This window comes from Lutjanus erythropterus, chromosome 9 (genome assembly GCF_056507025.1).
Source record: "Lutjanus erythropterus isolate fLutEry1 chromosome 9, fLutEry1.hap2, whole genome shotgun sequence".
In the NCBI taxonomy this organism is placed as follows: domain Eukaryota; kingdom Metazoa; phylum Chordata; class Actinopteri; order Lutjaniformes; family Lutjanidae; genus Lutjanus; species Lutjanus erythropterus.
In genome coordinates, this window is record NC_139325.1 from 23,560,465 (window position 1) to 23,682,269 (window position 121,805).

General features: G+C 39.2%; 6 protein-coding genes and 1 long non-coding RNA gene across 14 annotated transcripts; 4 read left to right on the forward strand and 3 right to left on the reverse strand.

Annotated features, from left to right (window-relative positions):
* Positions 1 to 11,377: 11,377 nt before the first annotated feature.
* Positions 11,378 to 12,383, reverse strand: LOC146321517 (angiogenin-like). The gene is made up of 2 exons (XM_084725691.1): positions 12,246 to 12,383; positions 11,378 to 12,012 (listed from the first exon to the last, which is right to left on the reverse strand). Exon 2 carries the CDS (start codon positions 11,998 to 12,000, stop codon positions 11,422 to 11,424), a length of 579 nt encoding a protein of 192 aa, XP_084581817.1. The 5' UTR covers positions 12,001 to 12,012; positions 12,246 to 12,383; the 3' UTR covers positions 11,378 to 11,421.
* Positions 12,384 to 16,064: 3,681 nt separating this feature from the next.
* ca14 (carbonic anhydrase 14) lies at positions 16,065 to 36,162 on the reverse strand. 3 transcript variants are annotated; one of them, XM_084726713.1, is made up of 13 exons: positions 35,743 to 36,162; positions 35,392 to 35,415; positions 29,866 to 30,045; positions 29,490 to 29,635; positions 25,816 to 25,911; positions 25,025 to 25,091; positions 24,420 to 24,577; positions 23,301 to 23,427; positions 21,108 to 21,131; positions 19,729 to 19,813; positions 19,526 to 19,567; positions 17,611 to 17,664; positions 16,065 to 16,883 (listed from the first exon to the last, which is right to left on the reverse strand). In XM_084726713.1, exons 1-13 carry the CDS (start codon positions 35,810 to 35,812, stop codon positions 16,772 to 16,774), a joined length of 1,185 nt encoding a protein of 394 aa, XP_084582839.1. In that variant the 5' UTR covers positions 35,813 to 36,162; the 3' UTR covers positions 16,065 to 16,771. The 3 variants fall into 3 exon arrangements, with proteins under 3 accessions (XP_084582839.1, XP_084582840.1, XP_084582841.1); XM_084726714.1 differs by lacking the exon at positions 19,526 to 19,567; XM_084726715.1 differs by lacking the exons at positions 17,611 to 17,664; positions 19,526 to 19,567.
* Positions 36,163 to 47,106: 10,944 nt separating this feature from the next.
* Positions 47,107 to 54,205, forward strand: LOC146321519 (uncharacterized). Of its 2 annotated transcripts, none has more exons than XM_084726719.1 (6): positions 47,107 to 47,246; positions 49,245 to 49,588; positions 50,014 to 50,089; positions 50,490 to 50,568; positions 51,716 to 51,899; positions 52,378 to 54,205. In XM_084726719.1, the coding sequence occupies exons 2-6, from the start codon at positions 49,256 to 49,258 to the stop codon at positions 52,990 to 52,992; spliced, it is 1,287 nt and encodes a 428-aa protein (XP_084582845.1). In that variant the 5' UTR covers positions 47,107 to 47,246; positions 49,245 to 49,255; the 3' UTR covers positions 52,993 to 54,205. The 2 variants fall into 2 exon arrangements, with proteins under 2 accessions (XP_084582845.1, XP_084582844.1); XM_084726718.1 differs by lacking the exon at positions 47,107 to 47,246 and adding an exon at positions 48,160 to 48,726.
* Positions 54,206 to 55,228: 1,023 nt separating this feature from the next.
* On the reverse strand, positions 55,229 to 65,645 carry LOC146321520 (uncharacterized). The gene is made up of 4 exons (XR_014771402.1): positions 65,553 to 65,645; positions 61,478 to 61,558; positions 59,620 to 59,818; positions 55,229 to 56,893 (listed from the first exon to the last, which is right to left on the reverse strand). It is a non-coding gene; the product is annotated as an uncharacterized LOC146321520 (long non-coding RNA).
* Positions 65,646 to 65,685: 40 nt separating this feature from the next.
* prpf3 (PRP3 pre-mRNA processing factor 3 homolog (yeast)) lies at positions 65,686 to 74,801 on the forward strand. Its single transcript, XM_084726717.1, has 17 exons — positions 65,686 to 65,836; positions 66,622 to 66,775; positions 67,294 to 67,424; positions 67,701 to 67,868; positions 67,981 to 68,067; positions 68,156 to 68,436; positions 68,546 to 68,664; positions 69,341 to 69,528; positions 69,673 to 69,839; positions 70,015 to 70,097; positions 70,417 to 70,560; positions 70,652 to 70,751; positions 70,876 to 70,989; positions 71,103 to 71,221; positions 72,630 to 72,707; positions 72,803 to 72,858; positions 72,981 to 74,801. The coding sequence occupies exons 2-17, from the start codon at positions 66,631 to 66,633 to the stop codon at positions 73,128 to 73,130; spliced, it is 2,130 nt and encodes a 709-aa protein (XP_084582843.1). The 5' UTR covers positions 65,686 to 65,836; positions 66,622 to 66,630; the 3' UTR covers positions 73,131 to 74,801.
* A 557-nt stretch (positions 74,802 to 75,358) lies between these two features.
* On the forward strand, positions 75,359 to 103,203 carry rprd2b (regulation of nuclear pre-mRNA domain containing 2b). Of its 4 annotated transcripts, none has more exons than XM_084726723.1 (11): positions 75,359 to 75,750; positions 87,075 to 87,204; positions 87,364 to 87,563; positions 87,725 to 87,777; positions 87,880 to 88,006; positions 89,021 to 89,196; positions 89,354 to 89,639; positions 89,773 to 90,027; positions 91,848 to 92,012; positions 92,099 to 94,196; positions 103,065 to 103,203. In XM_084726723.1, the coding sequence occupies exons 1-10, from the start codon at positions 75,555 to 75,557 to the stop codon at positions 94,117 to 94,119; spliced, it is 3,609 nt and encodes a 1,202-aa protein (XP_084582849.1). In that variant the 5' UTR covers positions 75,359 to 75,554; the 3' UTR covers positions 94,120 to 94,196; positions 103,065 to 103,203. The 4 variants fall into 4 exon arrangements, with proteins under 4 accessions (XP_084582849.1, XP_084582847.1, XP_084582846.1 ...); XM_084726720.1 differs by having other exon boundaries at positions 75,360 to 75,750; positions 89,770 to 90,027; XM_084726722.1 differs by having other exon boundaries at positions 75,361 to 75,750; positions 89,770 to 90,027; positions 91,851 to 92,012.
* On the forward strand, positions 100,949 to 117,803 carry tars2 (threonyl-tRNA synthetase 2, mitochondrial). 2 transcript variants are annotated; one of them, XM_084726724.1, is made up of 18 exons: positions 100,949 to 101,129; positions 103,065 to 103,243; positions 103,332 to 103,446; positions 104,638 to 104,759; positions 105,333 to 105,441; positions 106,793 to 106,857; positions 106,945 to 107,023; positions 108,659 to 108,805; positions 108,924 to 109,022; positions 110,626 to 110,795; positions 111,727 to 111,889; positions 112,425 to 112,562; positions 113,023 to 113,100; positions 115,557 to 115,657; positions 116,857 to 116,958; positions 117,049 to 117,121; positions 117,277 to 117,391; positions 117,546 to 117,803. In XM_084726724.1, the coding sequence occupies exons 1-18, from the start codon at positions 101,046 to 101,048 to the stop codon at positions 117,686 to 117,688; spliced, it is 2,082 nt and encodes a 693-aa protein (XP_084582850.1). In that variant the 5' UTR covers positions 100,949 to 101,045; the 3' UTR covers positions 117,689 to 117,803. The 2 variants fall into 2 exon arrangements, with proteins under 2 accessions (XP_084582850.1, XP_084582851.1); XM_084726725.1 differs by having other exon boundaries at positions 103,071 to 103,243.
* The last annotated feature ends 4,002 nt before the right edge of the window (positions 117,804 to 121,805 follow it).

Genomic DNA, 121,805 nt, shown 5'->3' on the forward strand with positions numbered 1-121,805 from the left:
ACAAGAAATAAGTTCACTGCTAGTCAATTCATGGGAACTTTAACTTTCAAACAATGCATGGTGGGAAGTCTGCTAATATGCTAATCAGTTGTCTGATTAAACTCTGTACAACTGATTTCAAGTCAACAGACTTCGTTTAGAAGAACCTGTGTTTACGTGTTTTAAGTATTGAAATGTTCTGAAAATAAATAGAAGAAATTCTAAGTTTAATTTAAAGAAATAAAACTTGTAAATTCTGCCGCTAGGTGTCTTTCTCACATTAAAACAATAACAAAAGACGTAGTTTAATGACATCAAGAAGTAGCGTGGGATCATGGGTGTTGTTCTCTTAACTTTTAAACAACCACTATCACAAATGAAAATCTGACATGACTCTGGCAGAATTATGTTCATGGCTGAGGTAATACTAAAGTTCTATTCACGTTACAGTATTATCATTCAATGCATGTCTTCCTGGAAGTCATCACAACTTGCAGTTAGCTAGCAACAGCCAGCAAGAAAGTCATGGTTACCTTGAATAAATATATATTTCGCTGTGTTTGAATCTTGTTATTTGGGATAATGTAAGAGCACAACTCCAAAGAATATATAACATTTGTCTAGCATTTTTATGCATTTTAATGCAGAAATGTTGCATACTATAGCTTTAATGTACCTTAGGAACACAGCAAATTTTTATCATATATGTTTTATTCAAACTATAAAAAAGAAAGGTCTCAGGAGTTTTAACTCTCAACTCTTCCCATGCATGCTGGTAAGTCTGCTAATATAGTGATCATGTTTCTAAACATAAAGAAAGTTGAATGAGTTGATTGAACTCTGTACAGAACATTCATTCAAGTCATCATATGAAGAAAGACTTAAAGTTAGAAGAGCCCGTGTTTACAAGTTCTGAAAAACACAAGAAATTTAAATTTAAGTTTAAATGTTTAGAGTTTAAAGGCGAGATGGGTCCACATCTAATGCATGAATATATTAAGACAGAGCATCAGTCTGCCTCTCCGCTGCTCTGGTGGTCTGTTGAACATGGTCTGTTCAGAAAGAAGGAATTGATCATGTCCCCAGTCCGAAAGTGACTGATGCAAACACAAAGCTAACAATAGAGAGCTGTCTAACGCTGGGAAAATTCATCTTCAGCCTCACCGCAGGCCATTACCATATTACCATGACACAACAAGATATGCATCAAAGGCCGCTGAATCAAACAGGCAGCCGTGCCATATAGCACAGCGACAGCCTCACCCATCTTGTGTGCGTGCTGTTCAGAGGGGGCTCGATAAAGAGCTCTGAAATGTGTGTGATGCTGCATGTCAGCACGTGATGACAAAGCACCGCTCAGCATTCAGATCCACTCAACCATGCTCTGCTCCTCTCAACCTTTCTCTCTCCGCTCATTCCTTCCCTCCATTCCCCCTTTTTCTTTCCTGCCTCTCCTTTACCTCACGCAACTTTCTCTCTTTGCCCCCCTCCCCTTCTCCTTTTCTTCCTCCTCCTTCTCCTCCTCCTGTCAAGCTTTTGTTCTTTTGTGCTGCTCTGACACATTCCTCAAGCACGTTGAAGAGAGGGAGAAGGGGAAAACAGACGTGGAGAGGATGGAAAGGAGAAGAAAGAAAAGGGGGGGAAAAGTTAGTGAGAAAGTTAGAGAGTGGAGTGCAGGTCATTTTTTATCTCATTGTTGCGGAGAAAGGGATAGGGAGAGTGAGTCAGCAAAGAGATCAAAGGCAAACAGATAGTGACAGAGATGGAGAGGTTGAGAAACAGCAAAAGAATGAAGGCGACAGATATGTAAAGAGAGACTCCTCTGTCTTTGGAGGTGTAAGAAGTATTAGTTTGCTCCTCCGTTGCCAACTTTATTTCAATCATCCTCATTTCCTTATGTTCCCCTCCAGCTATTATCCACCCGTATACTGTTCACTTCTTTTGTTCTGTCATCCTAATCACTCTGTATTCTCTCTCATACCAAGAACCTTGTTGGTAACTGATATTGACAGAGATTCACAGTCTGCACCACGTGCAAGCAACACAAAGTGTTTTGTGACTTGGTTACAACAATGTTTGACTCTTATCAGAGTTCACTGCAAAGGCACACTCCATGGCAACAGAGAGAATGAGAGAAATAAACAGTCGGCATCCTTTTTGATGGTCTTTGACAGTGGTCACCATTTTTGTTTGCTGTCCCTGGCAGGTTGATGGCAAATATAAAACATACACTACAAAAACACATAAGTACAAGAGCACAAATAATATAACAATGATATAACGTTTGCTGTTTCCAGATTCTCCACTGTGAAGGTTTGCTGCTTTTCTCTGTTTTATGCCATTTTAAATTGAATATCTTATTATTGTTTATTAATTGATTTCTAATAATTGTTTATTCATTTCAAAATTCTGGTTTGGCATTTTATCATCAAAATGTTTCTCTATTTTCTGATATTTTATTGTCTGAATGATGAATCAGTTAATTAAAACAGGAACAAAAAAACAACAAAACGGATCAACAGATTTATCAACAATGAAAATAACCATTTCCTCCAGTTCTGTCCAATTGTTTTTGGTAAAGATTTGTCTATTTTAAAGATGCTTGCTTTCGTGTAATTGCAATACAAAACACATCTAAACATTTCAAATCATGTATGATAAAATTAATGAAAAGAACGGAAAAGGAAAGATACGCATGTGCACAGATACATACACATATACAAGTTATAAAACTATTAATTATAAATATTATGATATCATATTACTAGTAATAAACTTAACCGATTGTAGTGGGAATGGATGAAAACAGTAACTAAAGTAGTAGAGAGACATAATAAGCTGTCTTTCCCTCTCTGCTCTTTCGTTTTGTGTGGCCTCATTCAAATCAGGCTCAGTCTTGTATCAACACTCTCACGGGGGTGAACTGTACAATATCTCCACTCTCACTTCCTGCTTTGCTGCTTATTGTTTCCTATTTCCTCTCCTCATTTTAATGACACTGATTTGAACCTTATCTGTGGAACATCCAGTCTGCCTACAGACTACTTATTGTCCCAGAGAGAGCTTATCTGGGTGTGGAATGAGAAACAACATGCTCCGTATTAAACTTCATGCAACATTGCTGTAAGTTAAGCACTGTGGTGTTCTGTTACAGTTGTGGCCTTTGTCAAATTCATGTTGCAATTGCAGTTTTTGAAAAGGAGCAGCTTGTCTGCACAAGTTTGTGCATGTGATGAGTTCACAGTAAAATCACACTTCAGTGGCATTCTCCACTTTATCATCCGGATGACCTCCAGTAAAATCCGCTCACCCCAGTAACCCCGATAATCCCAGATGTGAACTTGACTCTGGCCTCCCCCACTGCCAACTCCTGGAAGTCATTATCGCTGGCCTTTACCCTCAGAGGAAGCCACTGGATGAGATGTGCACATGCATCCAGACAAAAGTGCCACCAATTACAGTATGTTGCTCTACTGATTGACCTCTGTGTCGATGGGAGGTTTAGCACCTCCCCAAGGAGTCGTAAGATAAATCTGACAGGTTTAGAGAAGATTAACTGGTCAGGAAAGAAACAAAAACTGTTCTGTGACACAAAGTGGTGTCCTTTTCTGTAATCTTTGCTCTTTTCTTGTGAAATATTGGACAGTTCTACTTCCTCCATCTTCTAAAGAATTACAGTCTGACATGCAAAAGTCATTCTTGACTCATAGGCATAAACAGGGTGAAAGAGATTTTTTTTGAGAGGTCACAAACCAAAAAGTTTGGAAGCCGTTGCTCTGTTTGGCTTCCACAACAATTGCACAACCCACAACCACAGTGACACACAAACACACACATTCACAGCCAAAAGTGTGTGCAGCAGCACTGCGGGCTGCTGGCACGCTGACCCACTAAAACCATGTGGGTTTGATTAGAGCAGAGGAGATGGCAGAATTTAACTACGTACATGGAAATGAGAGGCAGAGAATGAGGGCAGAGCAGAGAGGAAACGATAAGAAACGAGGAACTGTGACAGAGTGCATGTCAATGTTATTATAGTTAAATAAAACGAAACTAAAAACTAAAACTACGAGTGAAAACTGAAATAACTGAAATAAAAATAAAAGCTACAACTAACTGAAACGATATTGTGTCCTTACAAAACTAAAGTGAGCATTTTTAAGCAATATAATCTAAACTGAAATGAGTAAACCCATTCTGGGAATCAACTGAAACTAAACTAAGTTGATAACAAAAAGTAAATACAAAATAAAAAGAAAAACTAATGAAACATACAAAACTATAATAACTCTGGTGCATGTGCAGGAGTTTATCCCTGTATGTTTGTGATATTGTGCAGAAACAGTAATATAATCAGTAAACAGAACTAAATCTTAACAAAAAAAAAAAACAAAATAAAACAAAAAAAAGCAAACAAAACAAAAGATGGGGGCAAAAGTTCTTAGTTCGTCCTTGTTTCACCACAAGACAAGGCCAGTCTTGTGTGACTGCTGTAAGTACAGTGTCCATGTGGGTGTGTGTGCTCATGCATGCTCCTGTGAACTCTGGTATGCATATGTGTGTCGAAAACCACCAGACATTTGTTACTCATTTATTATTCTTCCTGGGTGAAATCTTATCTTACAGGAATCAAACAGAAAGAGTCAGACATAAATCATCACTAAACATCCTGCTGCCCAGACGCATCACGTCACCATACACAGTTATTCCTGTTTTAAAAGCATCAGCATATTAGAGTGGAGTGTGTGTGTGTGTGTGTGTGTGTGTGTGTGTGTGTGTGTGTGTGTGTGTGTGTGTGTGTGTGTGTGTGTGTGTGTGTACTTGTGCTTGTGGGGTCTGACCAGCTATGTCGGGCCAAAAAAAGACAAACTCTAAATTTCTGAAATAAGGAAACCTAATTTCATATACTTTTATTTTTTAAACATTCAATTTTGGTTGGATGGTTAATACATGCACTTGTTAGTGTGGTGTGACAAACTCAGAACACATTTTTTTTGTTGCTTTATCTGCAAAAAGACTTTTATTTCATTGTTGGGCCAAAAACTGGCCTATAGGTAACATAGAGTGCAATAGATATGTGATGAAAACATCGATTCTGACTTCATGAGAACTTTAAGGAGATAGGGAATGCATTATGTCAATGACGGGTCCCCATGGACATAGTAATAAAAGTGTGTGTGTGTGTGTGTGTGTGTGTGTGTGTGTGTGTGTGTGTGTGTGTGTGTGTGTGTGTGTGGAGCTGGGTCTCCTTGTGTACATGAGACTAAACCTCCAGATGCCTGGGCAGTTGCACCCAGACGCCTGTATTACTCACACTCTATTCCTTTTGTCCTTCTGCCCCCCCCAACTCCTAAAATCTGCCCTCCCTCCCACTCGAGTCTTTGTGGTTCTAATTATCGCGCTCATTTGTTATGAGTTGGTCTGGACAGAGGGAGAGCGAGAGCTGAGAGAGGTTATATTAGGAAGGAGAGGAGCTGGAGACGACTTGAATCAAGAGAAAGCTTTTCTAAAAGACGTAGTTTGTTGAAGATGTTTTTCATTTTGTCCCATTTGTGTGTCTGTCTGCTCCAAACCACCCTTTTGTTTTTGCGCTTTGTCCACTCTGCCGCTGCCACCTACAGTTTAACGAGCCCATGGGCCGCTCTGGGCTGTGACGTGACAACAGCACTGTAAAACAGCATTTGTATTGGGCTGAATGATGCTGAATTGCTTTACGCCCAACAGGAAGATAGAGGTCAACAGACCGGAAGGATTGAGGAGAGGAGAGCAGAAGAGGGAGGGAGGTCAGAGAAGTAAAGAAAGGACAGTGAAGCAGATGGAGATGTTCATGAGGGAGGTTGTGTGAAGTACAGCGAGCCATGAGAGAAAAGGTGGAATGGAGGGAAAAGCTGAGAAGAAAAACAAGCGCTGGTTCCCATACTTTGACTGATTTTCACCTTATTTTATGTTCATGTGTTTTGTTTTTTCTAAAAACCGCAAAAGAAGTTCAGTGAAAGTGCAGACTTTTTAAAATTGAGTTACTCCTCCTTCTTCTTGCATCCAGCTGCTCTGCCCTCCACCCTCACGCCGCCTCTCACTCTGCACTCATTCTTTTATTCTCCCTTAGCCTTTCCTCTCTGACCTGAGTCAACGATTGTTGTTCGCTTTTGCTTTTTCCCTCAGACGTGATTGTGTGTCAGCAGTCAGCGTGTGCGTGTGTTCAACAGACACTGTTCTTGACTTTGAGCATGTGTGTGTGTGTGTGTGTGTGAGAGAGAGACCCTATGATGATGTCATGGATTAGGAATGGCCATAGTTAAATAGAGGTCAGCCTCTGGTCACTTTTACTGTATGTGACCACTGTGGGTCCCTGAAGTCTCCAGAATGACCCGACGAAATGGTGATACATTTATGTGTTTTCACCAGTACGTTTTGACTGACATATAACCACCTGAAAATAAGAATTGTTGTGTTTTTGTTATCTTAGAATGAGTTGTTTATAACTATAGAGAGAGCGTGTCCTCTTCCATGGAGGCCGCCATGTTGAACAGCCATGGTTTTTTCCATGTCCGCAGAGGCATTTTTGGATGCCAGGTACATTCCAACTTTGAACACCTGACAAAGCAACAGGCTACACTGTCTTAAAACTGCACAAACTTACTGAGCAGTTTTTGCGACGTTGTTTTATGACATCTTCTAAATGTCATTCACAAGAGCATTAGCACTAATTTAGCATGTAAAACTCTCTCTCTCTCACTCTTTCTCACACTCTCTCTATCTAATAACAACAAAAAATATCACCCAAAAATCTTCTAGATCAGTGATTCTTAAAGTATGGCTGTGAAGGCCCTGCAATCAAGGGATACAAATTATGTGTTATTCTTCATTCACCTGACCTAGTTGAACAGGTGTTTCACCACATGTGGTGGCCTGTGACATTAACACCAGAATATATCTTATGTCTTGTCGTTGGTAAAGTTAGTCTCATGTGATGATCTAAATTGTGAGTAAAGGTTTTGGTGAGCTGCAGAAGATTTTCAGATTTCAAACTGGGCCATGGCATTTTTAAGAGATACAGTTGTGACAGATGTGGTCCCCGACCAATCAGTGCAATACAGACATGATCTGCACATCCAGCAGAAGTGTTTGCAGGGAACACTTGTAGCTGCGCCTGAACACTCATGGACTGTCTGCCCCTCATTTCAAACCAGATCAACATGGTGTCTCATTTGGAAACTTTCTCTTCTATTACAAAAATAGTTCACCGAAATGTGCTTCTAAAAACATTTTAGGTGAGAAATAAGCCATACAGTTGCAGAATCTGTCTTCATTTTTGATTGATGAATGTGTGTTTTCCAGAGGTGGTGAAAAACAACAGAAACAGAAAAATAACATCAAGTTTAGGTGCGGCCTGCGATTTCTTCATGACCCTATGACTTTGCCAACGGCCTGTGAGAAAATTAAAGGATAAAAAGTAAATAAATCAGAAAGCTAAATTATAAACTTGTATTTTTCTGTCTCTGCAACAGAATCACGAAGCAGAAAATTATAGCTAACTCCAGAGAAAAGGAAAATAAAATGATTCTGTATGGCAGAATGGAAAGTTGTGCAAGTTTTACAAGATCAGAGCTGCATTTCTTTCCTAAGGGATCACCTATGAGCACGACGACCATCTCAGACACTTGTGCAGTTGATGCTTGGAGCCTCACTGTGCACCAAAAACAATCAAACAAACATTTTCTATATTAAATTCCAGAGTTGTCACAGTACCAGAATTTTAAACATCGATACGGTACTAGTTTTAAAAAACGGTAATTGATGCCCCTGGGGCAGGAGTAGCTCAGTCTGTAAGGACTGGGTTTGGACTGGACCTAAATCTGTGTTTTTTTTTATAGCTTTGGTACCTTCGATACTATAATTAATTAAGATATTGTATTGTTTTAAACATGTGGTACTGTGGTGAAAAGTGTTTATGGTAATGCAATGATTGTAGGAATACAAAATATAAAGGAGTTGTGGGACAGATAGGCAGGTCTTGTCAAAGACCCGTTTGCTCAGACAGAACTCATCTACCATCTAGTGGTGAAAAGAGGCGTTGCCATATCTCCTTACTCAGACCCGGAACTAATTGGCTCAGTTATTTGGGAGATGTCTGGGCATGTGCAGCTAAGGTGACCTACTGTAACCAATCAAACTGTTGTTGTAAGTGTTTATTTATGGTTGGTGCACAGACCCACTCAAATCCCTGCAGGGACAGGTGTAGTCACAAGACGTGCAAGTTTATCCAGAAAAACTGTTGGAAAACTGCGTGTGTGTGTTTCTCTTTATGTGTTTATGTCTCCATGAGAACCTCAGTGACTGCAGACCTCCAGTTGTTGTTGAATTTTTAGGGGTTTAGGAGTTTGATTTGTTAATATGTAATTTCTGTTAATATCTATGTATACATATACAGACACATATCTGGACACGAATATATCTACATACAAAATATATGCAAGCATATGCTTATACATACACACACACACACACACACACACACACACACACACACACACACACACACACACACACACACACACACACACACATCTATTTATTCAATGTACAGACAAAAGAATATTAAAAATAAAATAACATGCTCCATATATCCGTTCCTGAAAATGAGTCAGTACATTCTGCACACTGTGGCTGTTATCAGTTTTTAGTCAAAGTTCAAACTTGCATTCGAATGTGGGGAAAAAAACAAAATATTCAAAGTGTAATGATGTATTTGAAAATGCACAGCCTATTGATGAAGTTTTCCTTGTGGTCCAGCAGAGGGCCCTCTTAAAGTTCATTATCAGGTTGACTGAGAGTGACGGACTCCAACAAACCAAATGTGAGACGATGAGTATGTTTGTGTGGGACAATGTGGGACACGTGACCAGTGCTGAGAGGTAGAAATTAGAAATTAAATGAGCTCTAGCATTAGAAATTTTTATATAATGTCTTAACTTAAAAAAAAAACATTTCTCTTCTGTCCTTAGCTGGTAACATGTATATGCTTTGCCAACACTAGATACGTACTTTACTGGGTTATGTTGACTATGATGAGACACTCAAAATTTCATGGAAACTTTTCAGTAATAGATTTTTGAGTTTTGAGCCCAACTCAAACAATTAAGTTATGAAAAAGTCCAACTATCTACTACTATTTTTTTAGATTAAGACTGAGTTTGAGAAACGAGAAAAAAATATATTTCAAAAATTATTGAGTGAACTTATTGAAGTGATAATGGTTAATATTTTAATTTTCTTATTTTCTTCTTATATCAAAATTTAGAACTTTGAGTTGGGCTCAAAACTCAAAATGTTCTTGCCCTAAGTTGCCCCAGTAATAATTGTTGCTATATTTCCTTTTCGTTGTGATCGGCCTAAATCTGCACAGCTTTTGACTATGTGATGACTTGTTATTTTCCCCGCTGAGTGTAGGGTAGCAAAAAAAGTAACAAATTAACCTGCACCTGTCAGCCTTTCCTGCTTTCTTCACAGTAATTAGATAAAAGCCTAGATTTTTAGAAAAGCGTCTATCCTAGTGGTTTGAGTTGTTAAAACAGGAGCCAATCAAAACGTGGGACACGATTTCAATATGTGGGGTTGTGGGACAAGAGATAAGAATACTGTGCAGTGACCAATCACTAAACTAAGCTAATAAATAAAAATGGTGGACACTAGTGATCAGTTCATAAATTGAATGGAACAACACCTGTATTATTACTCAATCTTGAGGCCTTATTTTGTTCAGGTGCCCTGAATTAAAATCCAAAGCCTCCACTACTTAATCAACTTACCGCTAACTGATCACTAATTAATGACTAATGGACAGAGAATCAGAGAAACAAGGGGTCAGTTGAGGCCCATGGCTAATATTTGCCGCACAGCAGTAAACTACTGAATGTACTGAAACTACTGAGACATACCTGCTTCATTCATGTGCTCAAAAACTGCAAACATTTGCAAACAGCAAATGTAAAAATCTTAACATATTTGAAGTGTGACCTTTGACCTTTTTTCGTTGACAACACATTTGTTCATCACTCCCACCATCTGTGTGTCGACCGACTCAGCGGTTGAGGAGAGCATTTTGAGGACAAAAACAGTGTGTGTGAAATGGTCAGATGATTTAATGTTCCACATGCCTTTGGGTGTTTACTCATTAAGATAAGCAAAGGAAAGTGACTTCAATTTCTCAGATTAGTTTAGAATACATATCATTTGTACTGAATCGTCAAGTGGTGTTCTTCTAAAGTTCAAATGAGTCACTCACTGTCTGTAAATGCGCCTCACAGCACGAATCATGGCTCTGTTGTGGAAACTCTGACGCGCTGACGAATAAGTGGTTTTGGTGGATTCATCTGAGGTGTGCATTTTAGCAACCTATGCAGACAAACTGTGAGTGTCTGTGCAGACATTTAAGTGAGGACATGATGGACTTCATTTGCATATATCTGGCTTCATGATCAGGATGAAGTTTTTACATAGATCAGTATCACATTTGACACACTGAAAAGAAACTGTTGTGGAACTTGAATTCCAAATCTGTTTATTAAAAGTAATAACATCCCTTTTGTATGGCAATTGTATTTATACCCTTTAGTGCAAAATACATAAAACACTGAAAATGATTTGAATTCAGCATCACATCTGGTGCAAGAGCACCAACTCTCTCATTATCTCAGAGACGCACATAACAACCCACAAATACACAGATAAAACCATATACTAGTAGGAACAAAAATACATTTAAAACTTTGAAAATTCTTCCAAAACTTTGGTTCACATGTTGGTGATTTTACACTAAATTCAAAAAACTTTAATTGCATTTTAAAGTTACTGAAAAGGGCTTTTGTTCAGGAAAAGACTCCAAAGACCAAAATGTCCTCTGATAAAAGCTAAATTGTCTTGTCTAGTTTTTCATATTAAATAAACAGTCATTCATCATTTTAAAGCTGAGAGCATGACCTTTAGTTTTAGGGTCCTGATTAAAATCACAAATGAATTGGAATTCTTTTTATTTTGTATGGCAATTTTATATGTGCACTTTTAATATAATATGCACACAATACTGAAAATGACTTATCACACCCATGTCTAAGCTGTTTAAATGACATAAAATGCCACTGGAGCACCAACCCTTACATGCACACTCAAAAACCCACAGGTAAAAGCATATAATAGTAAGAACTTTCATTACAAACATACATTTTAAAAAATTTGAAATTCTTCCAAAAAATACTTTTGATATGTCTGTGATTTAACACTGATTTAAAACTTTAAAACTCTCCAAATTAAATTTGCAAAACTTGCAGATCATTGCTGAACTGTGTTCAGGACCAACCCTCCCATTATCTCTGAGATGCATGAGAGAGCAAAATGTCCTGTGAAAAAACTTAATTTTCTTTAGTTTCTCGGATTCAAAAAAAGTCAATATCCATAAATAATAATAAGAAGAGGAGATAACAACCAGAGCCAGGTCATTTTAAAGCTGGGAGCATGACCTTTAGTGTGTGGCTCCTGGCATCCCCTGGCGTTATTATTTGGCTTTGAATTCTCGGGGTTTCCCTCGAAGTGGACTGGCAGGCACTCGTTCTCCAGCACCTCACAGGCCAGGATCAGATGTTTGGTTTCCTGTCTGATGCTCCTGATGCCACACGTCCCCGGCTCGCTCCTCACCGTAACAAAAGTGAAAGGTTCCCGGCTGATGCACAGGTTCTCCTTGTACTTCTTCCCCCCTTTGTTGGTGCACACTTCCCTCACCCTGTCCAGGTCTTTCTGGGGGAGAAAGGACTGGGTGGGTCTGTCACAGCCTCTAGTTCTGATGAATTTCTCCCATTCGTTCTGGTCCAGAGAATTGGGAGTGCCAGGGGGAACGTGGCGCTTGAGGAAAGTGTTGTAGCCGTTGTTCCATTTGGAGAGCTGACAGGGAGCGTCGTTTTTGGCAAATGTTTGATGAGCAAACAGGAGAAAGACAGCAAGAGGTAGGAACGTGCTGACAGCAGCCATTACCCAGCAGTCCTAGAGTGAAAAAAAGATTATAAAGATAAAACACTACATTGTACAGGCTTTTTTCTGTTTTAACAAATAAGTCAGCTGACACATACTACAGTGAATAATGAGTAATAAAGTAAACAGTTTGTGTTCAAGAGCAGAGTCAGACAGAGCCACAGCTGTGCAGTTTTTTTAAAAAAAAAAACATGAAACCAGGAGAAGATATAGACAACAGCTGCCTAGTGAGACAACTTCCCTACCTTGTTTTGGCAGCAGAGATGAGCTAGAAGTGACCTGAGAGCAGATGTGAGATCTTTTTTTTTTGCCCTTCAGTTACGGTTCCACATTTCACTTCCTGTGAGTGTGAGCGGGAGTGGCCTAAAGTGTGTGTGCATTGCTCAAATCCGTCCACATGGCTGTGCTTTAGAGCAGCCGCCGTGCTTAGACATGATCCAGTTACAGTTAAAAATACCTAGTTTATTTTTGGATGCTCAGTGTGTTTGTGTGCTTCCTTCAGTGCTGCTGTTTTTCAAATGGCAACTTTTCACTCATCAAGCTCATCAAACATGACTAATCTACAATATTACATCTACATGTAAGATGTGTATTACAGTTTTTCTCAATCGCATCATCTAATCACTTGTCCTCATTATAAAAGTAATTTTTCATTCTTTTGAACACATTATAAATGCTTCGGCACATTCTTGCAAACATTTTCTGCTGTTTTCTACTATACCATGTCGATCAAAATATATTATGCTCCTGTTTTTAATACCACCTAAAACATCCAAGTATTAATTAGTTCATTGCATATGTCATTAGGCGAGTTGGCAGTTTTTGTAAATGTGTCCTGAATTGATGAACTGCTCTCGGGTGAGGCTTGACTTTCACAAATGAAGAGGAATGTGTAAAATAGATCAGAACAACAAGGTAATAAACAGGGTCAACAGCCAAGAAGAGGCGGTATAAGGTGGAAGGTGGAGGGAGGCAAAACAGACAACAGCCATGTTTCATTAGCATAAATACCTGCATTCCCACGTCATTTAGTAAATATACAATAATTAAGTGTTGTCTAGTATCAATAGAAATGCATAGTATATTATCTGCTAAATATGTCTAAATAGAAATATCAATTTCATGGTAATATCCAGTTAGATCTACACTTACCTGTAGTGGTATTTATCCATATAGATTGTTTTGGTGTGAGTTGCAGAGTTTTGGACATACTTTCTCTCAAATGTAATGGGACTGAATGACTTAACTAGTGTCTCTTTCCAGAAATCATGACCCGGTTACTCAAGATAATCCACAGACCTTGTTGTGAGCAGAACCCGCAGATCGTATCACTGTGCAGAAAGAAGAGTGCATCTACTAATGGAGGAGAAGTTATGGCTCAGTCGAGGAGGACGCCATTAATGTTTACATCCTGAACTGTCATGAGTGCGAGCTTCTCATGTGAGAGGCTTTTGACTGGCAGTTTAGATACATGCATATATAATGTTCGTAAGGCTATTTTATTCAATTTAATCAAAGTAAGTATGAAAAAACAATGTCTCTTATTTCTAATTGATTCTGCTAAGCAAACATTAACATGCTGTGTTACACAAATAAATGTAAAATTAGTTTAATGGCATCATAAAGTCACTAAAACAGACCAAAGTAGTGGAGCAGACTTCTATGTTTAAAAAAAATGAAGAAAAAAATGCTTTCATAAGAAAAATATAAATATTTCTCTGTCTCGCCAACTCCTTCTTTCTTAAACTTATTCACAATAACCGGGAGACCAATTCCTCAGTAAATACATTAAAAAGCAAACGAAAAAGAAAACGCATACAGCTATGAAATAAATACAGAAATGCATAACAAATCAATTATACATCATTTTCTCTCTCTTCATCCTGCTGGCCTGATTTTCTTTCACCATGCAATTAATGACATGCCCTAATTTAGTATTTCTCAAACCCATAAATTAAAGATATGCCCAATTTATTTTAATTTTGAGAACCATTCTGGGACACATCAAAGACTTTTTTTAATGTCTCCACAGTTTGCACAGTGAAATGAATTAGGTTATTATGCCTTGAGTTGCATATTGAAGGTTAAAATAAATAAAGAGTGTCTATTTTATACATTTTCTCTCTTAAGTTATTTAATTCAGTTATTTGACAGTAGCCGTTAAGAAACAAAGACAGGACAATCACCCATATTGAAACTGAGAATTCCCCTCAACGTATGAGTCTCTGCAGTCTGGATTCTGCATCAGTTTAATCAATGGTCTGAAACTTCACAAATTCACAAATTACATAATTGATGTTAACTCCTAAAATTGCATAACCAGGTTTGTACAATCTGTGTATAAATGTCCCTCTTCTGTCTCTACCGTCCCTGCAGCAGGTGCAGTGCAGACATCCTCCACTGTGTTTCTGGGAGAGGAAGGACTGGAGAGATCTGTCGCAGTCTGTTGACTGTTTGAGGTGGAACCCAGGTGGCGTAGTTTAAGCTGGGCAGGGTATCAGAGAGGCCAGGTGGCCCTTTGTAAGGGCATGTAGCCGTCAATGAACTCAGCTGGCTCACGGGGAAAGAGTTGTCCTCAGCCAGGTGGAAGCAAAGGCAGGCAGAGAGGAGATGAGAGCAGAAAGGAGAACCACACAGCAACAATGAGGAGATCATGAAGTAGAAAAACATGGATAGACACAGAGACAGTGTTTATTTATCTAAATTTGAGTCTGACCGATATATTATGTATATATAAATACATTGTGGTACATATGGGTATATTTGAGGTCATTTAGATTGCTTGAGATAATTTAGATCTCAACTGGTGCTACTTCACAGATATCTGGCAAAGGTTCCCAAGATATTCTAACTGTGAAGTACCACAACCAGCGGACAGGAAACATGGGCAGATCTTCCATCTATTTAATGGTTTATTGTCAACTTCTCTTTGTTTAATTCTTTGGGGTTCTGTCAAAATTCAAGCTACTTACTTCTTTTGTGATATTTTTTTTTTAAACGCAGGGTAGGTTAAAGTAAAATATAGTACAAGAATATGATCACAAATGTCCATGCATTAATCGGCACAAAATTAGCAAGAAAACAAAAAAAAACAAACAAAAAAAGAAGAGAGGAGAAGAAACAACCGCAGCCTCAAATCTCTCCCTTTCCTTCCCACCTTGGAGAGATGTTGTTATATGAGTTATGAGTTACATTAAAGATTTTTTTTTCATAGTTGCTTGTTTCCAGTGTGAATGTTGGCAACCAGTGATCCATACCTGCTAAATCTATGAAGCCATCTTTGTGACAACAGGGGTCTCAAACTCAAATTGGCTTGTTCCGACTGATGGTGTTTTCATCTCATAAAAGGAACACTTCAGTGTTGAAGTACTACAAGAAAGTGCAACATTTCTGGAAATGCACATTTCTATTTTACTGTTTTCCTGTGAAACTCCAGCAGACTTTTATGGATTAAAAAACGAAAGCCGACCATCAATCGACATGAGGGTGAGTAGATTTTCATTTAGGGGTGAACTGTCTTTGACAATTTGCTTCATAGCATCCCTGAAACCCTCTTCTAGAACTCTGCGACTCATTATCACTCCTACAACATATGAAAAAATATATTGAACACAAAGTGCATAGGGTGCAGTTTGGTGATGGTAAAGCTTTGATTTTATGTAGTCTGTACTCTGTAGTGTGTATGAAATGGATGTTTGAGGAGAGGTATGTACAGAGGCATCGCTCCGCAGAGTTGAATATAGAAAAAGAATGATATGTGAGGTAGATGAAATATTTGTGGGTGTTTTGACATGTCTGTTGCCCCTGAGGACTATAAACATCACTGAGAGTGTGTACTCCTTTACTGCTCCACTGAGGAAATGAAATTAGTTGACTTCCCAACTGGAGGTGGAGATTATTACAGTAATAATTGAGCCAAATTTCCTTCTTGATTGCTACACGCGTTCTATCTTTTTTTCATCTGTAAATGATGCACTTAAAAGTTTTGAGGATGAGGTTGTGATTTTTGAAGGCAACACACACATATTGTCTCAGACACGCACCATAAAGAAATGAGGTGAAGATTTACCATTCAAGTATTTTAATGAGGTGCCCATGTTGACGAGTTATATACAGCAAAAAATCAATCAGACAAAGATGATATGTGGCACCAGAGATAATTTTTTTTCTAACAGACTGAACACATGTACATAAATATAAATCATCCATTCACAATACAGTGCGCTAACTTGGGTTCAGAGCCACAATGTTTGGACAGCAGCAGTTTATACTAAACACTTTAAATCCCTTCAGACCTTCATCATAGATTTCTAATTCATTTGATAGATGTGTTTTAATACCAAGCAGTCCAATCTGTGTCAATGCTAAAGTCTCAGGGCAAAAGACAATAATAATATTACACTGGGTATAAATTCATGGACATTTCATAAGTCTATTACATTTCATACAGTGCAGAGTGCTTGTGTTTCAAGGCAGGATGAAATAACAGCCGAACATGTGAAACAAAAAAAAAAATGTCAACAAAATATATCATACAAAGTATTTACATGAACCAATCATGCATCTCAAGCATTGCGAGAGCAAACATACGACTCAGAGCCAGCAGACTGACATTTTTCAACCAAGTGCTTCATGTGCAAACTGAAAAAAAAAAAAAGTCTGATCCCAAGACTGCCAATGTCACTGAATCTGGGTGGAAAATAAAACACTGAAAACAGTTAAGTGAACGGGGCAGCAGGTGATTTGTCCTGTGTTCAGTTTCTCCTGTCAGCTAGGGCTCAGTTTGAGGAGATGGTGACGGTTCTTCTTTCTTTTCTCCTTCAGAGGTCGTGTTCAGAGCCAGGTCTTGTTTTTTCTCTTTTGCTTTCTCGGGCTCCTTCATCCTGAAACATCAAAGGGAAGAGTCATTCCTACTGAGTCATCCCACATGCTGCAAGTGTGCTGTCAGTGCAGTTTGTTAGGTTGTCCAGCAGAGGTCCTTACTTGTTAAAGAATACATGGAAGGTTGTGCGTACGTTCGGGGCTCTAATACACAACAAAACCCTCAATGTTATGCAGTTAAAACCATAAGATGATTTAAACATAAACAGTGCTTTAGCCCAACAAGACTTTAACATGTGATAATTACGCGGACAAATAAGTATAAGAGACAGGAATGTGTTAACGTGGATGTCCACTGGATGTGGCTGCATCACATCTCCATCGCAGGTTAATGTCCACAATAGTTTTGATTTGTTTAGCCAATGTTTTTCATGTTTCAGCTGCGACGGAGCGAGAACATGCCACGTCTGCATCCAGTGAACATTGTGGGTTACACTGTGGTTGCACTGCATCAACAGCCAGCTGACAAAACAGCAAAAACATCAGGATTATTCTTCTTAGTATATACTGCTGTTAAAGAATTTCTAAAACACAAAAAACACTCCCTGAAAGTTTAGAATGTAAATATATAGTGTATATATACTCTTTTCCTGACAGTCTGTGTTATTTCTTTAAGCACTAATGCACTAAGAGAGGTGTTAAAGTCACTATGAATGCATGGTTAAAGCGAAAAGATGTAGTCAGGAATCTAAACTCTTAGGAGTCAAAGTTAAGGTTTTGAATGGTGACCTTGGCATGGGAGCAGGCCGGTTACTGGGTAGGACGTCCCAGCTAGAGGTAGAGCTGTCGCAGATCAAAAGACAGAATCACATGACCAAAAACATTTCTCATTAGATAGCAAGATTGGAGGTGACATTTTAGAGTAACTGCACTCGGCTGATTGACATTATGAAAGCCAGAGGTTCCCAAAGCAGGATGTAGGAGGGGCCCCCCTCAAAGCTCCTTTACAAGGATCCAGGGCACACCCAGCAAAATGAGGAGCATCGTACTTTCACTGCAATCTCAATTAAAGAGTGGTCTCACATATACAACAATGAACATCATTTTTTTACCCTTAAAGCTCGAGTAGGTAACGTTGGAGAAACCGGGAAGAGTAAGGTAGATTATGAAAGTATCCAACTGCAACACGTTTCAAAAAAGTTGGGACAGGCATGTTTAAAACTGTGATACACTGCCTTTTCTTTTATCAACACTCAGTAAGTGTTTGGGAACTGAGGACACTAACTGTTTAAGTTTTAAAAGTTAAATTCTTTCTCATTCTTGCTTAATTTGCGTCTCACAACAGTCTCTGTTGACGTACAGTATTTTGCTCTTCATAATGCCTGGTCTGGACTGCAGGATGGTCAGTCTAGAACCCAAACTCTCTTACTACAGAGTCACGCTGTTGTGACACGTGCAGAATGTGTCTTGTCTCTGTCTTGTTGAAGTCAAAAAGACATCATCTGGATGGCAGCATACGTTGCTCCAAAACCTGCGTGTATCTTTTCAGCATTAAAGAAGCATTCACAGTTCACAGTTACCCATGATGCCATGAGCACTAGCACACCGCCATACCATCACTGATGATGGCTTTTTAAGTTAGAGTTGGTAAAAGTCTGCATGGTCCTTTCCTGGAGTACACAACATCCATGATTTCTGAAAACAATCTCACACAGGACACTTTTCCACTTGCAAATTGGAGAAGACGAATAAATAAGCCTTTAGTATAGTAGCAATTTTTAGCTGCACTTTCTCTGCTATTCTTGTGTGACTAACTTGCTATAGCTTTAGCAATTAATCTGCATAGCCTTGTGGAGGATCATTTGCACAGGGAGAGTTTGTGCAGGTTGGCAAGTTTGTAGGTAGACAGGATGATAAGCTATTCATTCTGACTAAATAAAATGTCAGGTTGCAAGGCTTATGACAGGCCTGCAACAGCCACACATAGCAGATTTTTTTTTCTTTTTTGGACAGAGAATTTGAGTAAATGATTGCTGTCAGGATGTAAAGAGAATTTCAACTAATGTAACAAAAATGGCCTCTAAAATACATTACCTACCCCAGCTTTAAGACTGAATAATCTGAGATAAGACATATGGGAACTTTGGGAACCCTGGGTCAAAGTAGTTGAAAGGTTAAATCACTGACTAGTGGGGCACATGAGGAAACCCACCTCATACCTTCATGAATCAGTGGTAATTATGAGAGAAAATAATTAGAGTATTGGGTAACAGCCATGTTATTGCAGCAGAGGTCAGACAATCAGATTATACTTAGCGCTGATCTTAGGGGTTGCTTTAGGGTGAAACCTTACAAAGAGGATTTTATGACATTTCAGTTAGAGCCCAACCAACACTGCCTGAGACAAATACAAAATATATCTGTCATAAGTTAAAACCAGACAGGAACATTAGCCAAGAAAATGATTTGTCAGATTCTAATTTCTATCAGGATTTCAACATAAATCTCAAATATGTCCCTGCAGTCTACAAACAGAACTGTGTGTGTACACAGGGCTCTTCTTTAACTTTAGTTAATTGAAAAATAAAACCCAAGATCTGCACTAAAGGATATCTGTCAAGCACAATAAAAAGAGGAAAAAGTCACAAAAGTAACACTGTCAGTAGTTGTGCATCCTTGTCAGTATTGAGATCAGGTAAACCACCTGTTTACCACGACTGTTTCATGGTGTAGGAGTGTAAAAAATCTGCCGAGAGATAGGAGATGGAGAATGAGAGGAGAGACTGGACAGCTCCCACAGTTTCTGCAGATCATCCCATTAAACCAACAACAGCAGCAGACTGGTGGCTAGCGTCTGCCGGCAAAGAGGCCATAGACATGACCGAGCAACAGAGCCAAGCGTCTTACCGTATCGTCTTCACGATGAAGCGAATGATCACTGCCAGACCTACACAGCCACACATCACTCCTATTACTATGGCTGTGACTTCACCTGCAGGAGAGAAACACAAAGAGGCATGACAGCTGAAGGAAAACCTCCAAAATACAGCAAAAATCAGCACACTTAAACTACACTCTTAGAAATAAGAGTTCTAAATAGATTCTTCCTGAAAGGTGGTTTTTCTACCCAGAACCATTTGCTTCTGAAGAAAAAGACTGGAGGTTCCATTAAGACATGCTTGCCAACCTTCCTGTTTCTCCCAGGAGACTCACATTTTTCATTGCCCTCTACCTGTTTCCTCCCACGATCACAGTTCTCTTGTATTTCTCCAATTTCACACCTTTCATCCTTTTTTATTATCACAGCCTGTTTCTGACACTTTACAGCATGTACAAGCTCTGTACAACTCTAAGTGTACTATTTCCACTCATTACAGCTACAAAGACTTCCTTAGTAGAATTTGCATTTCTTAAGAAAAGTTTTAAAGGAAGGTTCATGCATTTATTAAAATCTGCCATTTTCTTTTAGGGACAGGACAAAAAAAAAAGAAAGAAAACTGATGAATATTAGATGATGCCAGAGATTTACACAAGCTCACACTAGAGAGACAAATTATTTTGTATTCTTTCATTCTACATAAAACCTTTGTAATAAAAAGGGTTCTTGGTAGAACCAGCTGGGTGGTTTCTTGTTAGCACCCTTAAGTGGAAAGGTTCTTGACAGAAAGGGTCCTTTTTCATCAAATAAGTTCTGATTCTTGAACCAGTTCTGCTCAAGATCCTTGGAACCGTAGTGCTATCTGATGAAAAGGGTGGAACCACTCTAATCATGGATGTTCATCAACAGAGGGTGTCGTAGAACAACCTGTAGAATATGACACACCCGCTTTGGTTCCAAAGGAAAACTTGATATTTATTGGTTCTGGCTGGGAACCAACTTTTGGGGCTCCAAACCAGTTTATTTCTGATATAAATGCTCAGAACTGTTCAAAATTAGGTGTTTGCATGTTGGTGGAAAAGGGCCTAAAGGAAGGTTCTGGGTGGAACCATTACCCATAAAAAAACTTCTCTGCAGAACCTCTCATAGTTTTTTGTTGAAACATTTTACAAATGGTTCTAGGTATAAGCCTTTATGTTGGGATCTAGTTAGGACTCTCTTAAAGGGTTCTAAGTGGAGGTTCAACTAGGAACCACCATAGAGAACAAGCCAAAGAACCCTTTATGATTCTAGTTAGTACCTTTATTTCTAAGAGTGTATTTAAAGTATTGATGTGATCATCAGTAGCATAAGACACATTGTTACTTTGTTTTTTGTAAAAACTTGCAGGAAAATCACGTTGTCTTACCAGAGGAGAGCTCCTTCCCTGATTCTACAACAGATAAAAGATGGAATACATCATGAAACAACTCACAGTGGATTTTAACTCTCTGTTTCACAGCTGTCACATGTTGATTAGTTGGTTTAACTCAGCAGAATCTGCTGTTCAGCTGTTTGAAAATGTTGTGTCTAGTCAGTGTTGCTGCCTTTGACAGCAGTGCTGATATCACAGGCCTTCCAGTTCAGTCACTAACTACAATGAGCACTTTACACAGATTCTGTCTCCTTTGTCTTTGTCTACCACTCTGTCTCCCTCTTTCACTCCTCTGTGTCTCTTTTTCCTCTCCCTTTTTTCTCAGTTAGACTCACGTGATAACAATGGAGTCAGTGTTTAGTTTTTGCAAATCCTCTTCTCTAATCAGCTCGCAAACAAACACGGCTCCCCGGTGCTTTTCCACCACTTCCCCTTTATTTCTGTTGCTCTCCTGCCCTCAGAAGGCATTTTCCCCCCAGACGGAGTCACCGGTAATCCTTAATATTCCCACATTTCTCTCAACATTCCACTCTTCACTTCTCTGCATGGGCTGTGCTAATTGCTAGCTTTGGTCTACACGGCCACCCACTGGCTTCTTATTGTTGCTTACATTATGAGCAGCGAGTTGGCATTATAGTCCAACAATGTACAAGTGCAGCTGGGGTAAAACACTGGAGTTCACAGCAGTTTGTCTCTGACCTTTGACAAATTAAGAGCTTGCAAATTAAGATTTTTGCATATAAAACATATGAAGGGCTTATAAAATAAGTTTTATGTTGTCCACAAGAGTTCTTTGCAGGTACTCTGGCTTTCACTCCAAAGACACGCAGCATAATAGGTTAACTGATAACTCTAAATTTCCCTTGATTGTGACCACGAGTGGTTATTTGTTTCTATATGTCAGCCCTGAGATGAACTGGTGATTTGTCCAGGGTGTACCTCACCTCTTGCCAAATATCAGCTGGGACAGACTCCCACGACCCGTCAAGGATCAGCGGATACGGACAATGAATGGACAGATATATTAAGGGGATAGTTCTGATTATTATAAGAAGGGTTGTATGAGGTTATCCATAGTCTGTATATTACCTACAGAAGATGGTGGTTGACAGACCCACAGATCGGAGAAGCAGAGGAGTACCAGTGTACGAAGCTAAGTATTTTATTACTGTAGAGCGAGTCAGCAGCAAAATGTATTTTAGCCATGTGAAAAAGGCCCATGTAAAAAAGTCGAGATCAGTTTAAAGGTACGGTATATTAAGAATATTTTCACTGCTTTACCTTGTGGTCACACAGCCTTTTCTGACAGGAAACCAAGGTTATACAAGCCAAATATCACTCTGTTTAAAGACACCAGACTCCACTGGCAAAAGCATTCATCTTAAGTGGCCGCATACGGGAGTTACAGGTGTGCTGCTGCCTCGATCATTTAGTTTGTTTGAGTTATCGTGTGACCTCTGTGTTTTAAAAGATTAGTTTGGATACACCGAAGTCACACAGTAACACAAACAAATGAACAGATCGAGGCAGTTGAAGACCAACAACTCCCTTGTGCTGTCAGTTAAAAGTAGTTGTTTTTGCCAAAGGAGGAGAGAGAGACTAATATTAGGCTGCTATAGCGTCAGTTTCCCATGAGTAAAAGCTGTCTAAAGCAGTGAAAATATTCTGAATATAGAGTAAAATCAAACTGATATTGATTGTTGTAGGTTGGCTTTCTTTAAGTGGCTAAAATGCATTTTGTTGTTGACCCTGTACACAGCAGTACATTGCTTAGTTTCCATGCTGGTGTTCCTCTCTCCTTCTCCAAACCGGGGGCACGCTGACCTCCAACTACTGTAGGTAATACACTGACTATCGATAAGGACCTCATACAACCACACATCAAATATTGTTTTGCTTTTACTTTCTATACTTTGAGTACATTTTCCTGATTATACTTACATACTTTGTCTTACACATTACCTTTACTTGTGATGGAGCATTTGTACAGTATAGTATGAGTTTTCTGCAGGTACTGTATTACACTAATTCAGGTAATATATGAAAAGCCAAAGAATGATTCCAAGTAAATGTCTGATTCCAAACACAGCATGTGTATCTTTCATGTCAGTGGTCGGTGTGGGCGACTTGTGTCTGTTTTTTTTTATATCGTTGATTATCTCTTCCTACATGCTCCGTGTGTCTGACCTGCACTGAAGGAGGCGAAGACGACCCGGTGGTTGAGCGGTTGTGTTGCGCGGTAGTTGTCCTGCAGCAGCATCCTGTCTGTTTCTTCAGCCTTACTGGAGTAAAGTATCGTCTCCATCTTCAGCAGCTGCAGCGGAGAGGTGAAGAGCAGAGAAAACACTTACAGTCCTGAGGCACTGAAGCTAAAACAGAAAGTAAAGTAAAACTCAACATACTGACATTAAACTGAACAGTCAAGTCAAAGTTTATCAGTAGCTCAAATACAGATTTGATAAATTGATTCAGTGAGCAAAAGTCAAGTCAATTTAAATTTCATATGATACAAAATTTCTGCATTGTAAGCTGTAGCAATGTAATGAGTGTGACACTTACAGCGTATTGGAGTAGTGATTACAGGTATTTTTTATGATGCAACCAATACTTATTTATTTCATTCAGTCCTAAAAATAAATTCATGTAGAAGTTTGTAATCTACCCCAAATAAATAAATAAATAAATTAAAATTTATCAATACAAACAGCAAACATCACAGCAAATCGACCAATGCCAGCAGTGCAAGGGAACGAAGAAGAAAATTATATAGTGTGTTATGTAGTTTTTTTCACTTCATACAGCAACATATGATTATTCAATTCAGCAACTGGGAAATTATATGTACTTTGGTGATTCAGACCGCTAAGCAAGATAAATAGGGAGCAACATAAACAAAGAATTGAAAAAGTGTTTATGTGTGAATTTTTTCAAAAGTTGAGTCGGCTTCTGTTAAATATATATTTTCAACTATATAACAACACTGTGTTTGGTCCATCTGTCATGTGCTTCCTTCTGTAACTCCATGTTGATTTGTCGGCGCACAATGGACAAAAAACAAACCATTTTTGTGCAGATTATGGTGGCTGAAATAAAATGCTGCAAGTACTCCACCAATCAGAAAGGTTCAGTGCTGCAAGCCCCACCCCTAAGGTTCCTGTACCTTTGGAAAGCATTACCCCACAAGCAGAGACTAACTTAACTTAGACTTGGTCCCTGCAGTGGAAACGCACACATAAGGTTCGTAGTCCCTGGGTAAAGTTCCTGCAGTGGAAATGCAGCTTAGATGAGTCTGAGTGTCGTAGCTACCTGTGCCTTTGAGATTTGAACCCTCTCATGAAACAGTGTCCAGATCACACTCTGGTGGCAGGGCGGCGTTGTTAGGGAGCCATTGTAGCGATAGTAACGTCCCAGATCATTGGGGAGCAGTGATTGGACGTCAAAGGCTGGGATGGAAACCTTCTGATCTGCCAGAGGGTGTAAAGAGGAGGAAAAAAAATATTATGTGAGGTCTTATAGATACTACTGCTGGAGCCAGATATTATCATACTTTTGGGGGATTTCAGCGTCGCAGAGAATAAAAACATCTGATAACTGTGCTGTTTTCATCCCTCCATCACTGTTCAATCAGTAATATCTTTTTATGCTTTGCCTTAGAGAAAAATATGTTATAGTTATACAGCTTGCTTTTTTATTGACAGGTAGTCATATCTATTCAGTGAACTGTGACTGGGGAGCGTGGAGGAGAATCCATTTTCATTTTAAGTCCCAAAATTGAAATAGTAACTGCAGCAAGAGAAAAAGATTGAAGCCATTCACTAACATTTTAAAACATTTCTTATTTTAGAAGAAAACACACTTTCATAAATAAGTAATTATAAAATATATGATAAAATGGTAACAAAGAGACTCACCAGCATGTCTGATGCGACTCAGGTAGGTGAGGATGTTATTGAATGCTGGGTTGGTCTCTTCACCTGTCTAAGAAAGCAAAACTCATGCTGAAACATTTATTACATTACTCAATATATGACATTTAAGGTGTAAAACAATTAGGCTGGTTTGCACCATCACAATTTTTAAACTGCCAGTTGTTGCCAGGTAGTCTTTTTTTTTTTCTTACTGTGGTGTTGGCCATTTTTAATCTTCTAGTACTTGGCTAAATTGTCCCAATAATTCAGCCAACAGGTTTTTCTCAAAGGAAGAGAAATTAGAGCTAGCTAGAGTTGGCTAACAACATAATATTTGGTGAAACTTTTTAGCTAGCTCGCAAACAATGTAATGTTTAATATATTGCTAACTTTTTAGCCGGCTAGCAAACAATGTGATATTTTGTTAACTTAGCTTGCAAACAGTGTAATTTTTATTACCTTTGTAGCTATTTAACAACCAAAGTAAAGTTTTGAATTGTTTGGTAGCTGGCAAACAATGTTGTGTTTTATAAACATTTTAGCTAGCTAACAAACAATGTGGCATTTTCTTATCTTTTTAGCTAGCCTGCAAACAATATAACATTTTGTTCAGGAATACATCCTAAACAGAGGATTGTTTTTAAGTGTGCGACAGAGCTCTGCTTAATTTTTCCAAACTCTAATTAGGATTAATATTAGATAAAGTGAATACTTGTTGGTGCAACCCAGTCTTGATCCTAGTATTCCTTCATAATGTTGTGGCTTGCTATTGTTTATTAGTATTGTTTTGTTACCACAATGAGGACTCCTAAAACAGCCAGGCCGTCCCTCTGTGTCATGGCTGTGGACATGTTGGGGTAGAGCTCAGAGTTGTAGTGCACCACATGCAGCTGGAGAGAGAGAGGAAGAACACTGTCAGAGCAAGAAAAACGTCCTGATTTCTCCTGGTGACAGCTGAAGGTTAAAAGAGAGAAATAGAGGACGAGACTGAGAGAGGAAAAGCTGCGTGCAAACTCAGTTTTCCTCCTGACAGAGCGACCGAAGAAAAATATAGAGCGAGTGAATGAGAAAGCGCTTAATTGTCTCATTATGTAATGACAGTACTCACGCATGACAGGTTCCTTTTTTAACTAATATTTATCCTCTCCTTTGTGTTTTTTTCCCTCATCCTTTCATCTACTATTTTTGTCTTTTAATCTGCTTAAATACCCTCACGCCTCTTCCTCTCCAACTGCTCACCCCTGAAGAAACTGGTATGTTGCCGTGGACATGCACACTGACAGATGGACAAGAAGTGAGGTGCTGAGACAGCTCGCCTTCCCTCTTAACTCCACTCTTTCTCCATATTTTTACCAACCCTCCAAATGTTATTCAGCGGCCCAAGTTATGTTTTGTGTCTTCTTCTCTTTGTTTTTTCAAATATCAACAGTCTATTCCAAAGATTTCTTTTCATTTGATCTTCTGTCTCTGCACTCGTCTCTCAGCAGATCTACAGGATGAGTCCAGAAAACCAGAACAGAGATCCAAACTCACTCAGCTATAACAGATTTGTGTAAAAAGTGTGAGGTAAAAAGAGGAAAACAGTCACAGATCATAAGTATAGCAAGAAAAACAGTCAAATTTCTCAGTGCAAACCCAAGAATTTTGATAAACACCAACATTTTATTTAAGATGCCACCAATATGTATTCAGTTTTGTTGTTTGATCAGTCTAAAACTTAAACGATCCCCTCCAGACATGTATTAAAGAAACAGTCTGTGTGAATCAGTAATGTCTGTATGTTTTTTCCCAGAAAAAATATAACTTTAACATATAAATCCTTAAAAAGGCCTCCACTCCTTCTAGCTCATTAAAAATCTGAGAATATATGAATATGCAAATTTTGTCAATTCTCAGTGTCCATTCTCAGTGTATGTACACTGATGGCTTCAGGTTTCTACATCACACTTCTATAAGTTGCAAACTGGACCAGAAATGACTTCCAAACTGAAACTTTCCACTTTCAGCAGATGAAAGTGAAAACAGCCTTCTAGCGTCAAACTCAGGACAGACATCACTCTGCATAGTGCAAACATTCAACTGTAAAAACAGGAGGAGAAACCTAGTTTTGAGTGCTAATCATCACATTTCAGTAGCTGGAACCAGTGGATGTTTGGCATTTTTACGGGAAAAATTAAACAGCTAATTTTCAGCATTGGATTAATTGACATTTGGTATACTAATGAGAATGATAACGCATTTATTTTATACACTGCATGCTTGGAATGAGCTGCAAGTCATAGTTAACTTGGAATCAGGGATGCATGATGTGATAGGAAAAAAAAAGAAATGGGATTATTTTGACATGTCGACATATTGGTGTGAGAGTTGTTGGGGTCTGTACCAAACAAATGTGTTCTTACAAGATTTGTAGACCAGGACCTATCTGCAGCACAATATTATTTAATTATGATGCTGTTTAGTCACAATTTTGTTCCTGTTTTGTCCTTAATTGGAAATTTCCAGCTTCTGTGATTTGGGTACTGCACTTGGCCATATTGCAGTTTTGATTATATTTTGATTATCTGGAATCTTTACCCTCTCTTGACATGTTCATAAAAAATTATGATATGTTAAATGTTTTTCGTTTAAAAAGGGCCACATTGTGCCATGATTCTTTTTAGCCCCTGATCCCTGTATGCTTTGTATCTGTTTGCTGTCTGTAATTTTATATAAAACCTTTTTATTTTAGTTTTTTTGCTGCCTGGCAGAAGAGATATTGTCTCTCAACAGGGCCTTTGTGGTTACATGAAGGATAAATAAATAAAAATGTGATCACGTATTGTGCTCACAGCGCTGTAAACAAAAAGTTAAAAGATGTATCTACCATCAGGGTTTCACACAATTTTACTTTATTGACTGGTTTACGTTGCATGAATATAAACTCTGAGGCCAATACAACTGAAGCTTCTAGAGATCATTTTTCTCTACGTTGTGTGTGTCTGTGGAAATGGATTCATACACTGCTAAAAACTGCAGGGTAATCCAGTTTTAATCTATGGTTAACTCCTTGTATTATTATAAAGGCTCAGTTAAATCTCTAAAAGTTCGAAAGTTAATTGCAGAGACATTTACACAGTATACAGTATGCCACTTAGTCTCTCACACTCTACTTGTCCCTTAATTAGTAAAAAATAAAATACTGTGCACCAACTGAAATTTGGTCTATTGTCTTTGTTTCATGCTGTGTCATCACCTATTATGTATTACTTCCACAAAGTATTATTCTAATATTATTCTAATTATTTTACCTGCACAAATGTCACCTCATTGTTATTAATATATTTATTAGTTTTCACTTTGACAAGTAGAGGGTGCATGCATTATTTAAAAAAAGGGTTCAATAAGGTACAATACAATAAAAACAAACCAAACACAGAAAATCAGCGCAGATTCATACTCACAACATCAGAGGTCACAGTGATAATGTGCAGTTAGAGCAATCGAGGAACTCCCTGCAGTGTGATGTGAGGGACTCCACCCTCTACATAGTTCAGGTGTTGTTTCCAAATTTTATAAAATTGGTCTGTTTTTAAATGTAGTATTCATGTGAGGTACTCTAATGGCACTAAATCAAACGTTAGCCTTTAAAAGCTGACACTTTTTCATTAATTCACTGCAATAAAATGTTCTTCCTTGCAGCATAAACAAGAATATGGTACAGTTTCTTACTGTTTTTTAATATTACATATCAGCTTGGGAGGTCCAAAATGAAGGACACTGGGTCCATCTCCTGTTCCATTAAATCTTTTTCACTGTTTTTTTTCCATAACAATGAAGAGAAAATAACTTTCTGTACATGCAGGCTGCTGTTAGAATTTTTGACCTTGTAAGTCTTGATTCAGAGTGATGTATTCTTCCATTTAAATGTCAAAATTGTTATAACCACGAGGTTCACACTCTCATTTCATCCTTTTGTATAAAATCTAAACAATTTTCAAAAACTAAACTTTACTATAATCACACTATTTGACCTTCACTCACGTCACAACTCAGCTTGGAGGAACCCTCAGATCTGCTCTGTTAGGCCTGTTAGTCCAAGGTAAGGTCAAAGAGTGATCAAGAGTTTGCCGTACTGACACTTCAGCTCTGGAACAGTCGTCTAGTTAGTGTTCGATCTTCTGACACTGTTTCCTGTCTTAAGACACATTTTTACACACTTGCCTTTTTGCCTGACAGCTAGTCTTATTTGTTTACATAATACAGCCTGTTGTACAATCACCTGATTTTATCTTAATAGTTGTTTAATACTTGTTCTACCTTGTGGATGATTCATTTGTAGAGTAAATTTCTGATACGCAGCCTTTTAATTGTGTGCTTTTATTTTGTTTTTTTCTTTTTATATTTGTGTTTTAAAATGTCTGTGGAAAGAACGTTGTGCTCCTAGCTTCAAAAATGCTACACAAATAAAAATATTTTTTTAACATGCCTCTGCATCTGCACTCAGTCCATTGATGGTGTGTTCACTGCCTCTCTGACTCGGTCCACCGCTGCCCCAGTGCAGATGCATCTGCACAGCTGAAAAGAGCCAGGGCAGTCCCGCCAGTCCCATCCAGTCTGGCAGCTCAATCACCGCTGATGGAGAGAAAACGAAAACAAGAGTCGGTTTTCTGAGTTTAACAGACAGGGAAAGATAATTGAACAAGAAATACTGGGTAGTTTGAATATAAAAAACAATTTTATAATATAATACTAGGTATTTAGTAATGTGTACTAAAAGGTTTGCTGCCAGGTTACAACTGAGGATGGTGCAGTATAAACAGATTAACCGTAAGGCTGCTCAGATACCTGGCTGCCATAGTTACCTGTGTGTCCATTGTTGTACAGGGTGAAGGGTTTATTGCCATGCTGACTATAACCCAGTGGGGTCATAGGGATCAGAGTGGGGTCATATTTGGTCTGGGTGGTTACCACGTCAACCGGGGACTGAGAATTACCACCGCAGTCAGGGAAATACTGTGACCACTCAGACTGACCCACCAGGCCTTTGACAGGAGAAAAGAAAGAAAACAATGATGTCACCCAATCACACAGCTCACTGCTTCCCAGTCATTCAGTGAAAAGCCTCCATTGATCATCAGTCTCTAATTATACAAGACAATTATTCCTCATGGTCTCTCTCTGTAGGTTCACGGCCTCATGGTGGGAAATTTAATAAAACAAACATCAAATTGTTAAAAATATACTGAACATATAACGATGCAAGAGATAAAGTTTGAGGACAGGTGACGGAACAAATGCTGCTCTGGATCAAACTAATCAAACTCAAATGCATGTGTCATGAGCCACCCATGAAAACAAAGAAGCTCACACATACATGAGTGGCTACCAACAAACACAATCACGTTTATTGCCAAGTGGGTTTACACATACGAGGAATTTGCATTGGTGCATAACAATAAGCATCCATCCATCCATCCATCTTTTTCCCAAAGGGTCGCGGGGGGGCTGGCACATAGAGACAGACAACCACTCGCATTTACACCTACGGGCAATTTAGAGTCACCAATTAACCTAGCATGCATGTCTTTGGACTGTGGGAGGAAGCCGGAGAACCCGGAGAGAACCCACGCAGACAAGGGGAGAACATGCAAACTCCGCACAGAAAGGCCCTGACCCAGCCAGCTGGGGGAACAATAAACATAATAAATAGAAAAATATATAAAGGATTTTTTAAAAAAGCAGGAGATCTGGGTTCTTTATTGACTAAATACTGTCAACTGATAACAACTACAACATAGTCTGTATATAAAGTCTCACTTCAGCTTCATATGACCTCTTCCATCCTTGGCTGAACAGTATTATCCAGATGTCCTGATATCTTCAGTATCACTGTAGTTAAATTACAGAAATATATCAACCTCATGAGAGGTAAATATCAAAGGTAGTCAGTAAACTAAAATGCTGTTTAGCTTAATCAACACCGGCAAAATTTGGTCACAAATAATTAAATACAGGTTACAAAAAATTAGATTTTTTTAAAGTAAAAATCGTACTGGCAGGAGGTAATATAAGGAATTTTTACAGACTGATTCGACTGTTCTTTCTCTACAGTCTGTTTGGGCAACGTCACAGCTCATCTATTGGTGTAAGACAAATATCTCTTAACGACAATTAATTAACAGCCAGCAAGAAAGATGTAACACCAAAACAGACCGAACCTCCAACAAAGACCAGAGAGAACGACTTTCTTGCTAAATCTGTGTGTTGATAAATTCTTACAATAGGCAACTGGGAGAAACTGATTGTATTTGACCTTGCAAGATGATCACTGATCTTTAAATATATGAAATTACGTGTATTTCCATCAGTATTATATCTGTATGAATGCATAGGTGACAATCAGTTTGTTGTAATATGTATTACTACATCTCTGTTTCCTTACAAATAAAAAAGTATATAAGAAATTATATTGAAAATGATCTTATATTAAGTAATATGAAAAAAATATCTAAACCTGAAATGTATAATAATAATACAATAAAAATTTCCTGTGTGAAAAACATATATTGTCAGATTGTTGTTGATTTAATTCTTCGTGCCAGTGGAATGATTTATAACATATAAGACTATTCTTGACAGTGCAAAGAAAATTGAATTACTGTATCCTGTAGCCACATTTTTAAGAGTTAAATCTGAATACTGATTTTTTAAAATTGATTTTTTTTTTCATGGCAGGAAAACATAGAAAAGCTGATATTTTTTATTAGAAATGCAATCATAACACAGAGGATTAATCTCCCATTGTAGTCTTATTTGGTTCTCAAACATCTTAAAAATCATCTGAAAATCACAGGAGAAAAAAAGAAAAATCATAACTTTGATTCCTACTGGCAAATTCGGCATTTAAACTTAATTAGTAATCAAATGATCATAATGTACAATGTTTAGAAATATTGCACTTGTACAGTTGACAATAATAAACAATATACAGTTGACTACAGTTGGGTTACTTTCAGCATCTACAGCACATAGCAGATCCTCTGCTAATGTCTAATATCAGCTAATGTACTTGTATGTATACTGTATACTTACTGCATATTTATATGCTCTACATGTCATGTTCTTAGAAACACATCATTCATTAGTGTACGAAAATTGGTGTGAAAATTAAGAGGAATTTAATTAAAAAATGGACAGGGAAATATTGAGAAAGTAATTGCGGGAGAGGAGAGTGATTGAGGCCCTGGTTCACCGAGTAAAAAAGAAACTGGTCTCCCCAGCTGCATAATAAAAGAAAGTAAGAAAAAGGAGTCTGAAAGAAAAAGAGGGTGACATGTGAGTCAAAGAATCTGAATTTCAATTGCAGGGAGAGGAATGCTTTAGAAAACAGGCACACCACTGACACATTTTACAGACAAAGAAATGTGAGTAGTGGTGAGTAGTAAGTGTCTAATCATATATTTACGGCACGTTTTAGAAATGTTGAAGTTTTTATTATCAAGTGTGCATGTAAAAAAGGTTGAAAACAGGGCAAGACAGGATGCATATCAGTACTGTGCCATGTTTGTAAGCCATGGAACATGTTCTTAACCCATTAACATCAACAAGTTCTTCTATATAAATACATTAAGTGCAATCATCTCTCTCGCTCTCTGCACACACACAATGTCAGGAGAGGGCTGAACATGACCGATGTAAACACATACCACATCTCCTCTCCCACTGCCTGCAACCCCCACCTTGCTCTTCTAATCTCTTCTCTGCCCCTTACCCCTCACTTACTCTCCACAGCAAAGCCCCGCACCACGACCCAACTTCAAAAGTGAGTCCCGCGGCCCTGCCATTGGTCGTCATGGAGGTCTCCATGGCAACCGGAGGCCGAAAATTCTGACCCTCTGCGCCTGCTCTACCTCTCCCCTAGCATGCTACCCCTGTCCTGAATACAGGCAGGAACAAAGACACACACACATATGCAGATTCACTCACTCAGAGCATGATGAGGAAATGATGGAATGTGGGGCTGACTTTCCCTCGATTACTTTACGTAACTCTCTGTTTCTCATCTCTCTCGTGGAAAGAGCCGTCTCTGAAAGCATGTAACTCTGCTCTTTCGTGTGACAAAAATGATGCGCACACAACAAGACTGACTTTCCACTTCAGCTAACAGCTCAGCAACAACCACATCATGCGATGCTGTGTCACACAACATGCCTCACACACACCGTCTCACTCATTCAGTCACTGCAGATGAATTCCAGGGACTTTTACTTTGAATATTCATGTCATAAAACAAATTAAAGGTATCTAAATGCAAGGCATGTATTACTGAGCATATTGGCTACTAGTCTAAGATTATACCACATGCTTTGGCACAATGTCAAACTTTTATTTTGAAAACAGTTTAAATGTCTCTGAATGCAAGACATAACTCAACATACTGGCTATCATGTCACTGCAATTTTATTTTGAAAATTCATGACAAATAACCAAATTAAACACATTTGAGTGCATGCCACGTATCACTCAAAATACTGGCTATAAGTCTAAAGTTACACCACTTGCTTCTGCACAATGTTGATAAATTTATTTTGAAAAATTCTTGCCAAAAAAAGCACATTAAATGCATCTGAATGCACGCCATGTATCACTCAACATACAGACTACCAGTCTAAGATTATATCACATGCTTCTGCATGATGTTGATGAATTCAAGTGACTTTTACTTAGAAAATTCATGTAAAAAAACAAACATATCTGAATGTAACACATTTATCACTCAACAAATCAGCTACTAATCTAAGATGACACCGTACACTTGCCTCCATACTTATCATAATAATGCCTAAATGCCCTATATGTATAGATACCAGTTTGCTCCAGGCACAGCCTTCAGTGTTTGCTGTATTTTGTGTATGTACTGTACATTGGTGTTGCTCTCCTGAATACATGCAGAGAGTAGTGGTCTCTGTGTGCCCCATTCATTCCCACAATGTCATTGTCCACGGCATAGGCAGCCAGTGTGCGTCCACAACACAATAAACACATTGGTTATTGTGCGCTGCAACAATGAGGGGCACGATTTGGTATGCTTTTGCTTCATCCCGTCCCATCTCCCAACACCCTCATCCTCGTGCACCTGCCTCCGCCTGCCTGCCTCTCTATCGGCCTTTTTCTTGCTTTCTTCCTCTCTATCTCCCACCAACCCCTTCATCATCTCTGTGTGACTGCTGTGCTCATGCCAGCTTGTTGAACTGTAACTAATACAGACAGAGAGGAAAGTAGAGGGAAACAGAGGGAGAAAGGTTGGGAGATATGAGGCCACAAATCTGACAGAAGCTTTTATGATAGTTTTGATGTTTTAGAGAGAAAAGAGTAACGTGGAATGAAGTCGGGGTGAAAGGTGTTATTTTCAAGAAAACTTGTCCATGTCTTTATTATTAGCAGATTAGATTACCACAGGTCATCCAGTAGTAGACACTCAACTGCTTGACTAGTACAAAATAAACTATATGAAATATCTCCACCTGCTACCTATTTCCTACAGAAGCGACATCAGGATTTTGTCTGTCAGGGTTTGTATAGATGCTGAAATTCGTTGAAAACACTTGAATTTCTAATATATTGTTTTCAAGGTTTGTAAAGTGCTTGGATTTTATATAAAGTGCTTAAAAACTGCTTACTTTGATAATAAATTGCTACCTCAGTGAATAGTTTCCTTTTTGATAAAGAAATAAAATAAGTTGGATATTGGCTATAAGATAGTGAGTAGGGTTGCAAATTTTGGCATTTCCCTCAACCAATAGTTAGAAATGTCAACAATCAATTAATTATTAATAATTAATAAGCTTCTCGGTTTAAATTTTACTTCAGAAACTCTAATGGCACATTTGTTATGTGATACATTAATTTATTAAGCGCAAATAATTTAAACGACAGAATACCAAAACAATAAGGATCTCGCTCCAAACGGCTGCTCTTGTTCACCTGTCCTTATTCAATAAATGGCTAAAAACAACGTCAAATGGGGCACAGTTACTACCATTCTAGACTAACAAAGCAGACCTTGTTTAATTTGCCATCCTTCTTTAGAATGCTCTCACACAAACATAAATTTGGTTATTTCTGATTTAAATGTGATGAAGAAACAAAATAATAATTTTGAGTATTGATATATAAATATGTAATTTATCACATCTGTACGGTGCTGTGCTTTTCTATAAAGTGCTCTCAAGATGATCTTATATCAATATATCTTATATACATATAAGGTCTCCAGATTCTCATGCACCCTGCATGTATGTTGTTGTACATCTTTTTTTTAGCACTCTTTGCAACACTCTGACATGCTTTTGCGTGAGATTTTGCTCTACAAATAAACTTGAACTCACCAGTGTAGGTCCAGGAAACTTCCTCTGAAAAAGAATAAAAGAGAAAAACTCCTAAAAATCTTCTTTTAGCCAGTTCTCACTCTTTAAATTCACAGTTCACAGTTCACAAAGCACTGTGTCTGTTATTAAATATTATATATTTCATTTTTACACATTTAGTTTCACTCTATATTATACTGTGTTTCATCACTTCTAGTTTACAGTAGGTAATTAATAACTAGTCTACTCAAATCCAATTACTGCTCCACTACTACAGCTCACCCTGAAACACCCAGTCTACAAACACCCAAACCAAAACAAAACAAATCTCACATGATGCCGATTAGTAGGCTTTTTTAATTAAGACCTTACCAGCAGCAGGGGCAGCCGTCCACTGGAAACACAGGAGCATTAGAAGGATAAAAAGACCCAAAGAGTCCATGTTAGCCCTGCTTGCCCATACACAGAAATGAATAAAAGTGGACGGAGAGATGAGGAGCAAATGAGAGAGAGAGAGAGAGAGAGAGAGAGAGAGAGAGAGAGAGAGAGAGAGAGAGAGAGAGAGAGAGAGAAGTGGGGAGAAACTGCCTGGGTCCAGCTTCAGTGATCCCACCTGCCACAGCTCTGTTTAACAGCCAGAGTGTGGATGTTACATGTCGGCTCCACTTTGGCAGAGAGCAGGGCACCAGAACAGGTCTCAGCAACAGATGGATGGAGAGAAAGTATGAAAAGAAAAGAGAGAAACAGTGGGCAGAGGTGGAGAGAAATCACGGAGAGACAAGACTGCAAAGAAAGACCAGTGAGTGAGAACTAATTCAGTGTTAGTTGCTGAAAAAAGGAGGGCGATACAACAGAGGGTGAGAGGACGGAGAGAGAGAGAGATGTGGTTGAGCAAAGGAGGGTACTGCAAGGGAACAATGGGGTACAAGAAATGGCAATGGAGAAACTTAGAGTGAATGAAAGATATGTGTTGTAAAAATGTGCAAATAACAAGGGAGAAATCAACATGTGTCAATTTGGTAGGATGTGTCTGACTCGCTAAACTTTCAAGAAAGTGTTTCTGTATTATGACTGGGTGAGAAGAAGTCCTCATTTGTCCCCATAACTTGAGGCTGGTTCACATGTTCATCTGTTAGGTGTGGAGCACCCCAAACAGATGAAACACACACTCTTATTTATAGAACATAAGTTGCCATTTGAATTTAACACATGCCGTACTACTATTCACTAACATTTGTTGAAAATTCCAAATGTTGAGGTTTGCCCAGGGGTATTTTCAATTTCATTTTCATTTTATGAGTAGTTCTGCTGCTAAATTTTAAACTACCTCTTCTTTTTCTTCAATCTATAATAGGTTTGTAGTGGCAAATAGCTTGCTGTATATCATTGAAGAGGTATACATCACAGTTTACTGTTTTGTTTTAATTGGGTTTAGTAGTTAATCTCATGCCTTAGTAATTTTGCAGAACTATTTGTAAAAATGTGGCAAATTAGGGCAATAAAAGGTTTGGAATTGTTTGAAACTTCATAGCGTTCTATATAGAGCCATTTTGTTTCAGAGGGTTTGTTTAAAAGAACCCTTAGTGTTCTACATAGAACCTTTTGAGGATGCCAAATATGTACCAAGCTGTAGAATGCTTAAAGGTTCTATATAGAACTATTAATTCCTTGCATGCACTGGCTGGTACAGCACTGTAAAGTTGACAAAACTACTGCCTTCACTACGTTTGAGTTTTGAATCAAACCCAAACTCTCTTTTCTATTTCAGATCAAACTCTTAAAAACCCTCAGAAAGCTGCATTTGAACAATTATTCACAGTGAGCTGTTAATCTGAGTTGACACTATTTGGGTGCTTGAAAATTAAATGGTTGCAACTGATTTTTTTTTTTAATATTCACTCGATTGAATTATTCACTTCATTGTTTTGAAATTCAATTTTTGGGGGGTTCTAAAAAGTAAATTATGTCAACAACACGGTTAGTTGGTAAAACGTTTTTCAAAACCTAAGAGTTGAATTTGGCTCAAAACTTGAAAATCGATTGCAGTAAGTTTCCATGGAACTTTGCGTTTTCTCAACTTTTTTGTTTTACAGTGAGTGGTTCCTGAGTATATATTGCTTAATACAAAGCTATATATGATATGTGAGCAGTTTAAACTGTGGGACAGGCTCTACTGTTGGGGCTGCAGGGGAAAAATACAGGGTGAAACTAAATTGAATGAGTATGATTTATGTAGGGAAAATAAAGTGAAAGTGCACCATGACCGAAGCCATTACCAAGAAATTAAACATATTACAAAAGTGTCTCTCAAGTAGTGATACACAGATGCACAGCTGATTATGTGGGTGACATAACATGTCATAGGGGGGTCACGTGAAATGAGATGGTATGGTGGCTTGGACCACATGTTGACAACACAGAGACAGTGGTACTGATGTGACTCAGTACATGCGAACACTTCAAGTTACTGCCCAAAATTTGAAGGAAGCCTCTGCAGGGCACTGCAGAATGATATAAATGGTTACCACTTTGTGACAAATTTATCATTCGAACTCCTCAGAGAACACTTTACTTTCTCGAGCTTGAGAAAGAACATCACATGTGTAAGCTGTGAAATGGAGGGTGGCTGTGCAGACTTCTATTTAAAAAGAACTCTGCGACGCGCCAACAAGGTTGTGAACGCAACAATGTCTGTTTGTTTAGAATTTAATGAGGGCAGGTCAGTGGGGATACCAAAGACGGCTGTTGAGGGGCATGGCTGCAGATTAATCTTAAGAATGTCAGGAAGGGTCTGAGAAAGTTTTAGAACCACTGAATTAAAGAGTGATCTTCCTTTCTCAGAATGACACTTACACTGTACACTGTTGTACTGACATCTGTCATATAAATGTAACTGTATAAATTATTTATGGTCTATACTATCTGTGAGAGCCATACAGTGTACATCTTCTATTTTTAATTGTATATTTTTAGACTTTCACATTCATGTTTTAGACATTACTTATATATTAGTACAACAAACAAACAGTGAAACATGTTGCAAAATAGGGATTACAGTTCACACAAAGATTACTATTGTTTGCTTATTAGAGCATTACACAGTTTGTGATCAATAAAATTATACATCGGTATCTTTATTTCTAAATCTTGTCCATTTTTCTCACTTTCTGTGAAATATGTCTTCTTTCTCTCTGAGAGAGTAAGTCATTCTGTCCATCACATTTATTTCCTGCACTATATCTATCCACTGTCTGTGTCTGGGTGGGTCCATTTTAAGCCAATTTCTAGTGATGGCCTTCCTGCCAGCTGTAAGCAGAATTTTGACCAAAATAATTATCTTCCTTCTGCACCACTTTGTTTATATTGCCCATGTATAAAACAGAACATTTATTGTGCATGGTATATCCTAAAACTTCACCCAGACATTCATGTTTTTCATGAAGAGTGACATTTTAACTTGTACACTGTTTACAGGTCTGAAGAGGTAAAACAATTTGTCTGAAAGATGTGCATATTTTTCTTTGTTTCCTACCCCAGTAATCATCTTGCAACTTCTTGAGGGGTACCACCCGGCTGGTTGGGACACACTGGGCTAGCAAACGACCATTTTAGATGAATGACTTTATATAATCTCCACATTTACATAGGGTATCTTTATTTTGGACAAAAAAATAAGATACGCTAATGACAAATAAAATATTTTATGTCTGCTGTAAAAAAAAACAGCCCATTGTAATTTTCATCCTCAGTTATCTGCAGTGGTGGACAGTAACAAAGTACATTTACTTGAGTACTGTACTTAAGTACATTTTTTGAGTATCTGTACTTTACTTGAGTATTTGGGGTTTTTTTGTATTTTTTTAGAAACTTCTGACTTTCACTCCACTACATTTCAAAGACAAATATTGTACTTTTGACTCCACTACATTTGTCGTTTTTGAGTTTTAGGCTAAGAAGAGCTTTGCAGTCAGCTGTTGCTATTTTTTCTTCTCTAAAGTGCAATTGGCCACATGTTGTTCCTCACAGAAGGAAACCAATCACAGTACCCGCCCTCAACTGGGATTGATGTAAAAGCAAAAATACGTCGTCCAGGGTTAGGTTAGTATTGCGCTCTGTAACAAGAGCAAGCACGCTTTCCCTCTTTCATTCAAACAAAACGCATGACGACAGCAGGAGAAAGACGAAAATAAATCTCAAGATGTTATTATAGTTAGAAAAAGATAAATAATTCCAGGTAGGCTTTTAATGTTGGATTGTATTTATCAGGGTGAAAAATACCACAAAATTAATGTATATACTGCCCCTGAAGCCAGAAAGAAATCTCAGTTATTTACTTTGTACTTCTGAATACTTAAGTATTTTTAAAAGCAAGCATTTCAGTATTTTACCTCGAGTAAAATTTTGACTGAGCAACTTTCACTTGTAGTTGAGTAATATTTGACCAGGAGTATCTATACTTTGACTCAAGTACTGGGGTTGAGTACTTTGTCCACTATTTCTTATCTACATAGTCAACAAATACTTGACATGAAGTCTTTTTAGTAAGAATGTTCAATATTTGACTATCTCTGTTTGGACAGCATTAACTTGTATAATTCTGTGTAGGAAAACATTTTAACTGACGACGGGCTGTGAAGTCTGTTCATATTTATAGTGCGTCTCTATTAAAAAGGTTATATAAACTGAACATACTGTACACGTTGTTGGACGATTTGTTCAGCTTTGAACACTAGGGGGAGTCCTCTCCACATGACATATCATGGGCTGCTTCTTTAAATCCACCCTAAAGCATAAAGTGCACTGTGTCATTCCTTCCCATAACACTGTAAAGATTTCCTACAATCCCGGACCTACTCCAGAGACAGTAAATAATGGAACAGCAGTGGCCAGTTTGATGGAAAATAATGATTCACAGCTCCATTAAGCAAAATCTGACCTCCAAAAGCAAAGAATCTGAGAGCCCATGTGAATCTGTTTCATTGTCAGTGGAACAACTTCACTTCCTCCTGATTATATATGTTTTGATGGACTGGTCATTCTTCTTCTTATTATTATTTTTTAACTTAATTGCTGGAATATCAATCCAAATTGTATTTTTAGGGTGGATTTTCCCTTTAAAAATATCAAAGGCAATCCACCCAACAGTCTTTTGATGTAGATTACATCACATTCTGGAGTCAAGGATAAACTTCAAACATTAAAATAAAACTGCAAAGGTTACATCACTTAGCCTGATAGATAGATAGATAGATAGATAGATAGATAGATAGATAGATAGATAGATAGATAGATAGATAGATAGACTGTGAAACTATTTTGACCATAGCTCCATATCTTAAAATGTATTTCACTATTTTAGGCCTATATTTTATTGTCTTAATTTAGATTAGTTGTCTTCTGAATCAATTAAGTATTGATGTGCATATGTTTTTTTTTTATTATTTATTGTCAAATTCTTAGTATCTAGATGTATTCTGTATTTCTTTATTTATTTCTGTAATCTGTATGTATTAACAGTTAACAGTCTTACAGCTGTGAGAAACCTTTATTTCCGCTACATGCTCTTTTCTGCGATGATATCACAAAGGAAACTTAAGGCAGACGGTCTAATAATAACTAATAACACGTCTGTATTTATATATGTATATATAAAAGACCCACAGTTTGATTTGTTCTCCACCTCCTCTGTCTGTCTCTAAGTTCCATCTTTTCACACTGTGTACCGGCCCGCTTAAACGTGAAGCGCTTCAGCCAAATTATGCAACAGCAGCAACTCCTGCCGGCCTCCTATTGGTTACTCAGCGTTCCATCGCTGGGGCGTGGCTAGAGTATTTTCTACACCCCATTGGCCGCGTCCTCGGAGGGGGCGTGTCAGCTGATTTCATTCACAAATCTAGCAGCGGAGCGTCCCTCCGACATGTGAATATCGCCGTATTTATACTGATGAACACATGTCCCGGCTCCGCAAATGTGAGCGAGGGAGAGCGACGCAGCCTGGGTAGAAGAAAGAGGAGTTTGTCTGGCCCTGAATAGACAATAATGTTTGTATTGATTCATGGCCACATTGTACATTAACTTACATTGTTCTGTATAGAGGTACTGCTGTTGTATTGCATGAAGGAAAGTCTTGATATTCGATACGCAACAGTTATGAAAATCTGCCAATGCAGAACCAAGCAGAATGTCTATCTTTAAAGAACCAGTAAGAGACTGATGCAGACATAGCAGTTGAAAATACTGCTGAACTAAATGATTACTGTGTACTGGGCTGCTTCAAATCAAATAAATAATGCTTTCATTTTGAAAAGCAATAATTTAATAGCACTGTTCCTGCTTGTCCTGCCATGAAATATGAACTGTACTGTCAAGGCACTGAAGCTATGCAGTGGTGGAAGGTAACTAAGTAGGGGAGACCAGGGACAGCTGTAAATTTTTACATTTTCCTTTGTAATGCACTTTGTAACATCTTCTCACATAATAAACACACATATATGTGTGCTATTTAATAATACAATTGGTATATTTTCACTGATAAGGGCAATACTATAATATTAAATTTAATGCAATAAGTCAATGTTACATTTTCACCCTTAGTGATAATTGTAACAGTTGTTAGGGGCAATTGTAACACTGAAAAAAAACAGTCATATTGACTTACTGTATACCAAAAAAGCACATCTCAGAGTAATCACATTACTATTGTGGTATCTAACCATGTTAGTTGGGTTTTGGTATAGGGTTATAATTATTTTAGATGTCAAGCATCATATGCATTCAAAGGAAGGTTTATTTATATTTTTCCATCATAGTAACTAGATTTTAACGATTTGAATTGAGTTAAGAGTATTTTGTAATTTAATTTAGTGAAATATGTTTATTTTCTAATCAAAAAGTATGCCAAGACACACAAACAAGGTGCCTACATTAGGCCATTTGGCTCCAGTGCTATTGTAACACGGTTGCCCCAACAATTCCCCCTGATCTTGCAGCCATGACAAAATCTTGCATGCTATCTGGCAGCACCTTTTAGCATAGTTTATTAATATTAATTTTTTTAACTAACAGCTTGAAGATAAAATTGATATAAGTTTAAATTCGCAGTCATCTCAAGACAACAGAAGAAAAAATAACATACCTCTAAAAAGTAACTTTCATACCTCAAAATCATTTTTTTACAGAAAACTGCTGAGGTAAAATGATCCTGCTCCTGAGCATGTACAGAGTACGTGTCATCTCTCTAGCTTGTTCCTGATTAGAGGAGTTGAGAGTGTTACAACTGACCAGGTTTTTCTATTTTATGCAGCTTTATACTTCTACTCAACTGCTGTACATTTCTGAGGGGGTTGTGGGTGACATGCAGCCGTAGGAGTCACAGCCTCAGTACATGGGGCGCACGCTCTCCCAACTGAGCTACCAGGCCACTGACTACTTTTACTTTTGATACTTGATTTAGCACACATTTTATTGTTAATGATTACATACTTTTACTTAAAGGTAAGTCTGCAGAGACCCTGCCCTCTGCCTGGATTTCTTTATTTTTTCTAATTGTTTTGCTGTGTTTGGGACATTTCACCAACCCAAAACACTGCTATTTGATCTCCTGATGCATTTATAAAGAGGTTGGACAAATCCTATTGACTCTACCTTTAAGTGCAGTTTTGCATGCAGGACTTTTCTTTTACTTTGACTTAAATAAGTCATCTGAATACCTCTACCATAGGGCATATGCAACTATGTATAAATAATAGAAAGGGAATATATATCTCATTTTTGCCTATGTTTAACTGTAAAATTCCTCTTGAGAGGAGCGTGAAGAAGAAGTCTAGCCAAGCAGTTGCGGTTCAGAGAGGACACGACAGCAGCAGTGTGTAATTGTTTCCCAGCTGTCCTGGTTTACAGGTGAAACGTGAGATGCTGTTCGGCCTTTGCAACCAGAGCGCAGACAGTTTACAGTTTAGTCTCTCTTTAGGCCCCTGTCTTCCCTCAGGCGGGTCAGATTTCTGTTTTGGTGTCTAGCTAACTCTCCCCACACCCACTCACGCATATGGCCTTACAGGAACTCCTGCATGTTTTCACTACCTGAATGCCTGCGTGCTTCCACAATGAGCAAGACTTCAAAAAACAAACACCATTATAAGAACATTAACAATATGACATTCAATATGAGTGAATATAATAAAGCTTTCTCAGTCTCACTGTGATATAAACCACAGGATCGCCTGCTGCATGGGTCTTCGTGTCACCTGAGGACACAGGCCTCAGCAGTGAATCTACCAGTCATTTACACTATATTATAACTTAAGAGGCAGCGTTAATGGTTTGATTCCAGAATTGTATCCTTCCCTTTCCACCTTGAAAAAAAAAATTAAGTAAGGCTGTATTTTCCATAGTAGGTACCAATTTCATGCACTGCACTTTGACCCAGTTCATCGACAAAGGCACAATCCATAGGGTTAGGCCTACCATGGTCACTCCTATTGAATTCTCAAGCATGTCAATACATGTGATGAGAAAAAAAAAGCTCAGAAACCAGGTGGGGGTTGGGACCAAAGCAGGGAAGGGAGATGGAAGGATGGAAATAATGGGGGAGGTCTTCAACACCCATGAACTCAGAGGAGGTTCATTGGGTTCATGTGTCGCAGAGGAATGCTGTGGGGGATGGAGAGGCTTTTTCTACTGACCTTGTGCCTAAGTACACACAAGCAGGAGGACCCTTTCCCTTGGTTTACTATTACCCAAAGGTTAACTATTATTATGTTGTGACAATAAAAGGGGGTGGTGTGTTCACCTGGTGTTAAGGTGAGTGGGCCCTGTATAATTACATGGCTCAAAGACAGGTATTGTCGCCCAAACAAGGACCTATGCTGTTATGCATGTGTGTGTGTGTGAGGAGAGGGGTCGGTGGGTTCATGTGTATGTTGTATGTATAGCGGGGGAAGGGCAGGGCAGTCCCTTCATCCCTGACATGCAAGGTGCTTACGGCATCCACCACTTTTCATGGTTTAACTTTGCATTTCACATCTAAAAATACCAGTAAAAGCCATAATAACTGACCTGCAATAAACATCTTGAGAGGAGAGAAAATGTATATGATGAGTTTGGGGCAGATGGTGTGTGTGTGTATATGTGTGTGGTCTATAGGACTGGTATACTGCACTGCATGTTTCAAGTGGGGGTCACTGAGTTCACTTCACACTAACCTGCAAGAGGGGGAGGATGCTACATGCTACACTTGCTGCATTATGGTCAAATCCTTACAACTTCAATTTTGAAGTATCAGTGATACAGGCTACAAGTAACCATTATTTTCATTGTTGATTAAAGTGTCAGTTATCTTCTTGATTCATTAATTAGTTGTTTGGTCTATGAAATATCAGAAAATGGTGAAAAATACTGATAAACGTTTCCTACAGCCAAGATGACCTCAGATGCCTTGTTTTGTCCACAAATAAAAGATATTCAGTTTACTGTCATAACGAGGTAAAGGAACCAGAAAATATTAACATTTAACACTCTTCCCTAAAAAAATTATGCAAATCAATTCATTGTTAAAGCTCTATTAGTGATCTTATTTCAACAATAGAGCTACAATGACACAAAAGAGCACAAAATATCAAATTTTTATACATTTATATATAGATTATCACATTTTAAGTATTTTTTTTCACCCTTTTATTCCATTCTTTAACCATTTTGTGCAATCTCAACAGTGGTAACATTTTTAGTAAGAGAATGTTGTGTTTGGGGATGTTTTGGCACTAAAAATCTGAGTCACAGAGCCTGTTTGTCAGTTTACTTCACGAAACAACAGAACACAGAATATTGAGATCTTTTCAAATAAGACTGCAAGAATACACAGAACTAAAACAATATAACAATAACACATTTAGAGTGAGTTATATTAGCTATGATATCTCAGATAGAGTTAAAGAATTGTGCTGGAGTAATAGGTTGACCTTTTCCTGATGATGTTGAGTAACCTGTCCATTAAAAATAAATATGATATCCCTGGAAATGTCACACAAGAGCCTTATTAGAAAGGCAGCAGAAAAGATGAGGGAGCCATGGAGGTGTATATTAGTGTTCCTTGGTTGTGAAAGTTGAATTGTGCCATTGAATCAAATAGGGCTCATTGATGTTGCTGGGAGACAGACTCTGCAGCCTGTAAGAGAGCTCTGTTATAATGTTATATGGTGATAATGACATGGTCTGTGTGGTGAGGTGTGACTGGACCTAGTCTGTTGAGTGACTCAGGACTAAGAACGTCCCCTGTGGTGCCCCCATGTTCAAAAAATGCTGCTAAAGTGCCCTCTTGGATTACCCTATGTTGGATAAAACATAAAAAAGTCACCACTAGGGTACCCTTCCATTGCTTTTAGGGTGCCTTTCCAGTGGACAAAATGTGAAGCGTCCTCTACAGTGTCCATAATGAGGACAAAGTGTGATGATGTGACCTCTAAGGCGCCTGGTGAGAGACTGTGGTGAAGTGCCATATAGGCTGCCCACAAACAGTTGGCCTCTACTTGCCTCTATAGTTAAATAGTTAACAGTTCCCTGTATGTTTTTTATTACAGACGTGTAGTAGTTGTAATAATTACATAATGAAATAATTCTAATCTAAACAAGAGCTCGGAACTGTCTCACCATAAATGCATCATAACTTTTCAGCTGGTGCCCTTTTCATTTTTTCCACTGATCTTGGACCCAATTTTTTCCACAATTTAACAAGGAGTTTCCTGAATATGAACTCTTGTAACCTGTAATTTACTAGCAGCATGGACTACTTCTTGCTGCCATCCAAGACATTACATCACAACAGAAGATTCTAGATTAGGAGAGAAGATTCAGTATTATTGAAACCACTAAAACTTAACATGCCTACATTGTATGAGCTTTAATGAAGAAATGACTCTGAAAAACCTGACATTGCATGTCTCATAAGTGTCAAAAGAACTGACACTTAAGTCTGCCAATGTTCTATAGTGATGAAATGTCCCTTCCTTCTTTTTTGTTCCCTTGTCCCCACCCATAAATGTTTGTTGATCAGAGCTGTTTTTGGTTTTGTTTGTTCATTTTACTATTGCTTATACGTTTATTTTTATGTGGAAAAAAATAAGAACGTCTAATAAATATATGGTAAAAAAAATAAATAAATCAAACCCAAATCAGTGTGACTAGTGTGCTGGGTTGCATAAGGTTTCTTCTCTTCAGGCGCGTTCATGGTGTGCATACTTCGTGTTTGGGGGGGAGTGTGTGTGTGTGTGTGTGTGTGTGTGTGTGTGTGTGTGTGTGTGTGTGTGTGTGTGTTTGTGTGTGAGTATGAGAGAGAGATGAGGGGGCGGGGTAATAAATATTGTGAACATCCATCAGATGCATAGAACATATTGTGCATCTCTCGGGCCGACGCCGTAATGCGTGCGTGCGTGCGTACGTGCGTGTGTTTACACCCGCTCGGTCTCTCGCTGTAGTAGAGCAGCCCTGCCCGACACCATACACACGAGCGACACATGAGTGGGCAGGACCGTGAGTGCCCGGACTTCCGACCAATCCGCGGCGAGTAAAGCCACCACTGGCTGGAGGGGTCAGCCAATGGCGCGCCTCATCGACGGGACAGCAGCCAATAGAATGCGCGCAAAACGTGGGCACGTGGATTCCCGCACATGTTGATGCTCGTAAACTGGCGAGAGAAAGAGCTAGCAAAGACAAACCGATGAACGGCCCGGCCCCGGCGGTGTGTCAGAGTGAGCTGAGGCTGCTGGGCGATGCTGCTCCAGCTCCGGACTGTGTGCTGACCGGTCTGTCGTATCACAGTGGAGATAGAGAGAGCCGTTAACGAGTGTTTCTGGCAGCTGCTAGTTTCATCCACCTTACTGAAGGTGAGTATCTCCAACGGTTCTTTTTGTTTAATGGCTAAGTTGGCAGGCTAGCCTAAAGGAATTTCCTGTCCCGCAATATCCTGTATGTATGTGCCCCCCGGTACAAGCTGATAATTTAGCCAAAAGATACTTATTTCGTGTGGCTTTGTTCCGTATACATTTGTTATTAAATAATTATTAAGTAATGTTTTATAGGGCTTTTATATAGGCAGAATATTACATTAATAGATCACGTTTTCTCCTATTTTTGATATTTTACTCCTTTGTCATGTCACCTGGCTTGATTTCTTATGTTTTAAATGCTGTAGGTTTGTTAGTAATGAAGGGAACATTTTGTATAGAGATATGCGGTGTGTTAGTTCCTGTTGTGGGCATCGTGGTACGCAGGCACCGACTGACAGCCAACACCTGAGACGCAGCCTCATGGTTCATGCCTACCTGTGCAGACTGCACCCACACATACACCATCACTAGACCTGCTACTATTGATTGGTTGTCAACTATTAAATGAATTGCCAACTATTTTGGTAGGGCTATTTTTTTAAAGATAAAATGTCCAGATTTGTCTGATTTCAGCTTCTTTCAGCTTCAATATTTTCTGGCGTCTTTACTCCTCTTTGGCAGTAAATTTTATATCTTTGAGTTGTGGACAAAACAAGACATTTGTGGACATTATCTTGGTCTTTGATTAATATTTCTCACCATTTTCTGACATTTTATGGACCAAACAACCGATTAATTAACAGAGAAAATTATCAACATTAATCAATAATGAAAATAACTGTAGTTGCAGCCCATCCCACCCACTCTTCCTACATCTCAATCCCTATCCCATCCACTTTATTATGCTGTGATCTAAATAACAGACGATGTATAGAAAAATTAGGAATAAGGAACAAATCAATTTATGCAGATGCATGTAAACTATGTGACACTTTCAGAGAAACAAATTAGCCTCAGGGGAAGCCAGCCATCAGACTAAAATGTGAATGGCAGGGCATTTTGTGTGTTGTAAAAGCTGAACAGCCTTGTTGAAATGTTTCTATATTCCTGAAATGGAGACATTGTGTGGACTCAATGGGTGGTTCTTGCTCTTTTTCGCCTGTGTGGGCACACTGCAAAAAATTGTATCACTCTCCTTTGTCTCTGATTGAGTTTAGACTTTATTTCTCAAATTGATAAAAGCTGTGTTGGTGTGCGGACTAGTTGACCCCTCTGATTTCCCTCCTATGTGTGGGTGGGATCAGAGATTACACATAAGGGGAAAGAAAAGGCAAAGAAAGATGAGCTAAAGAGGCACATGGCTGGAGATACAGACTGTAAAATAGGAGAGAAGAAGGAAGAGGAGGAGGGCTGGTCTGTGGAAGAGGAAAGGAAGAGGAGCAACCAGGCTTGTGTGCATAACGAACAGGATGAGCTGAAGGGAGAGCAGAGAGAGATGAGAGGCATACAGAAATGCAGCCGTGGAGGAAAGAGAGAGGTTTGTGTGTGTGTCTGTGTGTGTGTACGTATATGTGTGTGTGTGGATCCAAGGGGGGGATGGAGAGCAAGCCCGAGACAGAGAGGAGGGGCTAGAGAGAGCACCGGAGGCAGAGAGAGAGAGAGAGACTGCTTATTCTGATTTCACTACTCTACACGCTCCCATCCCCCTCACATTTTACTCTCCTCTCCAGTCTCCAATCTCCTCAATGGGAGCCAGACATGCACTACCATTGTGTGCTTACTGCCTACCCCCAGTCCCACTCTGCACCATGTTAAACTAGGGCACGGGTATACCCACCATTTTGAGTAATTGGGGTTATTATTTTTGGGAGGGAGATGAGAAAAAATGGAGTGTTGCCAAATGGGAAGCAGTTATTTGTGTTGATTTTGTTTCCATGTCTTTTAATTCTTGTCTGTCTCCACCTCTCACTCTTAAAACATGCCGGTTTGAGCCCTTTTTTCTGTTTTCCACACTGAATTGACTGTCATAATATAACCATAACCCTCTGCTCTCAGCCCCAACAGTGATGCAGTCCCAGGGCAGCACTTCCTCTCAGCCCTCCTTCGACTCCCTGAGCTCCAGCGACAGCCTCCTGTTCAGCGACTCAGAGCAGGCGGAGGACGACACAGATGTCTTCCTGACAGACGGCTCTTCCTCTGTCATCATCGGCAGCGTGGGTGGGGCTGCAGCCAATGGGGACAGAGGATCGGAGAGTCCCGGGTCCCAGTGGACGTGCGATGGCTTCACAGATAAAGAGGATGAGGAGGAGTCGTACAGGTCGGAGAGCAGTGGCAAGGAAGAGACAGACCCAACAAGTCAGATCCCAAAATCACAGGGAGACCTGCTGTTTGCTCAAAAGGTGAGGGACTGGATGGAAGGCTCAGAAAAAAAGAGCAAGGTTGTCAAAAATACCAAAGTTTTGATACTTTTTCAATACCACATGAATTTTGGCTTGCAGCACAGCAAAACCAGGCAACATTCAGTGACTTTTTTCTGAACCAGCACTGGTGAAATTTGTTAAAAAGAAAAAAAAAATATTTTGTGTATCTAGGACTTTTTACTTTTTGCCATGGTATTGACAGAGGTATTGAGTATTGTTTTTGTAATACTAATATTGTACCGAAATTTAAAATTGTGGTATCGCGACAACTCTAAAAGCGATTGATGATAAGAGGGATGACAGAGCAATGTGCATGCAGAGGAAAGCCCAGCAGAATGATTCAGACAGCGAGGCCTAACCCAAACTCAGTTGTAATTTATCTTCTCTCCCTCTTCCTCTGTCAGTGTGCTGAGCTACAGGGTTTCATCAGACCCCTGCTGGAGCTGCTGAATGGACTGAAGAGGGGCAGATTTGACCGTGGTAAGCATCCTTACTGTACACCAAAGCTTTCAGCCAAGCATGTGCGCAGAGTGGCAGCTGAAGCTATCGATGCTGGACACAGGTTTGTATGATCTGAGTGGCCTGGGTCCATTGCAGTGGAGAGTTTCTTTTACAGCAGTCTGTATTGATGCAGCCTATCGACATAGTCCAAAGTGCAGAGTGTGAAGCGACAGTCTTGTGGCTGACTCATCAGCTCACGAGAGTTTACCGATATCACAAAGTGAAAGTGGTCTGTGCACGTGTGTGTGTGTGTGTGTGTGTGTGTGTGTGTCAGGGAGCGAAAGAGAGAGAGAGACTGTCTACATGTGCTTGGACTTTCCATGACTATGGAGTCTGGGAGTGGAAATGCTGACTGGGTTATTATGTTTCTGACTGACAGGTTTGAGCAGTTTCCAGCAGAGCGTCGCCATGGATCGAATCCAGAGGATTGTTGGGGTTTTACAGAGACCTGACAGTGGGTAAGATGTCGTCCACACTGTCCCACTATCCACATTCAGTGTTTCTAACTACTTGTTACCCATTCTCATCTTGCCTCTCCTGCCACAACAGACTACATCTTAGTTGGATTTTAGCATGTAAATGGATATTAAAGGGATAGTCAGGATTATTTGAAGTGGGGTTGTATGAGGTACTTATCTGTAGTCACTGTATTAGCTTCAGTAGATACCAGCCCCCAGTTTGAAAAAGCAGAAAAGGTCCACTTAAAAAAAAAAAAAAAAACAGTTTATGTGTGTGCAACATTTTGAATATTTTCACCACTTTACCTCACCAGCAGACAACCTTTCTGTCAACAAACCACCATTATCTATTGCTCTCTCCAAACCAACCCAACACCATGGGTGAAACCACCTCACATATTATCAGAGTTGCTGACCTACCACTGCCTCAATCTGTTTATTTATTTGTGTTATTGTGACTTTGGTGAATCTGAACTATCTTTTTAAAACACCAAAGTTGCACAATAACATAAACAAACAAACAGATCATGGCAGCTTTAGACCAGTAAATACCAGGTTCTGTGATTTCACCTATGGAGTTTTGTTGGTTTGGACAGTGCAATAACTGGCTAATATAATGGTGGTTTCCCATCAAAAAAAAGGCTATCTAATGGCAAAGTAATGTGATGAAAATATTCTAAATATAGCATACACTTCAACATATATTGATTTGTTAGATGGACCTTTTTTAAGTGGCTGAACATGTCCATAGCAGTTCATTGCTTAGCTTCCATTGCTGGTGCTCCTCTCTGGTTCTCCTACCTGAACAACATTCAGCAGTATCTACTAAACTTCATACAACCCCACATCAAATGATTCAGCTATCCCTTTACAATTGGGAGCTATAACAAGAACAGATCAGTGAGATGGTCTTCGATTCCAAGCCTCATCTCCTGTTCCATGTTTTATTGAACAGTCATTGGGGTGGGTAGAGTTGCAGCATTACACCAGCTGTGCAGAGAGACACCAAACTAAAGAAGAAAAAGTATCAAGATTTACATGCAGGACCATAAATGTCCAGATGTTTTCCTGTGCAGTTACACAATTGCATTGCCATCTGCTATTCCTCACTTTAAAATTTTATTTCCCTTTTCAACATTTTTTGCAGGGAGAAGTACCTGAACACTCTGCTCCAGGTGGAGATGATGCTGAAGCTTTGGTTTCCTCAGATCCCAGCTCAGCCCGTCTCTGCGGCCTCCAGCGTGGCTGCATCCCCAGCTCAGTCCCTCCAAGACACATCCAGCTCGACCCCTCCACACAAGCACAGGGATCAGTTACATATTCCTGTCAAGGTGAGAACATGTGTATTCCTGTATGTATAAGACAGGGTTTATGCAGGTCCTTCAAAAGTCTTAAAAAGTCTCATATCCAATAATCTGAATTTTAGGCCTTAAAATGTCTTAAATAGGATTTTGTCAGGTCTTAAAAATTGAATTATGAAGGAAACATTACTTTTATAAAGTTTTATTTAACATCGGTCTTGCCTTAAAATATGTTTTTTTGGGAAAAATTGTATGGAGAATGCCATAACAAATACAAAACGAAACCATTGAACCAGTAAACACTAATGCAAATTCTGCATGAAATACTTTGCTAGTGTGGATGTGATATTAGTCTTAAATTATCTTAAAAAGGTCTGAAAATGTTTTTAACTTGTTGAAACCCTGCTGAATCCCTGGCAAGAGCCTACACACACAAATAACTCCACCAACACAACCACAAATTGAGTTCTATATTAATTTACAAATTACTCTCCTGTTCATTTTCCAGAAGCGCAGACTAAGCTGGACAGGTACAGACTCCCCCACGCCTTCCCCCGTGCTTCTCAAGTGCCCTCGCATCAGCGCAGAAGAGAAGAGGGTGAAGCAAGATCATGACAAAAGGGGCGACCCTCCTCCTCCATCGTTGGCATCTAATGCAAACCAAAACTCACCAGATGTGGCCGGTAACAGCCAGCTAAATGAGGACACAAAGGGAAAGGACAGTGACGGCGAGGAAGTGGGCAAACTATCAAAATACAAAGCAGGTCAAACATCCGAGCCGAGCTTGACGTGGGTTCACGTGGCCCCTATCCTGTCCCCACGAAAGGCCTGTCCTTCACACGAGGGCACAGCAGTGGCAGGTAACAATGAAAACCAGCCTGTCACTGCCATCCTGCCACCCGGCAGGCGGGGCAGTCCAGCTACACAAGACAGCTCTGTCTCCTCTACCACACCCCATAAGCACCCCAAAAATCTGAAGAAGCCAATCCGGTGCCAAAGCCAGCCTGTTGCTGGACAACAATGTGAGAGTGAGACTGCTGAGACCTGTCAGGGTCAAAATCAATCGTCTCACGTCACGCTTAAGCTTTTGCCCAGGGTGTGCCCCACCCCCTTAGAGACCTGATGCACTGAAAGAGCAAAGAGCCGGCAGCCTTGCTTTGTTACATCACCGAGCTGAGAGCTGCTGTGAAAAGAAGAAGGGAAGAGGCTAAAGGCCTGTGATCATAGATGCATTAAAGAGAGGAAAGAATTGTAGGTGACAGATGTTGAAATGATGGATTATACACAACCCCCTCACCAAGACCACTAAAAAACAACAGGACATAATGTCTTAAAGGTATCAATCTGTCAAGAGTTGATCATCGAAATTACATAATAATTTGAACATTTGCACAATAGCAGTTGTGGTTGAGGGGGGATAGGAAAGAACACCTGAAGCTCAGGATATTTCCAGCCAACTGAGTGGTGATCAATAGGAGAGATTTTGAAGAATTTCGAGGAGCAAATAATAGTTTCTCCTCAGCATGAAAGCAATCAATATATTCAGAGATGACTGTTTCGGCAGACATGACTTGAGGGACATCTGAAATTATAAAAGCTGATGTCAATATTGAGAATGAAAGCTTCCAAGGTTTATTGTGATTCTAGTTAGGATTCAATCCAGAGTGAGCTGAATTTGATTCTAGCCTTATGGCGACATAGAGACACGTTTGACCTAACATTCACTTGTAGATAGAATTGAGGAAACTGGCTTGAAGAGGAAATGTGACACTGAAGTCACTGAAAACCTTGTAGCTAGCAAATTGAGAAATACGGTGTACAGAACGCAGCATTATACTGTAAGTGTGGTGTGTTCGAGTCCTTGGAGACTGTGGGAAAAAAAAAGATGTCATCAACTCACGAATGTAATCCAAGAACTGTTGGGGCACTTGGCTGGCAGATCTGAGGAGTGACATCACACCAATCAGAGGTCACATAACTTTTCTCGTCACGCTGTGGATCAAGATGTTTCTGCCCCACTCCTCGACTGCAAACTGACAGGGTCATGAAAATCCAGGGAAGACCAGCTGGAGGAAAAAAATACAAGGACCACTCAAAAAGACCTCTGACTCTTGAGTCCCACGGTTAATTTATTCATGTGTAGATCGGACACTGCATTTATTTATTGTTTGTATTTATTTATTGGGCAGCTGAATATCGCCTGCTGTGCGCTTGCATAGTTTGGCCTACAATTTTGTTTGAGGCGATTGGGAAGATGCTGTTAACAGTTTGTTTGTGGTTTTTATTGCTATCATGAGGTGGGGAAAAAACGAAGGAAGTGAAATCTTATGATTGGACTACTGTGCCTTTTTACCAAATAGGATGTGTTCAGAAAAGCATTTTGGTGCTTTCAGTGCATTCATACTGCATTTTGATTGTTTGCTTTTATTCCACAAAACCAGTACACATTCAATCATGAAAGCCTACATGTAGTCATTTTCATCTTGCTTCAAAAGTAACACACAGCATCAAAACCAACAGTATCATCAACTTTCTATCTACTGCTTAAAAACCGGCATACAGCTCTACTATTCTGATCCAAACTGCCTACATCTCCAACTTCTACACACACCAACAGCAGTGGCTACTATTTGTCATGTAGTAATGAAGGGACAATTCACCCAAAAATTAAAAATACATCTTTTTATCTCATACCTGTAGAGCCATTCATCCATTTAGATTGTAGATATCAGCTGTAGAGATGTCTGAATTCTCTCCAATATAATGGACCCAGATGACACTGACCACAGCTTTTGGTTTTCAACTTGGCAAAAATTCAACAGCACTGTCTCCTTTATGTCCTGGTCATTCAAGATATTCCATGGTCCTTGTTGTGAGCAGTTTCATGTAGGAACCATTTTCTGTCTACTGAAGTACACTAGGCAACAGAATCACCGTGTCTCATGGATGAGAGCAGCCCAGATCACATCCCTGTCTTGGGAATAACTACACCCCGTTAAGGTGAAAACGAGCGCTATTAAAGCAGCGACTCAGTATGAACACTTTGAAGGAGGCAGACTAAAAGGACCCCTATTTCTTTATTTTTTTCTGTGTCTTCACAGATCATTGATCAGCAAAGACAAAGCTCAGTTGTTCACCTGACTGGCCACAGCATTTGGGCTTAATAGCTAAAAAGCAATATGTTTTTCTTATTTTATGCATTTCAACTGACAAAGGCCTAAGAAAGAAGGAAAAAGACTTAAAAAGAAAACAGTTTCTAAATGAAACTGTTCACAACAAGGTCTGGATTGTCTTGAGCAACTGGGTCATGATTTCTGGAAAGAAACAGTGCTGCTGAGTTTTTCAAATTAATTTTTTGGTTGCTTTGAGCACCACAAGCAGAATGTCATCTAGTTCCATTATATTTGAGAGAATGCACTATCTCCAGATCTCTACAACTCACACCAAAACAATCTAGATGGATAAACAACGCTACAGGTAAGAGGAAAAATACGTACTTTTGATTTTGAGGATGAACTGTCCCTTTAAAGTGTAGCCTTCCTTTGGGGCTTTACTTTTGGTTCTGATCAACAGAGGAACAGACAGAACTGCACTTGTAGCTGGTGCTCTTGAAAACTTGAAAAAAAAGAGAAAATATAAATGTAAGGGAGGAAAATCTTTATTTGCACCACCCTCTGCTGCTGCTATTGTTCTAATTCCACTTCTAACTTTGATGTTTGATAGGAGGCTCTCTCTTTATTTGGAAATCTGATCACAATATTCTTCTAAATGTTGGAGGGGGGATTGGATTTACCTATATTGCAAAAGTATTGTAAATATTTAGACTAAAAATATTTTTAAAAATTGGTATGAGTGGTTCATACTATTTAGATAAATGAAGAAGGGGGATGTCCACGTACCAGACTCCTCCAAAAAGCACCACGTGTAACACAGAGCCACTGGCAGCCTCCATGTTACTGCCTATGTTTGCGGAGTGAGGAGTGTACAAACCCTCAGTCAAGAGATCCAGAATCAGGCATTCTTACCCCATCCCGTCTCAAAATGTGACGGTACGATGTGCCAGACGCTGTGATCAGAGGCTGGGGGGTGTCCTCCAACCCGACTCCTGTTTTTATACAGTTGTGGTATGACAGAGAAACCAATTGCACTTATTTTTTCATTGTTTATGTCCTTTTTTCATGTATGTTTTCTACTGCAGCGACCACTGCTGATTGGTCAGAAATAATGTCTCGTTTATTTTAGCTGCCTTTTCTTTTCTTAAACTGTAAAAGCTGACTGTAGTACCCCCCTTCCCCTTACCTCCCCTCCCCCACTCTGCTGCATTCGTCTGCCCTTGCCCTCTCTCCTTCATCTCCCTCAATCCCGTTAGTATCTTTTCTTTCTAAACTAAACTCTCTGTCTCTCTTTCTCTCACCCATCTTTACATGATATTTCTCTTCTGGCTACTTTTTCAATAACGATGAAAAGGAAAAAATCTTTTAATAAATGACACATTTTTGAAAGCTTATTTGTGTGCCTGTATTTTTATTTATTGTTTAGTGTATTTATTTGTTCACACATTTGGATATTTTATTTTATTTTGGATATATTTTGCAAAAATGTGAGTAAGGTTCATGTTTTGGAAAACAGCTCTCACTAAACAGATGTGTGACTCCATGGGGTGCAGATTTACAGACTGTACATTTTGGAAGCGTGTGTGTGTGGATTGGCAGGGCGGGCGAGAGGGGGGGGGTTGATGAAGGGAAGGCGAGGGTGGCAAGAAGGAGGGGCGGCAGGGTGTGAGACTACAGCCTCGGTAATCTGACTGGCAGTAGTGGGGGAGCTGGCTGATCCCACAACCAGCTGCTTTCACAGAGCACAAACATTACTGTAGCTTATATGAAGGTTAGTTGTTTATTTCATGAGATCACAATGAGTAAATACCTCCTGTAGGTAGACACGAGCCTGGCATGGATGAGTTTGTGATGTATTCTTGGTACTGGCTCAGGTCTGATCTTTGTACCCAGGCATGGTGATTTCAGGCCCTGTATAAATGATCAAAGGGGGAAAGTTAAAAGGTACCATCACTCATCTTGTCACTCATCAGTGTCCTGTTCTCCTGTAAATGCCCATGAAACTTGGCTGTGTTGCTAAGTTTTTTCACAACTTGAGGGTCTAAAAAGTCTCTAAATAAAATTGGACTTTGACTGAACATGTTCAACTCAAAAATCCCGAATATTTGAACACACACCGGGTGCCAACTGATTGTAATATTATGTAACACATATGAATGTTAATGTTACATCTGGAGCTGCAACAGTTGTTTGATTAATCAATTCCTTGTCAACTTAATGTCAGTTTAATTAATAACCAATTACTCTGATAGTTGATTAATCTTTTCGAGTCATTTTTTAACAACTATGTCCAACTTATCTGACTTCAGCTTCTCACATGAGAATATTTTCTGGTTTCTGGGAAAGTAAACTGAATATCTTTGGGTTTTAAACAAAAGACATTAGAGGATGTCACATTGGCCTTTAGAAAACTAAAATCTACAGAATAATCAATAATGAAAATATTTGTTAGTTGCAGCCCTAAACCTGATTGACTCAAACCCCAAATAACTGATAACATAAACATACACTGGTTGCCAGTTAATTATAATATTGTGTAATATAAATTGACATGATTTTACATCACAAATAGCAACTGATGAAAATCAGCTGTGTACTACTCAATGATAAAACATTTCATAGCTATTAAGGCATTAAGTTGACTGCCAGAAAATTAATCAGCAACTACTTTGACTTAAATATAATGATTGTTATTTTTTAAGCAAAAATACCCTAAAAATATTTGCTGGTTTCAGCTACATCAATATGAGGATTTGCTGCTTTTTTCTGTTTTCTATCATTGTAAACTGCATGTTTTTGGACTGATGATCTAACTAAAAAAAAATCTGTCATTAACTTTTTGAATATTAAACCATTAGTCATTCTTTTGTAGTTCTGAGTGAGTTTTCGATTGTATAAACACCAAAATGCATAATACAAAATATTACATTGAGTCAAATATGAACAATTGTCAAAGTAAGTGAAGCTAAACAGGTCTTGGCATTAGACAGTGTAAAAGGAGAGAAGAGAAAAAAAGGAGGACACAAAGCACTTGTACAAATACAAAAGGGTAAATAACCTAAAATGCTGTGTATTGACAACATACATTAAGTAACATACTTTCCTTAAAGGTCAAATCAGTGGGATTTGTCAGAGCTGTTTGTACGCACCAGAAAAATAGCTGATAGTTGAGTCTCATTTCCAGGGTGTAAAATATCGACATTTGGGGTTGGTAAAATGTCCTGAGCACAGCAAAGTAATAAGAAAAAAAGGAAACAGGCAGAGGGCATATCTCTGCAAATATAGATACCACCACAAACTTCTAGTGAGTCATAAGTGATGATTGAGAGGGATTATGTTTACATGAGTCTATTTAGTTTTTTAGGAAAAGGTTACATATAATGCCTTTAAGAATGTAGGAATATTTTCATTCCTTTATGTTTAATCATTTAATCAAGAAAATAATTGTAAGATTAACTGATGATGAAAATTATGTATTTGCACCTCTCATAGGACATATTTAATCAAATATTAAATCTAATTTGACCAAAATTCCTGAATTAAAAATACTGTAACCTTCACCATTTTCTCTCCACTCCAGCTTCACATCCATGGATACTACACGTACATGGGCACAAGAGTGGCAATTTTTAAGAGGGTGTGGTTTGATTCCTCCCTGCTCAGACAGGATGAAATCACCCATGCTGCACGTACACATACAAACACACACACACACACACAAACATAACCAGAGTCATAAACACAGATGCACACGCGAGCGTGTGCCACTCCCCACCGCACGCTCTGACACACTGACTGGCTGATTCTGTGATGGGCCTGTCTCTGACACACTGACTGTGCTACGTTACAACAACGGAGACCGCCCTCCCTCCCTCCTCCCCTCTGCCTCCCTCCCACTCAGCCCCCCCTTGTATCCATGCAGTTTTTAGCAGAGAGAGAAGCCCTTGCCCTCCACCCCCCCTCCGCCACTACTACTCCCCCCTCTTCCTTCTCTGGAGGATGGAAATGAGGGGCAAGAGGAAAAGGATGAGAAGAGGATGTGTGGAGGGCACACGGAGGAGACCTGACCTCACTCAGTTTTGGGGAACATGGAGGACATTTGTTGTTTTTCTCTCTTTTTATCAATAATAATGTTTTTTTTTCTTCATTAGCTCCACCCTTTTTGTGTTTGTTTTTCACGTCTACAATTTTGTTTGGAATAAAGTTTTAAAGTAGTCTACATTACACCACACAAACAGAGAGAAAATTCATTGTTATTGTCATTTATGTGCTCAGTTGTTCTCACTTCTCAGTCCAGCAACCATGTGTTGGACTAATTGAGCACGTGTGTGTCCGTGCATCAATAGGATTGTACATAATGAACTTAGTGCCCCTCTTATCCCTCACTGTGTAGCTTTTAATTGCGGCTCCACATCCCCTTATTGGTTTTAACAAGTTAATGATTTAAGGGTGTCTGTCCACTTCTGCTGCATGTGCTGAAGCGAATGACACAATGAGGTGCTTATTCACTTATTCTAAAACTCCCCTCCCCCATAATTCACTCACTGCACTCCAGTAAAACTCACATGAGGGGAAGCCACACTGTGACTTTACAACTGCACACACACACACAGACTCACACACTTGCTCTTACTCACCCCAAGTCCTCAGGGGGTTTTAGTGCCGACTAGTCCCAAAACAGCCTCGATGTTCATTAAAATTGCACAGTGGCCAGCCCTGTGATGGAAATCTGAGCTACTTTGGAGTCATATCTGCATTGCTGGAGCTCAGTGACAGGCCTTCCTTGGTGTGTGGGGTTGGAGACACTGCCCAGTCCACCATCTGTGGTGCCCATCACTGTGATGTCACCAACAGGGGACACACAGTAAACAGACAGAAGATACAAGGCTACATTTTCAAGGACGCACGTGTATCTCGTGACATTGTGTGTGATATTTGGGGCACGGTCGACCTACAGGCAAATAACATCCTCATCCTTTTTTTTTTTTTGGCCTGAATGTGTTCTCAGGAGCCTGCTGGTGATGACGCCATCATACACGACTGCTCAATTATTCAAGTACAGTGAGTGAAAGGGAAACACCATGTAGAATGTAGTGAGGACAGGAATGAAAAGGCGAGTAAAGAGGCATACTTTGCAAACACAGAAGGTTATGAATGAGAGACAGGAGAGGGATAAAAGCTTACACTCTTACACTTAGAAATAAAAGTGCTAAGGATCATAGGACTATAAAGGGCTTGTACGGTTCCACCGAGAACCCCTCTAGGGTTTTTATCCAGAACCTTTACACCTTTTAAGGGTCCCAACCAGAACCCACCCAGGGGATTCTCCCTTTATATTCCAAGGGTTTTATCAAGAACCCACCCAGGAGGTTCTACTGAGAACCCTTTTATATTCCAAGGGTTTTATCTAGAACCCACCCAGATGTTTCAACCAAGAACCCTTTTATCTAGGGTTTTATCTAGAACTGTAATGGAGAATCTGTTAGTCTGATCTTGTGTATTAGTCTGACCCTTGTTGAACCTTTTGCATTTTTGTATTCGCCTGTATAAGTTCATGTAAAGTGCAATCTGGCACTCTGCTGTCTATATCTAACCGCAGAACTGGTTGGAACCAGCCCAATGTAGCCTTAGTTCCTTTCTAAGAAGAGAAACTTACAATGATAGCTCGCTCCTTCTACTATAAAAGAAGCTCGATTACATCCTGTCTTTGTCACACTTCTGCAGACTGCTTGCACTCTGTATAACTGTTGACAATCTTTGCAAAGAATAAACTACAAGAAAGACAATCTATTTCTTAAGTCTCTTATTTCAAGATCTCACCAATTAAAATTTCCACAATAGAACCCACCCAGGGGATTCTACCCAGAGCCCCATATTATGGTGCAAAGAACCCCTGACACACCCTAGCCAAAAGAGTTCTTCAAGGATTTGAACAATCTTAAAGAACTCTTTCTTTCATTAAGGGTTCTTTGCGGGGCAACCCTGTACCTCAGTTTGTAGAATGTCCACCCCACGTATAGAGGCTGTCAATCCTCTGCAGTGGCTGCTGTTTCGGCTGCTGCCTGTGGCCCTTTGCTGCACGTCATCCCCTCTCTCTCCACCCAGTTTCCTGTCTGCTCCTGAGCAAAAAGCCCAAAACATAACTTAAAAAAGGGTTCTTTGGATGAAAAGAGTTCTTAATGGACCCCCAGCCTTACAAAAAAAATCCTAGATACACCATTTCTTCAAAAAAGGGTTCTTTAGAAGCACATGCTTATGGGTAGAACCACATCCCTTCAGTAAGAAAGCATTTGGAACCTTTATTTCTAAGAGTGTGCGGTGAGTAAGAGGGGAACACCATGTAGTATGTATGTAATTGAGGACAGGAAAAAGAAAGGTGCATAAAGAGGCAGCGTTGGGGTTATGAATGAGAAATAAATTGAGATAAAAGCTCACACTCTTACTGGACGACTTGGGATTTGGTACATGCACGTGGACTGTGATCCTGATACATACTCTGAGGTCCTAGCAGCCCATGTGTGAAGTAAAGACAGTGGAATCCCCTGAGATTTTATCCTCCAGCATGATTTACAGCCCCTGTCAGATACAATGAAATAAAACTGGGTCAGCATGATGAAATATATCATAACCACACACTTGATGAATCAAAAAGCCATGTGAAGGAACATGGGGAGCATCTTAAATAAAGCCATAAATTATGCCCTTATGTAATATTTATAATGCACATTAGTACACTCAGCTGACATCACATTGTGATTTAATATGTTGAGGATGTTGTGGAAAATTGTTCAGCAAATGAAAGGAAACATTTGTGCGAGACTCAACAATTAGTGCTTTGCTGATATTGGACCAGGATTAACTGCACACTAAATGCCTGGCATTCCAGTCATATAATAGATTAATTCATACAGCTCTCGCCACACGCCCCCATTATGCTATTTTACACTTGTTTCAGCTGCACAGACGAGTGGAAGTCGCTGCATGCCAGTGTGACTAAGAGCATGCGTGTGTGTATGTCTGTGTGCATGTGATCCTGTGTGTGTTTTGTTTTTCTCTGTATACTTGTATAGAAATATCTGTGGTATTGTCATATAATGTGCTGAGGTGTCATTACATAATAGAGTTGGCTGGAGAGGGGGGAGGAGGGGGGCAGACAGCACATGTGAGGTGCCAACGAGGAATTCAGGTTGGTGGTAGTGGAGGTAGCTGGATGGGTAAATGGAAGTGAGTGTGTTGTTTACTGACCTGCTAATCATTTGATTACAACCAGATTATGGTATTACTCGTGTAAATGTATATTTAACCAGGTTGATTTACCAAATTAAGGTCAAATTTGGAGCGAGAATCATCTGACTGACAGATGGGCTTTATGTATTTATCTTACAATTACTGCCTTGGTGAAGGTGCAACCCTCCACTTCATTTACATATGTCTGCACATTGTGTTAATGACAGCAAAGTTGAATTGAATTGAATATAGTGCTGAAATGACTACTTAATTGATTTGTCGAGCAACAGGAAATAAACCAACAGCAAACTTCATAATTATTTAAACCAGGGATTTTCAAAGTCAGAGACTATGAGACTCCTATTAGACAAAGCTTGGAAAAAGGCACACCCCCTTGGTTTGCTTGTTTAGTTTTGCTCAATTCCTGGATGTCTGCTGGATCCTGATTGTGTTATTTGATTCCATAAAAACTTAACCACTGAGCCAAAATAGCCTCATATTGCTGTTTTACATAAAGTCGGACACCATCAAATAGATAAAAAAATATATTCTGTCCGCTGTGAAAGTGGGAAAAACAGTAAAATTCCCTAAAATTTGTGAACTTCTGAACTATCCCTTAAATAAAATCACACACATTTAGGCTATTATATGATATCTCTTTTTCATAACAAATCTAATACCAAAGGTAATATTTTTTCAATGAACCCCCCTGAAACTGTTTGGATCCCCCTGGAGAGGCCCACTACATGGTGGAATCTTAAAAAAAATCTTGTTTTGTCCAATCAATCATCCAAAACCCAAAGCAAATCAGTTTACTGTCATAGGAGACAAAATATAGCAGCAAATATTCACATTTCAGAAGTTGACACAATCATTTTTTTCTCCCAAAACTAACTTAAAAGTTTAAATAAAATTACCAGATTATCAAAGCAGTTGTTGATTCAATTTTCTGTCTATCCACTAATCAACTATTATCTCTTGAAGCTGCCTTGCCCTGGTTAATTCTTTTCAATTTTCTTTTCTCATTTTATTTACCAGCTAGTCGCTGTCCAGTTCTCTTTTACAATATAGGCCTATATAACTTAGCTCCATTTCTCACAGTGTTTTGGTCTGCAGATACACCACAAAAGGTCATAGAGTGACCTGGATCCGAAGTTGTGTTTCTATACACAAAGAAGCTTGTGTTAGTGGAAAAAGCTCACGTTTCAGCATCCAACAAATAAGTATACAGTGAAAGTTTCTCAGATGTCCTCCTCTACTCTGTGGTTCAAATGAGAGGTTTCCTTTAAGCTACCAAATATCATTCCAGATACCAAACTTGGGTACTGCAAACCATGTAAAAGCTCAATCTGGTTATACACATAAATCAGGCTGCAGTGTGCAATGTAAACATGGATGTAAACAATGAGTAAGTGGGTGAGAACCAGACGGTGAATTGTGGTGGATGTGTCCTTCATGAATCAGCATATGAAGAGGTTGATGATGGGGCTGTGCTGTTCAGTAGGAGTAACTGAATGTAGCTTTAATGAACGGCTGAACTCCTGATGATAATTATTATTCTGCAGAAAGACCATGTCTGGCAAACTAAAATATACTGTGTATATGCAGTTTATCCCGACTCTGGATGGCTACAAAAAACATTAGCTCTGTGAGTGAAAGCATGGACGTGGATTGTTGTAGAGGAGGAGTAGGGGTTAGCAGACTGGTGTAGCCTCGGGCTCACTACTGCATTCATGCTCGCACTACTACAACTGCACCCAGTTGACCCACATCATGCAAAGATAGAGAAAAAATGAGGGGGTGGGACTACAGGGGAAGGAAATAGAGATCACATGATACTCTCATGTTTTTACCAGGGGGACAGGCTTCATGACTAATCTTTCATTTGTTAGGCAACAGTTAGGCAATGTTTCACTCGTGACTGAGTAGTGATAAAACTATAATCTCAGTTGTACTTTTATCTGGTAAACCAAGTTCCATGCCACAACCACAGGGGAGGAAATCGGAAATGGAGAGTATATAAACAATGGTTGTGGGTTGTTCTCTCCGTCTTTTTTTTCACATTACCTTGTTAATAAGCTATTCGTCTAACATTGAATCCAAATGCATTTAATATGTCAACTTTTCTGTTCAAATTCAAACAAATAATAATTATGTATGCACAATAATATTGGCAGAAAATTGGTATCATAGATAGAGCCCGAAACAAACATTTTGGCTGATATGACAGGCCAATATGAATGTGCTTGAATTCTATGCGTGTGGCTACATTTTCAAAATCACTGTGTTTTATGTCGGCATCTGCCAGTGAGCCAACACAATAAGAATTCACAAAATAATATGTGAACTCCACCACAGGAGTGACTTGATGTTCTCTGCAATAAAAAAAAAATATTTACACATATTGGTACTGGTATCGCCCAAATGAGTTGGAAAATACTGGCATATTGGCATGACATTAGCTCTTTATCAAAAGTAAATCTTATCTGACTTAACAAGATTCAACACCTTAATAAATGAACCAAAGCTGCAGGACAATTGAAAGTCCCATAACTGTTAGAAATTAAAAAAAAAAAAAAACTCATGTGAGGCATGGACATAGATTGCAAACACCTCATCTCATTCTCCCCTTCCAAATGTGTAAGAAAAATACAGTGGATGCAAAACCTGCAGAGAAAAAACAATAAGGCTGTATCTAGGGCCCAGTGTTTGGTTTGTTTGTTCTGGCCTACTGTAGAAACATGGCAGAGCAACATGGCTGCTTCTGTAGAAGAGGAAGATCCTCTGCCTTCTATATGGCTCATTCTAAGGTAACAACACAGCAATTCTTATTTTCAGGTTATTATACACTACTATAAACACACTTATGAATATTATATTTAATTTCTGCCAGTAAACTGAATAACTTTGGGTTCTGGAGAAAACAAGACATTTGAGGACATCACCTTGTAGGCTAGTTCAGTAAAATCTCAGTGTTATAACAGTAGCTTTGCTTGAGTAAAGATTTTCAGTACTCTTCCCAACATTGCCTGTTGGGCAGTTAAGAGTGCAGTTGCCGTTACTACCTTTCACTGATTTGCTACATTTAGTAAAATACAGCAAACGAGGACGAATTGTAAGTCCTTATACTTGAGTATTTTCATTGTTATGCTTGCTTAAACTTTTATTTGAGAGGTAAGCTAAGTAGATTAGCAAAGTCACTGGGTAAGAAACAACTTCTTCCACCACTTACTTGATATTAACAACTGAATGAAACTTGTTTTCAAAAGTTACAAACTTTAAAAGAGAGTATCGATTATTTAAAAGGCAGATTTTTTCATTACAATTCACAAAAAAGTGTTACCTCAAAAGAGCCTGAAAGACAAACGGGCCAGTGACAGTCCTATCATTAACGGCTAGGTGGAATCAACGAACATTTCAGTGCGCAGAGAAGGTCACGAAGAAGAAGCAACATGTATTTCCGCTTCCGGGTCTTGGATTAGAAACGTTGTGTGAACGGCGCGACCAAACAGAAAGTTTCACAGAAAACTTAGCAGTTTGAGTGTTTTACGTTTTTTAAGGTTAATCGTTTCTATTCGACTTTTACAACGTAAGCGGCTTGACGAAGGATAAACGCAGAATCGACAGGTTTGTACGTTTAATGAATCAGATATTCGCTGATGTTGATAGCTGGCAGGTAGCAGTGTGCTAACGTTAACTAGCGGGCAGCCAGGGAGTTTGGCGGACGTAATATATTTTAGCTTATATGTTGCTCTTGATTAGCGTAGGTGACAGCCATTCTAACGTCATATTTATCAGTTAAGAAGAAACAACAGCAATTTCTGGACTGACTGCGTGAATTGGTCTGTATAGCTAAATTATTTGGCGTTTGTATTTCTGCGCCTTTAGTGAGTTTGTTTGGCACTGTATCATTAACTGGGTAGGTAGGTAAATTGCTAGCGTTTTATTAATGCCAAACTGAGAAATTCTTATGTTAGAGCAGTAAGTCATCTGACATGAGACGCGGACTGTAAGTATACAGTAAATCTACATGTGAACACCAAAAGAGCAAAATAAATGGAACAACAAACCCCGATATGTAACGAAATGATTACACAGTACTAAGAAATCATTGGCATATTCTATAAATATCATAGTTTAACATCTATAGAACATTGGGGATTAGGAAAATATATACAAGAACAAACTATACTAAAATATAAAAACATATAAGGACACATTATACCAAATATAAAAAATCGTGTAATATACAAGAACACCATCTCAAAAATGCAAAGAATAGGATAACATTTTAAACATATGAGCTGAAGTTCATTGAGATATGTATGTGATAAACAGTTTGGTCAGTGTAAATGGATAATGATGATAATGCTACTGCTACTACATGTTGTAAGTTTTCTAATGTTCTGTAGGATTGGAGGATGTCTCTTCCTAAACGGGAGGTGGAGGAGTTGAGGCCATGGGTGGAGCGTACTGTCAAGAAGGTGCTGGGTTTCTCAGAGCCCACTGTGGTTACTGCTGCTCTGCACTGTGTTGGAAAGGGACTGGACAAAAGGAAGACCATAGGTAACTGTACTGACCATTTGACACCTACTGTGTTCCATGAAGATTTAGTCAAGAGGTAGTTAAGATAAATTGCATTTTGCCCTAGAAGTCCAGGCTCTCAGTAGTTAATTAAATAGCCTTTAAATGGGATGAGGAATGAAATTGTGATGACAGTGATGTTAGTTAGTTTTTAATTTTAATGACACATTATTAATATCGGCCAGGAGAAAAAATGTCAAACTTAACTACTTTATTTTGAACTAGCCTCCTTACTTTGAATTTAAACAATTATTTGCCAAGGCACACAGGAAATACATTAACTATACTTACAAAAAAGATTCCACACTGGCTATTAATGAAGTGTCGATTGCCAACACATGTATCACTATTGGTTTCTTACCAAAGCCTAGACCAAACAAAATCAGTTAAACCTTGGTATTGACAGAGATTGTATTTTTGTAGTGTGCATGTAAAGGCTCTCTGTGGTGAGGTCAAGAGATTGTCATTTAAAAAGGATTTGGCATTCATTTCCACCTCAGACCAGCTGCGTCCCTTCCTTGATGACTCTGCTGGAGGTTTTGTGGAGCGTCTTTTTGAAGCTTTGGAGGAAAGCCGTAGTGCCCGTGGCAACAAAGGAGCGGGAGAAAAGAACCGCAAGAGAGATCTTAAGGTAATACCTTACCCTTGCAGTGTTGTCACTGCAAAGTTAAATAATTAGTCCTAAAGCAAACCCACTTATTGACCCTAGATTACAGTGACCACATTTACATGTATTATTACAACAAGTAAGAGAAAAAAGGAAATCAGCATGTTAAGTGTGATTAATTTAAAAACCTGGTTTGCTCATGGATATCAGTAGAAAGTCATATTAGATAATTATATATTTAATCATACATTTGGGTGGATGGTGATATGTTGGTGTTTCTGTTTGGCTGGTTGGTTTCAGGATGTCTTTGGTGATGAGGCAGAATCTGGTGCAGTGCGAGAAACTACAGAGCCAGGAGATGGGACGACTGCTAAGCGGAAGCGAGTCCCTCGCTTCGAAGAGGTGGAGGAACCTGAGGTCATACCTGGACCTCCATCTGAGAGCCCTGGCATGCTCACCAAAATGCAGGTATGAGATTTTTTTCTCAGTAGGAAGAAAGTTTGCACCTAAAAATAAGTTATTCTGAGTTTTTATGATAAACTCTCATTTGCATTCACTAACATTTTTTCTGTTTTATTAGATCAAACAGATGATGGAGGCAGCCACAAAACAGATAGAAGAGAGAAAGAAACAACTGAGCTTTGCCTCTTCAGTCCCTGCTGCACCAGTAAGATTGAACATACTGAAAAACATGTATCACTTCTTTCATTCAATGCAGTCAATATAACAGTGTTCCTCTTTCTCCCTGACTTTAGCGGTTGCCTCTTCCCACACCACAGTCACAAATGGAAAGCCCTCCAGTCTCACGGCTTCTTGGCACTTCTGCTGCTGCAGGTGGTGCATCATCTATCGGCCCCTCCCAGGCTGCCAGCTTCATGAATGATGCTATCGAGAAGGCCCGCAAGGCTGCTGAGTTGCAGGCCCGCATCCAGTCCCAGTTAGCCATGAAGCCTGGTATCCTCGGAGCCTTGGGGAACACCGGGCCTCACAACTTAGTGGCACTAGCCAATCTACACGCTATGGGAATTGCTCCACCGTAAGAAATGTCTTTAAATTCTAAAGAGGACAAAAACATGGGGTGATGTCTATTTGTTGATGGGCCCATGTCAAAATAAACTGCTTTCTTTGGTTCTCCCGTTTTATAGGAAAGTAGAAGTAAAGGAGGTGAACAAGCCAACACCTCTTATTCTGGATGATAAGGGAAGAACTGTAGATGCCAGTGGCAAAGAGGTTGAACTCACACACCGCATGCCCACACTGAAAGGTATGTGTAAGGTGGTTGGGTACTTGTACACACATACTGGAATTTAATTTCTTGTTTTGGCATTCTCAAAGAAAAAAGGTAATGCCTGCACACTTAACACATGCTACAAAAGTTTACTGATGACAGCGTTTTGATCCCACCTGAGTCTTTATCAAGTCACAATGTTTGTCAATGGAATACACACTGATATGTGTACATCATGCACCTCAATAAGCTGACAAACTGCTCAGGATGATTAATATTCCAAAATCATTAACAACTCAATAAAGTACATGAAATACACAGAGAAAAACAGTAATACAAAAGCCATACTTCAAAATATCACATGTATATGAAACATATCAAATTTATCATCCCATGCATTAAAATCTACATGATCTATATTTAAATTGTTTTGTGGCATGGCGCAAGTGTGCAGGTCTTTACCTTTTTTCCTCTGAGCTGTGTCAGAGCCTTGCATATAAGTACTGTCCCTCTAGTTGGTTTGACATTCTTTTTATGAGGACTTAGCCTTACTGAGTAGTGTTTTAGCAAGCCACAAAGATATGTTGTTACAAAACATAAATTAGTCACATTAATATAAAAGTAGCCTACAAAAAAGTAAGTTATTAACTTTATATAAAATGCTCCACATTTGTTTTGGTATTCTGCAATAAATTATCTTCCATCTGTGTAGCAAACATCCGAGCTGTTAAGAGGGAGCAGTTCCGTCAGCAGCTGAAGGAGAAACCAGGGGAGGACCTGGAGTCCACTTCCTACTTTGATCAGCGCGTGTTTATTACACCAGCTCAGCGTCCTCGCAGGTCTTTCAAGTTCCACGATCAGGGACGCTTTGAGAAGATTGCACAGAGAATCAGAACTAAGGTTGTATTTAACTCTTAGGCTTTCACATGTCAGCAGTTGTTTCAGCCCTGTTACTTGGAATAGACATAAAATTAAAACATGGCTCAAAGCAACTCTTCTTAACTTATCTTTTGTTTGTCCTGCATTGATCTTGACCTCAATCAGGCCCAGTTGGAAAGGTTGCAGTCTGAGATTGCTCAGGCAGCAAAGAAGACAGGAATCCAGGCATCCACCAAGTTGGCACTAATTGCCCCTAAGAAAGAGACTGGAGAAGGGGAGGTGCCCATCATCGAGTGGTGGGACTCTTTCATCCTGCCCTCCAACATAGAAATGTAAGGAACTACAGCTAACCCAGGAACTTAAACACTCAGTGTGATGTTTGGTTAAATCTCCTTTGTCTCATTCTGTAGAATATCTTACATAATTTTAATGCCAGTAATAAAATGTAGTTTGTATAATCAATTTACTGGAATTAACAGACATAATTTTCCTTCTTGTCTTATGAAGAACACCTGACACAGGCTTTGATGATTTGGAGTTATTCGGTGTGACAAATCTGGTAGAACATCCTGCCCAAATTAGCCCTCCAGGTAAGTGTCAAAAAGTCTGCGTAGTGTTAAAGCTGCACCCAGAGTATGTATGTTAAACACTAGAAGTACAGGTTTGCAGTGAAATCTACACAAACCTGGTGAGTTTAGTTAATGAGTGAGTTAATTGTATTAACATTTTTAATTGGGACTATAGAAAACTGAAAAAAACAAATGTGAAAATATGCAGTGTTTCATGAAGCATTTTTACATTTTACATTTACCCTGTTACTCACCCTATAAACTGTTTTAATGGTATTTATTTCTTTACCACCATAGTAATTTGCTGGAATGGTTACAAATTGTCTTTCTTTTTCCTCAGTTGACACAGATAAGCCAGTAACACTGGGTGTATACCTGACAAAGAAAGAACAGAAGAAATTGAGGAGACAGACACGAAGGGAGGGACAAAAAGAAGTTCAAGAGAAAGTTCGTCTGGGACTGATGCCTCCACCAGAACCCAAAGGTACCCAAACACACATCACTATTATTACCAGCTAACTACTACAAAAAAGGTCAAACAGGATGTGACTGATGTTTGCTTTCATTTTCCTCAGTACGCATCTCTAACCTGATGAGGGTGCTGGGCACGGAGGCTGTTCAGGACCCCACAAAGGTTGAGGCCCACGTCAGAGCGCAGATGGCCAAGAGACAGAAGTTAGTAACGCAATTAACCTCTAAAATGCCTGTCCCTCACTCTCAACTTATTTCTTATACTAGTCCATGAAAAACAAAAGCTTTGTTTTATAGTTTGTCTAATTGTATCCCTCCCTCTCTACAGGGCTCATGAGGAGGCCAATGCAGCCCGTAAGCTCACAGCAGAACAGAGGAAAGAGAAGAAGGTCAAGAAGTTAAAAGAAGACCTCACTGATGGTGTTCACATTTCTGTGTACAGGTGTGTATTTGTGGGGAGCACATGCTGTAGTTCAAGTAACACATAGTATAAAGTGTGTGTGTGTCACAACATATAAGTGTGTCTAATTTAAGCCCCTTACTTTCCCTGTACAGGATCCGTAACCTGCAAAATCCTGCTAAGAAGTTTAAAGTGGAGGCCAATGCCAACCAGCTGTACCTGACAGGCACAGTAGTTCTTCACAGAGATGTCAACCTTGTTGTGGTGGAGGGAGGTAAGAAACAATAGACACAAGTGATACATCAAAACTCTGTCAATTCTCTTTGTTAATTTGTCTGTTTAATTTACCAGGACTGGCACTTTTAGTGACGTGATTTGTATTAAACGTATACTATGAAGCTGTGAGGGGTAAATGTCTGTGATCTAGAGATTAAACACCAGTCATTAACTGGTATTCGTTTTATGAAATAGTATGATTTTGATTATCAGATTTATACGCAATTTTGTACTGTTGAATTACAAGATGCATCTTTTTTAAATTCATGGACATAAAGAGACAGTTCACCCCAAAATCAAAAATAAAATGTTTCCCCCGTCCTGTAGGGCTGTTTATCCCTCTATATTACTTGCTGTGAGTTGCAGAGTTTTGGAGATATTGACCATAGAGAGTCTGTTCTCTCAAATACAGTGGGGCTAAATGGCACTTGGCTCATGTTGTTCAAAGCTCCAAAACACATTTCAAATATTCTGAACCAGCTTCTTCAGACCTTGTTATGAGCAACTGCATGTAGATTCAACTGCAGAAAGAAAGTAGTTCCTTCATGAAACTGTTCATAACAAGGTCTGTGAATTATTTTAAGCAATCATTTTTTGAAAAAGACACTGGTTTTGAATTTTTCAAATGTATGTGTTTAGTACTTTGATCACCACTGGACTTGTGCCATTTAGTCCTATTATACTTGAGAGAAGACAGAAATCTGCCTTAAATAAACAGGCCCCATAACTGTTTGTAACTTTATACTATACTTAATCCCCCCCAGATGTTAGACAATGTTGTCTGCTGCTTTGTTTATTCTCTCACAATACAATATTCAACACAATGTATTAAATAATAAATCTGATATGTGCAGCATTTTTTGGTTGTAAAAAATATTTTTCCACTTAACTTAAAGTTCTTCTGGTCTCCTTTATTAAAATAAAAGTAGCCTGCTGTGACCTAAGCATGTGCAAGAAATTGGCATGAATTGTCTGCAAGGAATGTTTGAATTATATATGTACAGTTGTAAAAGAAAAACAATGCAGCAGTCAGTAGCTGTCATTTTATGAAATAAAATAATTAGATAATGAAATCAGTCACTCTGAGACCACAAGATTTGATATGTTGATTATATCCTTAAAGTTTAAGTGCACACTATACTTAAATTATTTTCACTGCTTTACCTTGCCATCAGACAGCCTTTTTCAATGGGAAACCCCTGTTACATGAGTCAAATATTACTTTCTCCTAAGCTGTCAGACTGCTTTGGCAAAGGGAGTAATTTTACCTTGCAGAACACAGGAGCTGCTAATCTGCAGCTGCCTTGACCAGTTTGTTGTGTTATTGTGTGACATTGGCAAATCCAAACTAACCTTTGAAAACACTTGAGTCATACTTGAAATTAAATTTCTCCCTCCTTATTTAGGCCCTAAATCCCAGAAAAAGTTCAAGAGGCTGATGTTGCACAGAATCAAATGGGAGGAACACAACAGTAAAAGAGACGGTAAGAGTGGCTTGACTCTTGAATCTTGTGCTAGTTGTTAGACCTTTGTGCTTGCTTCAGGGATTCTAAACTCTTTACCGTTGATTCTCATTTAGATCCAGATGGCGATGATGATACAAAGAGGAACAATAAGTGCTGGCTGATTTGGGAGGTGAGTGTTCACACATCCTGCTCACTGTTGCAGGTTCATGTTGTTAACTTAGACATCTTAAAATTATATTATATTCTGGTTGTGATCTAATTCAAGTCTAATGATTCCTCTTGCTTTCCCAGGGCACAGCTAAAGAGCGTAGTTTTGGGGAGATGAAGTTCAAGCAGTGCCCCACAGAGAGCATGGCCAGAGAACACTTTAAGAAACACGGCACAGAACACTATTGGGATCTAGCTCTCAGCATGAGTGTGTTGGACACCACAGATGACTGAAACCTGCCAGGAGAGCATGTCGGGTCAGCCATGTCACCTTCTACAAGCCCCCAAGACCCACAGCCAGTTGGCCCTCATCACTGGCTGACTGGCTGCCTTCAACTGGGGACAGACCGGCTTCATCAAGAGACTTGAACATAGAAAAGGAGGAACAATAAACCTGTGTGGATGTTTTTGCGAGAATGTGTGTCAGATCAGAATGTGTGTTTGTGTAGAACATTGTGTCTATATGCCTGCAGCAGTGTTTCATCTCTGTGGTGGTAGGCTATTCTGTCAGATATTGTGTTATCTGTTATTGAATACAATGTGACAGATTGCACTGTGTGATATAAATCACTCACCCAAGGCTTTATGTGATGACAACAAATGGTGAGATTACACCAATCAGCCACAACTTTAAAACCACCCGTGTAGGTCCCCTTCATGCTTCCAACAGCTCTAACATGTCTTCACAAGACCCCTGAAGGTGTTTTGTGATATCTAGCACCAAGATGTTAACAGCAGATTCTTTAAGTCTTGTGACTTGCGAGGTGGTGCCTTCATGGATCGGAGAGAGCCTTCCAAACATTGCAGTGGGCAGGAATCAGTATGGGCACTCTGACTGATCCTGGGCTACATGGCAAGTTGTGATGCCCAGCATTATTTTGTCAACAGTTTGTGCTACTGTAGCTCTTCTGCTGGATGGGACCAGACAAACTGGCCTTCACTCCCAACATGCACCAGTGAGCCCAGGCGGCCATGACCTTGTCGCCGATTCACTGGTGGACCACCTTTGGTAGAGGCTAATACTTCATCCACTGAAAGTTGAAAGTCAGTAGTTCCAATCTAAATTGCATCCCATTTTATCTCCTCAGGAAAACATGGACATCTGTAGCAAATTGATATTTGTATGGCAAGTCTCTGAACCTCACAAGCATCTACAGCAACTGACTAGCTTACTTCAAAAGATACAGGAGGAGGCTTGCACCATATGCTTGCAGACTTCTGTCAAGCACAAATCAACTAAATGGTCATGGGAATGGCAACTACAAAAGTTGTTACAGCACATTGCACAACAAAAAACAATACATATAGTAATAATTGCCATCTTGCTGTGATGTCAGGTGTGCTCACATCTGTGAACTTGCGCTTGATGGATCTTTGAATTTGACAGTTTTGAGTATGATTGCTGTAGCATAACCTGACCAGGAACACCCTATAAGGCCTGCTGTTTTGGAGATGCTCTGACATAGTTGTCTTGCCATCACAATCCTTAAGCTTGCCCATTATCCCACCCCTTGACAGGTGCGATTTTAACAAGATGATCAATGTAATTCACTTTACCTGTCAGTGGTTTTAATGTTGTGGCTTATCTATGTATGTTGTGACTTAACTTTTGTGAAAACATCCCCATGTATACTGATAAAACCCTCTGTTTGAGTCGAGCAGTTAATAAAAACTACCCCATCAGAGAATGACTGCACTACTACTGTGCTAAAGTAAACCTGGAAGGAATCCTGGGTAATGTTACAACATTGTTATATGACATATTGCTATAACAAGTACATTTCAAGTTCCAAAATTCATATTTTCTTTATTTTTGAGAAATGAGAAAATCCTTGTCTCACCTGTAGCTATACTTCTCTGTAACATTGCAGTCACAGCCTTAAATAAACAAGAAAATTTAACCAACCTGTCTGTTTTGTCACCTGAATCAACTCCACTGGTTGTTCTAACACAAGGTTCTGCAGCCTTTACAATCAAGAGTTATTTTTGCCTATAAGGTTTTGCTGACCTGTAATCTTTATTTGTATTTTTTTACTATTCTTTATATAACTTGAATCTTTAAGTTTTAGAAACTCAAAAAATGCATTTCAAAATTTGGTCACAGTTAACTATGAACCTGGTTTGCTATTATTTGGATGCCTGAATCAAATGTTTTAATTGAAAATATAAAATTTTTAACCAACATTCCCTTTCACTCAAATTAATTAACAGATTTTTTTTTTTAATACAATTTCTCAAAAGAGTTTGAGTTGGGCTCAAAACTCAGATCTATTTTCAGTGCATTGCCTTGAAATTTTGAGTCATCTCAATTTTTTTCATAGACCTACAACAATGATGAATGAAAATCAAAATGTTAAACAAAACAAAACATAAAACCGTATATTCATTTCCATTTTTTTTTTTTTTTTTTTTTTTTTGCCAAAGTCACAGGGAGTCACAGCAGGGCTGAAGAGCCGCAGGCTGCTGGTGCCTTGTCTAACATAAGACATCAACTATGCCATTTTCTACTGTGTTTTTACTGTGACTTGTCTTTGTAAATATAGTTAATGTCGTTAAAAGTAAAACACGGGGGGCGTGTCTCTAGTCGTCCTCATTACAGTACGTTAGCTGCTTCATCCGCACCAACAGCGAGCTCTCAGCAGTGTGAGACAAGCAAAGATGGCGGCCGGTTCGGGGGCTGCAAGCGGCCACGGAGCTCGCAGCTCCAACGCCGCTCTCGAAGCGTCTTTGGACCGGCGGTTTCAAGGAGTATCCAACACTATGGAGTCAATACAGGGACTTTCAACGTGGTGCATTGAAAACAAGAAGCACCACGGTCTTATCGTTCGCTACTGGATGAAGTGGCTCAAGAAATGTGAGTAGGCTGCCCCACTGAGCCAAGCTAACCCTCTAGCTAGCTTACTTTAGCTAATGCAAATGCATTTCTGCGTTGACCGTGATCAGGAAAAAAGAGCTTGAGCGTCTTGTCATAGCATTGCGTGAAGTGCAGTGCAATTCAATGCAAAACAAAACAATGCTGATTTTCGTAATTTCTTGTGTGAATTTTAAATGTATAATAATGTATTATCACAGCTTGAAATTAGCCGCTAATTCTGGCTAAGCTAACGCTAACGGTTCACTGCTCGTGACGGGCTCGCTACTAGCTCTGTTTACAGATGGGCCTCCCGGGCTTGATGGTCTGGATGTGGGTTGACAGATTCTGTTTTTCACGAAGAATTGTCATGCAGTCGATTGTTTATGTCAACGAATGAACTCTTCAGAAAAAGTTGGCTACCACCTCTTTAGTTATATTTAGTTTCATGTCCACTGTATGCTTTGCATACAGCACCGATGCTTTGCAGTTCGATGTGTTTGCAAGTTCAATGGTGGATCGTCTAACATGCATGGTTGTTTATGTGATGCTGAGGCTAATATCCAGCGGTGGAAGTAACTAATTACAAATACTGAAGTTACTATAATTAAGTTATTTTTTGGTGGGGAGGTATTTGTACTTTTACGAGTAGTTTTCAAGTCTTTACTTGTACTCATACTTAAAGTGTGCAATGCATACAGTATGTTATGCACTTAGCTACTTTTATAATCACAATTAAATTCTGAGCATTTTTTTTAAATTAATGTCCAAACCTTTCATTTGCATTTTTGTAGTAGAAAGTTATCTTATCACAAACAGACCAGTGAAAACAATGACATATGGACGAAAAACTAAACACTGCAGCAGCAGAGGTTTAGGGTCATGATCTTAATGATTAATCATTAATTGGTTAATCACCATTGAGAATTTAACAAATTAAAAATGTCTTTATGGATATTTAATCAGTAGTCTAGAAATAGCAGTCATTGCACCTCATTTCACATTGTTTTGTCTGGCAGAGCCATTTATTGACTTGGGAAAATGTAAACTTTAAATGTGGGGAAAACCAAAAAATTGAAAATTGCAAAAAAAAATGAGAAGAGTTTGGAGTAATTTAAAGTGAATATTGGAAGAAAGTGAAACTCTTGATTGAATAGCAAAATGTAAAAACAAAGAGAGAGAGGGGGGAGGGGACACCAACAATAAAAAGTAACTAGTACTCCGAGTAGTTTTTCAGAAGAATTCTTTGTACTTTCTAACACCAGAACTTTCACTTGTAATTGAGTAATATTTAGTAATGTCAAAGTACTTGCAGTTGAGTACAGATTTGCAGTACTCTTCCCACTAATGCTCATATTTTTGTAGAGCAGAAAGTGTTTTATTGAGCATGACATGAGTAAAACAAGGTGCCAAAAGATATGCGCAGAGCTAATTCCAAGACACATTTCAGTGTCATCGCATTATAAATTAGTGATGCACTTAAGGGAAGTGCCACCAAACATCTCCTTAAACTTTGCTGACCAAATTGACTTTGCCTCGTGTTGGTTTCTTGGTATTAATAGAGCCCACTGTATATTTGTGTAAAACTCCTTAAGTAAATGTAATTATTTTTAACTTGTGCTAGCCAAGCAGATTTGCACAGTCACTCAAGTGATTTTGGATGTTATATTGGCATAAGTGTTTTTTGTATGGGTGTCTTTTCCTCATCTTAAAGGCTGCATTGCAGTAAGGTGACTATTCTAGCTGTTCTGTTATTTGCCTTTACCGACTTTATAACCACAACACGTCATTTTAACCACACTACTAAAGATTTTTTTAAGTCAAAAATCTCATTGGGTTAATATTTTGTCTAAGCACCCGTAGTCATCCTCATAATATTGTTGCAATATGAATAAATTGATGTCCAGCTATTTAGTCAAAAGTATTGTGATATTTGATTCTGTCTGGAGTTGCAATCATTAATCAGTTATGAATGGATTATTAAATTGATTGCCAACTGTGTTGATAATCAATTAATAATTTTTTAACCAAGTATTTTTTTTAAATGAAAAGTTAAAATTCTCCGATTATAACTTCTTACATGTAAATATAATTTGATTCTTTACTCCTATGTAACAGTAAACTGAATATGTTTGGTTTGTGGACAAAACAAGACATTTGAGGACATCCTCTTGGTCTTACACAGACCAACATTTATCACCATTTTCTGACATTTGTAGGCAAACAACTATTACTAGTGATTAACTAAGGAAATAATCAACTGATTATTCGACTATGAAAATAATCTTTAGTTGCAGCCCTAATTATTTCCGTATTGCCCAGCTCTAGTTAGAGTCTAACTATGATGAAAATATGGTGAAATAGCATGATTGCACACTAAAGTAATTCCCCTTGTGCTCATGGGTTGTGTCGAACTTAAAAACAAAGTAGGACTATACATCCCTTGTCAATGTAGCTTCACGAGTAGACCGTGTCACCAGATAGCCCTTGCAGACTAGTGCTACTGGAGTCTGACAAGTGTTTGGCCTCATTTCTAATTCAGGGTGGTTGTGCATTCCCTGACCAGTTTGTTCAGTGTCATCTGAATTATTCTTCTTTATGCTACAATTAACAGTTTGTCTGCATGTTATTGATGGACAGGCCTATTGGCAAAGTTTTTCCTGTCTTGACTTACAAACTAATATTATGAATATCATTATGTTACACAGACATTACAATGCATCTTACTGCAGTGGCATCAAATTTACTCCCCATAGTTCTGGCTTGTGAAGTATTGTGAGGCCTGCATGCAGCATTTAAAGAACTGCAATGGTGATAAGAGGTCTAACTTTACTCTTGGGATTAGATGTAATCCTTGGATTGCTCAACACATTTGCAGCATCTAACTTCATTAATATGGAAGTAAGTACCCATAACTGTTATTGTCAAACATGGGTTCTTGGGGTAAACTGAAGTAGTGCAATGCGAGAGCCACTAAACTGCTCTCATTTCATTAGCTTGTACTCTTAAAGACATCAAACTATCGTATAATCAATTCAGTGGCTATTTTTAGTTATTTTGTCAAATCACAAGTCATTTTGTTTGTTGCTTTGGACTCCATCCACTCAATCTCCCTTCTTACTCTTCTGTTGTTGCTATTCTGACTGAATGTTATTACATTATTTGGAGATGGAGATGATTCCAATTTACATGGCCGATTCCAATTTTTTTTTTAAGAGTCTGGTCTGCCGATTCTGACTTTAGTCAATTCCGATTTTCAGTCTTTCTAAGAATTATATTATTATTATTTTATAATAAGATTATGAAAAGGGGAACGCAGTCTCGTGAGAGATTTCGCAGGATGCTACTTCATGTGATAACATTGTGAGCTGCTCTGTCTTGTTGTAGACTGTCTGTCTTCTCTTTGTCCTGTTCTTGGAATCTGTTGCTGACACCAACTTCATTCAAGCATGTGTCTGAGTGTGTGTAGCTGTGATTAGCACTGTGGTGGGTGTGATATCACGGTCAGTTTGTCTGTTGCGCACATGACGTGACCATCGTGCAGAACTTGTATGTGACAGTAACGTCCACAGAATCGGATATGATGCTGGTCAGGGCCAGTCACGCTGAAATATGGTTACGGTCTCTGGCTGGTTGATCAGTACATCCCTAACATTATTACTTAAAGCAAGTATATCTTAAGCTGTCTTCTAACAGGTTTACAGAAATGTACATAGAGGTCTCTAACTAAACAGTTTTGTTGAAAACAAGAATTGTACATTGGAGGAGTTGTTGTGTTATAAGATGACAGATTTCTGATATCTGGAGTAATTAATGGTCGAAAATTTCATATGTTGGTTATTGACTTTGTTAATCCATCTAGGACAAAGTTTTTTTTTTGTTTTTGTTTTTTTTGTGGAGTATTATTTTGTTACTGAGGCAAGGTCATAAGAAGAATGATCTTTTTACTTCTTTTTTTACTTGATGTTTTTTTTTTTGTTTTCTCATCACAGTTTCAGGTTGCAAAAACTAGCTTCCTGTTTTTGGAAAGAAATATCTTTTGGTACATGGTTAAACTTTTGTGAGGACTGATGGCTTATTATCCTGAAATGATAATAACTTGCCTAGGGGCTGTTTAATGTACCAAATGAAATATTTGTTGTGGAAGTTTGTTTGAGGCAGCATTCAACAGGATTTACTTTTGTTACATGATGCTAATTTGAATGTTTATATGTATGGAAGACTGTGTGTATATGTAAAAACAGTATCATCACATCCAGTAGGAAAATTCACATGAAAGGTAGATGCAAGGAATTGTTGTTCACACATTTTTGTTGTTGCTCAATTTTTAAACATGGAAGATTTGATTGATGTCCACTCTTAATCCAGGTTAAATGTATAAGTGTGAAAAGAAATGCACACCCATGTTGAAAGCCTAAGTGGAATAAGCATGGAGTTTCTAGTCTAGCTTCTGAGATAACATAAGAAAACAAATTTTGTGTAACTGTGGTATAACTTTATTTTACTTAGGAAAACTTTGTGCTGCAACTGTACTAGGTCTTCTATATGTCTCAGCCCTAAAATTTGGAGTTTTGAATTATTTAATAGGGAATTGCCAGTGTCTCAGGCAAAACCTCATGTAGGCATTTTTTTATCCCCCGCTGCATCACTGCCAACAGAGCAGTCCGTGATAAAAACTTATGCTGACAGCACACAGTGGACTGCTGCACACTGGCTGAGCCATTGTTTTCTGATGGAGAGCGGTGCCAACTATCCAAGAGGCAATCTACCAGTCATCACTTATTGCTGGCTGTAGGCAGTGATAAGTTAAGTTCTATATCTATAAAAGTCTAAAAAGATATAAAGACAATCCATGCCAACCAGTTTCCAAAGCTGACAGCAAGTTTTCCATTTTTTCGTATCCTCAGAGACCCATTATTTTTGCAGTTGTTTTGTCACGTCATCTTTTATTTAATTTTAAAGTTGGCCATTATTATTGTGAAAGGTAGTATAGTTGAAAAGAGAAAAAAAATTCTGTTATGCAAAAAGCTCTTTATAGTTAGATTGTCAGAAATTATCTAAATAGTGTCAGAATAATCTTTGAGTACCACTGCCAACATGCCGTTTCTGGGATATTTGTAGCATAAGTTGTGTATACTGGAGTTGGACAGGGCTTAAAAATGAGGATTGCTGGCTTGCCTGGGGCAAATAAAATGCCATATTGGGGAAGTCAATCTGGCAACTCACTTGTGCAATCAGGCAAGTGGTAAAAAAGGATTAAACTGTTAAAACTCTTTTGGTAAATGGTTAATCGTTAAAGTAATTGGCGAATAATGATATGGAAATTTTTCTTTGTTTATTATCATATTTAACTGAATATATTTGTATTTTAGAGTAATAAAAGATACATTTAATGACATCACCATAGACTTTGAGCATCTTTGAATCTTTTCTGACGTTTTATAGAGGTTGCAGCCCTAGATAAAATGCGACTAGCAACTTTAAGTAGATTTCTGACCCACTTGCCTGACCAAGCAAGTTAGAACAAAAAACATTAATACTAAACCCTGGAGTGGAACCCTTTTTTTTACCTGCTACACAGACTCTGTCTTTGTAGTGTTTTGTTGCATAAAGGAGAATTTTCTACATAGATAACTGGCTAATCCATTTGATTATGGGGCTGGGCTGAATCCATTGCCATTGATTGTTTTTTTTTTTTTTTTTTCTTTTTTGGCAAATTTTGGGGGTTATATTTGTTAATTTTCCTAATGTAATAGTCAGCAGAATGACAGCTGCTGCTCCACAATATGCGCTCATCCAGTGGCACAGTACACACCCACTGAACCAGACCATAAGTGTACTAAGCTGGGTGAGGAGTGAGAGGTAAACAGCCTGCAGAGCCAGACTCTTTACACTTCTTTCATGTGGTGACTTAAGGATTTATGTAAACCAAAACTGAGTTAGTGATTGTTGGAAGAGTCAACAAACTAACAAAGACTGTTTTAGTGAGATTTACATGATTTTCTTTTGAGTTTGAATGAAGTGTCTCTTATGAGGAGTTAACAAGCCACTTACGCTTGTCTTAGTTCAGGAATTCCGGTTGCATTTCTCTGTATAAAAAATGAAATAGGTGTGAGAATATTTATTGTTTTACACTTTGTGAGTTTATTTTGTTTATTGGGCGTAGTGAGTACATGCAGCGTATTTAACATAGTGAATTTGCCACCTGCATACTTCTCCCAGCTGAGACGCAAGAGGACAGGGAGAGGTGGTGGGAATATATCACCAATCGCTGGTTGATGGGCTGACGATGGCGGGTCGAAAATCTTAACATATTGCCCAGCCCTGTTTGGTTATGGAAGCGTAGGCTGTATTAACTGGTACTGAATTACACCCACAAGGCTTCTCTGCTGCTTGTATTGGCTCTGTTACAATGTAAAATGGGATATTTATTTTATCATTTTTATTAATTAATTATTTGTGTATTTTATCATTTTTAAGCGATTTTGGACTGATTAGCATGTACTCCTTTTTTATATAGAAATGTTTAGAGCTGTTGACCACGGAGCCACTTGTTCAGAGAAGAAGATAGACCAAAAAGAAGAGAAGAGCTGCATATTGTTTGTGTGGGTGCACACGGCTTCTGTGGTCAGTGGTGCGGCCTCAGCTGATTATAATGGATGTGCTCTGCTGCGACAGAGGTGTTGCAATGCATCTGTGTCCCGTGTAATTTGGCCGTTTGTTGAATAATGTTAGAGGTGTGAAGATTCTTTTGGCTACTTCCAGGCAGGGTGAGAAATATGCAGAATGCAATCTTATAAGGTACAGTATTGTTTTGTGTGTACTGTGTCTTAGTGCATCATAGCACAATTTTGGATTTAGTAAACAAAAACATCTTTAACATATTTACAACTACAAACTACAAAAATGATCAATATAATTACTGCCTGAATGTGTTTGTCATTTTGATGGCTCTGAATCAAATCAGGTGCATACAAGATCAAAAGGGACTAAACTGCGTTTGAAATAGGGAAATATTGTTTTATGTTGTGAAAAAAAAAATCTGTTATTTGGTTTATTTTATTTAATCAATGCTAAGCTTTAAATGAACACTGCATGTGGGTTTTGTTGTGTGTTTTTGTTTTTATGACAATATTTTGAAAAATCCTTTAACTGCCATTGTCGCTCCTTTGGTCTTTTATAATGGATTTGTATCCATTTGTGTGACTTCCTTTTCACTGTGAGCACCGACCGGATGAATGTTACTCTCATAGGGCCCTTTTCCATACACATGCTGACTTGATTTGCCATGTGTCAGGGATTTGCATCTGGGCTAACGACTTGAAGGTGTGTCTCGAGGCACGCTTGTCTTGAGTCGGGTGGCCGGAAAACGCTAGCTAAACGCATGTAATTTCCTGTAACTTCACAATAATTGTCCTACCTGTATTTTATTATCTAAAAGACTTTTTATGAAGCAGCGAAATCAGGAAATGTTAGGAGTTGTGTTAAGTTACTGCTGATGAAAACCAATCAGCTGAAAATGGTATTAAATGGTATAATAAAGCAGATACATGAAAGCACAACCTGCGACACAGGAAAGAAGCTAAGCTTCAAATCACAAAGATTCTGGTAGAATCTGCAAAATGTAACACACAAAACACACAGACACTTTTAAAAAGGTCTTTCTGGGGTTCTGCACAGATATGAGGTGAATCTCAGCTCTCCAGCACATGAGGGCGACCGCATGTATATGCTAATAAATGCCAATGTTAAAATAAAACGATTTTTTAAAAATTTTTCCAGCAAGTATTATTTCATTGGGAAAATATCCAAAAAGCAATAAGTTCATTGATGTTGAAAACAGATATCGCTAACTTTGTTATAAGAACTGGTCTTAGAAAATAAGAAATCAACTGTTGGCACATATAATACTTTTTCAGCCTGAATAATACTTTCGGGTTGTCTTAAAAGGTTTCATCTTGTTTGACATAAGGCCTAAGTGGAGTTGGTCCTACATTGTCTGTGGATCGTTTTTAGATGAATTGACTGAAGTTGCAAATACTTTTCATTCTTCTAAATGTTAAATTAAATGTGTTTGCTAACTCTCTTCCAGTGTTGGATAGTTGAATGGAATTAGAGTTAAGACTTCCGGCCAGATATTGTAATTTGATTTTTTGGGGGTTTCGTAACCATCTGTATTTCCAAGCCATCCATGCAGTGTGTTTGGCTTTGTATGTGCGTGAGTGGTTGTTGACTTTAAGAAGGGAATTGTCATCTGTTGTTGTTCAAGGCTGTCTGTGTACTCAAGGGGGAGTAACTCATGTCACCCTCATATTATTTGAGTCATTATTGTTAATCTGTTTGGTTTTTAATAATGACCCAAATGTGCCTGATTATTGCCCCTTATTGTGGGTTTCACATATTCTGACATTTTGGGCTTATTGGCTCTAGTTTTTACTACACAGTGTTTGACTGAACAGACTAGAGCATGTTTTTTCCCTTTTCTGTCTTGTGGAGCTGGCTATTAGATTAAAGTTGAAATATGTAACTCTTTTGGTTTGACTTAAAGTAAATGTTGATTGCGCAAGGTAATGGCTGTAAAATAATGACATCATCTGCATTTAATTTCCCTATAAGCCTCAATTTCATCAGGAAAATGGCAGAATAATGCTGTCTCCATCCTAGACTAAATTATGACCAAATTCATGCTTTTTCTCCTAATTTTATCTTCTAACATGGCCCCCCTCAATGCAATAATGTTACTCAAATTATGTTATTACTCTGCAGTGCACATGATTACAATAGCTTATACCTGTTTCCAAAATCAATATTAAATTGTGACAATGTCAATTTACCTCTTCAGTGAACTTGCTTTTTTCTTTGAATTCCATAGTGATGCTGATTATTTCTTCATACAGCTATATTTGTCCCAGTGGCACAGAAGGTTTGTCAAAAGTGGCAATACTTAAATACATCACACTTCAGTGTTTAAAACCAACTAATACTAAAAAATGATGGAAGTGCTGGTTCAAGACTTGAGCTCTATTTGTTTTTTATTGTCCTGCCTGAAATCTGACTTACAGCAAAACCAGACAGGGTTCAGTGACTTTTTCTTTAATGTCACTGTGTCCAGGTTGTTAATAAAAGGGGGAAAAAAAGACAAAAATGATCTTTTTTCGGTTGCCTTGCTGCAGTAGTAGGTTTCTTTATACTCGTACTGAAGTTAAGAATTCTGGTATTGGAAAAACTCAGCACATGACACAACAGTAATGCGTCCCTAAGGGCCTGCAAAGTTGTCAGTTTCCACTTCAGGTTATACAGCTCCTTTGCATGGACTATAGCAATGATGTGGGGGCATCCTGAAAGCTCACTTGGTAGAGTGTGCGCCCCAAGTCATCCGCAGTGGCCCTGGTTTGATTTCAATCTGCTGTCCTTTTGCTGCATGCCATCCTAGGGCTGTAGCTGTAACAATTATTTTTAATACCAATTAATATGGCAGTTATTTTCATGATTAATAGATTAATCATGTAGTCTCTGAAATGTGAAAATATTCAGAGCTGAATGTGATATCTTATATCTTCAGGCGGCTTCTTTTGTCCAACAAACAGTCCAAAACCCAAAGACTCTTCATTTACCATCATCATCGATAAAGAGAAGCAACAAATCCTTGCAATTAAGAAGCTGAAACCAGCAAGTGTTTGACATGTTTGCTTGAAAAAAAAACCTCCACAAACAATTAATCTGTTATTGAAATATTATTATTTTCTTTCAATTGACTAATTGCAACTCTATGTCATCTCTTATTTCTCTCCCTCCTTTCCCATCGTTCTTCAGCTATACTATCCATGAATGCCCAAAATAATGGTAATACTAATAAAAAGTGTAACAATTTAGGACATAGTGGAAAAATTTGGACTTTTTATTAGCTATATATAACCTGTTTTCTTCCTAAAAGTCAGAGAACATTAGTCAAAAATCTTTCTTACTGGCTGTAATTGAATTCTGCTGGTAACATCGGGGTCCTCAAAATGAAACTATTTTAGGGAGCATGTGATGTCATTGTATCCTTGCCAATATTGTGTGTCTTTTGGACATATATGTTTAATACTAAAGTTATGTGACTATGAAAACAGATTTCTGGACGTATCAATGAAATAATTATACCAGCAAAAGCAGATGCTGCTGTTGTGCTGTTTTTATTCACTGACAATAATATCACAGATCCTAATGCCTTATGGCATTATGTTTGCCGGGGGGAAAGTGAGGAGGCCTGGGGTCAGTTAATAAATAGATATTAATGATAGATCATATAAGATGAATGAGCGCTGAAAGGCCCATAACTTGAAAATAGAAACTAAAAGAAAAGAAAGGTGAAGATGAAAGAAAGATGACTTTTCCTGGTAAAACTGTTGGGAATCAATTTATATTTACTGTGAATTAGAAAATGGGTGGAGGGCCACCCAGCACCCTAAGGCAGTGGGGCCTGCCTTACAGGCTTTCGGATGAAACCCAACAACAAAATATAACATGTGATAATGTTATCAAAGATGTGTTGGAGTGTGACCAACACATGTACTACGTGCAAACATTATACCATTATACAGTTCACACTCTCTCAAACACTCACACACTGTCTCTCTCTCTCTCCACACACACACACACACACACACACACACACACACACACACACACACACACACACACAGTATCTTTGGATTTGGTTTGCAATTCAGTTGTACTGCAATTTCTTGTTACCTATATTTCCAAATATACACTAATATAACAATTTATCTATGAAAACATAAAATCGTGTGATATATTGATCTGATCAATTCAGTGTTTCCTCTAAATTCATTTAGGAGTGGCGGCCTGCCACTCCTAAATGAACGTTCACAATATGTTGATGACCAGCTAACGTTACGTAACTTATCGGTAGTTTAAGTTAATTTGGCCCGGTGCCAACTCAGTGTCACTAACGTGAGTAAACTAATTGATAGTATTAGGCTTACGTTAATATCTACACACCATTATGTAACAACTGACTGCATTTTTCAGATGAGTTTATTGAAATATTTCTCTAAAAAGAGAAACAGAACGCCTGCCCCCGCTGCTGAAAAAAGTCCTAGAGGAAACACTGCAATTCATCACTTGTTCAGCTACAAAATAATCCCCTGTGTTAAAGTGGGAGGTAAACTATTGGAATGTTTTAATCCCAAATATCTGCATCCGCCACACACTGTGAAATCTAGTTAGACATTTTTAATTGAGTTCCTGGGTCTAAACATTTCTTAAAGTTGTGTACCCTGGGGAGGAATTTATCCCTTCTTCTTTGTCTGCTTTTTTCCCAGCTGACAACAATCACCGCTTGAATCTCTTCTACCTTGCCAATGATGTGATACAGAACTGCAAAAGAAAGAACGCAATTGTCTTTCGTTCTGCCTTTGCAGAAGTCCTTCCTAACGCTGCTCAGCTCATCAAGTGAGTATATAGAATTTTTATTCAGCTGTAGTGTTTTTTTTACTTGGCTGTTACTGGTATAACATATCTGGTCTACAAGTCTGAAATGCTATGTGTCTCTTTCCTGTCTGCTGGTATTGAGATTTGCCATGTTTTGTTGTCATTTTGCTTTATTGTCAGAGATGGGAAGGTCCGCAAGTCAGTGGAAAGGATATTTTTAATTTGGGAGGAGAGGAGCGTGTATCCTGAGGAGGTCATTGCCCAGTTCAAAGCCAGTTTGAACAAAAGGGAAAAGGAGCGAGAGAAGCAGAAGGAAAAAGAAAAGGAAAAAGAAAAAGAAAAAGAAAAGGAGAAAGAAAAGGAGACTCCACTGGCAAATGGTCAGTTTGGTACTCTTGACTCTGCACCCTGACATACTCATGTTAATCAAATCTAAAAGTTAAATAACAATAATAATAGTTTATTTCACTTTACTTATCATTGCAGGTCTGATTGTATGTTATTAAGCTCTATTAAGCTTTGTTTTACTTTAACTTTCTAGCCCCAACCAACACCAAAGCTGCCCTCAAGTCCAAGATTGTAGCAGAGTTCACAGTAAGTCTTGCATTACTTTGTCATGTTGTTAGAATTTGTCAAAAAAAGAAGTGCTGTATCTTTCGTCATCTCTATTAATTATTCACTCTGTTTCTTTTCCAGCCCCACTCCCTCATTGAACAGTTGTCAAGATATAAGCGAGCAGTTGCAGAAGAAGAGTTCAGGGAGAAGCAGCTGGCCACTCTCAGGGTGGATGTTTGCAGCACGGAGGCTCTTAAGAGACTTAAAGGTCAGATGTCACTGACCTTATTTTTGCATCGTCGCACACTCATTGTCCTGTTTACTCTTATGTCTCAGGCCACAAACATACTTGACACTTGTACTGATATCTGTGTCCTCTTCATGCCCTGTCAAAACAAGAGTTTTCACACCAGTGGAGGTGAAACGGGACTATTTCTGCTAATATTCATCAGTAATAAGTAGTTACAATGAAAACTGCTGACAGGAAGGTCTGTGGATTATTCTGAGTTATCTGGATATTGTTTCTGGAAAGAGATGTTGTTCCTTAATTAGATGATTAGATGACACAAGAGCACTTGAACGCCTCATGTTCCAGATTCATTTTCAGAAGTCTTAACAAAAATTATTTCACAAATTTTCTCATGAAATATTAATATTACTGATAAGGGTGCTCCAAACAGGATTTTGGGGCTGACCAACCTATTGCTGGAAGCATTATAGCCTGATGTCGACTGAAAGTATTTACTGTGTGGCATTATTTTTTAACTGTTCTTACGATTGTATATTGAGTATAAGTTAGGGGTATGTATCTCACTGACTGAGACCAATTCGATTCGTATTTCGGTATGTGTTCAACGCAATAATGACAATAAAGCCTGGTAGAGACTGTCAGCATAAGTTTTTGGTACATGACTAGTTTGATGCAAACATTTACCCGCCAGTGTGACAGATAGCCTTCTGAGATTTTCCTGCCAAAAGGAAAATATACACACATTTGGCACATGGTGGGTGTTAATCAGCTCCTCTTACTGTCCTTTATAGAGACCACCAATCAAACTATTTCAAATGAATATTGCCTGCTAAGGGTCAGCTGATCAGTCAGAGCACCCTGACATGCCAGACAAGTGATATACAATTGTTAGTCACATTGACATTTATTTTAATTGTGAAATGTTGTCTGTATTTCATTTGAACATTTACAGTGTCTTATATTGAACAGTCTAAAACTTGTGTAAACCTTGTATGTAACTTTTTGTTTGTTTGTCAATTGTGCATTCTCCAGACAAGGCTGGAGGGAACAAGTTTGCTAAGGACTTTGAGGATGGCAGTCTGAAGCTGCAGGAGTTTGTCAGCTTCCTGGACAAAGAGTTGAAAACTGGGCCTCCTCTGCTGGAAGCTTTGGGAAACGCAGACATTTTCTATGAAATGCAGTACAAGGAGGTTAAGATTGTGGCCAATGTGAGTGTTAGGTCAAATGACATGATCACTTTCCCTGCTTTTAGCATTTACTGAAAGATATTGTTCCTATATTGATCTTAGGAAATAATACAAATGTGATAACAGTTAAAAGTTTCCTCATATCTCCAATTAAATTCAGTTTTCTGTATTCTCTTAGGCATACAACGCCTTTGCCAACCGTGTGGCCAGTCTTAAAAGGAAATTGGATTCCCTCAAGGCTACTCTGCCTGGACCAGAGGACTCCCCCATCCCCTCACCTTCTGAGGATGCTCCCTCTCCCACTGGGTCTGACTCACCCTTCCTGGGACTGGGGGCTACCAGAGCCCAGGTGGATCCAGAGCTTGATGGCAAGGCCATGGATGAAGGAGAAATACCCAGTGACAACAGAGACATGGAGGACATGGATATGTCTGATGAAGAGGCTGACGCTGCCACAGCAGGGGGTTAGTGGCTCCAGAGTGTTGTAATGGGGTGATGATTGTATTTTCCATACAGATCCGTATTAGGCTGCCAAGTTGTAGTGTTGTGATTCAGGTTTGAAAATGTTTGAGCTCTTTGAATTATTTTTACTAGCAGATGACAAGAGAGACAAGCCATCCGCTGCTGTTGCCAAGACTACAAAGTCAGATGCAGCATCAAAGCCTCCCACCACACCTACAAAAGCTTCAAAGACCAATTCTTCTGCTGCTGCCCCGGCCACTCCAGTGACTCCCACCTCTGCTACTGCTCAAAGCGCTCCAACAACCCCTCTGGGAGTCAATCTGGAGAAGGTGGACCTGGGAAAGATCAGCTCCATTCTCAGTTCACTCACATCTGCCATGAAGAACACAGGTGTGTTCAGAGAGGATCAATGCGATCAGACCCTGCAGCTACGCACAGTCAAGTTCTGACAATAACTTGTTGTCAGAATAACTTATTGCTGATGATATTTTGGCTTTGTCTGAGCCACAAGGAACTGCAATTTTAACATCAGGCAATTGAAGGTCAAGTTTAGTTTTTTAGTCCACAAAACACTGCGGTTTTCACAGGAAAACAATGTGGCAGAATCCCCCAAACAATTTAAGTGAATGGTGACCCATTTTCAAATGTAAAAAAACACATAAAATGCCTCCACACTATTTGTCTGATATAATCCAAGTCTCCTAAAGCCCCAGCATGGCATGTTGACTTTATATATGTAATTTGCACCATGTTTTTAGCCTAAATCTTTACTTTAGATCCTTAGCTTGCCACTTTAGCCACCTTAATGTGTGCAACGTCAGAACTGGGTGTGTGTGGTGTGATGGTGAGTGTGCACAAGTCAACATTATGTCGTGGCTTTAGGACACTTGGATCACGCCATATGAGCCGTATGGAGGCATTTTATGGGGATTCTTTTGTTTGTTTTTGTTTTTTTGGTTTGATAACTGGTTACCTTTCACTTACATTGTCTGGGAGATTCTGCAACACTGTTTTCCCGTGGAACTTGAGCAATGTTGTGTGAATTAAAAAACTAGACACAACCTTTAATCAGCATGAGGATGAGTAGATAATGACTGAAATTTTGGTAAGGGTTATGCTACATAGAAGTGGTATACATCATGTGAAAGCTGGAGCCTCAAGATTATAGTGCGAATTGTCAAATATTTCTAGTCATAAACCTTAAATCATAAATTATCGAATGGAAATGGTAGTGGCCATTCCAATGTTCTGTCATGTCTCATAAGCAGTTGTAGTAGTTTTTGGGTTGATAGCAATTATTACATATATTTGGTGCAAAATTTAAACATTTTTGACCACTTGAGAATTGATTAAAGAGTAGTCACAAATCCCCTCCAAAATACCACATAAAGCCACCAAGAGACTCCATTATTGTCAATATACCCAGGAAAGTTATCCATCCTCTGAATGCCCCATGAGTCTCTAGTTTATGATTGTGGAGTTTGATGAGGCTGTGATAATTGTCGAGGGCACAATAGGTCAATATAATGATATACAAAATATATCATTTATAGGTAAAAAAAAAAATGGTCTCACTACAATGAAATGGCTACAATGGGCACTAACATCATCACACATAAACATAGTTCATCTCATGTATCCACAAGAGTCTCAGCTTTCCAGCAATACCCAGTTTGTGAAATAACAACACTGTTTAGGGGGCCCAATATGTAGAGATATTCAAATAGAATAGCCTTTAAAGGGGTGGCTCTTGGGTACCCATTGAACCAATTTTCATTCACATATCTTGAGATAAGAGGTGAAGGGACTCCTTTCGAAAAAGGCTACACCACCTTCCTAACAAGCTAGCATGACACGGTCGAATCAGTGGTGCTTCAGGGCTCCTAGTTTTATATGATAACAGTATTTTCACTCTGGCTTTACAGCTTCTAAAATACAGCAATGTCAACCCACTTCCATGCAGAACTGAAGAGAATAAAATGAACTGAAAGGTCTTTGGACAAGAACAAAAATTGGTTTCTTACTTCATATATTTAAAAATTATCTGAGACATTTTGGATCAGATGGTCACAGAGCTGAGAGACAATGTTGATGTGTAAAGGAAAACGTAGGTTTGACCTTCTAGATTAATTAATGCATCAAAATAATTTCAGGGATTTTCTCAGCTTGCTTTTAAACCCATTCCTCTCTGTCTTATAAATGTTTCTCAGCAGCAAGCCCTGCTCGGCCGTCTCCAGGAACACCCACCACTCCTTCTGCCCAATCAGCAGCCTCCAAAGTGACTCCTTCGAGCCCTGCCTTGGCCAGCATACTGTCACGTGTTGACATCACACCTGAAGGCATCCTCAATGCTCTGTCTAAAACAAACACAGCAGGTGAGACACATAGGCAGTACACTTTACTCACATTTTTAATGGAAAATGTCACTAAAAATTACAAATAACTTTCTGTCTTGGTGCAGGTTTGTCTTCTCTCCTGCAGAGTGTAACAAACACCTCCTCTGCTCCTCCCACCCGAACCTCCCCAGAATCATCAGCAGTTAAAACCCTGCTTAGCCCAACCACCCCAAAACCAAAACCCACTCTGGGGAACAGCCTCAAACGAGACACACCTGGGAGAAGCAGAGACTGGGAGAAAAACAGACAGCTGTCCCCTCCTCCTCCGCCCCCTCCACGTTCCTCAGCACCTTCTGTCTCTCCCCCCAGCTTAGAATCAAAAATCAACAGTTTCTTGCAAGGTAATCCAGGTTTCAGTCTCGCGCTAGGTGACGTCAGTCCCGATGGGGTGGATGGGACCCCGGTAAGAGACGAGGCTGCTGGCACCCCCACCCAGGACGAGATCATGGACACACCTGGGAGTGTGCCGGAGTCACTAGGGTCCTCCGGAGGTCATAACCTCTCACCCACAGCCTACCGTAGCGAACCCTGGGACGCTGTGATCACCCCGTCAGGAAGCAGCAGCAGCAATGGAGACTTTTTGAGCTCCTCCTCGTCTTCCCGGTACGGAGCGGGGAAAAAGAGCAGCTCAAAATTAAAGGACGATGAAGTGAGGAAGCATGTCTCCTCCTCCCCCAGTAATGACATGAAGGGTAAGAAAGATGGACAGCACAGCCAGTTAAGGATGATGGAAAACAACAGAGGGATTGGAGAAAGGAGACACTCTGCAAGCTCTCGTAAGGCGAGCAGCAGTTCTGACGACGGTGGTCTGAGTGGGAAGAGGGAGGAAAAGGGAAAAGGTCACGAGTCCCCACCTGCAGGTGGAACAGAGGGTCAGTACCATCGTATTGAGACACTAGTGTCGCCCTGCACTGAAGGGGCACCCATCCAGACTCTAAGCTACTCTAACCGCCCACTCGCTGGAGAGCGCATCAAGACGGTAGAGAGTATCCGCGTGATTGGCCGAGGGTCACGGCGAGGAGGAGCGTCCAGCGGGCGGCCAGGGGGAGCGATGTGGTACGAAGAGGAGGAATACATGGAAGCTCAGCCTCCCTCACCCCATGCTGTCCCTCCTCCCCTCAACATTGGCCAAGGAAGCACTGAGGACATAACCACCTCCATGCCTCCTCCTCCCCCACATCACCTCCTCCCTCATCTCCACCCTCCTCCGTCCCATCCTCTCTCACATCCTCCTCCTCAAGCTCAGTTGCAAATGCCCTACCACACAGAAAACATGCAGACTCCCCCTCCATCACTCCTCCATCAGCATCCTCCTCCCACATCCCCTTTCTTTGGCACTCCTCCACCGATCCCCCGGCCCCCTCCGCCTCCTGCACCGCAGCGCCTTTCCCCTCCACCTACCCATCCTGCAGTGCCCTCTGCAGTCATGGTCGGCGGAGTGTTGGTCCCCGTTGACCGTCCCCTTACCCTTCCTCCCCTGATCAGAGCTGAAGGAGGAGATCGAGGCGGGATGGGGCCCAGAGGAGGCAAAGTAGGCCCTCCACCCCTCATGACATCGTTGCTAGGCGAGCCCCCTAAGCTGCCCCGTCCTGGCACCGTTAAAGAACCTTTCATCCCACGCCATGCGCCCCCTCTGCACCGCCCAGGTAACCCTGGTGTTCCTCTCCCCTTACTGGGCCGAGTGAAGGAGCCTCTGAATCTACCTCTTCCCTGCCCTTCTCCCTCCCCCACCTCCTCCACACCCTCTCCCTCCACTCCTAATTCCCCTGCAGTCGACACTCTCCCCCCTCGCCTCCCCGCTCAGTCCGCTGCCCCTCCACTCCACAAGCCCCCCTCTAGTCCTCCAGCTCAGCCCCGCAACCAAACCGCTAACCCTGTTCCCCTCCTCAACCTGCCCAGCCCTCGACCCCCGATCCTTTCGGTCCCCATCCCACAGAGACCTCTGCTGCGCGGCCGAACCCCCTCTCAGCAGCACAACCAAGATCAGCCCCGAAGGGGGTTTCGTGGGGGCAAGCGGCCCGGTCCTCCATTCACAGGTGGTCCCTTCCATGCGCATAAGAGACCCTTCCTACCCCCACGCTACTGAAGTGGTCATCTCTGACATGCTGAAGGAGAAGTTCAAGCACCCTGCGCTGAAGTGCAGAGTGTGTGTTAGCCCTGCTGGTATGAGCCCAGATATCTCTACTCTGTTAATTAGCTTGAATTAAAACTACCTTAGGTTGTGTGTAAATAGCTGATTGAATATTCGTGCTTCAGCTAGGTAGCCAGCCAGTCATCTAATACACTGTACAGTATAGCTATGAGGTTATCAGTTACATAGTGCAGAGTGTTGTGTAACATGCCTCAGTCATTCACTTTTTCCCATTTCTCTCCGTACACAGTAGATAAAAGTTTCATTAGGTCTGCAGCAAGAGTGTTATAACCATAGGAAGAAAACTCAGATAGGTTAAACAGAAAAATGAAACCATACTTTATTTAGTTTGCCTATTTGTGTGATTGGTGGATCATTTTACCTGAGAGAGCAGAGGAAAGAAAGAGACAGGTATGGGTGTCATGGCATACAGAGGAAAAAAACCTCAAAGCAGTAGTTATACATTTTTGGAAATACAATTATTTGCTTTCTTACTGAGCGTTATATATGTCCACTAAATATGAAGCTACAGCCAGTTAGCTAAATGTAAAGACTGGAAATGGGAACAGCTGTCCCCTCAAACTAAGGAAATACCATATTCACTCTGGAAAAATCAATTTTTCAGCACCTGAAGATCGAACCATCACTAAAACATACAGCTTTGTGCTATTTTTACAGTGAGAAGGGTCTTTTTCATGTTTTTTTTTTTGTTGAGAAAAGTGTGATGCATACTCGCAGAGCAACATTGAAGTCTGTCAACATTTCATTGTGTGGTCAGTTATAGATGAATAATGTATGTAAACTTGCCACTGTAGGAACAGTGATCAAATGGCCTGGAAAAAGCTGCAATTAAAGCATTCGCATACATGCATATGCACGTCATAGGTGCACTCCAGTACTTAACCAAATAGCGTTACACTTCTGCCCCTGATCCAAAGGTAACTAAATCTGCTCAGCAACACCTGCAAGGTTCACTTAATAACACGTTCATCAATACAAAACCAGAAGTGTAGAAATGACAAGTTGTGGTATTTATGTGCCTGACAGTTTCACTGCTGGGTGCGGTGACTTCTTTGAGTCTCTGCTTGTTGCCTGGCAACCTCACAGCAACAACAAGACTCCAAGAAGTCAGTGCTATTGGCCAAAATATGAAGGTCAATTTCATTACCTTCATACAGATCCAGGCTAGCTCTCTGCCCGTTTCCAGTCTTCATGCTAAGCGTGTGCTGCTGTAATTAACAGATGTGTCATTGAACTTGGAGCAAGAAAGCCAATAACTGTATTTCCCAAAAATGACAATCTTTTTCTTAAAAAATGTTTGAAGTGATGATAGAAGTAGTTTCCAAAATGATCTCTTCTTCCATGAGTGTATGGGTATGTGCTGTGTCCTAATATTTCTCGTTTGAAATGATGAGATTTGTGTTGCAGCTGAGGTTAACACTTGTTCCTATCTCCAGAGTACCTGCTGTAAATAATATTCTTTTCTTGCTCAACCTTTTTCGCACTTCCATCTCTCCCACTGTATATCTCCCTACGCTTGTAAATATAAAGAACTGAGATGATACAGCTTTTTTCTCTTCAAGCTCTTATTTCTGTTACTGAGGACAATGATCGTCACTCATGCAGCCCGTCTTTACTGTGATTGAGGCCTTGGATAAGCTTTAGCTCCAGAAGAATTTCTCTGCAATGTCTGTTGCACCTTTCTATCCTCCTTTTTGAAAGCACCATGCAGAAGAGGAGGGTGAAGATAATTGTGTATTTTTTATTTCCAACATAAATGTCTGCCTGTGCGCGCTTAAACTTAGGCTGAGTCATGAAGATACTCAGTAGTGGATGACAGGCGGTTGGGGGGGAGGTATTCCAGCTTGAACCACTCTCTTGCTAGGCTTCATCATGTACTGACTTGAATAAAATCCAGAGTTTTGAATTCAACTGGGGGGGAGGTATTTTATTTGGTCACTTGAATTGCGCTGTTGTAATTTTATTTGCGCTGTTCCGCTGATTTTTCTGCCACTTTTCAGAAAAATTGTTTTCATATATTTACACAGCTGCTGCCATTTTCACTTTGCATTAACATTTATCGCCTTTATTTTTGCGCTGTATTTTTCTACCAGACAGAATTGGCTATTTTCCATTTGCAGCAGCACCCACAGATGGTATCGGGGGACAAAAACACTTGAGCTAATTAGGAATGTTTTGAAAATGGTTTATTTAAAAACTACAGTTGTTTTGGCCCCTTCCTCCGATTTGTTTCTTTGCTATTTTCATGCTTTTGCCCTCAAGTCCCCTGTGCTTACCTTGTGCTCACGTGGCTTTGTCCAGAAACACTCCTGCACCTCTCAACACTTCTGGGGATTAAAAAAAAACAAAAACAAAGGGGGCAGCAAAATACCAGTGATGTGCAGGAATTATTGCCGTATCACTTCTGTCTGTTCTACACTGATGTAGTTCACCCTGAGCAGTGAGAGGTGCATGTTGGGTGTTGCTGCTCAAAGCCCTCCTGTGTTTGTCTGATCATGGAGTGTGTCTTTGTCTCCTGTGCTCATTTACAAGTGGACAGTACAGATCACAAAATATGGAACAACAAAGATCATATTTGTCACTACAGTGTTAGCACATCATCAGCGTTCTGATGTTTTACTGAATGTCACACAAGCCTGTTACTACTCTCTGTAAACTGTATGTTTTTTATCTGGTAGTTTCTGTGCAAAACAGCTAAGTACCAACCAGTTAAGTCAGTTTGGTGTGTTCACGTTGCACAGAGAGAAAGCTAGTTTCATTGTTATAAACATCTTCCTGCGTATTAAGCACCAACCGAGTTCACTATTTCAGTTGTCCCTGTAAATAACCTCTCTCCATTTTCTCCTTACCTTTACTTTAACAATTTAAGTTTGAAGTTGACTGAACCTGTGACTAAGCTGATGGTCTGTGTACGTTTGATAAGTTTATTTGCTCTTACTGCTGTTCTCATCAATGATGCTATATCACTGGTCTTTGAGTGTCCAATCCTTTCTGGTGTGATGAACATGCACACATTATATTATTGTCACAGTTAAAGGTCCAGTGTGTAAGATTTACTGGGATTAATGGGCAAAATATGGCAAACATGGAATATAATATTCATAAGTATGTTACCGTTAGAGTATAATCACCTGAAAATAAGAATTGTTGTGTTTTTGTCAGCTTAAAATGAGTCATTTATATTTACAGAGGGTGTGGGTCATCTTGCAAGAGGCAGCCATGTTGCACCACCATGTTTTTAGTGTAGATCTGAATGGTAAAAACCAAACACTGTCCATTCCAGTACCTATACTACCATACTATTTAGTATGCCAGAAAAAGATATAGTATGTCCAAATACGTAGTATGTCAAATGCAGTATGCCAAAAATACCAGGATATCCTATTGCATCTGGTCGCATTTTGCAGTATGCAAGCCAGTGTGCTTTTCTGGCTGTTCTGACCCACAATCCTTCATGACGGGTGTATGAGCAAGATGGTCTAACTTCAAGGTGCAACATTATGAAGAAGTAGTATGTTCCATTTGTATGCATACTGGATGCAACCGTATGTATTTATGTACTTATGTACCTTACTATGTAAGGGTAGTTGCAGTACAGGCTAAAAGTAAAAAAGTATGCAATTTGGAATGCAGGGTCCAGGTCTAGACATAGCTTTTCATGTTTTCAAGTTTTTTCTCACTTTGAATGAGAGAGTGAGATGAGGTTTTTGTAATCTGCAAGCCAAACGCTGGATGCCACTGAATCCTAAACACTGGTCCTTTAATATATGCATACTGACAGGGTTGAATACAGCTTCATATATTTTCTTTTCTTTCTTTTTTTTTTTTTTTTTTACACAAAGCATATTGCAGAATCATACGGATGACTACATTTTTAATGCTTTTACAGAGTGATTTGCATCCATTTTCCTCACATATTTACTATATCTGTTATTTTGTTTGTGATTGCACCACTGACTGTAAACAGTCTGTGCTCTGTCTTCATTGAACAAGGGAGGTGATTTGCTGCTTTCTATTCCTTTTTTTTCTCTTGCATAGACCTCGACTCCAACTTTTCTCTAAGACTGATTTCTCCCTTTTTTTTCCTTTTTTTTTGACTGTTGCTAAACATTTGCACACTACAATGCACCCTGTTGTTGGAAAGCCGCATTTTAGAAATACACTTCAGACTAACACTTCTGATGTCAGCTTTACACATAGGTATTGACCATGACATGAGCTGCATTAGCAGCATTGATTTAATACATTGGCATAAAGACTGATTACCCAGTTCCAGTGGACTACCCATAACCTCAGTCACAGCATTAACAGTATAACAAAAAGCAGTTTCTGTGCAGTTACAGAGAACGTATTTTTTGACATTTTAAAAATTATTTTACTATCCAGTTAATATCATGTAAGGATGAAGTAAAAAAAAAAAACGCGTTCTTGTTGCGTCAACATCTTTCATACTACACTGGACATTCAAAGGGAAATGTTGCATTATGGCCTCTGTGCCATTATTCTACAATTAATAGCAAACATCGTGGTTTGTAATAAATATAGCCAAACTTTTACTGGTACTTAATGTCAAATACTGATACTGTATCCTAGGGCTGTCACAACATACCGGTATTGATGATAACAGAGAAATTCTAAAAAATTAAATATTGGTATCATGGTAATAGTACACATATAGTACACACATAGTCCACATCTTAAATGCTGTTTCTTAAATCAAATACAGGGATACACATCCCTACACTCTACACTTATTTTGAGTGTATTAGTTTGCCAAAAAGAGTCAAAGCACACAATAAACAAAAACAAAGTTAAAGATGAATTTGACTGATAGATTGACATTTTTTTTTTTTTCTATAGATAGTGTGATAGTGTTATCATAAAGTCTTTTGTTCATGATAATCGTGGTGAATATCTGATAGCGTGACAGCCCTACTGCATCCACACTATTAGGAAAAACTACCAGCTCTCCTTGTTAGGAAATTGTCTGACAAAGGCCAACAAGAGCTGTTGCCTGTAAATATGTAGCTTGTTTATGCACCAAATCTCTACATTTTTGTGTTTTTCTTTTCTATTACATTTCACCATGGACATGGTGAAGTGAGTGAGCTAACACTGATGGTGGTCCCGTACTTTAAAAATCCACACAAGGTTGAGCAATAATTGGGTCCAACTACAATAAAATGACTAGATTTCCTCTGCCAGGTCAGTCACTAATTGATTAGTGACATGAAAACATTTTAATACGTCTGAATGCACAACATTTATACAGTTAGGTTTAAATCTGTTTTAAATGTTGTTTATTTATTTATTTACCATGTAGACGGACCCCTTTCTTTCTGAAGGTGCTGTAGCTCCCCCAAGTGGCAGTCTAGTGGTACTTCAGCTCTTAAGACTTCAGACTAACACATCCAAGTCTGCATTACGCTTCACAGTAACTACAGTGCTGCTGTTGGTCAGTTTTTCTGAACATGATGAAAACCAAAATATATTCATGCACCTTGTCATAATTAACTAAACTTCGTTAACTTGATTGTAGCAGTCAGTCTTAAAATAATTATTTGCAGAAAATATTATGCAGTGATCATTTGATTCAAGATCTTAAGTTTAACTTGTCAAAGCTTTTCAGACTTTTTTTTTTTTTTTTACTGTAATAGTTTTCACTGGGAAGGCTTTAGATCTGTGAATTATTTGACAGTGGCTATAGCTTGGGTGGTTTTCATGAGGGTAAAATATTGTTTTAAGTTCAATTTTCTTAGTTGCTTAGTCCGATCTAAAATACACAAATGCTACTAAACCAACTGGCCTTAAAGGGACAATTCACCACAAAATCAAAAATATTTTCTTTAAAAAAAAAAAAAAAAAAATACAATTCTTAACTGGAATGCTGTTTATCCATCTTGATAGTTGGTGTGAATTACTGACTTACTGACTGGAGTTATGAGCTATAGAGTTGTCTCCCTTCTCTCTAATATGAACTGGAACGAAATGACTGAATCTATTTAAATATTTATGTTATGACTTCAAGCACCATAAGGAGAGTGCCATGTAGTTCCATTATTTTGGAGAGAAGGCGGACATCTCTTTGGCTGATAACTCTGCAAAACTCTGCAAGTCACACCAAAGCTATGTAGATGGAACTACAAATGAAAGAGAAAAAAAGTGTATTTTCGATTTCGGGGTGAACTGTTCTTTTAAAACGTGTAACATTTATTTGTAAAATAAAGTAAAAAATATTTTCCTGACGGTAAAATATTAACAGTTTTAAGTTAGATGCTCTCAATTCACTCACTGATCTAAAATCCACTAATGCTTCGGGCACTTAATCAATATAACTGCAGCAGACGGCTCTTAAAGCAAAGTGCGAAGCCTCTTGATGGAGACATCACTTCGACTCTACTGTTCTGCCTTTCTTGGCGTGTTGCTGTAGGTCGGTGTCTCTCCACGTTGAAGTACTTTGGTTTGCACAGCAGCTGATCACTGAGCTGCTGATGCAGTTGATTATGGGTGGACTTCCGTGGTTTCACCTGTCACCCCCGAAGTCTGAATTGTCATTTAAATTTCATATTTAAACATTTGATCTGAATGTGCATGGCTATAGTTGGTAACATGTCGATGTTATTGATTATTAGCCCTCTTACAGCTGCAGATGCGCACCGAATGTGCAGCACTTATGTGGCCGCGCGCTCTGCTGTGATCGTTCGGGAGCACGCAGTGAGCACGCACAGCAGCGTCATGACGTCGCCGCTGCCGTTCTAATCTGTGCTTCCGCAGTTATGGCCGCACGCAGAGAGGGGTGACAGTAATGTGGGGTTTTTGGACATGAAGGCGTGTGTTTAGGCTAGTGCGTTTGGTTCAGGATGGCGGTCGCACACCTGTTCAGGCTGATTATCTGTCGGTCTGCTGCTCGTGCGTCACTGTGTGCGCACAGGAGGTACAGCAAGGTGCGCGAGCTTATTGTTACAGTGCAGTGAAGCTAATGTTAGCCATCAGTATGCTAGTGTGTGTGTGTGTCAAGTCAGTGTTAAGAGCTGCAGCTGTTCTGGTTGTTTGTCAGATGTGGGAATCTATTTTTTCTGCGCTGTTTTAACAAAACTTCCTGTCAGGTTAAACCTTATTTTTCTACGTTTAATGTTCACCAGTTTCAGTCATTTAGGACAGGGATAAGCACTTGTTTTTGGGGGGTAAACATCATTGTATTTGTGAAATAGTGTATTTACAGTACAGTGCTTTATATGAGTGACATGGACCCAACCATACCATCCACTTCTTCTCTCTGCTTTCTCTGTAATTTGGTTATGTCCAGGGTTTTTAAAATGTAAGAGCCTACCAGCCACAGGCAGATAATTGTTCACCACCCACTCAATTATCGTTATTTCTCTGTCTGAAATCTACCAGCCACTTGTATATTTTAACACATTTGGCTGGTGCTAATTTTCGACACTGGTTGTAAAACTTGAGATTGGAGGTAAAATAGTCACAAAACTTTTTTTCTGAATATCTCCAAATTGACATTTTGGGGTAAGGCTATCAGTGTTTCATACTTAGTTTAATCTAAACTAGCAGTGAGTGATAAGATAAAAAGAAGAAAATCATCAAACTAATTTCACAGCATTTCATTGCATATATTAATTTATTACTTCTTTCAGTAATTTAGGTTTAACAGAAATGAACTTAAATGGACAGTAACCCCAAAATTAAAAATAGATATTGTTCTTCTGACCTTTACTGCCATTTATCCACAGAGATTGCAAAAGTACACACATTCACAGAAATATCTGTACTTGAGAAGATCAAGTAGAATATTTCTATTAACTGTTTCTGTGCAAAGGTAACTGAACCTCACCTTTTCTCCACAGTCGAGTCTCCTTCTCGTCTTTTTGGTTTTGTTACCTCTTGTACATCCCTCATCTTCTGTCGTGTGTGATATACAGAGATGGATATATCAAGAAATCGTCTTAATTGGTCTTGATGTTGGGAAGGCGGTTTGCAGTGATACAAAATAATCAATAATTCCCCTCAAATGCAATCAAAATAAAGTAAAAAAATCTGTTTTAAAAATATAAGGACTAAAAAGTACAGATATTTGTGTTGAAATGTAGGGAGTAAAAGTAAAAGGTTGTTAGAAAAATAAATACTCAAGTACTTTAACTCTTCTTAAACACAGTAACTAAGTATTTGTACTTATTATTCCCACCTCTGTTTATCCATCTAGGAGATATCAGCCATAGAGATGTCTGCCTCTTGAATATTAATCGAACTAGAGAGCACTCAGCTTATGGTGTTCAAAGCACCAAAAAGTACATTTGAAAATCTCAAAAACAATGTTTCTTTCCATAACTCATGACTTTGTTACTGTTGTGAGCATTTTGTACTTCCTTTCAACAGAAAGAAATGAAACTACTTCTTTCATATTTTAGAAAAGACAGACATCTTTAAAGCTGATACCTCAGCAACTCACACCAAAACAATCTTGGTGGATACAGGTAAGAGGAAAAATATTGATTTATGAGTTTGGGGTGAACTGTCCTTTTAAGACTGTGGAATCACTATCATAATTCAGCCATTCAGCTGCAGAAAAGACAGCACTTGAAGCTTTAAAACATTTTTTCATCACAGTATTGACATTGGTGAATCAGTATGTGTTACCAGTTTATTAGGTACACCCAGTCAAAACAAATACAGTCTAGTGCAACAGCTCAGCAGTAACACCTACCTTCACAAAGCTCATAATGGTTAGATTTTGGCTTAGAGAGGCACTGTTGTAACTTCATGGTCATTATGTAGGCTGTTGTGTGTGTGTGTGATGCTGTTAAACTTTATTGCGCTTCTGCCACCCTCTCATCCCTTTAACATTCGTCTACATCTTTCCTGTCCAGCTGCAGGTGTGTCCAGCTTTATCTGAGCGACTGCGAGTCTTTGAGTCCCTCAGGGAAAAGCAAAGCAACAAGAGAGTTGAAGCTACAGAAACACCCGTCAGTATCCGACTGGCTGACGGCCGGACAATAAAGGGAACAGCTGGTGTCACCACACCTCTCTCTGTTGCTCAGAGTGTCCGGTAAATGCACAAAGCATAAAGTAATGTGTTCTCTTATTGTTTGCTTTACTAAAATGGTATAACAGGATTATTACATCTGTCCTTGCAGTGTGAAAGGAGCGCTGGTCAGTACTGTGAATGGGGAGTTGTGGGAGCTTGGACGACCCCTAGAGGCAGACTGTGAACTACAACTTCTGGGGTTTGACACAGTTGAGGGGCGACAGGTAATTATATAATGGAACAATGTTTTCATGTTCTTACAGTTTGTCTTATATACAACATGATTGTGTGTGCTTTTGTCTCACATATCCTCTAAGATGGTTATTAGTATTCTGAAATAGTCATTTTCAGGATTTATACAGGTCCTTAAAAAGTCTAAAATCCAGTCATCTGAATTTTGGACCTTAAAGTGTCTTAAATATAATTTTTAGGTCTTATGATCAATTGAATCATCAAGGTAACTACCTTTGTGAGTTGCATCAACTTAAGTCTCATTTTTTAATATTTTTTTTGGCAGAAAAAACAAAACAAAACAAAAAAAGATCATGCTGTAACAACTACAAAACGAAACCAACTTTTAACCAGTGACCACTAATACAAACTGTACATGTACTTTTTTGCCAGTATGCATGTGAATAAAGTCTTAAATTGCATTCATAATGTCTGAAAAGTCTCTTGTACTTGAAACCTTTAGAAATCCTGATTTTGCCTTCTCCCGATCAACCTCCCATGACATCAGCTTCATCTTAAAAAAAAGTAATTAAAAGACAAAAAATGTCACTAAGAGAGTAAAGTAAACTTTAGCTTTATTTTTTTTTTGTTTTGTTTTGTTTGTTTCCTGGTCAGTTAGTCCAGGGGCCTGTACTACCTGTACTGGGTTCAACATATCCAGGGTATTTTTAAGTGATCTGGCTTGACTAAACCTAACAAAGGCAGTCAAAGATTAGTGGACACTCGGTAAATCAACCCAGGGTCTCCCAATCTAGACACAAGCTCATTTGTCTTTGTTGTTGGATGATATCGGTATATAAAAGCACAGTGAAATAACTCTTTTCCCTCTCGTGGTCTGTGCACTGAGCTCCACAGGATCTTGGAGATGCCCAGTGCCATTTAATAAAGTGATTTGATTAGTCAGCAGGCAGTTCTTTATCCACATTGATGTCTTATCTTGAACAGAACCTGCTTCGGAGCAGGGTAGGTGTTTAGTGTAACCATGGTGATCTACCCTGGTAAGAAATGAACTACCATCGTAGTACGGAAAACCCAGAGTTAATTCTGACAGTTACCTCATTATCCATAAATCCTGTTTCGTAGTACAGGCTCCAGGTAGGGAACTTCCTAATCCAAAACGACTGTTGAAAACATGCCCTTCATCTCCAAACCCAACCAACTCTGCACCACCCTCCCTTTCATAGGCAGCATGGAGGACAGGAGCGTGTGTCCTAGGCGGAGTCTTGGAGACAGTATTCGGTGCTGAGGTGTGCAGAGAGGGAGCGTCAGAGCTCGGCCTTTACTGTGACCATTTGCTGGACAACAGGTGAGATATTCATATGACCGTCCCTGTTAGGTGCAAAGTGTTCTGGAAACGTGTCCAGGTGTTTCTGGGTTTTAGCCACAACAGTGTAATCTATGAAATCTGTTGAAATATCATCTGACTCTGTGTGAACTGCTTGCACTGTTAGAATGTACTCACCTACACAAACAGAATCCTTTTTAATTATATGTTTTGATAACGTTTGGTGATGGTTCCTAGGGTTCCCTTCCTTAAAGAGAGTCCATCCTGACCTTATTTTTTGCTTTTAGATGGCTTCCTTAAATTTATACCACCCATGTTAACAGTAATTTTATACTTATGTGTTTAATCAGCAGTGTTTTTCCACAGTCTTATCTATATATTATTCTCTGCTGCTATAATGGCCCCCTTTCCTTTGCAGGGATTATTAGAAGTTAATCTCAAACAGCCTACACAGAGGCACTGACCTCTTTTCCTTCCTTATAATCATCTGGAAGTGGGTGCTTTTTTCATCATACACCCCTTGGCTGTATCTTACTGCTACAGATTTTTATGGTATTAATGTTTTACCTGAATCTGTCCTCCACACACACACAGTGCCCTGTCTCTGAGCGATGTGGAGGAGAAATGTAAACAAGCTGCAGCCCTCAAACTTCCTCTTTCCAGTCTGGAGCTGAATACAGAAGAGATCCGAGAGCTCTTCCAGGTCAGCAATACCAATGTCTCTGTTATAACAATACACTAGAGGTTCTCACTTTTTTTCTCAGCCAAGCACCCCTTACAAGCTAGAACAGTGTTTCCCAACCCTGGTCCTCAAGGCACACTGCCCTGCATGTTTTAGATGTTTCCCTGCTCCAACACACCTGATTCAAATCATCAGGTTGTGATCAGGCTTCTGCAGAGGCTTGATGATGAACTGATCATTTGAATCAGGTGTGTTGGAGCAGGGAAACATCTAAAACATGCAGGGCAGTGTGCCTTGAGGACCAGGGTTGGGAAACACTGAGCTAGAAAATGTACCAGGCTCTCCTTCATGTTTTTAAGGTTGACATTTCTTTACACTACTACTTAGTTATGTGAAATAACAAAAGAGAAATGTATTCTAAAGATACACATGTATCAAAAATATTTACACCTTGTCAACTAGGTCTGGGCAATAAAATAAGAGTATATCAGCAATACAAACTTGGTCAATAGAAATAAGAAAATTATAGAATAGAATGTTCAATAGTTTCACCTAAATGCAAATTGCCATGAAAGCTCATAATGAATACGTCCTAAAAAAACAAAACAAAAAACAAACAAACAGCAATATCCCTTAATGGAGCGTGCTATGAGTAACAGGCAAAAATAAAGAAGCTAAATTAAAATAGGTGAAATTTGTTAAAAATAGGTAAGTATAAGTATTTAAAAAATAGTAAAGAACTATTTTATCAGCAGCCTTTCAGATAAATTTCAGCTAATGTCAACAAAAATACCCAAACCATACATACACACACATCAAGAGAATGAATTTCATTTTTAGTGCATACATCAAATAAAATACTGATTCTGACTATTTTAAAAAAATATGAAATGTACATAAAATTTAAATAATAGAAAATATAATATAGGTCTAAAAAAAAAAGAAAAAGAAGAATAATAGGTCTAGACTGTGACTTGAGTATAATATGCCCTGAAAGTAATATTATAGACACATACATATATATACATACACAGACACATATACATGTATAAAATGAAAATATTGGCAATTTGTTCTTGTGCCATATGTTTTACAGGTCATCATTCTGCTGTGTTAAATTGCACTGTACCTGTAGGTGTTTGTGTGTATATATACTATATGTTTATATACGGTATGTTGCCTTTGATAACATGTGAGTAGCAGTGATATTACTCACTGTGTAGGAGTGACTCCTGTTTATAGTCTGCTGCTGATATTTTCTACTGTCCCAGTGTTGACTTACTGAGGTTAAACCACTTCATATTGTCCTGCTGTCCATATTGTGCTGTGATATATATGAACTTTGTGTGTTTTCTGGGTGTACTTCTTACAGAACAGTAAGCTGAGACTGCAGCTTGTTGAGGAGGAGATGAATGGACCCACCGTCACTGTATACAGGCATGTATTAATACAAACACACCTGATGTGGACTTGTAACTGCTCACCAAAAAAATGAAACCTATTTCATGTTTTTGTGTGTTTCAGGTGTGGGGACAGCATAGCTGTCTGCAACGGCCCCCTCCTTCCACACACAGGCTTCCTTAAGGTCTTCAAGATGCTCCAGGTGTGTGTGTTTGGGTAACTCTTCTGTCTATTTGTGGGTTTTATGTTCTCTGTATATCCTCTCCTCTTGTTTCCTTGAATTTTTATTCACAGCTTCTCCCAAATTTGCCTTGTGCATTAGCCATTTTATCCAGTTTAAGGGTATGTGTTGATGGCCAGCCCCTTGAATGTGAAACACAGTGTAATCTATCATATCTCTACCTCTTTTCTGCTGTTTTAGTAGTGATTTTTAAAAGAGACATTCAGACAGTAGAGGCGAAGTGCCTCCCTTTCCAGTGTGCCCCATGGGACGTTTATTTCAGAAAAATATGAACAGTAACAGCGAGAGATAAATAATTTTGTGTTTCTGTTTGAATTGTGCTACAAATTACACAGATGTTTATCAATCTAAAAGATAATTTTATATATTAAAAAAGCCAAAATTGGAGTTTGTAATAGACCCAATCTTTGTTTAGTTCAAGCATGCTCAAACTTTTTTCCTTGAAGGGACAAAACTGAAACTTAAAGGTGGGCCATGGGCCAAAAGTAAACACCTATTGTACTGTTAAGATGCAAAGTGGCACTAAGCACCCAAGTTCCCTTAATTGACTGACTTCCTGTGTTGTGTGTGTTATGTGTCACTCTGGCCTGCGAGCCTTACTTTGGGCAGCCCTGGCCAGGAAGGAAAACAGTTTCTGATTGTTGAGTCAGCTTGTTGCTGCAGAATTTACGCATGTTGATTACTTTGTTTATCATAGTATCATTTAGTTTTATGTGAAACTGCTCAGTGAACTACGTCTCTTGCCTCGCACAATATATGTCAACATCAACACTGCTGTCCCTTGTGACGTTAACTTAACTGAATTATTTTACAGAGAGACTCCTGATCCTTTTATCAGGCAGGAAGTAAAAGAATGAGCAAGACCTGTTGCAAAACACACACACACAGATATCGTAGCCTCAGCGCTTAATGTTAGCTTTTGGACGGAGAAAGCCATGACGTCACTTACACAACTTCTGGGTTTGTCAATTCTAAAGATGATTATGAGACTGTCAAGACAAGTAATTACGAAGACTACAAACACCATACATGTAATTCATGGCATAATTCAAACAGGATCAAAAAAAAATTTTTCTCTCACCATAGACTACCAAAAACATATTTTCTGGAATAAGGTCCCACGGTGGTACAATGAAAAGGGGTGGGGCGGGGCATTGTCTTTCTCAACTGCATTTTGTTTCACACATGATAATTAAATACGATGGCTTAATCTGATCTAGTCGCTAAATATGTTTTGTTTGGACCCATTTGGCACCATCCGTCCTGTGGGACACATGCTGGGTAAACGGAATTTTCCTCGTCTTTATTGATCCAGCAAGAGGGAGGAATTTCCAAACTGGGCTGTCACTGGGCAGACTGGGATTCCATGGCTGCCAGGCTGGAAATATCAGCAGCAGGATGTTGTGTTTGTCAGAGGCCAGTTTCCTGTTCTCGGCGCTTACAAACACACTGCCATCCATCAGACGTGCTGTCGGCCTTTCTCTTCTGGCTGACCCTCACTCTCGCTTTCTCTGTCGCCACCTCTTTGTCTGCTCATTATTTTCTCTCTCCCCCTCTTCCCCAACCTCTCCTCACTCCAAATCTGTAACATCCCAGCTGTCGTCCGTGACCCTGTCCAATCAGACGGACTCCTCAGGTTTGATGCGTCTCCTGGGTGCTGCCTTTCCAGGAGAGAAGGAGAAGCAGGAGTGGGAAAGAGAGCAGGAGGAGGCGAGAAAGAGGGACCACAGACGCATCGGGACGGTAAGACATAATCAAAATTAGTAGAGGTGCATAAAATGCAAAAAAAAAAAAGAAAAAGAAAATCGTTAAAGAAGTGTTTTCTGATCATAAATGTCATGTTTCCATGCTTTTTCTTTAGGACCAGGAGTTGTTCTTCTTCAATGATGTCAGTCCAGGCAGCTGCTTCTTCCTGCCTAAAGGAGCCCACATCTACAACACCCTCACTGACTTCATCAAGGTGATCATACACTCTGTACACATTCACTGATTACGTGTCAATAATAATCTGGCTGTAGACTTTTTTTTCATTCTAGAGTAATGTATAAAAGAACAGAAATACTTCAAAAATAGACAAGCGCCTTTGCAGTTTCAAGCTTTCAGTTTTACTTAAGAACAATCATGAGCACAAGTAGAGGTGTCAGGAAACAATAAATAAATACCAGGTATACCAGCTGAATGCTCTGTTGCAAAAGCACGAAACAACAAATATGCCTCTCATATTAGTGTAACTACTGTTAGATATTCTAAATATTATCTCTGGATTCATACAGCTATTCCATTCAAATTTCCATGTTACAGACCAGTCGTATAATTGACTGAAAATACACATTTCATTTTAAACATGGAACCTCAAACAGAAACGCCGCTCCAGTGGCCAAGTTCGTTTGTACTGAGATGGCTCAGATGAATAGTGTAAGTATTAAAAATACACACATTAATCGGCCAGTTGTTAGCTTCTGTGCCAGCTGCCAGTCATGTCCGATCACTGGCAGATATGTCGAATTCTGTGCTGGTCAAATTTAAAAGCATGCGTCACGAGATTGTTCATGTCATGCACACACTTATAAGACAGTTACGTTACAGCCATATTCAACAGTGTTGGTAACAGTGGTCTATTGGCAAAGTAAAACATGTTAGATAAAGTGGGATATACTGCAGTTCATTTTCAGTTGGATATTATTTGAAGCTCTGCCCTAAAACCCAGTGTGCTTTCAGAAAAAAAGGTAAAAGTTATTTAATAGTCAATCTTTTATTATGAACATACTATTTAATTTTCCATTAAAGAAACATTACAAAAATGTTTGTGTATGCTGTCAATTATAGTTCTTAGAAAGAAAGAAAATTGAAATCGACAGGTCAGACTAATAAAAGAACTAACCAAGAAAATTTCAATCACTGCAAGTATAGCGTATATAATATAAGAGAGTAAAATGTCTATTGTCTTTATTTTGATTGGCCATCTGACATTGTGAATTGTTGTCTGCATTTTCATAAAGATGCTGAATTGTAACTTCACCTGCAGCCTCTTTCACATTAAATCTCCAGTTCACCCCAAAATCAAAAAACACATACTTTTCTTCTTATCCGTAGCTCTGTGTATCTTTGGATGTGGTATTTTGGAGATATCTTGTATATAATGGATCTAGGTGGGACTCGGGTTGTGGTGCTCAAAGCATTAAAAAACAAATGCATTAAAAAAGATTAAAACAGTGATTGTTTCAAAAACTCATGATCTGGTTACCCAAAATAATCTATAAACCTTGTTGTGAACAGTTTTATGTTGGAGCTATTTTCTTTAGTTAATTAGAAAAAGCTCTGAATGTTTCCCTCATTTGGTTAAAATGTAATATGTTCTATATTAACATGTCACTCATACATGTACATACATACACATGACAGTAACTGTGCTGTGTTGATTGTGTCCTGAGGATGTACAAGTTCATATCAGCTGTCAGGATATTGCTCTCGTTAGCCTTCAATTAATGCACTGTTGTGACAGTCTGACCCCATCTGTCCTGCACTTATTGTCTCACACGTTCTTCCTTCCTGTTGTCCTGAAGAGTGAGTACCGAAGGCGAGGCTTCACCGAGGTTATGACCCCGACTCTGTTCAGCACTGCATTATGGGAGCGCTCGGGCCACTGGGAGCACTACAGCGAGAACATGTTCACTGTGACATCGGAGGGCTCTCAGACCTACGCTCTCAAACCCATGAACTGTCCTGCACACTGGTAAACACACACGCAGAGGTCATGGTCACGGAATGTTTTCTGTCATTTCATCATTTACTGATTTTTTTGTTTGTTTGTTTTTTATTTTAACAACGACAGAAAAATCTGAAGGACATCCGTCATTTTGACAGATTAAAACACTGAGAGTGATCTACGGTAATGGGTGGTTGTGTCAATAGCAACAACAGAGAGAGCACCTTAAGCCAAAGAAAAACAAGACAGGGACATCACACATATATCAAGTAAAAAAAAAAAGCCTTTAAAAATCCATCACGGGAATCTGGGGAGAAGATCAAACAAACTATTTACATACTTGCAAACTGTAGGAACATCCTAATCCAGAGATCTGGAGGGAAAGGGTGAATCAGGAGCTCAGACCTGCCTGCCTTACACGCTGCTCCTGTTTAGCTCGGAGTGGTAATTGTTTAGTGTATAACTGACAAAAAACTTGTCCATCACAATTTCTCAGAGCCCAAAGTGACATCTTCAAATTAGGTTTTGGACTGTTGGTTGGACAGGAGAAGCAAAGACTCTTCATTTACTGTTAGAAATGAGAAATTGATCCATTATTTAATAGTTGACAACTCATTTTCTTTCAAACAACTAATCGATTTATCAACTAATTATTGCAGATCTAATGAAATGTGACCACGTGATTGGTGTCTCTGTTCATCTTTTCCCTTAATACCCTTATAGTTGCACAATCTTTGTTTGTTCTATATATTAAATGTTATTGTGATCAAGTTGTTTTTGAAAATTATCATTAAAAAAATTAAAGTTCAAATGACACGTAATAATAGATTATGATGGAAGTTTTACAACCCTGTCTCTCAAAATGATGGACAGAGAAAAGGCTACCGTTGACACACACCTGTAGTCTAGTGTCTTTGCAGAGACTAAACGGCGCCTCACTCTCCTCTCTTGTGTTTAGTCTCATGTTTGAGCAGCGTGTTCGCTCGTGGAGGGAGCTTCCTCTTCGATGGGCCGACTTTGGGGCGCTGCATCGTAATGAGCTCTCCGGAGCGCTGGGAGGTCTCACTCGTGTTCGAAGATTCTGCCAGGACGACGCTCACATCTTCTGCACACCCGAGCAGGTAGACACAACACGTATAAACATGCATACATTGTTTTTGTTGCAGATTTTCCTCTTCTTAAGGTGCTGTAAGTGACTGTGAATGGGACACATGTGGGACCATATTACTGTGATTAGATGGGCTGTACAAATAACCCCTGAGACATTCCAGGAGGCCTCAGTCTGGATGAATGAAGGTCTTTGTCCTCTTCAAACATTACACCTCCATATGTGCATCTCAGTGGCTGCACAGTCTGTGTAATCCTGATCCCTACATAGAGCCCTGGGACCTTCCCATGAGACTGATTGCTCTCCTCCAGTCCTTCTGATGGCATTCTGTTAATTCAGAGATCATAGTCACATGATAATCATCGCTCTGTTAGCTCCTGAAACACTAATTTAATCTCTGGAGGCTTTACAGTAAATACATTGGCAGATTTATTTTTCTCTTCTTGCCCTGGTTGGAATTTAGACTCTCTTCTCTCAGTCTCATTATTTACTTTATTGTGTCCTCTTGTTGCCCTTTTCCTCAACTTGGTTTCATTCTTTCTTTCCAGCTGGAAGAAGAGATTGTGGCATGTTTGGACTTTGTGAGGAGAGTGTATCAAGTTTTTGGGTTTTCCTTCCACTGCCTCCTGTCTACACGTCCTACACCGTGTCTAGGGGAACCTGAACAGTGGGATAATGCAGAGCAGGTAAACACACAGTCATATTGTGGAATGCTAAAATCACACATAGTCTTCAACAGGCCCAGCTGTTCAAATTTACTGTAAACTGGACCCAGCTAATCACAGCTATAGAAAAAAAAAGTTCTTTAAACAGATTGACACAGTCTAATGATATCCACTTATCCACTCAGTTATACGAGCGGTACTTTCCAATTGAGATCTGCTCCGTGTCGGGCTGCTGGGTAGATGTATATCTTTAAATCCCTGTGGAGGCCTTTTAAATAGGCACCACAGCAATTTAAGCTGATTCAATTGAGTGTAATTGAACATTCCAAGCTCCCAAAGCTCCTTCACACACTCACGCCCTTGCGCACACACACACACACACACACAGAAATACTGACATGATGGCCATAATGTGCATTAATGTACTTACGTTATCTCCTATGCTGACGTACCTGCTGTACTCTGTGCTGTGTGTGAGCAGCAGTTGGAGAGGAGTTTGCAGCAGTTTGGTGAACGTTGGGAGTTGAACCCAGGAGACGGAGCCTTCTACGGACCAAAGGTCAGTGAGATAGGCATCGTGCAGTGAAGGAAACTCATTTCCACACATAAGTGTGAATATTGTCACGGCACATCTACACTATGGTTCTGATCTGTCCTCCACATGTCTGTATGTCCCACAAGCAGCGTTTCAGAGGCGGAGCATTTTGCCCGCCTGATTATGTTGACTTGCTCAGATTTGGTTGATTTGGTCCTTTTTCCTTGATTTGTGTGCTATTACCATGGCTAAGTGGGCTAATTAGTTTAATAGTTTATTTGTTGTCTGTTTTTATGATTGCAAGGCTGCATGTGGTCTTTTATTTTGAGAACTGACTGGATTATCTGTCATTCCTGCATCTTTTTTTTATGTTTACTTTTTCAATACCACATAAAACAAATACAAGATTAAAATTATAGGCGTCCAACTTCTAGCCTGCTCGATCTACCCTTTGCAGCATCTATCAAAAATAGACTGCACGAATTTGAAGCAGAGCAGAGAGCTGCTTCTGGGACGTGCTGTGGCACTGCTGGTGGAATCACAAGAATTGTGTAGAAAGGCTGCAGTCAGCTCTGGTGGATGTGGTGCCACCATAACACAACACAGCCGTTCTTTTTGGAAACAAGCCATTACACTACTTTTGCATTACTTTCAGCACAATAACTGCAGAAGTACAACTCTGCATTATAAAATTGAAGCAGGCAGTGTTGTTTTCATAGAGATATCCCTGCGCATGCCCCTATATTGGAGCAGTTACGGTAAAAGATATTTCAATTATTCTCAAATCTGCTCAACACACACATAAACATGTGGTTGGTACCCCAAAATGGCTCTGGATACATATATTTATGTACATTTTGTAAATTAGTCAAAACTGAGTGTTGTTCTCTGGCTCTCTGTTCTGGTTTTCAGTGTAGATTAAAATATCATAGTGACAGCCTACAGTTTGCTGTTTTAGATTTCAAAATGCAAAAGTTACTTTGTGTTTGCAGTGTGTCTATTCAGAACATGGTGACTTATGTTGGTAATTATCGTTCATGTGCTGGTTTATAGTAACCATTAGTGAGGTGGATCTTACCAGAAAACACTTAAACTGGTGGGTTTAAATGTTATTCATTTTGTGTTTCCCTCTTCTAAACTTTAGTCACCCCTCCGAGTAACATGGCATTGTAAATTTAAAAGTCTTACTGAACGTCTTTTGGTAATGCTGAATGTTTCTTCATTACTGACACTGGTTGTCATTTATGCTAAAAGCCACTTTAAAGGAATAGAACAACAGTTTGGGAAAAATACTTTTTTGATTTCAGGTTGAAAGATGGTTAAGATGATTGATGCCAATCTCATGTCTGTATGTTAAATGAGAAGCTGTGACCTGCAGCCTCTTAGCTTTGCATAGCACAAACAAGAGGAAGCAGCTAGTCTGACTCTGTCCTAAGATTAAAAAATCTGCTTAACAGTACTTTTTAAGCTCAACGATTATCATGTTTGATCTTGTTGTTGTTATCCATGCAAAAACAAAAGTGTGAAAACACACGTGATTTTACAAGGAGTTAGATTATTTCTTGCCAAAGTGCAGTGACTTCATGAAGTCTCCACTGGTAGCTTAGCAATTTCAAGACGATAAAACTCAACAAACAGGATATAACATCTTAACTAATGAGCTTTAGAGGTGTTGGTATGTGGACTTTGTTACCTTTGGACTGGGCCAGGCTGGCTGTTTCCGGTCTATTTGCTAAGCTGAGCTAATCGGCTACAGCTTCATAAACATTTCATATACTGTGCTACATAGCATTAAAAGTAATGTGTAAATTTAATGATACACAGGTTAATTTCCCATCTTAAACTGATTCTTCCGGGATGATTTTATTGGTATCATGTCAGAAATTAAAATGTGATAAAGATGTCTTTGTTTCCCCTCTGGCTCTGCAGAGATTAAATTTTGAGCACTAAATGAAACATTTCACACTGTCTTAGACCACAGGAACACCAATAAAAACAGAAATATGATCGTTATTCATAGAAAATTTATGGCTACTTGTGTTTTATGAAAATAGAAAGTGGCCTAACTTGAGAATGACCTTGGTTACTTTGAGACGTTTTTATTTTTCACTTTCGCTTGTGCAAGACGTCGGTAACCGTGAAGAGGAAGTCAGCTTCAGGCAGACGTTATGTGATGGAGGTCATGTGGAGGCACAGAGAGTGGAGGTAGGTCAAGTCAGGGTGGGGTTAGACACACACCAACACGCTCCATGAAACAAACAAACATTCCTCACGGCCATCTAGCTAGGGTGTGTTAGCCACAATTAGCTAGTTCAGCCTCTCTCGGAAACCCATTTTGTAACCGTTCTTGTCCACAAAAATGCAGTTTGTCCCCAGCAGCGTCTGTCTGGTTATGGCTCTAAACCCAGATTTGCAGATCTTGGCTGGAATAGTTTTAAATGAGGTGTAATGCTAACACACTCATACATGTTTCATCACAGATTGACATCCAGATCAAAGATGCCATTGGCAGGCAACACCAGTGTGCCACAATCCAGTTGGATTTCCAGCTACCAATCAGATTTGACCTTCAGTATGTCGGGTGAGTCATAAATTTCTGTATTTGGCTCTCACTTTTAAAACATTCCTACATCTGCTGTGATTTAAATCTGCACGTTGGCACTTCTGTAGCATATTCTTGTCTGTTTGATAAAACCACATGCTTGCTGTGCATGATGTGGTGTAATTGATCAAGTTAAAATAGCAGAAATAACTTTATTGGAACCCAATTCGATCATGAAGGATTAGTTCTTTATTGAATTTATTAGTTTTGGTGAGCAGCCACCTAGCTTCTGCCTTAACTTTGTTTTTGCCTCTTATTAGTCTGCCCTACTTTGCTCATCATCATCCCAGTATTAAAGTGTTTGGGTCTCTTTATTTAGGAGTGAACAATAAGTGTGCAATGCCCTATCATGCCGTGTCATTTTATTTTGCAACATTTATATTTGTCATGATTACATTTCCTGGAAAAGCAATTAGGACACCAGTTATGGTGTGATATTTTACAAATAATACACAAAATGCTAGATGTAAAGCTATCTCTAGATTCTAAATTGTTTATTTTGGTGTTGTTTTCTACCACCCTCATCATATCAAGAAATAAACAGACTCTAATGGATATGTGTTTACCCCAAGCAAAGGTTCAATCACCTTACCATGGAAGACTTGTCTAGAGGCCACAGCTGGGCTTAGAGACATTAGTAATAGTTACGCTATGTAGAAGATAACATGTTTACTAAAACAAAAAGTGAAGCCTTTGAAAGGATTTGGAGCTCCCTCATGCAACTTCTGGGGAATATTATTATGTCGGATGTGCTACGAAGTGATAACAGTGGGAGTTCAGGAGAGATCTGGAGAGATGATCACTCTTTTCCAGAAACGCCAGATGTCTAACTGTGATGTTAAAATAACTTAACAAATAGATAAATAAAGGAATGAATAGCACAGACCCATTTTGTGATCATCTGGGTCACTTTCATGTACTTCTTGAACTGATGTGATTATGTGCATTTTCTAGGAAAATGTTCCCCCTGTACATTTTTTTAATCATTTTTATTTGTTACTGTTCTTTTCATTTTCTGTCTTGGAGTCTTTTCTTTGCTTCTGTTATGTATAGTTTTGTATAAGATATGTGTTGTCTCATAACTGTTCTGTTAAAAGGAAAACAAGCATACTTTTTAAAAATATGTATATATTGTCATATCACCCAACCTATCTATTGATAACCCTTTTTTTTTCCAGTCCGGACGGTCAATTGCACAGGCCAGTGATGATCCACAGAGCAGTGCTGGGATCACTGGAGAGAATGATCGCTATACTGGCTGAAAACTTTGGAGGAAAATGGTGAGAAGACATTAATGATCACATGGAGTCAGATGTATATTTTTTAGGGTCTACCTGACTCATCAACTCTGTCTTTTCTTCCTCACCCAGGCCACTGTGGTTGTCCCCAGTGCAGGTCATGGTCATTCCTGTGGGGGGCAACAGTGAGGCATATGGCAAACAGGTCGGTCACTGATGAAGATTTTTTTGTGGTACAGCAACAGACCAAGTGTTCTTTCTCTCTGGCTTTTTTTTTCTTTCTGTCATTATTAATTTGCTCATTGATGTGAGAAGCTCAGTACAGATACCATCTTTAAGAAGTGCCTCTCTTCTCTTAAGGTGGTCCGGCAGTTCCGTGAAGCTGGCTTTATGGCTGATTTGAATGACGATCAGGGAACAACCTTAAATAAGAAGATTCGCTCTGCTCAGCTGGCCCAGTACAACTACATATTTGGTAAAGATGAATAAAATGATGAAAATGTGGCTGTTTATTAAACTAAAGCCTGTCTATTCAGTTTAGGTCACAAACTTAAACTCCTTGTTCGTTACTGTTGAAGTCACCACATTTGATTGTGACCGTAACATTTTAATTTTGTGTGTTTGTCCAGTGGTGGGAGATAAAGAGAGCGAGAGTGGAACAGTAAATGTTAGGAGCAGAGGGGGTAAACAGCTGGGGAGGAGGCCGACAGAGGAGGTGCTGACATCCCTCACACAGCTGCGAGACACCAGGAGCAACCTGGATGAGTTCTGATGAAAAAGTCTTGGAAATAATGAGTCACTGATGTAATTAATGTTTGTTTTACATGTTCAAGCTGTTATACTGAAGAGGTGGCTGCTAAAATTTGTAATAAAATGTATAAAAGATTGTTCTCTTCTTGCTGGTTTGTCCATTAATGGCATTTGCTGATATATCTGTGAAAGTCCAGAGAAGAGATTAAAGGTTATTTTAAGATTGCTATCAGTCTAATATCAGCATTACTCAGCAATTTGTTTGCTAAAAGCCATTAAATATGCAAGGCTTTTGCTTATGTAAGTGTCAAGATATCAGAATGGAGAACCAGGCATACCTTTAAAAGACTGGAAGAAAGGGAGGATACGGAGGGGGATTTGACTAAAATAGGAGAGGGAGCAGCAGTGTCAGGGCTGTGTGTTTTCATGTGTGTTTAGTGGAAACAGCCGAGTCAAGGTAAAGGCCAAAAGGATTGGAAGTTTTTCCTTTTTAATTGAGAGAGGGCAACAGGATGGAAAAGACATCAGTCACAACAGTGACACCGAGGGCGAGGGAGGTGTCGGCTCAGAGAGAATAAACTGAGTCGACTGGACAAAAGCGACCGCCTCAACAAAGCCGGTTGTCAAACAGGTGGACTGGATTGTGTGTTTAGTTCTTCCGGAGATCATTCAGTGGGCTGGAGGGGAAAGGTGAGGCAGGTTCATGAGGAGGTCTCCGCTGTAAGTCAGACGCAGGTCGCCTCGGATTGTAAAAAGTCAAGCTCAGATTTGTATGAAACAAAGCCAAATATTCCCCATGTCAACTCCACAGATGTAATAGCACATATTTATACACTTAAGAGGGGAGCTCGTGTGGAGAGGAAATGCCGTGAAACCCTCCTGTATTTCTTGACAGGCTGTAACTCTCAGTAATGTGAAGTGTGGGAATTACAGAGGACCTGAGTCTTAATAGTATGATGTTATAATGTCATTTCATTCAAAAATAAATCATATGTAGGCTGTTTAGACATGCAGGTATTGAGATACACATCTGAGATTTCTGCTGGGACCCTAAAAATATCTAAGTTAATGCTGTATTGTTTGTAGTGTTCTGTGTTGAAAAATGACAAAGTAGAAATCTAGTATATTTACTCTAATAAATCAAGAATATGTCATCAGACATTAAGCACACATGCAAAGTTGTAATACTCACTTCTCTAACAATGCAATAGCCATGATGTCCTCCTTTTAAGTTTCCACATGTTTGCTGAATGAGTCAGTGTCTGTTTATGAGTCATAAGAAATCATTAGTAATCTTTTAGAAGCAGTGGCTGTTTGTAACTGTTAAATTAAGCTAAATGTTCATGGAGTTTGGCAGGCAGTAAGACAGGAAGTCACTGAAGTCCAGCTGGAGAGTGTGTGTTTTCAGAGGAGTGGGCTTTTTTTCAGGATAACAGGTTTAGCTTTACAGTTACAGACAATTGACAATTAAAGACAGCGTAGGACTCTTCATCGCTTCTTATTGTCAGACTATAATGTTGCCTAATTCTGTGCTCCTGCAGCCTGCCTGAGCTTCCTTGAGGAGGGGCTGGGAGGAAACGGGACGCTTCAACCACAGACTATATATAAAATAGGATTTCAACATATTTAATATACATTCTATAACTAAAACTAAGACTTCCATACTCATTTTTAGAGGCACTATTGTTAGATATTGCTCCTTCAAACAAAAGCCTGCAGGCATAAGAGCAGCTCTGTGAGGCAGTACTGAGGCATAGCAGTGCTTTGAGCTAAATGCTAACATCCCCATGGTATGTTAGCCATCTTACAGGTGTCTCAGCAAGCTCATACTTGCTAATTTGCGCAAAGTACAGTTGAGTCACAAGGGAATGGCATAAACCAAACTACTGGACAAACTGAAATTTTGTTGTTACAGTCTATCCTTAGAGGAACATGAATGTCTGTTCCAAGCATATTGGTCATCCACCCAATGCTTGTTGTGATATTTCACATTGAACTATAAATGTCATCCTACAGTTTGTGGTAGAGAAACAGGCATGAATTTGAAAAAGCTGCACCCACGTACACACATTCAACCACACAACAAACATTTGAACATTATGAAATTTCAGCACAGTTTTTTCATGTTTCATGTGAATCCATTCAGAATTTTAGATGCCTTTTTGTTATAGGCCAGTGTCACACACACACACTCACGCTCTCACTCTTGACCTCCTATTTCAGCTTCCTAGGGCGGATCCTGTGCTGCCAGAGGGTGGGGAATTTTTTGTGGACTGACCATCTGACTGACTGATAGAGCGAACTATATAGATGCAGGTTGCAGCAAAGAGTCAGGATGAGCAAAGTCAGTCAGCTTCGTCCTCTGGGGAACATGAATATTTGTATCAAATTTCATGGCAAGCAATCAAATAGTTACTGAGATATTTTAGTGTGGATCAAACTTACTGCTAGACTGGCAATCCCAGGAGCCATGCCACTAGTGTAAGTAAATATTTAACAGCAGTATTTCTGTCCTGAAAAAAGTGTCACTGTTACTCTTTACAATGCTCAAACCTCGCCGTAAACAGTTTTTGTCAGAAAAGAAATTGACCATGCAAAATCTTTTACACATTGATGTATGTCTAGTTTCCAAAGTAGTGTGGAGACTGACTTTGGAAAGAGACGTTTCTGCTGTTCATAACCCAAAACACACAAGCAAAACTAAACATATCTGCATGACTAGATACCACAAGGGAGTTAGAAAGAAAGTATGTTTATGGAATATTGCTGAAGTCAAGTCAATTTTATTTATATAGCGCCAAATCATAACAGAAGTTATCTCAAGCAATTTTTTACATAGAGCAGGTCCAGACTGTACTCTTTACAGTATTATTTTCAGAAAGCCAACAGTTCCCACCAAGAGCAAGCACTAAGGTGACAGTGGCGAGGACAAACAGGCAAAAAACCTGGAGCAGAACCGTGCTCCAGGATGGGCAGCACCAACAGAGGTTTATTTTACTGATGAGTTCTTGATATCAAACCATATTAGTATTTATAGTCCTGCTTGTTGCCAGCCTGTGCTCTCATTCAGGCTTAAATAAAGACAAAATACAGCCCAGACAGTGCAGCTACCAGCCAGCATTGCACAGTAGTTACGTAGAGACGACACAGATCATTAGCTCCCGTAAACACTCAAATCTTTACTGAACAGATAACAATATCAAGCTCCCTTCACCCTCCTCACTTCTCTACTGCTCCTACACCCTGACTGTACCGTCTTTTCTCTGCACGCATACACACACACACAGCAATCTCTCATTCAACTGGTGGAGTCGCACAGAGTTCATAGGAAATTATTTTTAGTTAAAGGGGTTTACTGTAAAAGAAAGCTGCCAGGGGGGCAGTAAACAGTATATAGTGAGACAATAAAGAGGATAGATTCAGGGAGGGTTAGATGGATATCACTGTAATATAAAAGAGAAGTACTCATGGGAAAACCATAAAAAAACGTCCATCTATTAAAAGTTAAAAGCCCTTAAAACATATTTTCTCAGTCAGCCGCTTACAATGAGTGATGGGGCTCTACATGAGTGCACTGCTGGAGTTACAACGGTTTGAGTTATTTCACATACGCAATCTCTGTGTTTGCTTTCTTCTTTGTGCTCTTCTCACTGCTTTTAAGTGACTGTGAAAAGGTAACATCACATTTGACATTTGAATCAGAATCTGATGCCAGTTGCTTTGTTGTTTGTTCATAAGGGTTTCACTTAATGATCATTTTAATAAAAATTAGGGTGCAGATTATTTTCTCGACCTCTCGCATTCCCTCCCTCTCTATCATAGCCCCATATCTGTTTTTTTTTTTGTTTTTTGTTGGTTTTTTTGGGGGGGGGTCTTATAGCAGTATCATCTGAAAGCTAATTTGAGAAGCAGTTCAGCGCATTGTCAAGTTTTAGTCAAGCAGTCATAAATCTGTAATAAACAGTGTTTTCTTTAGTCAGCTTTAGTCAAGTTTTATGTGTGTAAGGGCCATACCCATGGACTATTATGACACGTTTGGTTAACGCAAATTATTACACAGATTTGGTGCGAAATTTAGCTAAGACACAAAGACCTTGAGGAACATCATAGAAAAATGTGATTTAGTATGAAAAAACTTT

Coding starts and splice junctions, on each gene's coding strand:
- tars2 (XM_084726724.1), top strand. CDS start 101,046: ATGGCGGTCGCACACCTGTTCAGGCTGATTATCTGTCGGTCTGCTGCT. Junction 105,442..106,792: donor AGATCCGAGAGCTCTTCCAG/GTCAGCAATACC, acceptor TACTTCTTACAG/AACAGTAAGCTGAGACTGCA. Junction 110,796..111,726: donor ATGAACTGTCCTGCACACTG/GTAAACACACAC, acceptor TCTTGTGTTTAG/TCTCATGTTTGAGCAGCGTG.
- ca14 (XM_084726713.1), bottom strand. CDS start 35,812: ATGGACTCTTTGGGTCTTTTTATCCTTCTAATGCTCCTGTGTTTCCAG. Junction 25,912..29,489: donor GACTGAGTGCAGATGCAGAG/GCATGTTAAAAA, acceptor CTCTCTCTCCAG/CTGCATGTGGTGCACTACAA. Junction 24,578..25,024: donor GAGTCGCATCAGACATGCTG/GTGAGTCTCTTT, acceptor ACCCTCTGGCAG/ATCAGAAGGTTTCCATCCCA.
- LOC146321517 (XM_084725691.1), bottom strand. CDS start 12,000: ATGGCTGCTGTCAGCACGTTCCTACCTCTTGCTGTCTTTCTCCTGTTT.
- prpf3 (XM_084726717.1), top strand. CDS start 66,631: ATGTCTCTTCCTAAACGGGAGGTGGAGGAGTTGAGGCCATGGGTGGAG. Junction 71,222..72,629: donor CCTTGTTGTGGTGGAGGGAG/GTAAGAAACAAT, acceptor CTCCTTATTTAG/GCCCTAAATCCCAGAAAAAG. Junction 72,859..72,980: donor AGTGCTGGCTGATTTGGGAG/GTGAGTGTTCAC, acceptor TTGCTTTCCCAG/GGCACAGCTAAAGAGCGTAG.
- LOC146321519 (XM_084726718.1), top strand. CDS start 48,702: ATGCAGCCGTGGAGGAAAGAGAGAG. Junction 48,727..49,244: donor GCCGTGGAGGAAAGAGAGAG/GTTTGTGTGTGT, acceptor CTCTGCTCTCAG/CCCCAACAGTGATGCAGTCC. Junction 50,569..51,715: donor TTACAGAGACCTGACAGTGG/GTAAGATGTCGT, acceptor CATTTTTTGCAG/GGAGAAGTACCTGAACACTC.
- rprd2b (XM_084726721.1), top strand. CDS start 75,555: ATGGCGGCCGGTTCGGGGGCTGCAAGCGGCCACGGAGCTCGCAGCTCC. Junction 87,205..87,363: donor AACGCTGCTCAGCTCATCAA/GTGAGTATATAG, acceptor CTTTATTGTCAG/AGATGGGAAGGTCCGCAAGT. Junction 87,564..87,724: donor GGAGACTCCACTGGCAAATG/GTCAGTTTGGTA, acceptor TTAACTTTCTAG/CCCCAACCAACACCAAAGCT.